Source organism: Epinephelus fuscoguttatus, linkage group LG15 (assembly GCF_011397635.1).
Source record: "Epinephelus fuscoguttatus linkage group LG15, E.fuscoguttatus.final_Chr_v1".
NCBI lineage: Eukaryota > Metazoa > Chordata > Actinopteri > Perciformes > Serranidae > Epinephelus > Epinephelus fuscoguttatus.
This window is the reverse complement of record NC_064766.1, coordinates 36,680,476-36,801,828: the sequence shown is the minus strand read 5'-3', so window position 1 is coordinate 36,801,828 and position 121,353 is coordinate 36,680,476. Positions and strand designations below refer to the sequence as shown.

General features: G+C 41.0%; 4 protein-coding genes across 4 annotated transcripts in view; 3 read left to right on the top strand and 1 right to left on the bottom strand.

Annotated features, from left to right (window-relative positions):
- The first annotated feature begins 4,088 nt into the window (after nucleotides 1-4,088).
- On the top strand, nucleotides 4,089-98,610 carry LOC125901916 (voltage-dependent R-type calcium channel subunit alpha-1E-like). Its single transcript, XM_049597935.1, has 48 exons — nucleotides 4,089-4,517; nucleotides 6,256-6,709; nucleotides 17,085-17,349; nucleotides 23,095-23,199; nucleotides 25,838-25,977; nucleotides 48,115-48,218; nucleotides 49,150-49,308; nucleotides 53,284-53,474; nucleotides 53,550-53,653; nucleotides 53,736-53,851; nucleotides 56,683-56,736; nucleotides 58,567-58,647; nucleotides 58,789-58,998; nucleotides 59,158-59,270; nucleotides 59,800-59,912; nucleotides 61,133-61,264; nucleotides 61,578-61,647; nucleotides 62,050-62,167; nucleotides 62,987-63,054; nucleotides 63,155-63,222; nucleotides 70,433-71,203; nucleotides 73,117-73,328; nucleotides 73,530-73,674; nucleotides 73,770-73,899; nucleotides 77,505-77,564; nucleotides 77,728-77,834; nucleotides 79,023-79,119; nucleotides 79,225-79,385; nucleotides 81,837-81,974; nucleotides 82,106-82,307; nucleotides 82,400-82,564; nucleotides 85,639-85,749; nucleotides 85,835-85,915; nucleotides 86,182-86,301; nucleotides 86,397-86,462; nucleotides 86,759-86,850; nucleotides 87,293-87,467; nucleotides 87,573-87,700; nucleotides 89,047-89,143; nucleotides 89,803-89,908; nucleotides 90,618-90,725; nucleotides 90,811-90,911; nucleotides 92,030-92,136; nucleotides 92,221-92,320; nucleotides 94,524-94,628; nucleotides 95,041-95,176; nucleotides 95,374-95,537; nucleotides 96,798-98,610. The coding sequence occupies exons 2-48, from the start codon at nucleotides 6,294-6,296 to the stop codon at nucleotides 97,308-97,310; spliced, it is 7,125 nt and encodes a 2,374-aa protein (XP_049453892.1). The 5' UTR covers nucleotides 4,089-4,517; nucleotides 6,256-6,293; the 3' UTR covers nucleotides 97,311-98,610.
- Nucleotides 98,611-102,385: 3,775 nt separating this feature from the next.
- LOC125902329 (RING finger protein 11-like) lies at nucleotides 102,386-108,187 on the top strand. The gene is made up of 3 exons (XM_049598577.1): nucleotides 102,386-103,030; nucleotides 103,926-104,095; nucleotides 105,807-108,187. The coding sequence occupies exons 1-3, from the start codon at nucleotides 102,908-102,910 to the stop codon at nucleotides 105,976-105,978; spliced, it is 465 nt and encodes a 154-aa protein (XP_049454534.1). The 5' UTR covers nucleotides 102,386-102,907; the 3' UTR covers nucleotides 105,979-108,187.
- Nucleotides 108,188-109,234: 1,047 nt separating this feature from the next.
- Nucleotides 109,235-115,007, bottom strand: rpe65a (retinoid isomerohydrolase RPE65 a). Its single transcript, XM_049598078.1, has 14 exons — nucleotides 114,946-115,007; nucleotides 114,531-114,613; nucleotides 114,163-114,313; nucleotides 113,235-113,342; nucleotides 112,594-112,735; nucleotides 112,357-112,504; nucleotides 112,038-112,119; nucleotides 111,812-111,944; nucleotides 111,580-111,719; nucleotides 111,364-111,493; nucleotides 110,482-110,596; nucleotides 110,294-110,388; nucleotides 110,101-110,212; nucleotides 109,235-110,006 (listed from the first exon to the last, which is right to left on the bottom strand). Exons 1-14 carry the CDS (start codon nucleotides 114,954-114,956, stop codon nucleotides 109,861-109,863), a joined length of 1,596 nt encoding a protein of 531 aa, XP_049454035.1. The 5' UTR covers nucleotides 114,957-115,007; the 3' UTR covers nucleotides 109,235-109,860.
- Nucleotides 115,008-120,414: 5,407 nt separating this feature from the next.
- Nucleotides 120,415-121,353, top strand: part of LOC125901947 (serine/arginine-rich splicing factor 11-like) — an 11,523-nt gene continuing 10,584 nt past the window's right edge. Inside the window, exon 1 of the mRNA XM_049597988.1 lies at nucleotides 120,415-120,703. Coding sequence (XP_049453945.1) covers nucleotides 120,582-120,703 — 122 coding nt within the window. The 5' untranslated portion in view covers nucleotides 120,415-120,581. The remainder of the gene's footprint in view (nucleotides 120,704-121,353) is intronic.

Below are 121,353 nucleotides of genomic sequence, written 5' to 3'. Positions count from 1 at the left end.
GGTTTAAAGGTCCAGTGTGTAGGATTTAGAGGGATGTTTTGGGCGAAAAAAGGAATTGGATATAAGAAGTATATTAGTATAAAATAAGAATCATTGTGTTTTCATACCTTTAGAATGAGCTGTTTATATGTACATAGGGAGCGGGTCCTCATTTATGGAGATCACCATGTTCACTGCCATGGCTTTAAATAGGGCCATTCGCGTTTTTGCGCTTGCCACCGTAGTTAGCAGCCCCTCTGCGACAAGCGGCATCGAAAAAAACATTTGATTTGTAACACGAAATTGCTTCATTCAATGTTTTTACCGGGTCTGTTTGTTTCGAAGAGGAAGAGACCTCTGCGGATAATTTGGCTCCTGTTAAAAACCTCCTGAACAATAAACACTGACGAAATTCTAGCTGGGAGAAGTTTCAGCTGGTTGCAATCTGCAATCCACTGCTAGATGCAGCTACATCGCCCTCAATGTTACACACTGAAAGTCCTCAAATAAATTGTTTTTCCACACACAAAATAGTCCTAATGCCATTTATTCATCTGAGTTTCAGTATTATCTACATGTTCTTCCTGACAAAATTGATTTAAATTTAATTTACATGACCTTCAGACCTTTATGTTGATGTATTCCTGCTGAGGCTATATAACAGTGAGGACAAGTGAGCCACTGCTAAAGTTAAAAAGCACTCAGCGTGAAACATTATGCCGTAATGTGCTGCACTTTTCCTTCTCCAGCGTCTTATTTTTAGCATTAATTCATATGTTTTTCCCTCCTCATACAACGCATCCATTTGATGTACAGCATCCCTTACTCTTTGTGTCTTGTAAACCTCGCAGTCCACTTTTTTTCACCGAGACATGCTTAGACATAAAAATAAAATAAAATAATATACTGTAGTCAGAAGTATATATGCATTGTTGTCACAGTAACTGTTTTAATGATTGTTACAGATACTTCTCTGGGAAAATGGGCCCTTACATCTTTATTCATCATGGGTTTTACCCAAATTTATGTTTTTAATAAAATAAAATCCTCAATATTCGCTTAATGTCCTAGCTTTTTAACTGCATCTTTAATTAATCTTTAATAATGCAGCTTTTGTACCTAAAGTTAGAAACACTTGGAGCCCTAAAGGATCTGCTGTAAATGTATACAGTATATGCATCATGTGAATCAGAGATCATGCATATATTAAATCATAATAAAAAAATAAATACAACATGTGCCACTTTGTGAGTGACTAAATTCTGTTTCCCATCAATTAAAAATATGACAACTCTGCTCATTCACATGTTCAGTCATGTAAATCATTTTTTAATGTTCATATTTTATGTCCCTAACAGCAGAAACTACGTCCAGGTTAATTTATTTACTTTATTTTATTGGGTTTAAGCGTAGTTTATGCAGTACACTTTATTTTATGTGCCCCTAATAATCTCCCAGTATGTTTCCTGTAAAAGAACAATGTGATTTGGCACTAAATTAAAACTAACTTGAGCTGTGCCAGTTTATTAATTTCAAATAAATGCTTAACTAAATGCACAACTACTGTACATGTAACGACAATGCAGGCCAGACTTACAGAAAATGTTCACTTTGTCTACAGGTAAACATTCAGTTCAATATGTATGAATAATGTTTACAATAATAAATAAATCATAAATAAACAGTTCTTGTGGAAATCATCCACTCTCTTGTTGTATATCCAGCCCTTTGTGTCACTTGGGATAAAGAGCTCCAGTGTGGCAATAAGACATGTGGAGGAATATAACAGAGTACATTTACTCAAGTAGCTACTGTACTTTTTGAGGTATATGTTTCATATTTCTGAGGCAAATATTGTACGTTTTACTCCACTACTTTTATCTGGCAGTTGTAGTTACTTACAGATTCATTTTTTACACACGTCATGATCTTAATCATTATCATCATATTTGACCCAACAATGGCCTACGTACAGTACAGTTTATTAATGGATATTAATGCATTTTCTATAATAGTCTAATATTATAACATGTAATGTAGAAGTGACTAGTAAAGTATTTTATATTAACTTTAGATATTTAAAAAATATTTTCCTTATGTTACTTTTGTACTTAAAGAAGTATGTCACTGCTGGAAAGATGGTCTTTAGCATCTTTAGCATAGCCAAGGTTTTATTACTTCTGCGCTGCCATTACACTTTAATCACCTTACATTTCAGTAACTGCACAGTCTGTCTGTCTGTCATCTATCTATCTATCTATCTGTCTATCTATCTATTCACAAAACTAGGCTGTCTATGCAGTATAGAGACATAAATCATTTTTAAACTGGTGCTACATGACCAGAGAACTACGGAAGTGTATTGCATTCATTTGACAAATAAAAAAAAAATCTGTTTTTCGGAGTAATTTTTTTTCCTGTTTTCCACAGTAATTTTGTTTGTTTTTCGTGGTATTTTTGTTTTTGTTTTTCAGTGTATTTTTTTCTGTTTTTTTGCGGTAATTTTGTTTATGTTTTTCGTGGTATTTTTGTTTTGTTTTTCGGGGTAATTTTTTTCTGTTTTTCGTGGTAATTTTTTCTGTTTTTCGTGGTAATTTTTTTCTGTTTTTCGCTGTAATTTTGTTTATGTTTCTCGTGGTATTTTTGTTTTGTTTTTCAGGGTCATTTTTTCTGTTTTTTTTTCTGGTATTCTTGTCTGAGTTAAGAGAGCAATAGAACAACAGGCGCTTTCATTCCTTTCTTGAGAGCTTGATATAATGGAAGCAAACATAACCCGCTTGTTTAGTTTAATCCAGTTTTACTTTGTTTTGGGTTTGAGACACTGGGAGACACTCTTGTCTTTAAGTCATATAGATGGTGTTATCATTAGTTTGTCGACTTTATGCAGGCACCGGTCACTTGCAGGTGCCAGGTGGGAGCTTCTCGCGAGATTTTGAAGTATCTTGCCTCCTCGTTCGGGAAAAAAAATTACCACGAAAAACAGAAAAAAATTACCACAAAAACAGTGAAAAAATTATTCAGAAAAACAGAAAAAATTACTCAGAAAAAAATTATCAACCCCCCCAAAAAAAACAAATACTCCAAACAAACAGAAAAAATACTCAGAAAAACAGAAAAATAAACACATTACTCCGAAAAACAGAAAAAAATTAGCACAAAAAAAACAAACAGAAAAAAAAATACCCCGAAAAACAAACAAAAAAATTTACTATGAAAAACAGGGAAAAAGTTATTCAGAAAAACAGAAAAAAATTACTCCGAAAAACAGAAAAAAATACTCAGAAAAACAGAAAAATAAATAAATTACTCTGAAAAACAGAAAAAAATACTCAGAAAAACAGGGCTTTTTTATTTGTCAAGTGAATGCAATACGCTTCCGTAGAGAACACAAAGGAAAAGGGCTGTGGCATTTGCTTTTGCTCGACAGAAAGAAAACCTACAACTACCAGAATGCACTGCACTGATGAGTGACGTTCCACATTTCCACAGGAAACAATATGGCGGCCATCTGGTGATGAAAGACCTCAAACAGTAAGCTAAAATGTGTTTCTGAAGACATTTTAGGAGAGAAATGTGCAATATATGCAACACAGTAACTGTATCTCAGTTTATTTTTGTTTAGCACTGCTTAGTTTTGCCATTTGGTGTGAGTTTGAGAGAGAGGGGCGGGTCTCTCTTGATCCTCCTGCTGAAGTTACAATCTGTAGTTAGAGCAACAGATGTGGGTGCTGGTAAGATATAACACTAGAGAAGTTTACCGTAATTCATTTACACATTAAAATTGATGCCTTTTACTTAACTCTTCTTTTGACCTACTTATTTGGGGCTGTAAAAGGGCTTGTGTGTGTGTGTGTGTGTGTGTGTGTGTGTGTGTGTGTGTGTGTGTGTGTGTGTGTTGGCCCTGCTGTTACACACACAGGTGTACCTAGATGAAGAGAAATCTGTACAAATAGAGTTATAATAGGATGCAGGTGAAGGTTTAACCTGTACTTTATACCTTTGATGGTATTCTCTGCACCTGCAGTGTGCCAGGTGCAGCTTTAGTCCACCATCTAGTGGCAAATGTATCTGACTCCATGCAGTTGTGCCTTCCACCACAGCACCACCGCCTCACATGAAGCAGACCTGTTGCATTTATCTCTTGCACTATGATCTCAGATAAATAACTTCCGGGCGTTGCAAGAATTGCGTCCAGCACAATCCAATTAACTCTTGAGATGAAGTTTGAAGACACAGGCACTCAGAGTGACCCACATAAAGTGACTCATATCACCGCAGCTCAGCCAGTGAAGATGACTGGGATTATCTCCATGCCTCGCTCCTGTCCCCATGCCTGTTTACGTTCGTGTGAGCCACGCTCCCCTGGCTGCCTGCCACCCCGCGGTATTTATAGCCAAACAGCCGTAATCATCACTCAAGGAATCCTCGCGAAATCATCCTCAAACCTCTGAACTTGGACTGAGTGAGAGGAGGCTGAATTTTAGGATCCACCTGAGCTGGGCTTTCTCTGACGATGAAGGAGCGCGCGGCACCTCAAGGTAAAAACTGTCAAATCCATTAATCATGTCATTACTTTAATTCATATAATGTCCTGTCGCGCGCGCTGCATTCATCCTCTCCCTCCTGTGAACATTTTTAGCATCTTAATCATGTCTTCTTATTGTTATGACTCCTGCTGCTGCTGCGTGCTTTTTTTGGTTTTTTTTTTTTTTTTACCTCTTTTGTCACTTGCGTCAAACACTTCAACTCCACAAGAATAAAGATCCTAATTAGCAATACCTGTTAACAGGCTTGTTAATGTAAAGCGATTGCAGACCTGCAGCTGACGTGCACAAATTAGTCGAGGTGGGGGCAGCCTGTTGTGCCAGTAGGCTCTACAGTGGTTGCACTAATTAAAGGAGATCAGAGAAATTTGAATTTGAAATTAAAGAGCAAGTGTTTTAACTTTAATGCATGCTACAGATAAAGATGGACGCATCTTGCAGCTGTAATTATTGCCCGTAGGCACACTGCAGTGATGCTCTCATCTTTATAGCAACCTCATCTCTGCTGCCATTCATCATTAATTTCATTTCTGTTTGTATAACTAACCCAGATGTCACGGATTCTTCCTGCACATCACCCTAGTTTGTTCCCTGCTGCTTTTCTAAAGGTGATCCTGTTGAAACAAGAGTCTTGACATTTAATTTCCTCTCAGCTGTGGCTTGCAAAACCAAAAACAAAAGCTATCACATGTACTTTGAACTTGCAAGACGGCCCACCCATTAGCAGCACAAAGCCGCCACCGAGCCAACCCGTGTAAATGTGCATGCTGACCTTGCAGCTCCGGCGCCGCCTTTGAGGGCAGAGCTCAACTCAGACTGAGTCCAGTTCATGTCTGAGGAGCCCTGCTGTCGACGTGTGAGTCACTGTGCCTTTTGCTTCAGCTCTCCCACACTCAGTCATCTTCCTTTCAGCTTCGGCTCAGTGGGAACAGCCTTGTTTCGTCTGTCTCCGACTGACTCGCCTCAAACTTGCTGTTTTCCAGCCTTGCCACCTCATCTCCCTCATATTTCTCTGTCTCAGTCACACACACGCTTAGCTGGACAATGGCAGCAGCAATGAGACAATGGTTTAACAGGTCTGATATGCTGTGGTCAGGATTCTGGGATCAAAACACGAGACTTGATGCAAGCAAGAAAGTCCAAACTGTGTGCAGGGCTTTAAGATTTATAAAATCTCCCCTCTCTGACCCACTTTATGCACAAAGTTCCTCACCAGTGCAGCTACTGGTTCTGTTTCTGCACGGCTGCTGGTTCTATGCTTTTGTTCACCCAGTCTTATGCACTGCTTGCATCAAAGATCCCACTGGCTGAGGTGATGAGTTAGAAAAAGCACGGTTACATGGTGGCATTTATTCTGAATTCATCCTTAGTGGGAAAATGCAGTTTTTGCTCCAGGAGCCACCCGTTAATATTTTTATTTCAGCAGTTATTAATAAACATATGAGACATTCAGGGAGTGACTCTGTTCTAGCTATCTGCCTGCTACTTGGAGTCATCCTCTGGGGATCGTGAATATCTGTAAGTTCATGGCAAATCCATCCAATAGTCGCTGAGATATTTCAGTCAGGATCAAAGTGGTGGGCTGACCAACAGACCAACATTGCGGTCCCTGGAGCCAAGCTTCTATCAGGGACTAAAAATAGACAAACAGAGAAGGGACAGGCAGAATGTGAAATGTTTCATGATTGTGTTTCACTTCTTTTCACTCACAATTCTCTTCTCCCGTTTGTAGCATTATGGTGAAACCGCCAACTCCCGTCCTCTGTAGAGATGCTCACCAGTTCAGACCAGACCCTCTCCCTCTCCCTCACACCCAACCTCCACTCTCCATCCAGCTGCGGTCGAGGTGGAAATACGCACATCCAGTCCTCTCTGTCCCTCCCCGAGCCTGAAGCCTGGAGGAAGCCCGACTCTACTCCCCGTCACGGCCTGGCACAAGCAGCCCGCTCCAGCTCTCTGCAGGTCCCTCATGCCCTCCCAGAGTACCTGGGGCTGCCCCCTCGAGCCGCCAGCTTCGATGTGCCTTGTGGTCAGGAAGAGGCCTCATCTGATCAGGGTTCAGGGTCTCTGAGCCCCAACTGCATGCAGCGGCGGCGCGGGGGACTGGTGGAGCAGAAGGACATCATCATGGCTCACCAGGCTCACAAAATCCAGAGCACGCCGCAGGCCCGCAGGAAGGAGTGGGAGTGAGTATAAAAGAGATTCAGAGGCAAAGGATTGCTCTTAAATTGCATGTGTAAAGATGATAAATCTCCATGGAGGAGGATGAAAGAGTCGGTGTAAAAGAACACACATGCTGTATGCAGCATAACTTTTCAACCTGTTGAGCCTCCGTCGTTACAAACACACACTGTGAAGCCACAGAACTAACTAAATGTGAAGTGCTGCACATGGTCTCAAGGCTTATAAAGATATAAAAAAAAAATTGATGTTAAATTTCACAGAAATGTGAAGACAGTTTCACTAAAGGATGCAATATTTGCCTTTTGAAGTCATGATGGTGTCACACCATAAAAAATGTGATCTTTGGTTTCAGTAGTTGAGTCAATAAACCTTTTTCACAGCAGACACTTTGACTTGTCATTGCAGGAAAAGCATGAGTGTAATTAATAACATTAAGTGTCCATTTCATCTAAGTGTCCTAGTTTGGGACACTTAGATGAAATGGACACTTATTGTTATTAATTACACTCATGCTTTTCCTGATATGGTGCTTCAAACTGCCTGCTGGTGAAAATGACCTACGTCTGACGTACTGTTGCTTCAGTATATGTACATACAGTGTATGACACTTAAAGCTGCACTGATCAATATTTTTTATTGAACAATGGGTGAAGTAGCTACGTGTAAATGAGAATTATCCTCTGACTCTGCACAGTTCCCCTCAGCTCTACAAACTGCTTTAGCATCTTTCAGCTCATTGTTTTGGTTTTATGGCCCACAACTTTACTGTTTAGATTCACTCTTATAACTCTCATTAACCATGCTTACAAAAAATATTAGATAAACCCCCACTGTATGTAACCTGCCCAGCATCAAACAACAGATGGACAACTTAAGTGACGAGCTGGTGGTGAACATCGCAACAGATTTTTTTTCCCCGTGTTAAAGGGTTTTTTTGGGGGGGAGTTTTTCCTTATCTGCTGTGAGGGTTCAAGGACAGAGGGATGTCATTGTATGTGTGAGGCAAACTTGATTTGTGATATCAGGCTTTATAAAAAAAAAAAAACTGAATTGAATTGAGTATTTCCCTCAATAGTCAGTGGAGACCAAAGCAGTTCAAGGGAGAGTCCATGGACGACGTTGACATGCACAAAATATTGCGGTGTTTGCTGTTATTCTGAAGAAGACAATATTCCTATCAAGCTGTTTACATGGCTAATGGAAAGAAAATCCCATTTACACGCAGCCATGCAGCCTCCAGTCAACGTGCCCTAACATGCTGTTTAACACATCAAATATGGAAAAGTGAAACCGTCTTAGCTGCCATTTTACTTGTGATACATCAAAACAGGAATTTGCAAAGTTTCCCACGGGTGGCGGAACTTGTTCTACTATGCAAACACAGCCTCCTTCTTTTATTCCTTCAACCACCTTCTTGAAAAGAGCATCGCTGCAATATTTGCGCATTTCAGAAAACTTGTTGATATCCAAGTCTTTCATAGTGCATAAAAGTAGGTGTGTTGCTGCTTCTGACCAGAAATGTGGACTTTTCTGCTGGATAGCATCTCAACCACGGCCTTGCAAACTGTTCGCAAGTTGGTTTGTGCAAGTCACAGAGCTGACTGTGACAGGCAAGAGACCACATGTAGCAAACTGCGATAAATCCCCAATGTGCTGTACACATGCCCAAAGAATGCTCCTAAAACCCAAATAGTACCGGCATGTCCCATGTCGTAATTGGAATATGCTGAATTCGGAAAAAGGGCTAATTTGGAATATCCAAATGTAATATGCAGTTTACATGACATCATATTGCTGTGATAATAGTGGAATATTTGTGTGCATGTAACATAGTCCAGTGGTTCCCAACTGGTCCAGCTACACAGTCCGGACTTCTTCTTAGTCATTAGTTCAGGGTCCCACAGTTTGATGCATTCAGCGTCATACTTGTGTTTGGCCATGTCGTTGAGCTAGTTTGCTGTCTCTGTCAAGTAGCTGTCCATTAGTCACTCACTCTACAGCAGAAAACAGCACCTAAAAATAAAAACTCTGTGCCGTAAATTCGCTTGCGTTCCTTTCAGAAAGAATCCACGACCCACTTTTGGACCAAGACCCATCAGTTGGGAACCACTGACATAATCCATATTGGACTCAAATTCTTTAAGTGGCCAGAAAAGGACTCAGAATAGATGCTAATGTTGCTCCATGTCAGCTGAAAGTGTAAATAAGCAACTTTGGTGACACGTTCGGTATATCAGCTTCATAAGGTGATAATATGTCCCTGTCAGTGTTGTGTTTTCAGCTCGTCTAAAAATAAATATATCAGTGCAGGATTCACTTTGAAATATACTGTTAATGTAATTACCCCATATAATGTAAAAGGGTCATCTCTGCTGCTTTCACCGTTCTACTGACTCATGAGGCAGAATTTTAATGTAATGTAAACAATCATTACATAAAAGGCAAAAACCTGAGCTAGTGCTTATCATGAAATGGATAAAATCTGAAGTGAACTAGCGGCTATTGAGGAAGGTTGAGCTTCTAGTAACAAACACACCCCCGGATAGTTTCTCGAGATCAATCAGTGGCTGTATATAAAGATGGGCAACGCATCTAACTTCCTCCCACTGTACAAAAATGAAGCCATAATATTGGAGCACTACCATCTTGTGTTTTGGGAGCCAAAGTCTGCACAATAGCAACCAGGAAGTGGAGCCATGGTGTCAAGTTTTCACCCATATATCCATCAGACTCAATCGTGAGTGACTGCAGCTGTCAATCATGACATCACAACCTCTTCTTTTTTTTAGCATCACATAACCAATTAAAACCAAACTCTTGAACAAACACCAGCATGATGAAAAGTACCTAAATGACTGAAACCATCTTTGGAAAAAATGTATTTGATGTTTGCTTGAATTTTTAGTTTGGCCCATGTCCAGTCGGTTTGTATGATATCCTCTGAATACCGTTACATCCGTAATGTAAAGCTACATAATTAACGTAAAGTTGCAGAAGTAAGGTTGAGGCAAGTAAAGTTACTGTGGTTAGGTTTAGTTAGAAGAAACATGTGATGACGTCCCTTAGAATGACTCAAAGTTCACATGATTTTGAACACTGGTCTCCTGGGCAAAAGTCCTGTGTTTTGTGACCCATCCACCACCCTATCTGTCTCCTTACTGGACTGCATGAGACCACTTACTTCCTTCTGTGTACAAATTTTGGTGCATTACTTTTTGTAGAAAAATGTACAAACAGTCCAATAAAGGAGAAGTCCGGTATTTTGCACTTTGAGCCCAGTTTCTGGGTTGTTTATGAAGAAACATAAGTGGCTAAGACCAAAATTTGGCTTTCCCCTGCCTGGCTTAACACTGTTGCCTATGGTCTAGGGGTGAGTTCGTGTACAAAAATCTCTAAATGTTTAGAGTGGTTCATTTTTTTCGTGTAAACGTGTACACGGGTTTCACCGCTGGGTGGTGCTATTGCGTTATACCAGTAAAGCCCCAGTTATCCGAATACCAACTGAACGGGCCATTTAACCAACTGTTACAGGCCGCCACTCCGAAATATCACCATTCCGACAGTCCGACATCCCGAATTCCGGTGTCTGAGTCCTGACAGTAAGCTATGGCGAGCCTGTAGAAGCCGTATTTCCCATGCATGTCAGCGATTTTCACCAGGGACGCACGCGAGTAATTCAGACTGACTTTACCTGTTTTTCAGGGAACTCCTCTGCTAATTTTATTAAACGGCATGGCAAATAGGTCCACAGTGACTTATTATTATTATTACTGGGTAGGGGTGTAACGGTACACAAAAATCACGGTTCGGTACGTACCTCGGTACACAAGTCACGGTTTGGTTTTTTTCGGTACATTAATGAAAAAAATAGACAACTATTAAATATCTTTTACTTATTGGTAACCTTATTAAAACATACCACCACAGCAGTTAACTCTTTTTACACAATTTTTGAATGAAACAAATATATATATAAAATCCTGCTTTTTCACATTGTTTGAATGAAAATAGAAATATAAAAGTGAAAAATAAAATCACATTTTTTGAATGAAAAATATAAATATAAATTTCTGCTTAAACAATTTTACTCAATTAAAATAACAAGCATAGTGCAGCTGGTCAGCTTTAAAGCCTGCTCAGATTCAGTTTTACTAGGAACTTACTTAGCTTTCCCACTTTATTAAACTGCAGTAAACAAAACATGCTTATATCTAAAGTGCAGCTTAAACAATTTTACTGAACTCCAGTGGTGTTGGTTATTTCTTTAGCACGATGGCCAGGGAAACACTCTTTCTTTTTAAACGATGACGATATCGTAGTTTGCACCAGATTGCTTTTTCTAGTCGTGCCGGTTAACGTTCAAACTCAGGTGGTGTCGCTTTAGATGCGTTAGCATGTTAGACGTGTTTCCAAGTACATACCCGACCGCTGTCCTGCAGTGTCGGCACACTGCTTTTGTCTTGTCAACTTGTTTATTTCCAGCTTCGTATTTTGCCTTGAAACCAAAGTGTTCCCAAACGGAGGACTTAAAGTTTGCGGGTGGGTCTTCAGGTTCGTCAGGCTCACTTGCCATGTTGTCAAAATGCAAGAATACGCTGCACAAAGTGAAAGCAGAGATTTACGGTCGGACTCGGTCCGTCACTCAATTATGTCCGTCGGGGAACTAGATATTTTAAATGGTTCGGCTCGCAAAAACGGAATTAAAATAAAACAAAATAAAATAATATCCTGCGCCCAATAATTCGGTACAGGGTCGTGCCGAACCGAAAGTTGCGTACCGAACGGTTCGACACAAATACATGTACCATTACAGCCCTATTACTGAGTCTTGTAAGAGTGGGCTACAATGAGTACGGGCCCATAAATCACAGCATCCGTGGTGAGAGGACACCGAATTGTGTGCGCTTTTACACATGTCTGTTTTTTTACGCGGTCTAGGCGATCACAGATATTTGATGTGGGAAAGATGTAGCCAGATCTATTACCTGTTTTAGATACGTGGCTCATCCGTCCGTCCGTAACACAAGTCATGTGCGCCACTTCACCACCAACCCATCATCAAATATCTGTGATTGCCTAGACCTGCGTGCGTAAAAGCACAAACAATTCCGTGTCCTCTCACCGCGGATGCTGTGATTTGATGGCCCGGTACTCATTGTAGCCCACTGCTGAACGACCCCCTTAACGGCTGCGCCGTTTTAATAGAACGGAGCACGTAGGCTACTGACCTGTTGCCAAACCTGGTCGTTTTTCGTGTACTAATTTTTCATAACCGTTTATGATCTCAAACATGTGTAAACGTGTACACAGACTCACCTCTACTATGGCCATGTGTGAACCTGTCCTAAAACCACCTTAAACGTTTGTTTTCAAAGCCATGAAACTCACCGAGTGGTCAGTGGTGTTCATTGATGTTCTGACATAAAAATCGTAGCAAACTGTGGTTTCCATCCGTGTCTTCACTATTCATCTCGATTGTGGAACTATTTTTTCAGCTGCCTCACACCCGTGTGTAAACTTCCGCTTGATCGTTTGTTTGACCCTGAAGCGTTATACACTCCAGCCCACTTGATGGCGATGATGCTCCTTTACGTTTTTGTTCGTTCTCGTTCTTCCTCCAGGAGCGCACACAGCACTGTCGAGCCGGCACTTTTCTCTGAGCTAAAAGGCTACAATGATTACAACCTTGTCGTAAAGGTTGTTTCTGGTGGCAGATTACTACCAACGGACAATGAGGCTTCTATAGCAAACCAATTGACTACACAAAATGTCAAATAAATCATAACGGAAACCACAATTTGCTACGATTTTTATGTCAGAACATCAACGAACACCACTGACCACTCGGTGAATTTCATGGCTTTGAAAACATACGTTTAGGGTGGTTTTAGGACAGGTTCACACGTGGCCATAGGCAGCAGTGTTAAGCCAGGCAGGGGAAAGCCAAATTCTCAGAAAAGGAGCAATCGTCACTGTTTTGGTCTTAGCCACTCTATTTGATCATAAACAACCCAGAAATGGGGCTCAAAGTGCAAAATGCCAGACTTCTCCTTTAAGACAGCCTGCACATGGGGAGGGCGGGACTTATGACCTGTACTGCAGCCAGCCACCAGGAGGTGATCAAAATGTTTTGGCTTCACTTTCGGGAAGCTGACATGCCGTTCATCTTTATATACAGCCACTGAGTTCAACTGAACTCGGAGTAAATGGTAAGAGAAGTTTAGGACTGATGATATTAATGCGGCATCAGGCCTGGAGTCTTATATCCCCCTAGTGGTCAAAACTTGCATAGCACCTTGAAGAAAAAAAAAAATCAAAGGTAACTTGTAGAGTTGTTATCAAATTAGTGTTTGTTTTGCTTTGTTTTTTTTTCCACCCACATGCACAGAATTTAAAACTAGATTCGCTTGTTGGCAGTCTTCTCCTTCCTTGCCTTTATTGGTGTGTGGCTACATTTCTCTGCACGTTGTTTCCACCAATTGTCGACCAGTGGAATAATGTGAAACCATCTGCAGCACTGTGTATCACGTCACTCGTCTGCATGCTTATGCGCATTCACAAGATATTAACAAAACACTCACATTGTTCCACAGTGCTGCTAGCGGCTCAAGTGTTCAAATAATTAACGATTACTGTACAAAGTAAAACACTTATTGCTGTTTTGTTGCTTAGCTACAAAGTGCCTGTTTCAGAGGGTGCTCCATAGTAGCGATACATATGCAGATGCCTTTGTTTCCAGCATTGTTATAGTCCAACAATGAATCACCAAATCAGTCCCCATTGCTTTCATCAGATGATTTGATGTGTTTTTTTAATGCCTGTGTAACATTGCTGGCTGCGGTTTATTGTAATCAGATACTGGATAGCGTTATTAATGGCGGAGCTGAGGGTGCTTGCATGTGAACTTTTAAACTCTGGAGCCACATCGCTCTGATTATCTGCTTCCCACCACTTGAATGTGGAGTGGTACTCCATCAGCGTAACCCCCAACCCACCAACAAGCCTCTTCCCTCCTCCTCCTCCTCCTCCTCCTCCTCCTCCTCCTTCCTCCATCCTCTGATTTCTCTTTACTCCACTGTATCTCCACCACCACCCACTCCACATCCACTTTACTGATGTACTGTCATTCTCTCGCACGTGTTCTATCTTTTTCTCTCATGTTCAGATGCACAAACACTGGACTTTGTCATCCTTGATCCCTGACACGTCCCTGACATTCGGTTATTTTCAACCTGTAAGTGCTGGCTGCATGAGCAACGGCCGCACGTAAAGTCCAAAATATTAAACGAGGGACGAAAAGAATAACCACTGAGCGCTGATTTCAGAGCACCCAGTACATGTATTGTGGTTATATGTCCATTAGGGGATGCTAGGGAATCAAAGTAGAGGAGCAGCAGGGAAGCAGTGTTGTGATGTCTTCAGAGCTGAGCAGCAGGGTTTGGATGTTGTGGATATTTCGAACACAGCTGAAATACTGATGATTTCTAAACTTTTAAGATGGAATTTTAACATTAAATGACCTTTGAGGACGGGAATACCTTTTTATTTTCTCTTACAACATAAGCTTTTAGAATTTTCACTGTTTCTGGTGTTAATCTGCACAGTTGTCAGATTGCTGTGCAGCCATAACATGTTTCAAGGTAAACTACACGGTGTCACGCCAATCTGGGATGATATAAGCGACGGTTATTGGTCGAATCAAACTGACATAACTCAGTACTAGAGGATGTCTGTTGCTAGGGAACAGAGAGAAAAATAAAATGCTAAAACCACTCCAGTCAATGCTGGATGAAAGCCTGTCTGCAATTATATAAATGCTCTTCAGAGTTCTGGCACAAAGTACGCCCATTAACGTTTTAACTCACAGTGCATGTCACCTGCAGCCTGGCTTCATCTGTCTCCTCCTATAAGCTATCTCTGAGGATGTTTCCTGCTGGACCACAGACACGAAAATACACGACAAGCTACTGTGGCTTTCACATGAAAAGAAAAGGCACCTTTCTTTTCTTAAGTTCACATCATTCAGAGTTTGGTCAGGCCCCAGCAAATTGATATGAGCCTTTTCTGCTTTTATCTGCTAACAGCTATTTTTAGAAGCCTTTGAGTAGGCTGCGAGCAAGAGCAGAGACAAAAGCCAAACAGTCTTAAAGCAGACTGCATCTGGTCACATATACAGTACAGTGGATCATCAGTGCAGTGACGCTGCTGCACAGTCAGTTTGCTTCCCGTGTGTGTCCAGTGACCCTGGTGGAGGTGTGTGTGTTTGTGTGCTGGGAGAATTTCTGTAGGAAGAGGTTGCTCTATTGTGCAACATGGCTTTTGTTGGCAGAAATGAAAAGAACGGAGCAGGAATTCAAGAGAGCTATGTCGCTATGGAAACAACAGCAAAGAGAGAGCAAGACACAGAGAGGAAGAGAGAGAGAGATGTACTGTTTGCAAAGATGGACAAATATTTTTGTTGGGCAACACACAAGTAGATGATGTGTTTTTTTTGTAATGAGGGCTTGTGTAACGTGGAGATGGGTGCAAGATATGCTGCAGATACATTATGGAAATCTGTAACATATTACACGGCAATTATCATCCTGCTATTTTTATGTTTTGCTCTGGATAGGTCAGTGTAGGCTTTTGTTGCTCTGCTGCTTTGCATGAAGTGACACGCCCGCCTGCTTTATGCACATTAGGAAGAGGAGATAACAGAGTCATGGCTGAGTTTTTGGAGCTCACTTAGGGACTTATTCATAGATCCTGTTAAATCGGGTTTTTTTTTTTCTCCGCTGCTCCCCCAGATCTCGACTTGTTTGCCAAGCATAAATTTGTCACTCTCTCTTGGCTTGCTTTCACCCCCTCTCTCTCTCTCTCCACTGTGTGAGCCCTTGCCCGTCTGCACACTGTGATACCTGCATTGTGCTCCTGCACAGTTGGGTCTGTCAGTCAGCAGCGGAGACTGATATTTTGTGTCCTGGATGATGCTGTGGTTGACTTTAATTGCCATTATTTGACGTGACAAAACAGCAGCCGCGGCCACGTCTGAGTAATATCGTGCCTGTGGGGGCTGAAGTGGTGATCTTGAGGAAACAGTGGGGAAGGGAGGAGAGCAGCAGATGGAGCGAGAGAGCCTAGTCGCCTAATGAGGTCTCACTTGTGGCACTGAGTGTGAAAGAGACCCTGCTTTCTCCTCTGCTCCCTCAAAAAGGGAGCAGCCCTAAGATCTATTTCATGCTCTATTTTTACTCCTGACTTTTACTCCAATATTAGCACAATGGCCTACTTTTTAAATGTTCTGTCTGTCTCCATTAATGAAAATATGACAATGCTGTCTGACTGTCAAATGGGGGGAAATGAGTCAAGCTTGTGTTCTATAAATCTCCTTCAGGTCATTTCTTTTTCCTCTCCGGCCCTGTCCACACACATGTTGCCTTTATCTGTGCATTGTCTCTCCATCTAAATGTATTTTCACACTCCTCTCTCTCGCCACTGCACCCACTAACATCTTTACATAATTGTTTTTGAGCCACATACCCACACAGCCTACTGTATATAGGTTTCTTTTCTTTTTTTTCTTTTTTTTTTTTTAGGAAAGTGTTTTTGTTCATCCTCAGCAAACTCTAATTGCTATGGTAACAAAATACATGTCCCTCCTCTCCAGCAGCTTTCATTCAGATGGATTTTTGAAATCGCCATCATGAAATGTTTCTGTGGGAGGGGGCTGCCGGTGCTTATGCGCTCCTGGCTGCGTGATCATTTTCCAGCAGGTGATAAGATTGCAAGCGATTCAAGCAACTCTCTCGCTGCGTTGTGTTTTCTCCCCCGACTGATTAAAGAATAACTTCATGACCAGTTTTTGTGAAGAATCCGATTTAGATGCGTTAAACGGGCTTCCTTCCACGTGAGATCTTCCTTTTTGTCAAGTTTACCGGGTCGAGAAGATGCGTAAAGTTTGCCAAGACTCTCCTCGGATGTGTCCATCGAGTGAGCGCAGGGTAGTGTTGTCAGATCTCAAGGAGCTTGGATGTTGATAGCAAATTGAAACTCAGTGGATCCGCAGAGTTTAGAGGCGCGCATTAAAAGTTGCTCAGAGCTGATTTGCTGTTATTAGGCAGATGGGATAACAGAGATGCAGAGCACCTGATCATCATTAAGTAAATGGATTTTTTCCCTTAGAATATAACCCAACTGAATGACACAATCCGTTTTTCTTGTGGATATGGAGTGATAGGAACCTGCAACTTTTTGGGGAATCTTTGGCGCTTAAAGCTGTCACCGGATTGAAGGTGGATCCTCTTTTTTCCCCCCGTTTAGCTCCACTTCACATTTACTTAGAAGTCGTCCTGTAGTGAAACACTCTAAGCCGGCGGTCTCCTCATCTCTTTGTAGAATGGCTCGCTTTGGAGACGAGTGCGCTCCCAGCACGGTGGACTCCGGGGATGGGGACTTGGAGCGCGCCGGGGAAGGACAGGACGCGGCGGCGGCGGGGCTCACGGCTTCCATGAAGCAAGCCAAGGCGCAGCGGGCCCGGACCATGGCTCTGTACAACCCCGTCCCCCACCGGCAGAACTGCCTCACCGTCAACAGGTCGCTCTTCATATTCGCAGAGGACAACATCATTAGGAAAACCGCAAGGCGAATCATTGAATGGCCATATCCTTCCATTGAGACATGTTAGAAGTTGCTGTTCTGGGTAGTTTGTTAAAGACAAAGTGCATGTTGTCAGTTCAGCACCATGGTCAGCTACAGGCAGCACGTGAAGCCTGCACCATCCCCTCCTCAATGTTACATCATGCATCAAAAGTGACAGTTGTAAGTGCAGTCTCACTGCTGTAAATGTGTTGTGCATGACTCCTTCACATATAGAAATCCGCCTTGCATGCTGTGTGTTTAGTGTTTGCCTGTCTGCATAATGATCTCCAGCTGTTTGTTAAATCACCAGATGAATTAATCCCTCTGCACAGTCTGAATTTAACCCCTCTCCTCATAATTGTGCTCAGTGACTTTGCCCTGATTTTATTCATCTGCGCGCTCCATGTGCTCCGGTGTTGGCAGAAGACAGAAAGTTAGCATGTGGTGATCATTAGAAGCAGCTCTGCTCGCTGTGGGGGTGGCATGTAGGCACATCTCTGCTGCCTTAGTGCTCATTGGAATATGAACCTGGCCATGAGTAGGTGTCAGTTCAAATCCACCAGGCAGCGTTTCTCTGCTTCCTGCTGCAGCGTCGGCCAACAGTTTCTCTCTGCTCAACTTCTGCAGATCTAACGAACATTAGCAGGGAAGTTGTTTTCCCAGCAACTGCAGCAAACTCATGTGATGTGAACGCAGAGTCAGGGAATAATGTGTGCACAATCACTGAGGCCAAGCATGAGAATCCGTTCACTTAAATCTATTTATTTGTGTTTACTTTAATCAAGCGATTTCAGATAAGTGTTGCACATATTTAGACATTTTTTAAAGCATCGTCAGTTCAACAACATCACTCAGTTGCCATATCTACCCACTGCTCCTCCTGTCTTACACCCCCTTCAGTGCAGCGTGCCAGTCTCCCACTGTTACCTAACCACAGGCTCTGTGTGGTGTGTGGGAGTGGGGCTAGTGGTCAAGACTAGTTGGCCACTGGCAGCACGGTAATGTGACTGTCGGTATCACAGAGGCAGAGGTGTGTGGGAGAGAGCTGGCCAGTAGTACTGTGGTGGATCGTGGGCTGTAAAAGCAGCACATGTCAGAGTATTGACTGGGTGAGACCCAGATTTTTTGCTAACAGCGTCCAACTTCTGAGATCGCAAGGGAGAAACAGACTCATGCATTCATGGCAGTGGAGTTTATTTGATTGTGTGTTCCTGTACAAATGAATTGGAGTGTTAACAGTGTGACATTTCTGATGAGTTTTGAAGTTGCTAGGGGTTCTTTAGCCTGATGTAGGCCAAAGCCAAGGGACTATACCACTGGTCCTGCTACGGAAAATCAACTGGTAAACATTTTGATAATCAAGTACTGGCTTTGAGACACTACAGGTGGAAACATAGTGTTCTCTTGCACTGGTTAATCATGACATTTTGGGGCTATTCTGCTCCAATAAAATGTCTTTCAGATGATAGTGGAAAGGAAACATCCAAAATACAGGTTAGGTCTTTATTTCCGTTCAGATTTCTGCTCTGGAAATAAGACAATGCATCATTTGCATATTTGCATTTTAAAACTTGTAATACAAAAGATAATTGTCCTAACATAAGAAAGCAACTGGGGAAGTTTCATGGTGATATCTATTAGTTAAAATGTTTACCCCATTCACTTATGGTGTCTTATTTTTGGTCTAAATATGTATAGAATTTCTAAATACACGTTTTAAAAGACCATTTTCTCACAATGAGTTATTTGTCTTATACTCTGAGCCAGAAATCTCCACTTCAGTAGCACTTAAATACACCACACTTTTATTCCTATCTATATTCTGGATGTTTTTACGCAGGGGTTTGTTCATATATCTTCCAAAGCCTGACTTATAGAACGTTTTAATCTCAAAAAAACATGGTGATAATTTATTTCTTAATGGCTGGTGACAGTGAAGTAGAGAGAGATATCCAAAATACTTCAAGAAAAACATCGACTATTAATATGTCAACAAAATGAAACACAAATTTCGAACCTGGCGTCATGCAGTGCTTTGTTGTGGAATATTAAACATAGAATTGTAATACAAAAAATAATTTTCTGAATGTAGGTAATTGACTGGGGAAGTTTCATGTAACCCTTTCTCACCTGTGGTGTCTCCCTTTAAGAAAAACAAGTGAAATTCTCTGGTTGCAGCTTTTCCCAATGTACATTCTTTGTTTTATGTCATTGTAACCTGAATATCTTTTGGTTTTGGAGTGTCGGTCGGACAAAAAAAAGATACCTAAAGATGTCAACTTGGAGTGTTGGAAACTAGGCTGGATATTATTTGTTATTTCCTGGTGTTTTTTTTAGATAAAATGATGTATACTGATTCTGAAAATAATCATTAGTTGCAGACTGATAACATATTTTTAATGTATGTTTTCTACCTTCCAGACAGCCACTGACTTCCATTCATTTACTTACAAAACAAAAACTCATCCATCGCACTCTAGTAAGAATCTAACTTTTATTTTTTTTAAAAAAACCTAGACTTGATGTTGAATGTGGTGGATTAAACGTCTCAGGAGAGTTTTAAAAGTCAATTTCAAATATGTTTTTATGGAGCAGCTTACCTCTCATATAGATGCAAATAGAACTGATCAGTCAAAAGATTTAAAGACGAATACGTGTGCGAAATCTCTGATTACAAGCCAAACATAATGCTCACACTGCAGTCATTTCACTTCTTTAAAAGGCAAAGTTTAAGTCCTTTATTTGTCCCTGAGGGGCAGTTTGTTTTGCCGCAGTAGCAATGAATATAAAACACAGCAACACAGGGCTAGACACATAAGATTAAGAGCCACACGTACATAACCAAACGTAATAAAACACATAAATACAGGAGTAAACAGGTGAGGCACAAAAGCTAAAATATTAGGGAAGAAACAAAAGTCAAACATCCCCCAGTTCCAGCCTCTCAGCTGTGATGATTTGCTGCTTTTCTTTGAGTCCGTGGCTGCTTGGAGAGTCAGAGAATATGTTAAAATATCTAAAAACAACAACAGCAGCAGCAGCAGGGTGCAAAAACTGTCAAGTGCATGCGATTTGTCCTAAATGGTCTACAGCATGCATAATCTCTGACATGCAGGTAACAGGTAGTGAGGGCAGGTAGAGTGGGAGAGCTGTATTAAGTATTTCCCACTTTAGCTATTTTCAACTGCTTTCAATGGCAACAATGTGGACCTGTCAATGTGAGTCAGTGTTGGTCCCAGAGGCCTCCATCGCAGCACTCCTCTGTGAGTCAGTGACCCCATTTCACTGAAGGCAGGAAAATTAATAACAAGGAGCAGCTGCCTCATGGGAACTCCGGGGGACTGAAAGTCACACACACACACAAGTGTCGGGGCACAGATAGTCACACGCGGTGCATGCTGGTTCACCCGTATATGTACATATCCATAGGGCCAATGCGTTTACACATGCAGACGTTTCAGCTGTGAGAAAATCTAATGAGGTAGATATGACTTGTGAGAAATTAAAGTGTAAGGCAGCTTTCTCTCTCATGTCTTACAAACTTACTAGTTACTGAATCAAAGGGCTGTGGGTGAAGTAAGAGCACGGGACGGCTTGTGTGTGTCACTTGATTCACTTTGATGTCCACAAAAGAACGTAGGACAACCGAACATCGACAACAATAGTAGCATCTCACATCAAACTTAATCCTAACTCTCATAACCTGCACGTGAGAGATTACCTGCGTGATATTAAATAGTCTCAAATTTAACATAAAGAGCAAGATAAAATGTGTAAACAATATATGAATGTAGTTAGCTTTAAATTATGTAGATGCAAAATAATGAACACAGAAAAACGACAATCTACTGGATATGTTCTCAAGAAAATAAATCTCATCTTCCAATAAAAATGAGGCAAAAGCTTCTAGAAATAATGTAAACTTTAAAGCTTTAAAACCTACAGAAAACATTCAGACACTTATGTTCCAAAGTCACGTCAACAAAATACAAATGTGCCCGAAAATTTGCTCTCGCAGTGAACCAGAGTGCAACTCCACGTCATCCAGTTGTCTGGAATTTGTTAGGAATAGAGAGATTTTGAGCTTTTCAAATAACGATCAGAAGGTGTGTAGTCGTAAATCATTCTTTAAATGTGTCAAAAAATCCTGCTGGAGAAATGAAAGCTTGTGTTGTGTAGAAATTATTTGCACATGTAGAAATGAGATTTTTTTCCTGACCTTGATTTAGATTTCAAACTGATTTTGTGTAAAAAGGAAAAACATTTTGACTGAAAGCAAAGACTAAAAGTTGACTAACATGACTTTTCATCGACTAAAACTAGACTAAAAAGTTTCGAGTCGTCGTTGTCTAAAACTAGACTAAAACGGATAAAAACGATTAAAATGTGACTAAAACTAAAAGCAAATCTAAAATAGCTGCAAAAATCAACACTGCCTATGTTCAAAGCACAAATCAGTTTATGCAAGAAGTATGTCGAGAGTCATGATCATGTTTAACACTGGTGCAGGAATTCACTTTTTTGAAAATGTGGATTGGCAGGTCTGAGATATGAGAGACTGAGCTCACTGATATATGATTGTTTATTGTTGATTTGAAATTACTTAAGTAAAAATAATTTTTTAAGGTATTTAATAAACACAATTTCCAAGGAAACACAAGGCAACATCATCACTCGATAACATATGACGTTTATTATCACGAGACGAAGAAAAGCAAATCTTAACAGTTATTCGATTACCAAAATAATTTGTGATTATTAAGCTGATAGTAGCTGTCATTACAGTTGCTTATTATGCATTTCCATCGCTATTTCCACAGGCACTGATATTGTTTCTGCAACTTCTCAGCAGATGTGGCGTCTCAGCAGGGCAGCAACTAACGGTTATTTTTGATAATTAGTCCATAAAATGGTTAAAGACAAAAAAGACCGTCACAGTTTTCCACAGCCTGAAAAGAAGTCTTCAAATAATTATTTATTTTGTCAGACCAAAACCAATAAACAGAGATTGTTTGGCTTATTTCCTGAAAAATGACCTGATTATCAAACATGTTTGTTATTAATTTAATGACTAATGCTGTCATCATTCATACAGTCATAAAAACAAATGTATTTCAATGGTTAAAATGTAGCTCAGCTTTTATCATAGATGATTTCTCAACTGTCTGGTTATGAAACCTCATAAAGTAAATCCAAAATCAAACCGTTCAAAATTAAACCCTGATTTCTTTTCTTCAGTAGCACATAGACATAACACACTGAAGATGTACAATAAAGCTGTATATAAAGGTGCACCTGTGGTGTTTGCAGTGAAAGGAGTTCTGAGAAGAGTTGGCTGTAGTTTGTGTAGTTAAACCAGTCAGGCCAAGGTGACTTCACTGCACTCTCTCTTTCCCTCCCTAACCTGCCTCTTTTTCCTCTTCGTGAAAAGCACTTTTAAAAGCAGGTTGCCATGGATACTGCAATCTCTCTAACAGATTGCCTCCAATACCAGAGAATATGAACCATGCCATAATTCATCTGTCATTTAATCATCCATCTATGTGTTTTTCTCCTCTCCACTGAACCACGCACACGTGTATGCTCAAGTATTCGTGGAATTCAGAGAAAAATACTGTATATATGACGAGAATATTAGTTACTGCTTTTTGAATATGATGCACAGTATATTGTCGTGTGTGTGTGTATCAGCTTTTTCTGTTTCTATATGTTAGTTTTCTCCCTGTGTTGTCGCATAAGTACTTTCCTTAACTTTGCGGCCTTTACACCATTTGAGTACATGATCCTGGCCACCATCACCGCCAACTGTGTTGTCCTGGCTTTGGAGCAGCACCTCCCCGGAGAGGATAAGACCCCCATGGCAAAGAGACTGGTGAGGACACAATTCTGTTTTCACATCCTCAACACACAGACGGGGCTGTGAGTGAGGTCAGTGTGAGATACGGACACAAAACAAAGCAGAATGACAGAGCGTTTCTGGGAACATCAAGTCGGTTTTATGCCTCAAAATGCAGTGGACACAAAAGTTAAGTCCAAATCCTCCAAAGTAAAACCTGCCTTTGCTATTAGCATGTAGCATTTTAAGACGGTTGTGGATTGTTTGTGCTTAGTGAAAAAGAAATGTCAGTTTAATCTTAAGATAGTGTAGCTTGCACTGTCACTAAGATTTGGATGAATACCACATACAAATTTACCTTAAGTGGTAGAAACAAACTAAGTACATTTACTCCAGGAGGCTTCTGTATTTTGAAGTAATTGTAGCCTACTGTACTTAAATATTTAATTTTACGGTACTGTATACTTCTTCTCCACTGCATTTTGTAATTTCTAGGTTTTTTTTAGGGTGACCAGCTACTAATATGCAGATTAAATAATGTGTAAGTAAAACATGTGATTCATTTGCCCCTGCATGAGAATAGTCGGTAACACTTTACTTGAAGGTATCTACATAAGAGTGACATGACACTGTCATGAACCTGTCATAAACATTATGTACATGTCATAAACCTTTATGACTGCTGTCATTAAATGTCATTCGGTTTTGGTAATGACAAGTTGACATTGTTTGGGTTGTCTTGATTATGACAACTTGACATTAATCAAAGTGGCATTACCAGAAGTTGTCTTTGTCATGACAATAATAATCATTATGTCAACTTGTCATAAACACAAAAAAAGATACATTTCTTGTTAATGTCAAGTTGTTATGACAAAGACATCGTCTGGTAGTGTCATCCTGGTTAATGTCATGTTGTCATAATAAGGACATCCCAAACAAATTTAATGTCAACTTGTCATGACAAAGACAACTTCTGGTAATGTCACTTTGATTAATGTCAAGTTGTCATAATCAAGACAACCCAAACAATGTCAACTTGTCATTACAAAAACCGAATGACACTTAATGACAGCAGTCATAAACGTTTATGACATGTACATAATGTTCATGACAGGTTCATGACTGTGTCATGTCACTCTTATGTAGATACCTTCAAATAAAGTGTTACACAATAGTCACACTGCAGCTATTTGACTATTCACACCCATCTCTTTAAGGTGTTATTATGGATCCCACTGCGTGCTGTGATTGGCTAGTACTCGTTACGTCAACGCATTGAGGTCAGAAGAGGTTAGGCCAGGGGTCAGCCATTTTTGGTCCAAAAAATTTAATTTTCTAGAGCCACAAAATATATTTGATCCTTATAATAAAAGTAACACAGCCTTATTACATCTGAATTAGCTTATCAACATTACTTATAGGTCTAATCATTAATATGTTTTGCCATTAGGTGGCTACACCAATCTTGATGTTCGGCAAAACTAAGAGAAAAGGGGTCGGGCCATAGACGTAGCTATGACTCACATTGTAGTTGACGAAATGTTAAAACATTTTTTTTAATTTGTTGTAGGCCTATATGTTACACAGATTTACAGTTGGACAATGTAAGAATCACTTTAGGCTTACAACAATGATGAATGAAAATTAAAGTGTTCAAAAATAACGGTCATTCATTTCCATGTAGCCTCGTTTTTGGTCAAAGCCACAGGGAGCCATTGGAGAGGGGCTAAAGAGCTCCATGTGGCTCCAGAGCCTCACGTTGCCTACCCCTGGGTAAGGATTAAGTCCAAGAGGTCATGGATAGGTCTAGTAGTAGCCAATCTTGGATATCCTCTGAGATAAAAGTGGTAAATTTACAGGAAGAAAACCTGACAAATGTAGAGGCCGAAACTCAGGTGACGTAGCATAAAGTGGGACACTGTAGATGTAGGTAGTGAGACATTGTGGGTGAGTGGGTCAAGTCAAAGGACTCTTACACACACGACTAGGGTTTGAACACTCTTATTATTTTTAGACTTAGCATTACTTTTGTTATTTTATTATTTGCTGTATAAAACTGCTGAATGCACATTGAGAAGCTAAACGATTAGATGGTTTGTGTTAACATCATATTTCGATGCTGCTAGGGTGCCCAGGAATACACACCTGATGTCAGATGTAAATTGTTGGCTATGGACACCTGGGTGCAATACGCATCTGCCTTTGTAAAATTAAATGGTTAAATTAGCTCCACCTTGATAATATTAACATTACAAGTACATGCTAAGGAATATATGAATTTAAATGTCCTCTGACTGTGGCCATTTTCACCATGAGCACTTTAACATTTACACTTTTACATAAGTAATATTTCACCTGTAGGACTTTAACTTGTTAAGGATGTAATTTTTTCTTGTGGTACTCGTACTTTTACTTGAGATAAGGATGTGAGCAACTCTACACCACTGTAAAAATGTCCTTATATGAGCTCTTTTGACATTACAGCAGAGTGTTCTCCCTCCTGCTGCATGCACTTCCTCGATTGTGTATAAATGGGATATAGTCTATAGAGTGTGTTTATGCGTGAAGCCTGCGTATACATATCAAACCCAGCAGGTTATAGCTCTGGCATTGTGTGTGACTGCTGCCCTACAGACTCCTCTGACCTGCTTCTTACACGGTGTTTCCACAGGAGAAGACAGAGCCGTACTTCATTGGGATCTTCTGCTTCGAGGCGGGGATCAAGCTGCTGGCCCTCGGTTTTGTTTTCCATAAAGGCTCGTACCTGAGGAACGGCTGGAACGTCATGGACTTCATAGTTGTGCTCAGTGGGTGAGTGACATCACTTGGTCTCTGTGACAACCTGGAAGCGAGAAATGTTTGTTGTAAACTTTGTCGACAGATTCGGAAGTTACGCCTTGCCAAGCATACTGGTGAAATCTGTTTTTGGAGGAGGAACAAATATCAGTCCCCTCTAACTAACCAACTTTTTTTTTCGCCATCTCCATCCACTCTGACTGTGCGCCAGTCATATCAGAGCAAAGCAACTGCACTTAGACTTCGTATTGGCAGTAGCGTCTGAACTTCTCACAGAGCGTTCCTCCTGTTTTTTTCTTCCATCGTGATGCTTAATAGCTCTTCTTCTTCTTCAATGCAGTCATTGCTGGGAAAAGCACAGGTGTGACTAATAACATTAACGATGGCTCACTTCCATGTAAGCCATTCATTCCAGTGAGCCGGTGTGCACAATACCAGGACCCCGGAGCTGGCTCACCTAAATGGAATGCAGCCATCGTTAGCATTATTAATTACACCTGTATTTTTCTTACTATGGTGTGTGAAAATGCCTACTGTGAAAAAGGTCAATTAGACTACTGTTAAAGGAGGATTAAAGTGTTATTTGCTGTTATTGTTGAGGATGTTATGAATTGTGGATGTTTTTTATAGTTACAAGGGCCAACATTTGTCCCAACCTGCTACTCATATAGTATATACTGTCACTGTCTCGCTACTAGTAAAACTGTTGCATGGCTACATTTCAGCATACTTTCATGTCAGACTTGTGTTGTGTGGAGACGTAGCAGTGCAGATACCAGAGGTGTTGACTCGAGTCACATGACTTGGACTCCATATTTGATGACTTAAGACATGTCAAAATCAAAAAAGACTTGATTTAAAGTATGTCTTTTAAAGAAAACGTGCCATGAATTATTTCATTTTCCTCAAGCAGCTAATGTTGATGCGATTCATTCCCCGCAAATCAACACTGAATTTCCATAATTAACTTTGAACCAATCTGACAGCATCCAATCCCACTGCAGAGGAGAACCATGAAAACTACAGGGCGCTAGTTGGTATCAGAGATAATTTTGTTTGCGTACAAAAACTATGCAGTGTTCAACAAAAATGAATTGCTATCCAAAACCTGACAAAGAAAGGACAGGAACATACAGAAATCATTCTGTTGCGTCCCTGGTTAATAGTGCAGTATGTTATGAAAGTGCAATTTCAGCACTACTTTGTTTACGATTAAGTTCAGTCGCACTTTTTTTAAACAAATAAATACAAATTTTAAATCTAATATATTATTACTCTGTTGTTAGAATGGCACTATGTTCGGTGAAAAGCATGACTTGTTTCAGACTCAAAACTCAAAGTTTAGGACTTGGGATTTGACTTGCACTTGTCAGTCTTGACTTGGGTCTTGCCTGTCTTGACTTTGGACTTGAGTCCAAAGACTTGAGACTCACTTGTGACTTGCAGAACAATGACTTTGTCCCTCCTCTGGCAGATACTGTTGGTATCAGCACAGGGGAACTGCCCATTGTTCCGACCATATTAAACTCATTGTTCCGAAGTCCGTTCCGAAATCATCATGATGCCCTGTGGTTAAGGTCTGGTTAGGTTTAGGCACAAAAACCACTTGGTTAGGGTCAGGAAAAGATCATGGTGTGGGTTAAAATGAAAAAGAAAGTGACAAACACATAAGCCGTGAGCCTGCTTCACCTCAAGCCTTTCCCAGCTGACCCAGAGCCGGTCGCGGCGCACCATCAAGGCAGAAATACGCCCGCCGGGAGCCGTTCAGCACCACGGACCATCGGACTAATGGGCTGTCGGACCAATGACACGGACCCCCAGCACAGTAGCTTGTAATGGATTAGCTTACAGTAGCTCTGCCAACCAGCTATAGCCATTATACTTTTAGCTGCCAATGTGTTGCTCTCTTTATACAACTAATGACATTTGTTGCATTGCTGGTCACATTGCTGGGTTTGAGAAACTTTGTTTATAGAGGCATTTATGTCGTACATAACATCAGTCAGTCAGTCAGTCAGTCCTGTCATCTTCTCATGCTAACTTCTGCTCCACTAGCTTCTATAACATCTAAGGGTTTATTTAAATTGACTCTGACAAACCTGAAACACTTGTTTTTCCTCCATATTCTTAACTGCATTCTTAGTATAACTTATAACAATGATTATATATCTAGCATTAAACAGCATCTGATTATTTTTAGACACAGGAGCCTCAGCATGGCAGCAGAAGCTAGCAGAGCAGAAGCTAACTGAAGTAGAGTTTGGCTTCCTGTACAGGACCAGATGACTAGTGAGTAAGTGTTTCTCTGATGTGCTGCTGTGTTTGCATATTACCAGTGATGTATTGCCATATGGTGGGGCTATATTTCTGATAAAAGTCGCTAGTGTAGGCTTCAGTATGACTGGCTGAAATCAGCAGCTAGTTAGCAGTGCTAATAATAAGTGATGTGGCGGTTCCTCACTGTGACTGTGTCTTCCACTCTGCAGAAGGAGTGTCCACTATTGTTTGTTTGTTAAATACCCCTGAATATTGATATCATCATCAACGTCTTCATTTTTCATTCTCCAGTCTTTGAGCAGCAGTTTGCTCTGATGGCCAACAAGCTAGGCGATCTGACAAGAATAAAATAAGCATTTTATATGTCTTCAGAGAATAAAGGGACCAATTATGAAGACAAATATCTGCAAAATCCTGAAAATGTAAATCCAAATCTAAACTTGATCTCTAACCTTATATTTCATCACAACCATTTTAAGCTCCAAGAAACCTCAAGGATAAGCTGGCATTCTTCTTCTACATTATTTCTTGCCGTAAACAAAGCAAATGGAGAGACCAAAACAACGATGTGTTCGTCCGTCTCTGAATATTTGTGGCGTTCCACGACAAACCCATTCTTTCCGTGCCTGGAAGCTCATGTTTTATTTGCTCCAGCAGATGCTTCTGGTCCATGGATGCATAAAGAAAACTGGATACAACATTTGAGGCGAGGCCCTGTTCATTCCTCAGTGGCGCACGGAGCTAGAAAAGTCACATATTTAATTACCCCAATGATTGGCACTTCTTCCACATTGTGTGGCCCATATAGCAGTCGCACAACAGACTTCCAGCTGAACCGTCTACTTTCGGCTTAGCACACTGCTGACTTTAATGGAGATAAAATGATTAAGCTCTTTGCCCTTCTAGTTTTTCCAAATGTTATTGAACCGAATGAATCAAATTCTGATCTTCTGAAATCTGAAATTACCCTGATCTTTTGCATCGTGGTGCCCCCAAAGCAGGCGCACTAGAGACTTGTGGCAGCTGTAGGGCTGTCCCGAATACCATTTTTTAACATTCAGGGCGGCGGTGGTGGACTCCGGGGTTTTTTCGGACCTAATTGTATTGCGGAGTTTTGCACAGCGGCGACTGGATCTTTTCTCTCAAACCACAAAAAAATGTGATGGCACAACAGTCTCCTTCAGTACATTATTCTATGCTTTCTTTTGATTTTCACATTGGCTAGTCATCCTGTTTAATTTGTCTTCTGATTAAATCGGAACCGCTGAAACAAGTTGTAAGAAGCCTCTGCAAGTAACTGGTTGCTGGCAGACACTCTGTGCTGCAATAAAATGGTTACTCAGCAGTGCCGTGCACTGTAGAGCTGATACGCTGCTGGTTCTGCTGGCCTGAATAGAATATAATGTCTATAGCCTGACTGTTGTGTGTACAGCCTTATAGACTGAGCTGAGTAGTGATGCGCAGGTCGACCCGTAACCCGCGGGACCCGCAGGACCCGCAAATGGACCTGCGGGTCGGGCAGCAGTGATCGTCTGTTTAATTGGTCTGTAAATGATATTTTGACATTATTGGCTATTACTGTCATGGCATCCGAAGGTACTGATGCGTTGAGCAGGTGACAGTCCGCGGTCGTTTTCAAAACACACTTGTGTCACGCACTCCAAAAGAAACTTGTTGAAACTTTAAACAATAATTTATTGTACAAAACGGGGGAAACAAACGTTGACAAAAACGGTTCCATAATTCATATTAAATTCAAAAGATAATGAAAAAACAGCTACAAGTTAGAGGGAATAGTGATAAAGTGGTAAAACTTGGCATTGATCCACAGCCTCAGACGGATGCACTCAAGCGTGCTGTGCGCACAAGCTCATTTGGTAGGCTATACTATATTTTCACATTTTTAACAATGCAATTTAAAATTGATAACTTACATTTACCAACGACAAAAAGACTACATTTAGCACCAAAAAAATATGAAAAACAAACAAACAAAAAAAAGTAAATAAACGAATATCGAATACCAAATTTTCATAACGAATACCTACCCATAGAAATGAATATTCGAATATCCGAATATTTGGGTACAGCCCTAGGCAGCTGAGTAGCTAACTTCCAGTTTAGCCCCCCACTAACTTGAATTGGGATGAAAATCATTTAGTCATGCTGCTCTTGTAGACTTCATAGATATTATCAGACCGAATATCAGACCAAATAGATCAAATTCAAACAGTGAAATGAGTCATTTTGTGAGGATTGTGACGTTATAAAAAGTATCCACTGATTTACAGACGTCACTTTTGCCCTTTAAGTCTATGAGAAAGAGTATTTTTGGGCCAAAGGGCATCATCAAATGATACATGTAATTCCGCTGTTAGGCCACTACGCAATGGGCTTCAAAGCTTCCCTTGGGGGCCTGGTCTGGTTCCCGTCTCCTCTGGATGATTTCCAGCAGCCTGAGATGTGCTGGGCCAATCATAACCCTTAAACTAATATAGGGGGTTTGAGATGAAGAAGAGGAGCTCCATTGAAGCACCGCAAACACAATCAAGATGGCTGCAGTTGATGTTGAACTTTCTGTTGAAGCTGTTATTGAGTCAGTATTGGACCATTCTCGGAACCCATCACCTGTATTCAACGTCTGACTTCTGGCAGACGGCGATACAGCCTCTGGGGGCAGACCCCCGATTTTTTGGCATTCCGGTTTGATTTGGGCGGAGGAGGCGAATTTCCGTTTCCGACTTCCGTTTATATATAAGTAAATATGCTGAACCATTGCGATGGATTCAGAGTTTGCAGTGACGCCAGTTATGTTCCGCCTCGTTAGTTCACCGCACGGACCGTTTAACCTGGCAACAACTGCAGCCAGCTCAAACGTGATTGGTCAATATCACGCGGACTACAAACAACCTACAACCGGAAACCAGGGCTCTTCTGCTCTTCTTCCAGAGGCAAGATCTCCGGGGTTTGCCTACAGACTCTACATTCACTGAATGTAGAGTCTGTATATAGAGACTAGTATTGGACAAACTGGATGGTATATGTTTGTTAAAATAGGAACAATAAACTTAGGCCTAAAGCTTTTCTTGAGAAGAAAGATGTATTTGCCGTACCTCCAAAAAGATTTGGCAAAAGTTAAATATAGCTGTATACAATATAGGTGTCACCCCTTCTCTGCACACTGTATTCTGTTTACATGTTTCTGTCGCCCTGGCTTTTTTCTGCCCTTATGATCTGTGATTGTCCATCTACAGTGGGTGGACCTGGTCACTGGTCACTCGGCGCTGTGGCACATGTTAATAATCTGTTGATGTCATCCCTTTGAAATTAAAAATGAACGAAAAGGTTTTTCCTACTACAGACATCTGATTTTAACATTTCACAAAGATAAAATTTAAGAAAAGAAAGTTGAGTAATTTCCTGAAAGCAGCTGGGACCTGTAGTTTTTACCACGCTTCAGTCAAACAGGAGTAAATAGTGCATTTGTCGGGGGCTATTTTCAGCCACAGATCAATACACATTCGGTGCTCTAGTGAGTATTTCCAGCAGCAGGATGGTGTATGGGGGATCAGCTCAAAATACACTCCAGGTTATTTCAGTGAAGGAATATGTCACCCAGAGCAAGGATGTGGCTCATTGATGTGATTCTGGACAACAATGGAGGTCTGTGGCTCAGAGGAGGAAGTGATCACCTCATGGCCACACAGACTTCTAGTTGATTATGGTCTTTTCATGGGATTTGTTTGCAACAAAAATATAGAATACTGCCAGCATTATCCTGACTACCTTTCTAGCTGAAGGTCAGCAAAGCAGCCTTTGAATATTAAGCTGTAACTCTTCACAGTTTGTGTTTTTGCATATATGTGTGTGTGTGTGCCTGGAGGTATGTCTCAACCTGCTCTCATTTAATTTTGAATTTAGCTGAACTCCGTGATGAATTACAAACTTCACTGATTGTATGAGAGAGTGGGGGGTGGAAAAAAAACTTTTAAATTAATGCTCAGCAACTGATTCTGCAATTAATTTTGACAGAATTCATTTTTACTTTACCAGGCTGTGGCTGGCGAACCAAGAGATTAATTTTGAGACACTGATTGTCAAGTTATGTTGGTGCATTCATGCATGTGACGCTGTTTGTGTTAACGTTTATCAATATTGTTGCCATGCGTGCTGCTCGTACTGCATTTTAAAGGCTTCTAATCCCCGCACGCTGCACCTCATGTCTGACACACGGTTAGCCGTGGTCGACCCTGTAGGAAGGTCTTTGTTGTTGATGTGTTGTTGTTGATTTTTCCTCTGTGAGCGTATAGACACTACATACATCCAGAGAAAAACACAACACATAAATGCAAGAAAATGTGTGTTTCTATGGTACAGTCAGGCTCTGCAGTCAGTGATAGGTGGGTGGATAAGTGGATTGGCAGTTGTGTCTAAAACCTGCTTCGGTTCGCCCCCAGGACCTCTGTGAATTAAATGTGAATGCAGCGCTGAAGATGTTATGCAAAAGCATTGAACGAACGGATGGATGGTTGAGAGAAAGCGACAAGAAAGGCGAGGGGAAACAAGGGGTAAAGAGGACAATGGAGGGACAGAAAAACCACAATGAGAGACTTCATTTGTTCCCTTTAAGATTGTGTTTTAGTGAATAATTGCGCAGGAGTTAAGCATTGTTACCAGTCATATGCTGTTTATGGATAAGTGTACAGTATTCAGAATGCAGGGAAGATTGCTGTTGGCGTGTTGACATCTCATTTCAACCTGACACCCACATCTTTCTCTTTCTCAGTATCTCTTATTTCTCTGTCTGTCTTTCTATCCTGCTGTCTCTCTCTCTCCCTCTCTGCCTCTTACATAAAAGGCACATCAGCATCACGTTTGCAGACCAGTTAGTGCCGGCCTGAAAGCTCAACAGCTGCGTTGTTGACAGATTTGAATTTACAAGGTTGGAGCGATCAGTCGGTTTTAATAATCGGCTCTGAACAGTTGTTACCTTAACAGTACTGGCTGCTTTAGTGGGATGCTTTGAAATTCTCTCATTAGGCATCCGTCAGAGTTTGCAACGGAACATTTTGCTTTCAGTTTCTCAATAAATGGCTCATTAGCCGAAAGAAGAAAAGCACCGTTTGGTACAAAGCAACAGCTCGTTATTCACAATCCTTTGACTAGTTGTGGATTTAAAACTGTTTTTTGATGTGCAGTGCTGACCACGCAGAGCTGGAGAAACATGTCAGTAAAATGATATTTTCCAATATTTCATAGGCATTCGGGACAACCTGTAATTTAAATCTTGAAGTGCTCCGATGATATGAAAATGCAGGGTGTAATAATTTAATATAAATTGTCAAGCAGGCTTTTAATTTGTAGTTTCCACTTTTTCACAGTGAGGGTAGTTACAATGTAATTTTCAAGTCAAACATCTATAGAAAAGGGGTCTGAGCAACAAACACTGAATTTCCTGCTCTCTGGTGAATTTTTAATTGCCTTTTCATGGTGCAGATGGCTTTAATTTTGTCAGAAAAAAAGTCCTCGGCTACTTTCGTGTTTATTTTGGGGGGACAAATGCACATGTGCACAAATATTGAGTGGGACATGTCCCCCAAGTCCCCCCGACATCTACACAAAATCCGTAATGATATGAATAAATATGCTGCTTGTATGTTTTCAAGCTTTAATTCTGCTGTGGATTTATTACAACCAACTCGATGACCACTTTTGTCTTTAACCAGTCGCCCATCAAGCACACAAAAAGTGAGTGTTTCTAAAATTAGAGATTTGGCGTAGGATTTCACTTGAAGGCCAGTTGTGCAAGTTGTGTAACAGTTTGATGGAGTTCAGGGAGTTCAGCGCGAGCTGTGGTGTGGACCCAATTACAGTCCTCCAAAAACACATTGGTGGGAAGTTGAGAATGTGTGTCTTATGTAACGGCTATTGTCATTATTGATGCTTTTTTTTTTTTTTTTTAACAATTATTTTCTTAGGTAACTGATTAATTGTTCTATAAAATACCCCCCATCCCGTCCTCTACATGTGACATAAAGGAAAAAGTACAGGATTTAATCACCTTGACATATTTAAAATGTGTGTCCGTCCAACCAACAATCCAAACCCCATAGAAATGTTCATGTTTGAGATGGCAGAACAAGCTCAGTTTTATCATTCTTGTCTGTGTGTCTGTGGGGATGAAGCCTTTCATGAATTACAGACACTATGATACTGTATGCTTGACTTGCACTTGTCAATTTTGATGTCGTGAGTTGTGTTTATATCCAATAATATTAATTTGCTCAAGTAGTCTTCGTACAAGATTGGAGCAAAATTTTGACTATTAGTGGTTGGAAGTTACGAGGAAACAGTTTGAAAGGTTTTTGGTGAGGCTATCAATGCAGTTCACCTTAAAGAGGACATAATCAATACTTCTAAAGTCACAGTGTTTTGAATCACCATGTGCTAACAATGTGAAAGGAGTCATTACCGTCTAAATCTGCAGCTCCACTTTGACTTAACTGAGCTTTGTAGCAAGTTTCAGGTCATTGTTTCGCTGCCCAGACCAGAACTTTGCTGTTTTGGTTCACTCTATGTCGTCTTTAGCAGCTTTGTTTTTTAGCAAAAAGCTTTGAAACCCCACTGTCCACCACCTGCTCAACACCAAACAGCAGACTGACACAGTTAGCAACTAGCTGGTGAACATAATGGAGTATTTAGCAGCTAAAGAACCAGATATCTCCATGTGGAGTTGGTAGGGACCAAAACAGGGCTGAAAGAGGCCTAATAGTGGACTGTTTGCCAACAGGTAAACCATATCAACTTTAAAGGTGATGATATGTCAGTGGTGTGTTTACAGCTTGTTTACACTGCCCCCAAGTGGCCAATAAAATCAGTTACTGCGAGTTTCCCCCAAGACCCCAAGAACAGTGTGGGGCCTTGAAGCCAATTTGACACTATGGCCAAATGTGGGATTACAACTTGGAGTTTGTCATGTGATGCCATGGAGCCCAAAGATTACTGTAGGAGCCAGAATTCTTTTGGTCACTTTCAATTCCAGTAGTTGTAATTGGCGCAGGGATGTGATTTCACATTATTTTACCTATTCATTCACTGGCTTAGAAAAAGAGGGTCCGATACTTTCTGTTGACGGTAATATCACATACTGTAATGTTTTGTTTCATCTCATTTTGCTTCAGTTATCCCAGTTGTTTGTTTAATAAACCACCAGGAAACACATCTCTGGACTTCAGCATGAATTTCTATGAACGAGTCGCAGTTAGGAGCCCACTCAGCCTCCTGGCGGCTTTGTTCATTGATAGTAGTCGCTACACTTAAATTGTGAAAGAGACGTCTGTAAATCAGTGGGTGACAAAATAACTCTTTTCACTGTCAGAATTAAATCTATTCAGTCGGATAACGTTTCTAAAGTCTATGAAAGCCGCACGATTAAACATTTTTTATCCCCATTGAAGTTAGCAGAGTGCTAAACTGGAAGTTAGCTGCTTGGCTGCCACAAGTCTAGTGCGTGCTTTACGGGCACCACGAAGCGGAAAATCCGGGTAATTTCACACCATGGAAATCAAGAGTTTTGGCGTCAGGCCCTATTGAACAACTTTCATAGGAATGAATAAGGCCCCGCCTCCAATACTGTATCCCATTTTCTTTATACATCCATGGTTTCCCCTCTGACCACTCCTGAAAGTGAAGTTACTCCAAAAAATGTGGAGTTTGTGTGGCTTCTATAGACTCAAGTGAAGTTAAGCTCCTCTCATACAGTTGAACTAAGTCACTTAGAGTGTAAAATGCACAGTGTCCTCGGTGTACTTTCTGCAGCCTACAGATCATCTCGCCCAGTTCCAGCCACAGCTGGTAACTGACGACCTGGTTTCCTGCCACCTATCTGACACATTTTCTGGTAGCACATATGCTGCTCTGCTCTCCTCTCTCCCTCTCTATCTCTCTCAAACACACACACACACACACACACACACACACACACACACACACACTGGTGGCACAGCACAAGTAAGTCAGACTTAAAAGAAAACACACATGTGTCATAGAGGCCGGTTGGGAATAAAATCGAGGCCACTGGGCCAACGCTGGCGGCATTCATTCCATTTCATATTAATGAATTGCTAGAAGCGAATCTGCTGGGACACTGAGCTCAATTAAAATCCTTAATCTGAGCGAAGAGTGTGTAGCAAAAAGGACAACAGCTAGAACAACTTACCCACAAACCAATTTAATTCACGGATTCCTAAAATGGTCAATTATATCCTGCGGCAAAAAGATTGGCACAGGTGGATGTGATGCTTTGATTAGCAATGAGAAGTCTCCCAAATGACGTGTGTGTGTGTGTGTGTGTGTGTGTGTGTGTGTGTGTGCTTGTTACTCTATTTAGGTACAAACTGTTGCCGGTAAACCTCTTGCCCTCATGTTGTTTGATTAGTCCTGACAAACTCGACTGATATCGATCCCAGGTGTCACCGTCAGCTTCCCAACACGTTGTATGACGGATATCAGCTTTCCCTCGTTGCCCCAGTCTGCTGTCCCTCTTACACAGTGTGATAGTTTGCTAAAATCGTTGCTCTTTATACTGGATGAATAATACAACTGGGTGGGAGTTGGGAGTGATTCATTAGCCATCTGTCACAAAGACAGACACACAGAAGTGAGTCTGTCTTTGCACGGCAAAGCACTTTTCATCTGTATCGTTTAATGTGTAGGTGCATGTATGTATGGATTTTTTTTGTGTGTGTGTGTGTGTGTCACCTCTGAGTTTCCATCAACACAGTGCAACATGGAAATTTTAGTTGATTGCCAGAAAACCCAAAAAACAACCAGTGCTGGATTTCTGCTGTCTGGCCCCACTTTTTCTGTGTGATGTGTTCGATTGTGGTGATATTCGCATGACTTTTTGGGGGGGAAATGCACCATATAAGAAAATAAAAACAAAATAATTACAATCTTTAAACCAGAGTTTTACACAGGGCACACACATTTGAAATCAACCTAAAACCAAATAACTCTCAGTGACCCCCGAGGGACTCTCTTGGCCTCTGGAGCCAGTTGCTCCAGCTATTCATAGATTCAAATTTAGCCTAGTTGAAGTGTAAGTGTTTAATAAATGGAGATTTGAGCATCACTAAACTGAAACAGGTTGTGTCAAACAAAGTACTTCATACATGAAGTGTAGTTGTTACTAAAATGTTAGGTAAATCTGTTCCATAGCTAACAGAGATAACCATGGAGGTGTTATTACATCTGGATACTGGACTGTAACTGCATTCACATTTAATTCACGCCTATTTAGTCCAATGAGAACTGCTCACTTGGCGCCTAGCATGGATGTACAATGAGATCTGGATACAGCGTGGCAGAAGAGGCCCTGTTCATTCCAGTGAGAGTTGCTCAGTGGCACATGAAGACAAAATGGTTCAACTGCCACGTATAAAATTACCTGGATAATTGGCACTGCTTCTGCAATTGCCTCTGCACTGCACAGCCTATAGAGCAGGCGCTATAGAGACTTCCGCCAGCTGAGTCGGTCACTTCAGCTGCTCGTCTTCCCACCCATTACCACATTACCCCCATCCTTTATAACCTCCACTGGCTCCCCATCTCCCAGCATGTCCACTTCAAACTCCTCATCATCACCTATAGAGCCCTCCACAACCCGGCTCCCCCCTACCTGTATGAGCTCCTCCACCGGCACACTCCCTCCCACACTCTTGGGTCTGCTGATACCAACCTCCTGTCCCCTCCTACAAGGACTAACCACCGCACCTGGAGGGACAGGGCTTTCTCCATTGCTGCTCCCACCCTCTGGAACTCACTCCTGAAATACATCAGAAAGAAATCCCTCAAGAAATTCCTCAAAACACACCTCTTCAAAACTGCCTACAACCTCTAAAACAACTGTGTTCCTCTTCTCGCTTTCGGCATTGTTTTTCATCTTGTGGATTATTTCATGTTTGTTTTTTCTTTTGTTTTGTTTTGTTCTTATTCTATGTAAAGTGTCTTTGAGTATCCAGAAAAGCGCTCTACAAATCCAATGTATTATTATTAATATTACTTCCGGTTTGTCACCCCTTTAAAATGGTGAAGATAAATTTAATCGATCATGTGGTTCTTCTAGACTTTCCAAATGTTATCGGGCTCAAATGGATTTAATCCTGATGGTAAAACGAGTCATTTTCGGGGTTTGTGACACTCAAAAAAGTTTATCCACGGATATACAGACATTTTTTTAAAAAAAGTAGAAATAAAAAATTGGCCTCAAGCCGGCGCATGCACCAAAAAACTTTCTAGTTTCTGGGTTAACGTCCAGAATATGCCGCCCACTGAATATGCCGCCCACTGAATATGCCGCCCACTGAATATGCACAGTAGTGTTTCTCCTTTGTCTCTGCTCAGCCCAAAGACTTAACATTGTGATGACATCACGGATTTTTTAATTTTTTCTCAGCTAGAGGAATGTTTTACAAATATAAATTATGCACAGATCAAAAAATCAGAATGTATACAGCCACAGTGGATCTTGCAGTTCAAGCTGTCCATTAAACAGTTTCACAGATACCATGGCAACTCCACAAGTGGCCACTGGGAAAAATTGGAAGTAAGGCTGAGCGACGCTCCTGGTGGGATTACTGAAAATGCCATATATTTAATATATGACATATTTAGAGTGAAGAGTAAAATATGTAATGAGATACAGTTGGCACACCCTGATTAAAACAATGTTTAATAATAAATAAGTTTTTGAATTGTATCTCACAAAAATAAACACTATGTATGTGTTTATGTAAATTGCTATCTTATGCTAAAAACTGTTAGCTACATTATAACAGATATTGTCATCCAACTGTATGAATGATGGAATATATTTCCCCTTGATATATATTGTTTGACTGCCTTTCTTTATTTTGGTAGTTGTGTTAGTTAATTGCTTTTGAATGGATGATGCTACAGATGTTTTAACTGACTTACACACTACTAAAGCCGCTACTAGCTAAGGCAGTGCTCAGGTTTTAATGATGCAACTTGATTTAGAAAATAAATAATTTGAAACTAGCTAGATGTCACCAAGACTTTAGGAAGGGCTTTGCACACAAAGCTTGTAACAGCTGGTGCAACCCAGTCCTGGAGGTCTGGGGTCTGTTGCTCTGGGTAATCCAGCCTTGTCTCTTCGTGCAGCCTGAGTGTCAGACTGACAAGCCTACTCAGTTGAGTGGGCGGGTCTATGGTCTGGAACCAGGCTAGTCTTCGTGTACATGGTTGTAAATTAGTGTGATCTATCTGTATGTGGCACATGATCAGCACTGCAGCCACAAGTGTGTCAACTAGTCAGTGACATCAAAAAACAAATTCAGGAGAAGAAAGACGAAACTTTAAGATCTCTTGTGCCAGATGTTTTACAGGACGGCTGCAGTGGTCTCAGCTCTAATTTTGCTCTCATAATTGAACTGAAAAAACAATAGCTTACAGTCCCAGGTGGGTTTTCTTTGGGAAAACATACACCCAGCCGATTTTTCTATGACTAATAGTGAATAAATGTTTTTTTTAATGTAATCCCGAATCAACAGAGCAGTAATGATGTTGCCATTAAACACACAGTTAATGTTTTTTTCCAGATTTAAGTCAAAGCCATTAATTTGTTGACGTATTATGTTGATGTTGATTCAGCTGCATATTACCATATGCAGAGCTGTGCTGAGATGGTGAGCAACGTGATGCTGCTGATTACTGTAGTTTTTGGTGGTGTTCATAGTGTAGGTGGAGGTGTGTGGGAGAGGCTGCATTCTGTGCATGTAATGAATTCAGCCTCTCCAGAGCCAGTTTGGTATAATACTGTGCAACAGTGCTTCACTTAAAGAGCCAACGAGGAAGAGATTAGCCTCTCAGTATGAACATTAACTCGCTGCTGGATTGTTACAGTGTTGAATCTGTAGAGGGGTGTGTGTTTGTGTAGCTGTCTTATGTGTTGTATTGTCTCTTTATTGTACTGAAAGCTCTGATAAAGTGATGCATTTTTCTGTCTGCATCAATTTCATTACAAAGTCTTTATACCGAGTGAATTTTCACTCCTGCAAAATTGGAGTTTTTATGTAGGGTGCTGGAAAAATGCAGGAGAAACAAGGCAAGGCAAATGTAGTTATACAGAACAATCAAACATTTAAACTATTAAAGGAGCTGAAAACAAACTTTAAAAGAAAAGAAAACGTGGACATGAATACAAAGTTAGAGGCAGTCTTGAAGTGACAAAAGACAGTTACCCAATCTTTCTTCTCACTCTTTGAACAGCAAGCAACTTTACAGAGAATCTGAGAAGTCTGTTTTATGTGCAAAAAAGGTCAGCAATATATTTTAAGATTATGCCATTTACTGGTTTTTATTAAATACTCTCTTTCTCTGTCAGGATCCTGGTGGCATCATTCCGATCTGTATGAGTTCATTTAAGATTTTTGGGGTTAACCAGGAAACAGGGAATCACAGTAATCTGGTGGTGTAGGCCATATTAGTCGGCAAGCTCCTTATTACGATCAATACAAATACTAGGCCTTAGTAGGGAGCAGATGAGGAAGTGAGGTGACATAAAATAAAATCAACAAAGTCTGCATAATGTTGTATAAAATAAAAAAAAATCCTAATAGGGTCAGCGGAGGGGTGGTTGATGGGTCAAACAAGTACAGGACTTCCACCCAGGAGACCAGTGTTTGTGGCCTAAAGTCAATGTTGTCTTCAAAGTCTTTTTTCTTTTATTGATAATGTAGCCTGGTATGCTAGTATGTAGCATAATGGGCAAGGGCAGGGGTAGGCAACCAGTGGCCCCGGAAACATATGCAGCTCTTTAGCCTCTCTCCAGTACCTCCCTGAGGCTTTGAGAAAAAAAATCATATGGAAACGAACAACGGTCATTGTTGGCTGCCTAAAGAAATTCTCCTGTTGTAAAAATGTGTAACCTATAAATGGAATAAAAAAAACAAAATCTTTCAACATTTCAACAGCTAACATGCGCGTCATACGTCAACGGCCTGGCACCTTTTCTTCTGAATTTTGCCAAACCTCAATAGCGGTGGCTTGTCTCTAGTCTCCCCAGCTAAGCTAGCTGTGGACTCCAAATCCCAAAAAGGAAAAGTTCTAGAGGAATATAGAGAATTTAATAATGAGTGGGCAGATTTTTTTGCTTTCAGCATCAATGCTGATAAATTACAAAGTAATAGAATAACTGCAGAGCAGCCGCCTTGTGTTAAAACATAGGTACTGTATGATGATCATTTATGTTGATGTTGTTGATGTTGATAGGCTGATAGGATGTGTTACCTTCGTTGTAAGACTCAATTACGTTTTGTGGCTCCTATCAGATTTTTTTATTACTATTATTGATCAAAATTGGCTCTTTTGATAGTAAAGGTTGCTGACCCCTGGGCTAGTGAAGGATGTTATGTGACGTGATGTCTGTCAAGTGACTCACGTGACATTGTATCAGTGTCAAACATACTTACTTAAAGCCAAACCATGATGTTTTTTTCTAAACTTAACCACCCAGTCTTGTTGCCTAAAAACAGCCACAAGGTTTTACAGCATAAATACAACAGTCACATAATGTTAAGGACGTGTTTAAAACTGCAACCATTACGACGGTTTTATGTTGTTTTGGTGACGGTCATGGGAGACGGGAGTGTTGAGTATGTCAGGTGTTGATGACATGAGATCTATTTTCTGGTTAAATATAAACCAGCCTTGTTACAGAATTGATGTGGTTGCCAAAGGTCAGTGTTTATCAGACCTAAATTCCTGATTTGTTTGGCAGTTTTAATTGACACAGGGGTACGATGAGCACTAATCTGAAAAGAAGTACTTCGGTTTTGTCCCTTTTGAGTTGGATATTAATTTGGTCAATGCACTGACTCTTCAAGAGAGTGATATGTAAAGCTGACTATCATCTGCATAATTATGACAGGTGGAGCTTCACTGATTGCAATTTTCTTGATTGATTCAGATTTCCAATTTTTTTTTTTTGAAGTTTGACCTGCCGATTCTGTTTGTCTACAACTATAGTTGACAGCATCTACAAACATTTTTGTAACATTTCTCTTATCTTTATCTTATATTATTGATCTAAAACAATGTCTTTATCTATTTATTTTCACAAAACGATTTATAAATCAGTATTGCTTTAAAAAAATGTACAGATGTGTGGTTAGTAGGCTATATAATAGCTCCCACTGCTGCAGCGAGCAACGTCTGCTCTCCTCCTGCCTGTCCCACACTGTGTGCACAGTGCAAGGAGAGACCTCTGATGCTGATGGCAGAAGAGCAGGTCACTGTGATTACTCTGAGCTGCATGCATGAGAATAAATTACAGCTTTTTCCCTGATGGCCACTAAATTTGTTGCTAGAGGCTTTTTAGAAATAAAGTCTTTAAGAGGGGGGCGTGACAAAGTGTTGGTATTTAATGACCTGAGAATGAGAACATGTTACTGTGGCTGTTACAATAGTCTACTGTCTGTGTGCAAGTGACATGAACCATCATGCGGTGCACGCATGTAAATTTCATCTGCACAGCATCAGCTGTATCTGAGACTGACTGGCCGGTGGCTGATCAAGCTGATTTCGGTCACCAGCCGATCAGTCAGTGCATCTCTAATGATAGGAAGTATTGTTATTGTGGATAAAATGAACTAGCGGAAGCAGGTTGAGATTAAATAAATCAGGACCAAGAACTGAACCCTGTGGAACCTCATAGCCATGTAAACCAGTCCCACCTATTTTTTTTATTCATCCAACAATATTTTGTGTTCCCAATGAGGTTAGATGCAAATTGGTCCATACAACATCTCAAGTTAACTGTATAGATATATGTATGTTACTGGGAGCTGTGTCAGTGAATTTTGTTTCTGCAGGAAAACCATTTTTAAACTAAACAAAAGAAAATGCCCACTGTGTGTGTGCAGGGATGATTCATAAGATACCACAAACAGACAGAATATTTGCTTTAATTTTGAGGGGGCCTCTGCTGAATTGTTCATCTGCTCAAAGTGCAGCCTTGAAGGAGCTGTGCTGCTGCCTGCCTTTGTTCAGTGTGTTTGGTTTGAAGGCTATTTCAACAGACTCCCACTCCTCTGCTCCCGCTCTGTCTCAGTGTCTCTCGCTGTGTCGTCTCTTTGTCTGACACACTCACTCACTCACTCACTCACTCACTCACTCAAACCCAATTACTGTTAATAACCACATTACAGTAAAAGCGATTGTTCGGTGTCCTCATTAGTGCCACAAAAGAACAAAAAGCCAAATAGGAAGACTTAATTTGTGTTTATTGTCTGTCGCGTTGATTAATTTACATTAATTTGATTTGATATTCCGTCACCGCTAGCTGTGTCGTTATTTGTCTGTAGAAACGACGCTTCTCACACATGAATCAAATTAAAAGATAGAAATAATGTCAGGCTAAGGTATACACATGCCACAGTGATTTGAAAGACTGACGTATAATGTACAGTAGGTATTTTAATTAGGTCACGGTCTGATCAACCAACTGACGAACAAACTCACATCGCCATCCTTGGTAAAAAAAATCCTTGGTGTTACATATGTGCTCAGGGGCAAGTTAAAGTCTTAAAGGCTGCTTTACAATATGAAGGTGTGGAGTTTCATCGGGTCCTGCCTAAAAGACACAACTGACTTGCATTATGAAAAATGTAACATTTGTGAGCTTGACCCAGGACTTTAAGTCAGAATATCGTGGCCTCTTTAACACTGATATTTGACCGTTCTTGTGAAGTGTCTTTCAGGCGTCTGTCAACTTTACAGAATTTCAACAATAAATTGCTGCAGTACTGCTTTAATATTTGTGTTTCTATATGCACCATATGCGATGAGCAGCTGTGCCACTCTTAGAGATCAGTTTCTTCCAGAGAAGATGGTCTAGCATCTCCTTAAACTCATTGTTGCTTTTAAAGAGGATGAGAGAATTAAATCTGATTGGTCATTACTGAGGCTTGTCACTACTCTACCTGTAAAGTCAAGTCAATAATATACACTGTAATAATACATGCTATCAGTGGTAATCAGTCACTCTTTCACGACAGACTTTGCCCATATGATGGAAGCGATAAGTAATCTCTATAAACAGATATCTGCACATGTTTGCAGATCTGTAGGCAGTGGGACAAGATTTTGGTATCTGAAGTGTTCTGGTTTCTTTCTGTAGTGCAAGTAATGTTGACCAGTTATCAGGGGTGGAAATTAGCACCAGCCACCAACCAAGTGCTCATAAAATATGCAGTTGGCTGCTAGATTTTATTCACTCACCTGCCAAAAAAACAATGGCCATCTATTGAGTGGCTGGTGGATCTTGGAATCCAACAGCCACAGTGACAGGTTATTATGTTTAATTTAGTTCAATTCAATTTAATTTAATTTATTCTTATTTTATTTTATTGTATTTTATTAATTTTAGATTTTATTATGCATTCCTATGCAGATAGGCCTATCTCTTTATAGAGATTAGTCGAAATGGCATGTAAGATGAAATCTTGGCCTGGATATCCGCTGGCTACACCTGATCAACCTGAAATTTTGGCCCTTGCCCTCAGAGGCTTAATCGTCATCATAAGATAGCCAGTGTGTACTAAAAGTTTTCCTCTGCAGCATCTAAATCCATTAAAGGTTTTTTATTTTCAACATTTGTATACCAGTCATATAAGATGTACTTAAACTGAAGTGCATCACCTCAACACAATTCTTAACCAATATATTTAAACCAATATATTTATTTTATATTATTATTATTAGTAGTAGTATTTTATTCTCAACTGAAGTCAAATTTATTTATAAAGCACATTTAAAACCATCCCGCTGACCAAAGTGCTGTACCAAAGGAACAAGCTGCTACAAACACATACAGTACAGGCCAAAAGTTTGGACACACCTTCTCATTCAATGCGTTTTCTTTATTTTCATGACTATTTACATTGTAGATTCTCACTGAAGGCATCAAAACTATGAATGAACACATGTGGAGTTATGTACTTAACAAAAAAAGGTGAAATAACTGAAAACATGTTTTATATTCTAGTTTCTTCAAAATAGCCACCCTTTGCTCTGATTACTGCTTTGCACACTCTTGGCATTCTCTCCATGAGCTTCAAGAGGTAGTCACCTGAAATGGTTTCCACTTCACAGGTGTGCCTTATCAGGGTTAATTAGTGGAATTTCTTGCTTTATCAATGGGGTTGGGACCATCAGTTGTGTTGTGCAGAAGTCAGGTTAATACACAGCCGACAGCCCTATTGGACAACTGTTAAAATTCATATTATGGCAAGAACCAATCAGCTAACTAAAGAAAAACCAGTGGCCATCATTACTTTAAGAAATGAAGGTCAGTCAGTCGGAAAATTGCAAAACTTTAAATGTGTCCCCAAGTGGAGTCGCAAAAACCATCAAGTGCTTCAACGAAACTGGCACACATGAGGACCGACCCAGGAAAGGAAGACCAAGAGTCACCTCTGCTTCTGAGGATAAGTTCATCCGAGTCACCAGCCTCAGAAATCGCAAGTTAACAGCAGCTCAGATCAGAGACCAGATGAATGCCACACAGAGTTCTAGCAGCAGACCCATCTCTAGAACAACAGTTAAGAGGAGACTGCGCGAATCAGGCCTTCATGGTCAAATAGCTGCTAGGAAACCACTGCTAAGGAGAGGCAACAAGCAGAAGAGATTTGTTTGGGCCAAGAAACACAAGGAATGGACATTAGACCAGTGGAAATCTGTGCTTTGGTCTGATGAGTCCAAATTTGAGATCTTTGGTTCCAACCGCCGTGTCTTTGTGAGACGCAGAAAAGGTGAACGGATGGATTCCACATGCCTGGTTCCCACTGTGAAGCATGGAGGAGGAGGTGTGATGGTGTGGGGGTGTTTTGCTGGTGACACTGTTGGGGATTTATTCAAAATTGAAGGCACACTGAACCAGCATGGCTACCACAGCATCCTGCAGCGACATGCCATCCCATCCGGTTTGCGTTTAGTTGGACGATCATTTATTTTTCAACAGGACAATGACCTCAAACACACCTCCAGGCTGTGTAAGGGCTATTTGACCAAGAAGGAGAGTGATGGAGTGCTGCGGCAGATGACCTGGCCTCCACAGTCACCGGACCTGAACCCAATCGAGATGGTTTGGGGTGAGCTGGACCGCAGAGTGAAGGCAAAGGGGCCAACAAGTGATAGACGTAGGTTTTGAGCCTGGACTTAAGAGTCATTGGAGGGAGCAGACACAGCAAAGGCATGATCACCCCTGAGAATTAAGTCTGGTGCGTGGTATAGCCACGTCACCTGATTGTGTCTGTATGTGTTAAATCTTCAGTTGTTGTACTGGAGATGTTGTACATACGAGCACAGATAGATAGATAGATAGATAGATAGATAGATAGATAGATAAGCGTATTTGGGGTGTTGTGTGTTCGGTTGTTTTGATTTGGCACAACAAGATGAGTTAACTTTAGTAATATGGAGCCACTCAGCCACCAAAAGCACATCCTTGTGATGACACACTCTCCAACACCACCAGCTCAAATAGCTCACAATTTAATGTGAAAAGTAAATGCGCACACTTGAATCATGAACATCTTTTAATGTGATTCATTTTTTCAGATGATCTGTGTCCACAGCAGTTGCTCAGGCGTTCCGCACATGGCGTAGCATTAAGCACAGGCAGTGAACTTTTTTTAAAAAAAAAAAGGTCCTGAACACTGTGGTGCGGACTCTGAGCTTTCACCACGTTTGCATGGTTTACCCGCAGTAGTGTGAACGTGGCCTCACTCATTCACTCGCTCATTCGGCCTCTCTCCCTCCCTCCCACTGCTTTCAGGAGAGATTCTGCGTGGGCTTACTCTTGAGTTTCTGCCATGTGCTTTCTACCCCCCTGTTCACACACACACACACACACACACACGCACACATATACACACATTTACCCTCCCCCACACTTCCCAACACTGTCCAAAGATTTTATGAGTTAGTATATTTGTATCTGCGTGTATAACAGAGAGAAATCTGTACAAATCTGGAAAATAATTATGATTTCTAGGATAATTTCCGTTAAAATACTACTGAGCAGATTAGTGGTGGATATTGACCCTCTCAGCAGTGAAAGCTTTAATGGTTATGGGTCATCAAATTGGCTTGGTGGATGTTCAGTTTTTTGGCTGGTTCATTACAGTAATTTTGTATCATTTGTTCTAACATTATCTTTCCCTAATTGAAAGTAACATAAACCAGTCCGTTTGCTGTCACTGCAGGAAACATTCAGATGTGATTTCTGGTGCATGTTGGTAAGATATTGCCTGTCGGTTGCTCCTGTTGCTGTTTTTCATTGTTTGTGTGTGGGTGGAGGGACATCAATGTGTGTGTGGGCAGATGTGAGTAGAGATGCCTGCCAGGTGTATGTAGCTGTGCATTCTTTGTCTCCAACCATACAAGTCTGGTACACTAAATAGATATACTGTATGACATCAGGTCAGTTTATTATTTCCTCTGTTTTTCCTTTAAAATGACTCAACTCCAAAACTGCCCTTGAGTTACATCCATTTGTTGCCTTTCACCTATTTATGTCTTTAAATTTGTCAAACCCCGCAGACAAAAAACATTAATTTCACTAAAAAAAGTGAGGCTTTGTACCAAATTTAGCTAATAATGAATGTCCCTGTAGCATTTCCCCTGTTTTAACCCAAATGTCTTTTTCCTTTTCAGGCCGTCGGAAGTAATATCTATTAATTTAACTGTCACAACAAAATAATACAAGAAAGATAACAATGTACTGTTTGCTGTCTATCAGAAATATGTCAGAATCAAATATACATCATGTGTGTGTGTTATGTCCATCAGGATTCTGGCTACCGCTGGTGCCCACATGAACATCCCAGTCGACCTTCGGACCCTGAGGGCCGTACGAGTGCTGAGACCTCTTAAACTTGTCTCCGGGATCCCCAGTGAGTCACTGCTCTCTGACCCTGCACTGTTAGGTCAAACAAACTGCTATAATTAGGCAAATAACAAGCGATTCGTCTTTGTGGGTGATTTTTAGGACTTTTTCAGTCTGCAGATTTAGTCACTTGAGAATGTGTGTCAGCAGCAGTCAAGACCACCTAAAACGAGACCAAGTCGTGACTGAGAGCAGAGTTAATTGAGACGAGACAATACCAAGATCAGACCAGTGCGAGTCCCACACTACATGACACACTTACGATAAAATGTGGAGCGTACAAACCACAGACGCTCCTCAAATTGATCTGAGAGATCCACGTCCCCATAAAACACCCACTGAAAACAGGATTCCTCATCATCCACCTCTTTGCTGTATATATAGTAGGTGTGTTCTGTAAGTGTACAATCGGTGTGCCCTCCGCAATATTCATTGCCTTATAGAAGCTCAGTTTTAGTAAGTTTTCCAACTTTTGCCAAGAGGGAACTTTAGATATTGCTCCCTAGATTATGTTCACCCAGTTTCATGCAGATCGCTCAAACTTCCTAGGAAGAGATCGACTTTAAGTGTTTTTCAAAAAATTCAAAATGGTGGAAAATCTATATAAGTGGAAGTTATGGGTTCTTGAGGCAAATGTGTTCCTCATGAGGAGAGGCATCTCTGTGCCAAGTTTCATGTCTCTACAACATACGGGGCATGAGATATGCCCATTCAAAGTTTGCAATTTCAGTCGATTGCTACAGCGCCCCCCTTTGGCCAACTGATGTAATATTGCTTCATTGGCATCCTCCCATGACCCTCTACCACTGTGCCAAATTTCACATGGATTGCCGCACACAGACACACCCCCACACACGTCATTATATAGTAAGATATAATGAAAAATCCTGTGGCATTTTCCTTCAACCCGATGTCTTTTTCTTTATGAATACCCCAAGGTCTGCAGATTGTGCTGAAGTCCATCATGAAGGCCATGATCCCGCTGCTCCAGATCGGCCTCCTCTTGTTCTTTGCCATCCTTATGTTTGCCATCATCGGTCTGGAATTCTACAGCGGGAAGCTTCACCAAACCTGCCTGCCGTCTATGGATATCCTCGGTACGTCTCTTTCTGTTGTAAAGCAAAGAGGACAGTCCGGCCTCTGCATATATTTTTGTTTTATATTAATTTCTTGTTTAGTCAGTGTGAAAGTAAATAGTTCGACACTAGAGGAAAAAAGCTTTGGATTTGGTCCTGAGTTAGTGAGTGTGTTTTACCACCTCCTAAAATACTTTCTCACCATGTTGGAGATGTTGTTTCATTTCTGGGGCCATTTTGTTGTCCTGGTAGATAACTGGTTTAGCGTAGATAAGATGAAATCAAAAGACATTCTGTTTGAAGTTTGAAGAGGCACAAATGTTGTGACACTATTTTAAACGTTAATCTAAAACAACAGATTTTGGTTTCAGTCTCTCAGAGCTGGACTAAAAGTGTCTTCACACTCAAGTAACAACAGTTTTCACCCTCTACTTTTAGTGCTTGGAAAGCATTATGATGACCAGCAGTTTGATTGTATAAGGATAGATTTTGGCTTGACCATCTCGCCATCTGTGGGCACCTCCTGTCCTGAGGTGTGCCTGCTTTTATCACAATACCAGTGCCTTTAGAAGTTTATTGTAATGCTTTGTTCTTTGATTATTTATTATAAACTTTGATTAGTTTAGCAGCAGCAGAGCTGTGTATTGTTCCTTATTAAGGTACCGAATTCAATAACCCAGCACCAAGTAGTATCAGAACTTCTCCAGTCAAATTATACCTGCATTTCATCCCTTTTGTACTCTGATCTAGAAAAAATAATACTATCTGTATGGTTTTGCTCACAGCCAGTCGCCTCAAGTGTTCTTCAAATTAACGCAAAATAGAGATGCACTGATCCAGCTTTTTCAGTTTCGATACTGATCCCGATGCGGTGGCTTTCAGTATCAGCCGATACCCAATACCGATCCGATACCATGGTTGACCTAAAAAGCTATATACCTTTACATGTAGAACAGAAAAGACTAGAGGCATCAGGCATTGATGACGTCACAGTCCTAAGATAAAATGAAACAGTGTGAAACAGATTAATGCAATGATGAACTATGTCATTTTAACAAAAATAAACAATTGTTCAACAGCAGTTGAAATTGTGTGAAATACCTCCACACAGCAGATTCTCTCCTTCTCTCCATGACGTATGACGTAGCTTGTGTCACAATAGATTTAAAGGGAAAGAATCGCCTCAGGTATAGGTTGCATTTTCCGATACGCAATCCATCTATTTTGATGATATCGGGGCTGATACTAGATCCAGATATCGGATTGGTGCATCCCTAATGCAAAGTGCGATTGGCCCCATCGACACAATAGCTACAACCCATGCAGTCTGCGATGTGGTGAAGTTAAGCATGTTGTATTTGACAAAATTGGCAGTGCAGTGTGACAAGATTCCACCAAAACATTCAAAAGTATGGCTTTACTCCATGCCTGTGGTGTCTGGTGGCATTATACGCAACTGAATGCTTCCATTGACATGATGAGTACTCGAGTACGCGACTTGGACGGCAGTATTCATTCAACCTATAGTGTACTCCTTTTTCTATACCTTTATAAAAGAAAACATATACATCAGTTTAGCTGAAAGTTTTAAACATCAACATTTTCAGTCAGATGTTACTCGAACCTGTTGTTACAGGCAGAATGGTGACCAGGCATAAGAGTGATGTTTGGAAGTATTTCAACAAAATAAACAAATGTGCAGTGCAAGCTATGTACTGTTAATCTCTATAGCCTCTGCAGTCATTCGCACTACCCAAGTTCATTCATTTCTGTAATCACTTATCCTGTTAGGGGTCGCAGGGCCTGCTGGAGCCTATCCCAGCTGTCGTTGGGTGAGAGGCGGGGTACACCCTGGTACACCATGGAGACAGACAACCATTTATGCTCACATTCACAGCTAGGGGCAATTTAGAGTCACCAATTCACCTGCATGTCTTTGGACTGTGGGAGGAAGCAGGAGTACCCGGAGAAATCCCACGCTGACACGGGGAGAACATGCAAACTCCACACAGAGGGGCTCCCCCACCCCGAGGTTCGAACCTGGCACCCCCTTGCTGTGAGGTGACAATGCTAACCACTGCATCGTCGTGCCACCAACCAGTACCCAAGTTCCCAAGCCCATCCCTAGAATTAAGTTTAAAAAATAAGGTATCATTGAAGTACTCTGTTGGTGTCAGTATCCCTCTCAGGGCACTGGTTTTGGTACTGGTATCGTAATTTCTTAAACGCTGCCCAGCATGCACACCGAATGTGTGCTGCTCTCAAACACACGGTGTGAACATCTTTGTTTGAGAACCTAAGGCTTTCATAGATTACAGTATCAGCGAGCTCAAAGGTATTATTAGAGTTGTTGCTGGCTAATTTTGCTACTGCTTAATTAGTCAACAACTACTCTGTAATCAGGCGCCACACCATAGCATTTACTGTCAGCGCCCAGTACAACCTAAAGATGGATTCAGATATAAAACCTGACTAAGTATAAACAGTATTTAGAGCAGGAAAAACATTGACATATTTCTGTTTCTTAATTCTCTGATGGTCCCACACAATACAAGGCTTTAAAATTTCCTCTAGACATGTACAAAATATCCTGCTCTGAATAATTATTTGTGTCTGACACATCTGCTCCTCCTCATTGGAAAACATGCAAATGTTGCACAAGTTAAACTCAGATTTCAGGTGAGCACAGGGAACCTTTCTTCTTTAGCAGATTAAAGTGAACACAGTCTTTTAGAGTTGGACTCTTCACATGCATCCTTCTGCACAGGGAGAGTCAAACATCCAGGTGAAGGAGCAACAAGCAACACACATTTATGAGTTAAAGCACGAGTAGTACAACTATTGACGAGAGATTAAAGGGATTGTTTGGATCTTTTAAAGTGGGGTTGTATGGGGTACTTGTCCATAGGCAGTGTACGTACAGTAGATGTCACTCAACACGCCCCCAATTTGGAGAGGCAGTCTGACATGGAAGATAAGCTTCAGTTATAGCAGCTTCAGTTCCCTGTCAGAAATCGCTGTCTGATAGCAAGGGAAAATTGTGAAAATAATCTCAATACAGTGCTAAAATACTCTTTGCTGCTGCCCTCGTCCACAGCAGTAGGTTGCTTAGTGTCTGCGTCTGTACTCCTCCAAACTGAGGTATGCCACCTTGCATCTACTGTACGTAATACGTTGATTATTGATAAGTACCTCATACAGCCCAACTTCAAACACTCAGAACTATCCCTTTGAAGTACAGTGAAAAGGAGAACATCCAGTGAAATGGCCACACAGTGTGCAGAAAGAATATAATTTAAGTGTTTCCTTGACCCTTTGAAACGTAGAGCGACATCGCTTTTTCTGGTGCTGGTTTCAAAAGCCTTTCGCAAGTATTTAAACATTCAAAACCTGAGCAAGTTGGTCGCTTTCGTTCAAAAGCGTGGGGGAATTGCAAAAAAAAAAAAAAAAAAGGTTTACAAAATTATTTAATAAAAAATAGGGAAAAAGAAAGAAGCTAGGGAAAAACTGTATTTATAGTAATAATTATTGCATTTAATTAAAATTATTTCACAGAATTATTATAATTTTTAAACAGTCTTTCCATGTCATTTTATTGTTTGTTTGTTTGTTACTTTTTTTAAAATATTTTTTGCTAATTTTTGTGCTATTAATTTACTCTTTTTACTAATTTCTTGCTATTTTTTTTTTAGGTCATTTCTTCTTTGATTGCTCAGTGCCTTCTTCCCATGTTTTAAAAAGAAATCAAGCCAATTTGCTTCGGTTTCAAAGGCTTACAGCAATAATTCTGTAAAAAAAAATTAACATGTTATATCTTGTTTGTATAGTCCACACTAAAACCATAGTGTAAAAAGGAAAAACAAGATATACAATGAACGGTTGGAAAAAAATTGGACATGACTGGGGTGTGAGTCACAGACGTATATCACTTTCATCATGACAGCTTTTGGTATCAACAAAAGACCATCACCATCACTATATGTTTTGTTTCTGTAGAAAACGAGACTGTTGACTCGTCTGAGCTGGCGTTCGCCTGCGGCGTGAGGAAGTGTCCGGAGAAGTACGACTGCAACGACACCTGGATCGGACCCAACGATGGCATCACGCAGTTTGACAACATCCTGTTCGCTGTACTCACCGTCTTCCAGTGTATCACCATGGAGGGCTGGACGGCCGTTCTCTATAATGTGAGCTTCAGTTCTGCTGGGACAAAATGAACCGCAGTTGTTGTTGTTTAATAACATAAATGTTATTGGTTTCAGACCAACGATGCCTTGGGCACCACATGGAACTGGATGTATTTCATTCCTCTCATCATCATTGGCTCATTCTTTGTGCTGAATCTAGTGTTGGGAGTCTTGTCTGGGTGAGTTTGACACCTCCTTTGTGTCAAACACTGGCGTCTCTGTCTGTGTTATGCATTGTGTTTTTAATGCTTCCCTCCTCAGAGAATTTGCCAAGGAGAGAGAGAGGGTGGAGAACAGGCGGGCCTTCATGAAGCTACGCCGCCAGCAGCAGGTGGAGAGAGAACTTAACGGCTACCGAGCCTGGATAGACAGGGCAGGTACTGGGCAGCACGAACGACTTCACATCTGCAGACACACATTTGTTCAAGTCATGTGGAGGCATACGGCAAGGCAGGCTTCAGTGACTTGTGGAGGATGTATTGAAATGACATCTTTAGTTGTACATTTACTTGCTTTACGCTGAGAGTTAGATGAGAAGATCGATACCACTCTCATAATATTCACTTAAAGGTATACAAGGATTGTTGGTTACCGTTTGTCAGTACTTTCACTTCACCACCTAAAGTAAAAGCCAACCTCATATTCGCTCTTGCTTGGCTTTATGCCTTGTTATATTTCCAGTGGGGTTTTATTGGCACTGTTTCCTTCGGATGCCTACTGTTTACACTCTGGCTTCTGGTTGCTACCTTTTTATAAAGCCGCGGCCTAACCTGAACACAGTGGGGGTGCGCACCCATAAACATCTTGAACACACAAAAACAAGAAGAAAATAAGGAAATCGAAGCAGAAAAATACACCACCACATTTTTCTAGTGGGTTACAAGGGATGAATGAGAGGGATCACTTCTGTATGAGACTATACATCATCCTGTGTAGTATATCTTTAAATATGAAGCTGGCCCAGCTTTAGAGGTGTTGGCTGGTTATCTTTTGACAGAGCCAAGGTAGCTGTTTCCCCCTGCTTCCAGGCTTTATGCTAAGCTAAGCTAAGTGGCTGCTGGCTGCATGCGCCGAACATTTCCACTGCGGGGTGCTGCACAGTATAAATGTGCATGCATGACTTTTTATGTGCACGTGCTTACAGGAGCTACTACAGGAAAACCTTAGTGTACCAGGGTAACCCCAGTTCTCTGATAACCATGTGAGGTATTTCAGCTCACCTCGACGTGTTAGCTTGTTCGGTATGGTACAAACAGGTAAATGTCCGCCACAACACGAAAACACCCACCTGAACAATTGTTCATAACAAAATACACAATCAAAAAATCCTGACACCAGATCTCCACGTTTGGTGACGACCTTGATGGCTGCGTCAGAGAACAGTTAAATGAAATTCTGGACGTGAGGAGTGCTAATGATCTTCACGGGGAAGAAAGCGAGAATGAAAGGTGTGGTGCTACAGGTATTTATAAAGGGGGCTGGCCCGTGCAAGCTTCCGTGATCGGTCACGCCTGAATTCACTTCCCATAGTGAGATGCCGAGCGAGGTTTGAAACAGAACTGCTCAGACGTACTTCCATCACTGGTTCCATCAGACGTTAGTCCAAATAATGTGCGCTCGCTCGCCTCAGACCTAATTTCTCTCTGGACAATGTGTGCCAAAATTTCCAGTGTTTCATTTTGAATGGTGTCGGACATCCAGCTGTCTCCTCACTGAAGGTAGACACGTTCCCTGGGTAAATCATAAATACGTCCACTCACCGCCATAAAATTCCATCCTGATGGCTGTGCACCGGCAATGGAAGTCCCTCCTGTCCAAGATATAATTTTACGGATCTAAAAACCAGCTCCAAAAAAACTGTCGTAGTAATTTTCTGGTCTTTCTCTTACTGTTTGGTTCAGCCTGTCAATAAGCTCCCGCTGCTGCAAATAGGCCTCTCTCATAGCAGATATTTTGGCTTGTCATAGTAGGAAAAACACAAATGTCACTAATAATGCTAATGATGGTTTTTGTTCATTCATGTGCTCCAGTGACAGTGACAGTGAGCGAGCATGCAGGATACAAGGATCTTGAAATCCAAGCAGCTAATTGGAATTCAGCCATCATTGATTTCATGATTTACACCTGTGCTGACTGTGACATGTCAAAATGTCTTCCCTGAAAAAGGCCAACACTCCCCCAAAAGTCTAGCTGACCCATAGGCTGACCCCAGCCCTCGCACTTTGACACGAGTGATGATGTTGTCACATCAGATTGGAGGAATTAATTAAGTTTGCACCTTTTAAATATATTTTTTCATACATTTTATGGCAGGCACCTTATTATACTGTTCAAAATTTTAAAACAAATGTTCAGATAGCCCATTAGTTACGGTAAAATAGCCGGCTATTTACATACTGCATTGCTCCACCCCTTGTCACTCACCTATCTGTACCCAGGGTTGGCTGTATTTACCAGGCATGTATGAGAATGATATTGAACTTCTCATTGAAATCTTGGCGATAAATCAAATAAAAAATTTAGGACTACTCTTTTAGTTTGAGCACAAACATCATTCTTTTATTCTGTTAGTGAAACTTGCTGCCAAAAACGACTTCAAACGATGAATTAGAAGGATTTAAGATGTGTAGATACGTTATGATCACAGTGATTTAAGAGCTAAGCGATCGTTTTTGCAGCTGATTTTATAAAGCGATTTCTCTGCTACACACACACAGTTTGGATCTACAGTAGAGTAGCTTTGTTGAGTTGCACACACACACACACACACACACACACACACACACACAGTGGTGTAATGGCAATCTACATTGCCGGCCTCCCACGCACATAGAGGGTGAGAAAAAGGTGATACTGACTCACTGACTTAAATTTGTGTGCACGCGCATTAGTGTGAGTTTACATGCGTGTGTGTGTGTGTGTGAGTGCATATTTATGTGTGCATGGATGTGGGTGAGTGTGGGAAGAGAGAGAGAAACGGGAGAGAGAGATATTGCGGGAATGTAAGAGAGAATAAGAGCTCTTTCTCTAAAGAAGGTCATACTGGCCTCTCAATGCAGCGTTTACATCAGCTTGGCCTCAGTTCCTGTAAATGTTTGTCCTGAAGAATACAACCCTGCGATGTATGTTTCCACGTCTGATGATTTAGATTGTGCCTCAGCGAAAACAAATACGTCTGTGTTTAACCTCCAGTTTTATTGTATTACAGAGGAAGTAATGCTGGCAGAGGAGAATAAAAATTCAGGGAGATCGCCGTTAGATGGTGAGTTGACACACTTAAGGCTAATCACACCTCATTACACATGGATCTGTGATTATTGTTTAATAAACGACGGCCACAAAATACACTCTGTCTGACTAGATTCACTGGTGTCTGCTTTAACTGTGTATTGAAACATGCCAGACGTAGTTCCGGTCAACAGTTTTCCTACCTCTGTACTGTAAGGCATTGTGCGAGCTGCAGGTAACCATAGCAACAATGCTGATGCTTGATTTAACATTATGTCTCAGTGGTGACGCTAAAGCCCCTTACAGACATGCACCTCATTGTATGTAAGTGATTTATCATGTCGATCTCACGACTCAGTTTTGTGTAAAAACCACAACAGTGACACACTGTGTTTGCCTTTATTAAAAACACTGCAACATGTTTATCACTTAATTATCAGCTCTTATGCACAAAGAAAATAAATCAGTTGAACAAATGAGTTCAACATACACATATATAAGCAAAACAGTGTTACATATTTAACTTTTATTCCTGCCAGCTGCATGGAGAAATTCCTGCAGCTCGCTTTCCTTACCAGCAATTCCTTACCTTGTTATCAGGACATTAAATGGCCGTTATCACTGGTTATAAGCGTCATAGATATGCATTAGAGGGCTGTCGTACGCCTACTGTTCAGTTCAGAAGGCCATTATCAGGCTGTGATATGGCTGTTTATGATTCTTGTGAGGCAGCAACATAGTGGCTGCAATAATTATGACAGGAGGAAAGGAAGGAGTCAGGTGACATAGGATGAAGAGAAAGAAAGCCCATATCAGGCAGTAGGGAGGAGTAATAGATGGGTCATGCCTGGTGTGAAACCAAAACTCAATGTCAACTTATGTTAATCAGAGATGGTTAAACGTACCAAATACACCACAATATGTTTTCCCAAGTCTAACCACTTAGGCCCCATTTAACCCAAACCTGAGGCCAAAAACCGCTGATAACAGCCATTAACCTTTAACGGGTTAAAAAAAAATTGTAGAAACCGCAGGAAGAGCAACTGAGGAGGGATCCCTATTCCAGGACATCGATAAATACAGTTGTGTATCATCCGCATAACAATGGAAATTTACAGAGTGATTTCTAATGATGTTACCTAAAGGAAGCATATATAGAGTAAATAGGATTGGTCCGAGCACAGAACCTTGCGGAACTCCAAAACAAACTTTAGTACGTAAGGATGATTAATCATGAACGTGAACAAACTGAAAACGATCAGATAAATAATATTTAAACCAGCTTAGTGCAGAACCTTTTAGGCCAATTAAATGATAAGACTGATATAATGATAGACTAAGATCTAATAAAACAAGTACAGAGACGAGACGATAACACCCTAATTGGTTGCCTCGTAGCATGTGAATGAAGTGTAATTCCAACAAAGGGTCCCAATGGACATTATGAAATAGGTGGTAGAATAAAATTAAAGTTAGATACTGAACTAATAAATGATGAAATTGATGAGTTAGCGGTGAGCAGTGGGGGCGAGCATCCCTCGAGCTCTCTTTGTAAACTGATTATTCCTAAATTTAGGCATCAGCAGCGAAATACGCTTTTAAAACGTTCACTGATTCACCCCGCGAGAGACCTGAGAGCACTATTCCGCCTTCATATCATTAAACAGTAGTGCGACCACTCCCTCTCGTGCATAACATATGATCCATGAACATATCACAAGGGCAGCCTCTCTTTGCTTCTTTAATAAGCGTCCATGGTGTTAGGGTGCTTAATTCTTGCATTATAAATCATGTGAGTAAATTCAGTCCAATATGTGTACACTGTTCTGTCCACAGAAACAATTTGCTTTATTGTTGTTTTCAGTGCTGAAGAGGGCGAGTAAGAAGACTGGTGCACGGAGAGGAGCACCAGGGGACGAGAAATACACAGACATGTCTACTGCAAGTGAGTGATAAGGTTATCATTTCAGTCTGCCTTTAGAGCACGCTCCTTCCCTTTAGTGATACTTTACCTACATATGACCCCTTCCTCATTCTCCTGCAATTCTCTGTCTTCCTCCTGTGCTTCTCCCTCTGTCTCGCTCAGGCATGTCGCGATCCAGGATGAACTTCCGCAGCGGCCGACGAGGCCCTGCTGCCTACCTGCGGCGTAAAGAGCGCATGTTACGCATCTCCATCCGCCGCATGGTGAAGACAGACACTTTCTACCTGATGGTGCTCAGTCTGGTGGCTCTCAACACCATCTGTGTGGCCATCGTACACCACAACCAGCCCGACTGGCTAACCATCTTCCTCTGTGGGTTTCAGTTTTTAATGGTTGCGCTGTTTCTGTTTTTTTACATTATTCTGTGATTTACTACTTAAGAAATAATTCAGGTTGTGCCTGATGAATGTTTTTGGCAGACAGTCACCTCCCTCCCCACTGACTTAATTGCATTTTTTTCCTCTTCTCTAGACTATGCAGAGTTTGTTTTCCTGGGGCTGTTTTTGGCAGAGATGTTTTTGAAAATGTATGGCCTGGGTTTCCGGCTCTACTTTCATTCATCTTTTAACTGCTTCGACTGTGGGGTGAGGTCTTTCATCATCTCTTATTCTGACTCCACATTACACGACAAAAGAAAAAAAAGTGACTAAAAGCAATTATGTTTTATATTATTAAGGAAAACATTTAATTTCTGGTGAAGAAATCAGATTTTTTTTGTTATCCTAATTAACTAATGAAGCAGTGATTTTATGTGAGACGTGCTTTTTGTTATTCAAATCTGTTTATTAAATTCCAGAGTATAGATAATAAACACACAAACATTAAAGACACATACAATGATACATGAGTACCCTGTAATATTTAGGGAAAATTAAAGATTAAAAAAGGAGGGGAAGCTTTTTGGCCAGCTGTGATCGCAGTCCTCTAGGACCCCGAATATGGTCAACAAGGGGTTTGGATCAATAACTGCGCCACTTCGTTTTGAAGGGGATTTAAAAAAAAACCTGTCCATTTGCTCTCATTTACTCCAGATTAAAAAAACAAAACATGCTGCTGGTCAGATGGAGCCCATAATGAGAACATTATTGTTTTAATTGCTGACATGTTTTGCAGGTCATTGTCGGCAGCATCTTTGAGGTGGTTTGGGGCTTCTTCAGGCCTGGCATGTCATTTGGGATCAGTGTACTGAGGGCGCTGAGACTTCTGAGAATTTTCAAGATCACCAAGTAAGTAGGACATCGAAAAGCACAGCATTTCAGCTAAATTTGGCCTGGGTTGTAGCTGGCATTGCAGATATGAAAATTTAATAACTGCAGTTGCAGATATTATCGGTTATCAAATATGCCTAAATGGTTCTACACATTCTGGAATCACATAACCTTACATTTTATTGAAATGGCCCAGTATGTTGGACTTGGGAGGATATATTGTCAGAAATTTGATATAATATTAAACATCAAAACTGCAAAATCATCTGAAACTAAGAATTGTGTTTTTTATAGCTTAAGCCCAACTCAGACCAAAGATTCGAGATGAGACAAAAACCGTTGCAGAGAAAAGTTGCAGCGGTGTGAACTGCCCGGTCTGAACTCAACTCAAGCCAGCTGATGTCACCTGCAACTCATGTGTATATATCTCACTATCACTATCCTCATTCATATTTTAAAAAGCTACAAAGTATATTCTGCCACAAAATAAGCCTGAGGAGCTGGTATCAGAACAGGAGCACAGAGAGTTGTTGCATAGAGATGATACACCGTCTCATCTAGTTGCATTGAGGTGAATCAGCAGGTTTATAGAACGTTGCAACGACACATTGCAAGTAGTTGCATATTTCAACTCATCACAAATCTTTGGTCTGACCTGGGCTTTAGAATGAGCTGTTTATATCTACATACAGAGCAGGTCCTCTTCCACGAAGGTCGTCATGTTGTTTCTGCAGTAGCCCAGAACAGACAAACCAAACTCTAGCTCTAGACAGAGACACTTTTTCTTTCACGTTTTGTGTGTCGGCCACCATAGTTCTACACACACACACGCACGCACACAGGAGAATTTCTCGTTGATAGCAACCTGCAACCTCACAGCTAGATGCCACTAAATCCTACACACTAGACCTTCAAGAAACATATTGCATCACAGATAGAACACACGTCTTTTCAAGGGCATCATATCTTTCAATATAAAATATGCCAATACTAGATTAAGGTTGCATTTTTTGAGGTTGGTGCGAATGCAGAGTCTCTTTTATTGTTGCTTGCCCAGCAGTTTCTTTGGTTGCTGCTGAACACAATGATTATCCTACTCATGGAAATTCATCACGACAACTGATTGTGAACGTTTTTCACAATAGAATCGTATATTGTCCCATCCCATGATTGTAGTATATTTGTGTATATATTTCCACAGAGCTCTGTTCAAAAAGTCTGTGATTTCTCTCTGTCAGATACTGGGCCTCTCTCAGGAACCTGGTTGTGTCCCTCATGAGCTCCATGAAGTCCATTATCAGCCTGCTTTTTCTTCTCTTTCTCTTCATTGTGGTGTTCGCTCTGCTGGGGATGCAGCTTTTTGGGGGAAGGTGAGTAAAGCCTCCAAGATTCAAAACTAAGATCCAGACTTTCTTCAGTTGTCGAGGCCTGCTTTTCTTTTTTGTTCCTGATTTGTGGTGCTGATGTTCGTAAAATATTTCAAGCCTTATATCTGATCACACCGCAGTCTTAAAAAGGTAGCTACACACCCTGCAAACTGAACAGCAGTTTCTTCAATGATGAAGATGAGAGGAAATGACATGTCCGGATGAAAATAGCTCCGCATCCTCCTCCTCCTCATCTTCCTCCTCCTATTCTTCCTTGGTCATATCTGACCCTGCTTTCTATCTGCCTTCCCTCTAGGTTCATCTTTGAAGATTACACTCCCACCAACTTTGACACGTTTCCAGCTGCCATCATGACAGTGTTTCAGGTTTGGCTCCCACAGATCCCCTCATTCTGCCTGCTCTCCATGACACATTGCACCCTGGGATATTTCTCACCCCAGGCGCAGATTAAACAACTCTGCTCACTCGCTCTCCACCCCCTGCCTCCGCTATCATCCCACACATCCATGCACACATATGCGCACATGAATATCAGACAAGTGAAACGTGAACGAGCCCACATCAGATCTGCTACAAAACCAACCACACTGTGAAAGAGTGTTTTGATCAGCACACATAGTAATTACTTATCTCGCTGCCATTTTAAATACCACATCGTGAAGTGTTTTGCAGACAGAGAATATGTCTCCTCTTTCATGTATTTATAAGACAATCAGATGTGAGCAATGTGATTACTTATGCTAAACATTCTGTGCATTTATCTACAGATTCTGACGGGTGAGGATTGGAACGAGGTGATGTATAATGGGATACGCTCGCAGGGTGGAGTGCAGTACGGCATGTGGTCATCGATCTACTTCATAGTGCTCACCCTGTTTGGAAACTGTATCCTTATTGACTCTTCAAAAGCTCTGACGTAGCATCTGAGTCTGTACAGCGGAGGAAAACGGACTCAGATCCTTTACTGAAGTAAAAGTAGCAATAGACCCTTTTAGGGCTGACATCATGATGATGTCATTTTATTAGCTGTAGGCAAAACACGATTCGCCCCCACAGGGCTGTAGGCTACATAGGAGGATTTTATACAATGATGACATGTTGCTTAAGAAAAATATTTAAAGGAATAGTTTTGCATTTTAGGAACTCTGTGTATTTGGTCTTTGGACTGTGGGAGGAAGCCCACGCTGACATGGGGAGAACATGCAAACTCCGCACAGAAGGACTCCCCCACACTGGGTTCAAATCAGGAACCCTCTTGCTATGAGGCGACAGTGCTAACCACTGCACCACCATACCATTTAGGTTAACTGGTGACTCTTAATTGCCCGTAGGTGTGAATGTGAGTGTGAATGGTTGTCTGTCTTTATGTGTGAGCCCTGTGATAGTCTGGTAACCTGTCCAGGGTGAACCCCGTCTCCTACCCAATGTCAGCTGGGATAGGCTCCTGCACCCCTGCGACCCCTAACAAGATAAGTGGTTATAGAAATTGAATGAATGAATGACCAAACTCATGTTTGTAAGGTAACGAGCTGCCGGTTAGCTTAGCTTAGCTTAGCTTAGCATAAAGACTGGAACTTAAGATTCTTTTGTCATACAAACTCAAAGTCTGTTTCAGTCTTATCATGTTAGATTTATGAAAGGGAGAGGGAAGGACAAACAGGTTCCCACAGGTTGGCGTGTTTGTTCTTAACTGCCTGACTACAGACACACTGCTGAACGTCTTCTTGGCCATCGCCGTGGACAATCTGGCCAACGCACAGGAACTGACAAAGGTTTGAACTGATTTTACCTAATGAATAAAATGTATGTATTTATCCACCTTCAATGACGCAAGTGTAATATTTATGTGCACATTATTTTTGTCTTTATCAGGATGAAGAGGAGGAGGAAGAATTCTTCAACCAGAGATATGCCAGAGGCAGAGATGGCCTGATATCTGAGTAAGTTACTGTTTCAACAGCTAACAAAATGAGCGTTCTAGGATGAGATACTCTCAAGTAGTTCTTAGTCGTGAGTGTGTGACTGTTTCTCAGATCAGCGCTCCTCTTGAGCAAATGGAAAATTTAAATTGGGCTGAAAATTTGTCACGATTCTTAAGATTGTTTTGTAATTTTGCAGCAGATGCAATCAGTTGAATCAAGCTCGGGCTTACATAAGACACAGTATGGATGCTTGTGGGAGAACTGGTGGTGATCCTGAGTTTGATCATCGTGTTACTTCTGTTATTGGAGAGAGGATGTGTAAAAAATCAATTAGATTTAACCAGTAAGATGTCCACAGTGTTATTGATTGTGGACTCTGAGAACCAGTTGAAGGTGTATGTAGTGAATGCTCAATCTGCTCCTCAGTGCCTCTAGCTGCATGGTGAATGCAAAGTTAGAAAGGCATGTCTATGACATAACTCTGGATGTTACCTGAATGTGCCTGATTTAAAAGCATGACCTCTTACAGACGGATTTTGCAGCATCGCTGAATCTTCCCCTACGACAAGCAGGGTGTCTCTGCAGGTCAGAGACTTTGAATGGGCATGGTAATTGTCAATTATTTTTTAATTTGGCCAGTCAGAGGCTTACAATTTCATGAATGCACCACCTGAACCAGTTGTCAATCAGTTTTTTTATTCAGTGAATCACTTCACAGTATTATATGGGGGGAGGTACACAAGAAACTCACACTATCCATTTGTTTTATACATTTAAGGCCGATACTGCAGGGATTTCAGTTGTGTGTTGCTAAAGGAAAAAAGATTATCAAGCATTTCTGCTAACCATGTACGTGTTACATTTGTTGAAACGTTTTGTGTCATAACAACACTGTGGTCAATGTGGCATTAGCTTTAGGCACAAGTACCACTTGGTTAGGAAAAGACCATGTTATGGCTTGAAACACTTGGTGGCACAAAAGCCACCAGAAAAGCAGGGATGGGTCGGTAATATACAACCAGGTTCAGCAGCTCAAACGCTGCATTGTCTCTTTAAAAAATACAGAGGTTCCTTGGCTCAACACACAGCTGAGAAATCCCACAATGTGTCACTGAAAACACCCAGATTTGGTGAAAAAAATACCCAGGTTTGGTGCCACAAACTCCGCTGGGAAGTGGCACAACATGCCGCTAAAAACACCCAGGTTCCGTGGCACAAATGGACACACCACTGGGAAATGCTGCAATGTGACAGTGAAAAACACCCAGTTTCTGTGGCACAAACACTGCTGAGAAAACACCACAGTGTGCCTTTAAAAGCACCCAGGTTCCGTGGCTCCATCGCAGCCGAGATATGCCACAATGTGTCGCTAAAAACACCCATGTTTGTTAAAAATCACCGAGGTTTGGTGCCACAAACACCGCCACACTGGTAGAAACTCAGGAGTGCCAAAAGACAAGCGGCTTTGTTGTTTGTTGATTATGAACAGTGGTCTGCAGCTTGGCAGGCATCTTGCCTAGGTGACACGCCATCCACCATCCCCTCCATCTCCCAGTGACAGACTACGTCACTTTAGTGTTGATATAATAGGTATGAAACGTGCAAATGTAACGAATATGTGGCTTGCAGAAATGAACAGTGCCAACATTTTCTGCTGGCGACTGGGCTGGTGTTGCTGTCTGTTGATGCTTTGATCCTTTGACTAGAGCTTGAACAGTTTTTTGTCGTAACAGCTAACGTGACATGTGACTCTAAATATCAAGAATTTATACTATAAATCATATATTAATGCAATTATTATCACGTTGTGCTGAATGCTACTACTCCTGGCTCATCCGGGGCCCGGTCAATTACAAACTGACAACTGGTTCAGGCAGCGTTTTGGTGAAATTCATTTTTGATTGGCAGAGGATTGTAAGCTTCCAATTGGCCAAATTAAAATATGATTGACGGTAACCCTTCCTATTCAAAGTAGTCACCCTGCCCTCTCAGAGTCTCCGATCTGCAGAGACACAAGCTTGTCTATAACTGTCTTGGCCTGTGAGTGGTAATGGGCAGCCTCTTTTGGTAATGAGATTCTTCACTGACCTCCTGCTCCTTCCGATGACCTGGTGGCGTTCCCACAGGTCTAATGATCCAGTAAGTCAGGAAGAGGGCAGGAGGTAGTTTTCAAAGATTTTTGGAAACAGCGGGAAGTCTCAGTGTGTCACTCTACAGGGAGGAGGCACACTTTGGACTGTGTCAGATTTTCCCTACTTAGCATGACTCCGTCTGATCAGCGCCACCACTGTGATAATGGAGAAGCTGTAGGGAGGAAAAGCTATGACAGCACATGTCACATCAGGGGCGTTACTGACCTGAAGTGACAGATAACCAAAACAGTAATTACATAAGACAACTTGAGTGTACTGCAGGGACACATTAAAGGGAAACTTTGTCATTTTTTCTAATCTGGACCATAGTATCTTATGTTTTTGTGTCTTAGTGACTAATGGGAACAACAGCTTTGGAAACTGGTCCAGTGTTGAGCGAGAGGCCTGTGCTTTTTATTTTTTACCACCGACATGTTCACATTATTATTTTATGTGTCTGACAGCTTATTGAAAGGATCCTTTCAGAGATAGATCTTCTTCTGAAAGAGTAAGATCCTTTTTGTTTAATCAGAAACAACCCTGAAATCTCTATCGCCAAACCCACCAGACTAATTTTATCGCCATCAAACACACTTCATTTAAATCCAGCAGAAACAAAATAAAAGTCACAAAAACTGTCTTTGTTCATCTTTCCACCGTTCAACAAACACCAACTCTGATTTGGTTGAAATAAATCCTGATATTAGTCACTTAGATGTGAAAATATGCAGGCTAAAATTGATGTTTATTTAAATGGAGTCTGGTGTGTTTGGTGATGCCACTTCTGGGGCTGTTTCTGATTAAACAAAAAAGATCTGACTGTTTAGGGATTCTTTTCCATAATGCTGTCAGACACTTTTGATAATAACTTGAGCCTGTCAGTGGCAAAAACAAGAACTTTAAGTGGACAGAATTGGACGTGCACAAATGCTCCAAGTGGTTATATTGCAGCCTGTATTGCTTCTGCTGGCTACAGCGGTCTCGCTCAATACTGGACCAATTTCAAAAACTGTTGCTCCCATTTTTGTATATTTTCAACCACTATTACAAACCCTCGGCATTTCTGTTACTAGCTACATTTTCCAAACCATATTATATGATTATAGACTGATGAATGTGTTTTTCTTGCTTAGGTGGATCCTTTTTTTTAGTTCACGCCAGTACAAAAACTCAACTTAAATCAAGAAATCAGCTTGAATAAACAAAAAACAAAGATTACAGAAGGACATTTAAATACCATTGAAACAGCCATGAGAATAGAAAATAAAAACAAGCCAAAACAGTAAAAACAAGCTAAATTCAGGCTAATGCCAAAAACACACCAAGCAGTGGCGAAGTGCAGCTCTTCACAATTATTAAACTTCTCTGCAGCCAAGAGGTGTGTTCATGTGTCTCGGGTGGGAAGAAATTCTTTGTGACATATGTCAACATGTCACAGGAGTCACAGGACTCCGTTTACTGATTGGCTGCAAGTATTCTTTGGCCGCAATTTGCTGCATCAGTTGGCTGCTACTTAGTGTGTTTTTAGCACGAATTGTAAATAAAATCATAGATGTAGCTTCTTGGTCCTTGATTTAAAGAGGTTTTGTGTTTTTGCATCAGATCTTTATGCATAGACCTTTATACCATATCGAAATGCGTAGGCACCTACTTGAAGGCAGGAAAACAAACATTGATATCACTGCAGGCAGTAAAATGAGTGTTTACATGATTAGTAGTTAATAAGCTAAAACATGCAAAATTCCTGGTGAAATTATGGCGTCTTCAAACTACCAAAAAATCATTTAATAATGTTAATAATAAACTTTTATTTTGCGTGGCAAGTTTCTTATTGAAGTTACAGACTATGTCACGGACACAAAAAATGTGATGATGATGAAATGATATGAAAATCACCTGTATACGACAAGTTACTGGGTCTCATTCATGAAACGTGAGCAGAATGAATTTGTGTGTAAACTGTTCACAGAAGGAAATTTACGTGTTTTTCGGCATTCATCAATGTGTTAGTAGCTCTGATCTCTTAGTAGGTACTAACAGAATCTACACCTGCTTCTGACTGCTTGTAGAGCTTGTGTCAATAAGGAATGCACATACATATTGTTTGTCATTATTAGAAATTATCATTTTAATTCGTATCGTGCTCTGTTATGTTACGCAGATGCCTTTGAAACGCATAAGTTACACATGACAAAAGATTAGAAATACAACACATTTAGCTAAATACGTTGGCAGTGAGCACATTTAAGCTTCAGATTAGGTTTCTTAAAAATGTGAATGAGTTATTTAAATTGACTCAGGACATGTTTTCTACATTTCTGGCATCTTGTTCCCACTTGAGTCAATCAGGAGAGAGAACTCCACAAATTTATCTTCTGTTTGAGTGGCGAGACTGTGAGACCCATCATCCTATCTTCTGAGTTTGCTGATGACTGATCCATTTGAGGCATGTCGCGGTCTCCCCTGACAGAGAGGTCTCTCTGATGATGCAAGCAATGCGTTCATCTGCAGCTTTGACTGGGAAGAGCTTACTGTAGCTGTCGTGGGTTTTTTTGTGTGTACTTATGCAGTTTTGTTGCATAAAGTTTCACATTAAAGGGAAATTTCAGTTTAATTTCAACCTGTCTCCTATCGTCCTAAATTTGTTTCAAGTGACTAGTGACATAAAAATAATAGTTAGCATGTTAGCCGTTAGCCTAGATACAGCCGGGGCGCATAGTAGCGTCAGACCTGTTAAAACGTAAGTGAACGGGCAACCTTCAAGTGCAAAGTTAGTCCACTAAACAAGCTTTTTTTCCACAAAGACCGCCTCACATCGTTAGGATAAATGTCAGAGAACATATAGAAAACGACACGTAAACGTGTTGTCTTACCTTACCGGTGTGCTGCCATGTTTGTTTACCATTTAGCTCTGCTTTCCAAAGCGCGGCTGAAATATCGTGAGAACAAGCAGCCATCTCATACCGTGCCTGAAATCTCGCGAGCTCTAGATAAAGCCCAGCTGGATACTACTCCAGGTGGAGGTGTCTCGTCCTCGGTCACATCCAGACCTTGAAAATAAGGCTGCAACCGGTCCCATTCCTTGCAACAGAGGCATTCCTCTTCTGTGGGCACTGGGGCACAGCATTCACAGGTACACCACCAATCTCCAGAGCTACGCAGCCTTGCAGCAGCCATTCCTCCTCTCTCGTCCTCTACCTGTTGCGCCTCTCTCTCTCTCCTCCTCCTCCGTTCTTCAATTTCACGAAGCTCTTCGTCAGTGTATTCTGGCTCAAATAAATAAGGGCGGCCATCAAACTCTGCAAAATCAAATTCCTCCTCCACAAAGTCGAGGTCTGGCAAAAAGTCAGCCATTATCCTATAAATCTTTCATAAAATAAATGAATGAACTTTTCAGGCTACTGTCCGGTTCTGCCTTCCAGCTGTTGCTGCTTGTTCTCGCGAGATTTCAGGCACGGTATGAGATCGCTGCTTGTTCTCATGATATTTCGGCCGTGCTTTGGAAAGCAGAGCTAAATGGTAAACAAACATGACAACACACCGGTAAGGTAAGACAACACGTTTACATGTGGTTTTCTATATGTTCTCTGACATTTATCCTAACGATATGAGGCGGTCTTTGTGGAAAAAAAGCTTGTTTAGTGGACTAACTTTGCACTTGAAGGTTGCCCGTTCACTTACGTTTTAACAGGTCTGATGCTACTATGCGCCCCGGCTGTATCTAGGCTAACGGCTAACATGCTAACTATTATTTTTATCTCACTAGTCACTTGAAACAAATTTAGGATGATTGGAGACAGGTTGAAATAAACCAAAATTTCCCTTTAAACCATTTTTGTTTAACTTCTTGGATGGTTCTTATAACAGAGGACACAGAGTTACCTCCTTCCAAGTCTTTGATTTACCTGTTCCTGTCACACCACAAATGATAAATTATATAACTTCAGTCTTAGCGTGTTTGCTTCATGTTTGCAAGTCTATAGGATGCACCTATCCCTAGTAAAAATCACCTCCATATATGGTGGTCGCTGGCTATTTATGGGTGGAGATGTATGCTAATTGCTGACTAGCAGGACCATGCTGTCAATTTATGATTGATTGGCATTCATGAACATACACACGTGCCTACAATCAAATCTAAGTTTTCTGTGCTGTTCATGAATCTGGTGTAGGTTTTTAGAAAAAAGGTTTTTTATGTGCAAATCTACTCAGATTTCATGAATGAGACAAACTGACTTCAGCTGTGACACTAAATGTATCATTTGTCTGTTACATATTTGAATGTTAGTCTCGTACGTGTCGCAGCTATCAAGATGCTGATTCTGATGTGCATTACAGTGTTTTGCTGGTTCCATCACGTTGTCTTGTTTTATGCCTGTTATGTGGCACTGAACAAAATGTTGCACATTTTGTCAGCTTTCAAACCAATTTGGACGTAAATTAAGAAAAGATTTAATGGTCACTTCCATAAAATCTAATGCCTCCTGGAAATTAATAATCTTACAGCACTAATTTCAGTCCCTTTTAAACCTGCTGGATAACCTTTACACATTTTGTTCTGTGTCACAACAAATGTTCTGTGTATGTTGTAAAACACTAATGTCTTGTTTTCAAATAATCACTCATTGATTACATGGACAACAAAAGAATCTGAATACCAGTAAGTATGATTGTATGCATCTCTGTCTCACAGAATTTCTCCCTTCAGTTTTCCTACTCAATTATTGAGATTATTTTCTACACTATGTTTGTACTTAAATCCTGCACCTTACCTTTTTTATGTTCTTGTGGTTTATGTTCTTTTTATCTGTCCTTACCTCTCAGGTATCTTCATTTTTGATTTTAGTTTGGATGTATTTGTATTTTTTAGCTTGAAGTATTTTGCATATTTTTCCATGGGAATTGTTTTAACTAACATTATAAATTCACAGAAAAGGTCTGTCCTTTTCTTGCAACTTTTATTTGATTTGTTTGGATGTTTTTTTATGCAACTGGTATGTTAAATGGACACAAGTCTTTATGTTTCTTGCCACCAATTCGTTTAATTTGGGCCTGTTTCTGCCTCATATTGATATGAAATATATTGTGGTCCTTAGTGGGAGGAGAAGACCCTACCTATACAGGAAACGCGCCATCCACAGAGGGAGGCCAACCTTCCCAGATGAGCCTGAGTGTCCGACAGGGGCGGCAGACGAACAGCCCCTCAAAGGCTCCAACGCCTTTGTCGCCCGCCGAGAGAGGAGGAGAAAAGTTAACATGTCAGTGTGGGAGCAGAGAGCCAACCAGCTACGCAAACGTCGCCAGATGGCAAGCAGAGAGGAGCTCTTTGGAAGCCCCACTGAAGACACCATCGAAACTCCCACAATCCCCAAACACGTTCCCGCCCTCTCCCCAGAGGCCAGCCCGGCTCACCTGCCCGAGTCCCCCATGTCGGTGGGGATGCCCCTCCCCGAGCCCCCTATGTCCATCTCCATCCCCATCCCTGATCCCCCCACGGCCGAGTCTCTGGTAAACCTGAACGATGACAAAACAGGAGGAGCTAACCACAGAGCCACAAGCGGGGGCAGGCACAGGATGGCCCGCAAATTCAGACCCAGTCAGGGGCCAGAAGAAGGGGCCAGACACAGACGGCACCGCCACCGGGATGCTCGCTCTGAAGCCAAGAGTCTGGACTGCACCCAGTCACCACATGAGGTGCCACAAGTCAGACGGTCGCACAGCCAGGAGAGGAAGATACTGGATGAGAGGGAAGAGAAGGATGACAGAGAGGAGAAAGAGAAAGCAGAGGCGGAGGAAGGGTCGGGCCAAGATGACTGTGGAACATGCATCGTCAACCCCTATGCAGAAGTTGGAGAAGACTGTCGTAGGTAAGCCTGTTCTTGTGTATTTCTTAACGAAGAAGTATTAGGTTCAACACTCTCTCATGAACTTTAGCATATTGTGACCCTTTTGTCCTTGTATGAGATGAAAGCCATTTTAACTTGAATGTCACTGAATATTTTTCCCCTGAGAGAAACCTTATTTACATGCCCATATTTTCATTAAACACTGACGTTTTTAGCTGAGAAGAAATCCATTCATAGAAATGGGGACAAAACATAGACTGTATAAAATAATGGATGTAGCCACTGTGACGTCACCCATTGGTTTGAGGACTTTTGTCATGAAGCCTGGAGTTTGGCATTTTGACCGTCACCATCTTGAATTTTTTGAGCCAGAAGTGACCACATTTGGAAAAGAGGGTGGAGATAACCCTGATGCTAGCTGTTAGCTTGGTTAGCACGGTGCATTTACAGTTATGGTTAACTGTATGATGCTAGTGCTAATGTAAATTTTTGCTAGCAAAAACAGGATCAGAACCACTGGACAAAACGTACTTACCTAAAAAACTGAACATCAGTCTTCTTAGAGGACATTTTAGTGCAACCAAACAGAACAGAACTTTTTAGGTAAGCAAATCGTTACCATTAACTTTCATGAAAACACACTGAATTAACGACGCTGCATCTGTGAATCTGGGGTTATGCCATTGTTGTCTAATAATTGTCCAACCAATGTAGTCGCCGTGGTAGCAACGGGGCACCCACCTTTCACTAAATATTAAGCCTTAATAGCATTTAAACAGGTGAGTTATATAAAAACGTGTTCCCTGTACAGTTGTCATGAACGAGGAAATAAGCTATAGAGACCAAAACTGTTTTTGTTATGTTTATTTCTGCTGTAAAGTTGGGCATTTTAACATGGGAGTCTGTGGGGATTGACTGGCTTCTGAAGTCAGTGGTGGAGGATGGCGCTTGGGAACAAAATCCACAGTCTATCTTTAATGCAAAATGCATCCCCACAATAATTCAGCTGAATTTAATTGAGGCATCAAAAGTCTGAGTTACACAAATCAAGTGTGTGTTTTCTAAACATAGTCCAAAGTCTTCTCCCTCTTTTTGTTTCCTCCTAAAAACTGAGATATCTATTTGTGTTGTCTAACTGCTGAGGCCTCATGTTGCTTCACATGAACTTTGGAAAGCATTTTTGCTCAATGTGAGGACTGTGGCTTTTGTCCCACATCAGAAAGGAACAATTACAGCAACCAGTGAGTCTTGGAATGTTCATATTGTATTGATTGTTGTTTTAAGACAGACTCGAAAAAATGTGGACCTATCCTTTAAAGTAAAAAGACTACAGACATCCTGAGGATGTACAGTGGTACTTTAGCTCATTGCTAACAGTTGCATGCTAACATGCCCACTGTGACAGTGCTGACATGCTGATGTTTAGCAGGCTTAATATTTACCATGTATTCATCATCTTGCTTTGGCATTTGCTAATTAGTACTGAACACCAAGTATATCTGAGGCTGATGGGAATGTCTTTAGTGATGCAGGTTTTTGGTCCTAAACCAAAGTGTTGGACAAATGAAAATTTTGACCACATGATAAGTTAAGAGATCACAAATCATCTTGAGGGAGACGTGCATGCCCGCGCCAGATTTCTTGGCAATCCATTTGATACTTGTTGAGACATTTCACTCTAAAGCGGACAAAAATGGTTGACCGATGGACACTGCCATCTGCATAGACATGCTGCTATCATCGCTAAACACTCTCTCAAGGGAGAAAATGACATTTCAGTTTTAAGATAGCTGTGCAGCAAGAAAAGGATGATACCAATACTGTATACAAGAGCTCTTGCACAGCTCTTCCTATAGGAGAGATTTCTATGTCGTAACATATCTTTGTGGTGTTGCACTGATTTAAGTTCAGTGATCTGTTCTTCACTGTTTCAGAGACCTTCCTGATCCTCCTCAGTGTGAGCAGCTAATGGACAAGGACCAAAACATCCCAGTGGAGCCCGCCTTAGAGGCCACAGAGTTCACTGTGAGGGCCATGGAGTCCGAGAGCCGCCAGGTCTCCTTAAAACGTGAGAAGTCCAACCAGGGGGGAAGCGTTGCCATCGAAATGTCCGCACAACCGCTGCTGGAGCTCACGCCCATGACAGGTATCGCTGTGATCACTTCACACTCCTTTACTGTGCATCATAAAGTGGGATTCAGTGTCGGTATCACTGTGGATCACCACGTGTAGGAGTTTGACATCTGATAAAGTGCCACACTGGTGACTCACATTGTTCTTTCTTCATCATCCATGTCCAGCTGAAACAGCTTTGTTCTCTCCACTCGCACCTCTGTCTGGGTTTTAGTGAACAGTAAAGAGTTGGAGGCGTACCACTCTGAACAGACAGACAAAGAGGACGACACAGAGGAGGAGGAGGAGGAGGAGGAACCTCCGATACCTCCCAAACCTGTCGCTCCAGATAGCATGTTCATCTTCAAGGCCTCCAACCCGTAAGATGCTGCAAATCTCACAAAATCCCTGATTATGAAATGAAGTAGTGTTTCATCCACCAACAATTAACATCTTCCTCTACGTCGATCCACAGTATCAGGAGGATCTGTCACTATGTCGTCACCATGCGCTACTTTGAGATGACCATCCTCCTTGTGATCGTGGCGAGCAGCATTGCACTGGCTGCTGAGGATCCTGTGTGTACCAATTCAGACAGAAACAAGGTGAGATCAAAATACACGTCCGGGATTAGACATTTTAGGGTTTAGTTGTGAGAAGGCCAAAGAATGAGTACACCATGACGATTTTGTAGTGTCTGACAAACAAGAATTGTAGATACTGTCGATAGTTTCCGTTACTTCCTGATATTCAGACAAGCAGTCCTGAGAGCAATTGCTTCTCCTGGCATAACCAAATTTGGTCAGAGTAATGTCAGGCCATCTGGCTGAAGTCACGTCAGGTCATCTACACTGTAAAACCTGCTGTCATGGAGAAAGACGAGATGTGTTAGTTGTTCAAATGTGGAGAACAGCAACACGCTTTTAGAACGTTCTATCCTCAAAGACATTGCTTTTATACATGCAAAACGTAACAGAGGTAACGGTGAAGCTGGAGAGTGAAGTTCAGATACCCTCTCATCTCCCCACAGCTGGCTAATTGCTGCATGAAGTAGATGTCAATGTCTGACTGTCCATTTGGGAAAGGTACAATTTCTATGTCAGAAAGGTGTGTGGGGGAGGAAGTTACAGATGCTGCTTAAAGACCTCTTCCACTCAGAGATGTCTTCAGTTAATGTTCCCAAAAATGTCTGACCTTGACTATACTGGGTTGTATCTGTGCACAGTTTGTCACTAGAGGAGGAGTTTTCATAAGCTAGCAAACAACATTGACAAATAAAAGATGCTAGTTGCTGATTTTGGAGCACAGCAGACTCTTTATCTGAGTCTGGGTCTGACTGAGGATCAGAAAAGTACGGCTGATTCGCTTCGATATTTCGTCTAAAGTTAACGCTTGTCATCTTGATGCACAGTGCTCTTTCACTGCTCAACCTAGGGTAAGCAGCTGTGGTGGGTGGGGCGGACACCAGATCCACATTTACTCAATCAGTTGATGTCTGAAGTGTCTGCTGATTCATATAGCAGTCTTAGATTTGTTTAACTTGACACCACACCAGAGCAATCTGAGTGTTGTCACCTGAGGCCTGTACTACGAAGCCAGTTCAACTTACCCAGGGTTTTCTTTCGTTATCTGATTTGACTAATCTTAACACTGGCTGTCTGGTAAAAAGAGAACCAGCTTCATTGTACTAAAAACCCAGAGTTAACCCCAAAGTGACCTTGCTAACTTTAAATCCTGCTTCACAGTAAAAGCCTCTAATGTGTATACTCCATCTTTTCCAGACGTTCGTCTCCGTAAGACTGGAAAAGACTGAATGAAAAATCAGACCTCACTCATTCTGAAATATTAGTTTTAGCTTTCAGGTTTACTGTTTTGATGTCGAGTTGACATTACACCGTGTCAGCAACAATGTGTCGTGACACATTTGGTGTCACACACTTACAAGGTGAGAGTCGGCAGTTTTGCTGGGGAAAGAGCTGTGCAGTTTGTTTTTCACAACTCTGTGTCATGGAGAGTGTCACGAGTAACCAGATCAACACTTACTAGTAAAATCTACGCTTTAGTGTGAGTGACATTCAAGCTGAGGACACAAAGTCACATTTCAAATGTTCCACCCCAACTACTGTATTTATTCTGTTGCCCGACAGACCCGACTCGACATTTGTGCTGCTCTTGAAGGAGAACAGAAGATCTGAAAGACTGACTTCAGACCACTTGAAAATCTTGATAGACGCTATTCTGCATCAGTGTACAAATGGAGGAGCTGCGAATACATTTAAATAAATGGCGGATGGTGGTGAAGCGGCTCCAGACAGATCTTTGAAAACAAAAATTAAGCATCAAATCTTAAAAGACATTTTTACGTTTTACGTGCGTCCTTAGGCCTTTAATTTATTTCTCATACCATCTGCTGTTCCCTCCTTGCACACATGCTCACTCACAATTTCTTGCTGTCATTGTCTCAAATCGTCAGTTGAGATATCAGCTGTTCTGTCAGCTGATCATATTTAACCAATAACACAGGACACACCTTCATTGTTGGTCTATCATCTTGCTGCTGTCTTTCTAAATATGATTCTCTTTCTGCCTTAAGTACACTCATGCTGTAGTTGTGTGCACCCTCCACCTCCCCATCACTATCAGTCTCAGCAGAGTCACCAGCCACCACCACCACCCACAGTGTCTGGACTCCATGGGGTGATCTATCTTGCTGTGTGCTCAGGGCAAACCGCCCTCGATTACAAAATCTCCTTGTAGAGTCTGGGCGCCAAAGTCTTTCTGTCTAATCTTAATCATCTCTTAATCTGTTTTAAACAAGTGTTAAATTGGCTCAGACAATGCAAGGTTGCAATTTGTTTGACATCTGGCATGAACTTTATACATAGACACAACTGCTCAAAAAAAATAAGGGAGCACTTAAATCACACATCAGATCTCAGTGAATGAATTGTACAAGTTGAAAATCTTTACTGATGTACACTGTATACTTTGTTGAGAACAAAGAAAATGAAAAGAAGAAAATGAGTGCAACCCTTCTCTTATCCGTGAAGAGGCGCCAGTGGTGGATCTACAAATTCTGGTGTTCTCTGGCAAATGCCGATGGAGCTGCACGGTGCTGGGCTGTGAGCACAGGTCCCTCTAGAGGACGTCAGGCTCTCATGCCACCCTCATGGAGTCTGTTTCTGACAGTTTGGTCAGAAACATGCACACGCATAGCCTGCTGGAGGTCATACTGTAGGGCTCTGGCAGTGCTCCTCCTGTTCCTCTTCACACAAAGGAGCAGCTGCCGGTCCTGTTGCTGGGTTGATGCCCTTCTACGGCCCTGTCCAGCTCTCCTCGTGTAACAGCCGGTCTCCTGGTATCTCCTCCATGCTCTTGAGACTGTACTGGGAAATACAGCAAACCTTCTTGCGACCTTACGTATGGATGTGCCATCCTTGAAGAGCTGGACTACCTGTGCAACCTGATTGGGCTGCAGGTACCGCCTCATGCTACCAGCAGTGACAAGGACACTAGAAGAATCAGTCAGGAAGGATAAGGAGAGAGCAACTGTCTGTGGAAACCACATGTAAAACCATTCCCTTGCTTTTGCCTCTCCATCACACCTGTTGTCACTTCGATTTGCACCAAAGCAGCTGAAACTGATTCACAATCACTTGAGCTTCCTACATGGACAGATTGATATCCCTGAAGTTGACCCTTAATTGTTCCCTTAATTTGTTTGAGCAGTGTATATTGTCAGGGTAGTAGTGCTTGAGTCCGCTCTCGAGACCACTTTTTGTAGTCTTGCACTTGTGTTGGTCTCGGGCTCAGTTATTGAAAAGTTGTTCCTGGCTGCAGATTTGGGATCAGTTGTACCTGTGTTATGTTCAAGCTACAGCATCTCCTCTGCTCTCTGTGTCAGGGTCGAGCTACACTTGTTACTGTAAGTGCAATAAAACCTTTGTGAAAAAGACAATACTCATGTTCAACAAGCATAAACACGCATAAAAGGCGATATTTGAATTGGCTCTAATCCTCTTTGTATCATTTGGTGTTTGCTTAAAATGGTAAAGTGTGCTGATTTTCTGCACTATGACAATTAGTCTGTAGCACACATGGTCTGTAGTATGGATTTGGGACACACAGGAGGTGAGTGTGTCCCAGAATGATGCCTAATGAGAGTACGCACCCTCAGAAAAATCTGTTTTTATGTCTATAAATCATCCAGGTCCTCCGTTATTTCGATTACGTCTTCACTGGAGTGTTCACCTTTGAAATGATCATCAAGGTGGGTAACTGAAACATGTCTTTACTCCACTTTTGCAGCACCAACCACACTTTAAAAGATTTTACCACAGCTGCTCCCAATGTTCTAAGAGTTGTTTCAGTCCCTGTGCGTATTTAATCTGTTCACTTTACGTGTCCGTGTGGGTGTGTTGTTTGTCCTCCAGATGATAGACCAGGGTCTCATTCTGCACGATGGCTCTTATTTCCGAGACATGTGGAACATCCTGGACTTCATTGTGGTGGTGGGAGCTCTGATTGCCTTTGCTCTAACGTGAGTCACTATATAGTGCTGCCTGCCGATGACTAATGACTGACTCACTGCAGCAAATCATTTTCTGAGCATACAGTATAGCTATAAACGACCTTCGCTCTAAGACACCTTTGCAGCTTCGAAAAATTGTTTGCTACATTGCAGCTCAAGAACTGCAAATACGGAGGCATGCATGGCCCTGTGCAGTGTGTATCTTGGATTTAACTGTCACTATGGTCCCAGAAAAAGAGGAAAAGATTTGTAATTTGAGGGTATACTCATGGGTGGAGTGTGATGCTAAAAAGCCTCTACAATATTTCTTCTTGTCGCCGTTCCCAGCATGAGTGTTCCAGATAACTCGCTAAACCTTTTGTGCCTTTTGTTGTACCGTAGAGGATTGTATTGCATGTTAATTTCTCTGTTGTGAATATAGCTGTGATCCTGCGAGCTGTGCTCACGGTGTATCTCTCTTTATGCCTCAATTTTTCTCTGTTGTTCCTGTGGATTTTATCACTGTTGGGCTACCAGGAATGTGATGGGGTAAAAATTTCAGTCACACTAAATGTAAACGTCTCCCATAAGCTTCTCATATAGATTTCTTTTCTTTTTTTGTATGTGTGTCATTTATCCTTTTGGTATTCGGTGTGTTTTTGTTTGTTTTTTGTTTTGTTTTTTTGTTGTGTCTTCCAAATCTCACCAAACTGCAGAGCCTGACAGGTGGCAGGAGTAACATTTTTGATAATTTGGGCACACTGATAAGTCATTTCTGTTCTTTAATGTGTGATTTGTTCCCTCAAATTATTAATTTTTCCACATTAATTGATAGAAAATACTATTTTTTTTTGTAAAATGGAACAATAGAAGATTAACATTCTTGTATAAACAGCCAAAACCCAAAGTAAATCCGTGAATCTCACTTGAAATCCTTAAAACTTTATAACACGCACACAGTTTTGCAAACAATTCAAGGTTACACATTGCAAAAATTATCAGATATTTTACCCGTGATACCTGCTGGGCTCCGTACAAACACACTCAGGGTGAAGTTCTCTGTGTTTCATTGTGGTTTTCAAAACGCACTTGTGTTGACATTTTGGCTTTTACTGTAATTTCTTTTTCACTGTTTTAAGTTTGTCAGTGCCATGTGTCTGTGTGCAAGAGTTTGAGTTTCCAGCTATGTTCCTAAGTGCTTTATATCGATGTCAACAGAAACAACAAAGGCCGAGATATCAAGACAATAAAATCTCTCAGAGTTTTGAGAGTTCTGCGGCCTCTTAAAACCATCAAGAGGCTTCCTAAACTCAAGGTATGATGCAAACACCCTCCAGTGTTTTGGTTGTTGGTGTTATTTCACAGATCTCTGACAGACTGAGCTTGCTTTGCCATCCCTGTTGTGTTTTGTCACTTCTAGGCTGTTTTCGACTGTGTGGTCACGTCTCTGAAGAACGTCTTCAACATCCTCATCGTGTACCAGCTCTTCATGTTTATCTTCGCTGTCATTGCCGTGCAGCTCTTCAAGGGGAAGTTCTTCTACTGTACTGACAGCTCCATGAACACAGAGAAGGAATGCCAGTAAGTGGACGTATTTAAACCAGTGATGGGAGACTATTAAAGCAGCAATACCACAGAGTAGAAATGTTCTGTTACGAGTAAAGGTCTGGCATTCAACATTTTTCTTGAGTGAAGATACATAAATATAACTTAAAGACATACTAATTACTACAAAATTATGTCAAATCAGGTCAAGTCAGTTATATTTATATAGCACATTTCATATGACAAGTGTAAACTCAATGTGCTTAAGATACATCAGACATGACAAACATAAAATATATAAGATAATAAAGTATAACATATATAAAAACAATCAGGACATGATAAAAACAAACAAAATAAGAAGGCATTATTATTATCTTTATTCTTAAAAAAGGGAGATAACAATAATAATACCAATTCCTAAAACAAATAAAAATACACTTAAAAACCTAACTAAAACTTGCAAAAAAAGATGTTTTTAAAAGATCACATTTTGCCTTAAAGCGTCCATGTTTGGTGGCCGAAACGTCTCTGGGTAATAATAATAAAGTCTTATCTTAACCTTTAATAATACATAATCATCATTTATTTGTTGATTATACTTTGTATTATTAATCTGAATATGCAAAGTAACTAGTAACTAAAGATATATGATAATGTAGTGGAGTAAAAAGTACAATATTTGCCTCTAAAGTGCATTGCAGTAGAAGTATAAAGTAGCAGGAAATGGAAATACTCAAGTACTAGCACCTCAAATTTGTACTTAAGTACGGTACTTGAGTAAAAGCAGTTCCCACCACTGATCCTAAAGACATTTACAGTCCATGACTTTCAGTGTTTGGAATAAATATATGTCTTAAAATCCTCCATTGATCCAATACCACACTTCATGATGTAACTACTGGTGAACCAGGTGAGAGTGGACTCAAGCGCACGACTCTGGAGACAGTTCGGGTAAAATAACTCAGTCTTTACTGGTCAAAAGGAAGGTTCAGTACACAGTAGTAGTATCAGTGGAGGCAAACAAATCCAATACAGAGGCAGAGTCAATCAACAGGCTATGTCCACAAAAGGCTGGAACGCTAAAAGTACAAGGAGCCAAGACAAACTGGCACAGAGAGAAATAAAGACACACACTAATTACTGTGGTGAGGGGAAGGATAACCAGACACAGGTGAGGCTAATCAGGGCGGGACAGACAATCAGACACAGGTGACGTCATCAGAAGGGAGGGAAAACGCACAGAGGGCAGGAAGTGATCTTACACGAGAGGAGATGTGAGTTTCAATGAATTAAATTTAAAAAAACATAACCTGAGAAACTTGAGCTGTGACACGTGACAGTTAAAATGTTAACGGCATCTTAAGTTGAACGAGTTCAGAGAGGAATATCACACAACCATATCATCAGATGTGAAAGCTTAAAGAAATAGTTTGACATATATTTAGTCACTTTAATGCAGAGTTAGGTGAGAACACTGACACCACTGTCATGTGTGTTTAGCTTAGCTTAGCATAAAGTCTGACGACAGGGCAAACAGCTGGTCATGGTAATAAAATTGACCTTCCAGCGTCTCTGCAGCTCACCAATTGACATGTTACATCTTGTTTGCTTACTTCGTACAAAAATGGGTTCACAGGAGGCTATGTGCTGGATCAGTGGTTCTCACTCAGGGGTCTGGGGACCCCCAGGGATCCTTAAGGGAGTTCCAGCAGCTCTTCAGGAAATGAGTAGTTTCACTCTTTAATTTACTATAAAGGTGAGCCCAGTGTGAGTAAGAGTCATAAGAGTAACTTATGGGTTTCACTTAGTCCAGAGTTATCTTCTCGACCATAGTTGACAACTATATAATTCTGGTCTTAATCATATCTGACAACCAAAATCTTTTCAGATGGAGGTCCCTGAAGTGAAATCGTATCTAACTGGGCTCAGTGACCTAATGTGTATCAGTGTAGGGGTCGTTGGCACCACTGTGCTGGACTATTTCTTGGCCTTCAGGCAAACTTCAGATGAAACGCCGACCAAAAACACTGCAATTAAGTAAAGATAAAGTTACAGTACTAAACGTAACTCCCTAATGACCAAAAAACAGAAGAGAAGAAAAAAGTGTCGTCTCTCCACGGCAGAACTTTCTAGCAAAGAGTTTACATACACAACAACTCAGTATAATTAACGTATAGATAGATTTAATCACTACATTTCTGACCTTTTAGAGCAATGGACAAATCTTGCACAAAAGTCCTAACGCAAATAGCTCACATTACAGAATTCTGTGTAAGCAGGCAGAGGAAAATGACCAAGAAGTGCAGCCCCCCATTCTTTATACCCCCCCAGATGGTCTGTGATTGTCTGCAGATCCCTTAATTCTCCAGTTAATATTATTGTAACATAACAAAAGCTTTAATACCGTTCATTTTCGTTCAGTCTGCTGGTTTAATCAGTGAATTAAGTGAAGCAATGACCTGTGGGCCTCTCTGCTCCCTACAGAGGCTACTACATTGACTACAGCAGAGACAAAAAGGAGGTGAAGAGGAGAGAGTGGAGGAGACATGAGTTTCACTACGACAATGTCTGCTGGGCCCTCCTTACACTTTTCACTGTCTCAACTGGAGAGGGATGGCCTCAGTAAGTGGATATTCACTCAGTTCTAACGTCACAATTTGCCCACAGAATGTTCAGTTTAAGGGATAAAAATGTTTTTAAATTCAAAGAACGATAGATGATCTCTCTGTTCTCATGGTTTTTTTTCCTGCTAGGGTCCTGCAGCACTCTACCGATGTCACAGAGGAGAGCATGGGGCCGAGTCGAGGGAACCGGATGGAGATGTCCATTTTCTACGTGGTTTACTTTGTGGTCTTCCCGTTCTTCTTCGTCAACATCTTTGTGGCTTTGATCATCATCACCTTTCAGGAGCAGGGTGACAAGATGATTCAGGAGTGCAGTCTAGAGAAGAACGAGGTGTGCAACGATTGAAACAGTTAACATGTACAAACACACACAGATACATACATATTCATTCATGTCTGTTTTACTACATTTCTCTCCATCAGAGGGCCTGCATCGACTTCGCCATCAGTGCCAAGCCGATGACCCGCTACATGCCCCAGAACAGACAAACCTTCCAGTACAGACTGTGGCACTTTGTGGCATCGCCCTCGTTTGAGTACACGGTGCTTGTCATGATCGCTCTCAACACTGTGGTCCTCATGATGAAGGTAAAGCACTCCACACAGCAGGATTCATTGTGTTTATAGTGTTTGCCTATTATGGCGCTACAAATTGTGAGTTACAGCCTTGAAATCCATTCATTCACAATTTACAGACAGATCTCTTGGTTCAGCTTTTACCCACCACACTGGCTGTAGTTAGCAGGGTGGAGGTTTCTGGCACTGTTTCACTTACTTCCAAGGTGCATGGAGAAAGGAAAGAAGTGTAAAGAGGTTCAAACTCCAACAACACGTAGTATAAAGAACAACTTTAGTGTAAGACCATTTAGGCTTGTGGCATTCATCAGATGGCCTTCTGAAATTGGTCCAGTATTGAGCGAGACCCCCAGAGATGGCAGCAGGGAAACAGGCTGCAATGTTTGCACCGTCAGTAGGGTGACCAGGTCTGGTCTGTGGTTTGTGAGGGACAATGTGGGACACCTGCCCCCACCCCGCCGCGGACAACTGTCCCTGTCTCCTCCTTCAAGGCTCATCCGCCACTGTCCTCATTAAAATGTCCACGAGGCTAATATGGTTTGCCCTCATTCATTTTTATTTCCCTTTTCTCTCTCTTATGGGTGTAAGTACTCAAAATAAATGAATTAAACAAATAAAATGACCACCCAGGCTTACAATCACTTACCACTTGGATAACAAAAGGCACAACTCACGAGTCCAGGGATTCACTGGCACTGCAGTGATGGTTGGAAAGGTCAAAAGAGCAGGAACAGTAACAAAAGTCTCAACTCACACGTCCAGGGATTCAGGGAATGAGCAGAGGGGGAAAGAAGGATGAGGGGGAACTAGCACGTATAGCACTGCTACTATGACAATAAACAGAGAGCCCACGTGGGCCGGCTGCTGCACGCAGCTTCGTCTCATTGGCCGGGGGGGGGACGCTGGTGCGGGTGACAACAAATCATGGGGGACATGGTCTCAATTTGTGTGACGCGTGAAAAGAGACAGAAATGCTGTGCAGTCCCGCACAATGCAGGACGTCTGGTCACCCTAACCGTCAGTGTACGTCCACTAAAAGTGCTTGTTTTTGCCACTGACAGGCTCAGATTGTTATTCTTAGTGTCTGACAACTTATGGAAAGGATCCCTACTGAGGTCGATCTCTTTGTTAAAGAGTAAGATCCTCAGTGTTAAACCAAAAACAGGCCCAAAATCGTTTTCACCAAACCCACCAGACTTTAAATTAAAGAGTAATTTTAGCCTTGTAAAACCTACTTCATTCAAAATCAACAGAAACAAAATAGAATTTACAGAAACTGTCTTGGTCCATTGTTCCACTGTTCCAACAATCACCAACTCTGGTTTGGTTTAAATAAACCCTTAATTCACCCAGTTAGAGAGAAAACATACTTTTTATACATGCTAAAATTACTGTTTATTTAAACGGAGTCTGGTGGATTTGGTGATGGCAATTTCAGAGCTGTTTGTGGTTAAACAAAAAGGACTCTCTTTACCAAATGGTCTATCTCTGTAGGGATCCTTTTTATAATGTTGTCATACACTTAGAATAATAATCAGACCCTGTCAGTGGCAAAAACAAGCACTGTTACTGGACGTAAACTGACCCTTTAGGTTTCCAAATTAAATGGTTGTGGTAGTCTGGCTTGTTTACAAGGTGTCTGATCCTGTTTATTGCCTGTCATTGGACTTAACTGTTTTTTCACTTTAAAGTGAAGTCTTGCACAGATGTAAGTGTGCGGAAATCCTCTCTTTGCTTTTGGACTTTTATGTTTCCAGCACCTTAACCAAGACTGATCCAGGTTGAGCGGTGGTCCGACTGCAGTGAAAGAAACCTGCAAAATTCACAGTGCTCATGTTTGTTCATTTATTGATTATGGTGGAGGTTTGATTGAGACCACACTTTTCCTCACAAATCTTAGGTATCAGAATTTCCAACAAGCACCTGAATGTACCAACATGGGTGTTACTCCTTAAAGGAAGACTTCACACACAAAAAATAGTCATTTGTATTTAAAGTACTCACCTGTGTCATGTTAAATTCATGAGGAAAACAGAAGTTTCCAAAAGCATTTTCAGAATTTTCAGCAAAATTATCCATTTACAAACTCCAAAGCCAGACCTCATTGACAAAAACAATATTTTTACCTTTCTGAACACAGGAGCTGCTGGTCTACTACTGCATTGATCAGTTAGTTTGTGATATTGTGTGACTATGGTGAATCCAAACTAACTCTTTAAAAAACCAAAGTCACACAATAACACAAACTAACTGATCCAGGCAGGAGTAGAGCAGCAGCTTCCATGTTCAGAGAGGTAAAATGGCTCTTTCTGTCAATGCAGTCTGGCTTTGAAGAGCAGTTCCATGTCGAAAAAGACCTGTCTGCTGGGGAAGTACCGAGTATAAGACTGGATAAATGTGACTTGGATTATACCGTGCAAGTTAACCAAAACCAAGAAGTGCAACCACATCACAGCAGTTTCAGCCTCTTTACATCTGCTCTTCATGGCCTGGCTCCAGATTACATTTCAGACCTGTTAGTCCCTTATGAACCTCTGCGTAGTTTGAGATCCTCGGGCAGAGGACATAAGGCTGTCCGAGTCACTGGCTTACTTTGATTCTCCTAAAAATGTACCTCTATTGGAAAGCATATTCTGACTTTATCTGAGCTGTCTGTCTATTTTATTGCTATCTTATTGCTTTTAATGCCCATTTATTATCTTGATTTTAGCTTTGGCCTTCCTTATTTTATCTGTTACTAGATGATATTTTATGACATGTTATTTGTCAAAAATTTCTTCACAAATTTAACACAACACAGGGTGAGAATGAAACCTTCACCCATCTCAAATTTAAATTTTCTGCAAGAACATTTTCATACCATAAACTGAAACCAACAACTGTGTGGACGGCAGAAAATCAATCTATAAAGTTCTGATGTGTTGTAGAAAATGGTTGTCAATATTGTGAATTATGCTAAAATTATGGGCTTCAACAATCCATCATTAAGAACTTTGAAAGTGTGTGAAGGTAGATGTCATGCCTGTCAATAAATTCAAAGCGATCAGTGACAATTTTTTTTTTCGACCCGTTCTCTTTCCCTTCAGTACCACTCGGCCCCGACAGCCTACGACACGGTCCTAAAACACCTCAACACGGCCTTCACCGTCCTCTTCTCCATGGAGTGTATACTCAAGATCATGGCGTTTGGTTTTGTGGTGAGTATTAACACAAGAAAACATCACGCATAAAGAATTTGTCTGTGCTGAATCAAATTACTTAAAATATTTTCTTTTGCCGCAGAACTACTTTCGAGACACTTGGAATATTTTTGATTTCATCACTGTTCTTGGCAGCATCACTGAGATAATTGTGGATTTACAGGTAAGCTACTGCCAAGACACCATTCATTTTCACAATGTTGCGACCCGACGGAAAAAAACGATACAAATAGCCAGCGTTAAATGCAGCATCCTTTCTTTCCAAGTTTCCCGCGTGTGTTACGATCCCTGCCTCCAGACACAACTTAAGTCATGTTGTGATGAATTTCGCCATCTGTGTTTTACATCCTGTCTCTCCCTTCTGTCTGCCACTCTCTCCCTCCCTCCCTCTCCCTTGTGTCACCCTCTCTCCAACCATTTGTGCGTCAGTCCGTGAACACCATCAACATGAGCTTCTTGAAGCTTTTCCGGACAGCCAGGTTGATCAAGCTGCTGAGACAGGGCTACACCATCCGCATTCTGCTGTGGACCTTCGTGCAATCTTTCAAGGTTGGGCGTCTTATTTCTCGTCACACCAAAATATTTTTTAACGCAGCATTGTGACAAGTTTTAATTAACTGTCTCGACTGTCTCTTCTCCAACAGGCTCTTCCTTACGTCTGTCTTCTCATTGCTATGCTTTTCTTCATATACGCCATAATTGGAATGCAGGTATCCTGTCACTAATATATCACTAATACATCAAAACAGACACTTTTAAGAAACAACTGCAGACTATGTGACTGAATATGATATTTTTTCTTATTTTATCATAATTTTCATGGATGTTAAGATGTATTCTGACCTTTATATGAGGTCATTTTAACCATTTATTGATGTATTTGATTGCTTTCATGACTATATTAATGTTTTATTTGGACATTTTCGAACATATGGACCCCAGGAAGATTAAAACTGCTATGGCAATGGATGGAGCCAATAAAATAACCACAGCCTTTTTTCCGCAGGTGTTTGGAAACATCAAGCTGAATGATGAGAGTCACATCAATCAACACAACAATTTTAAGACCTTTTTCAGTGCACTGATGTTGCTCTTCAGGTAGGCTCATCAAAAAATATTTTTTAATGCCTTGAGTTTTGATTGTCTTAAAGGGACAGTTCATCACAAAACCAGCTGCTGGGTGAGCTAGCAGTAGATGCACGCTTCCTTTTGCACAGTGATACAGTTGACGAGTGTAGTTTGTGGATTATCTTGAGTAGCAAGGCTGTTGAGGTTGAGGTTTTCAAATGTATTTTTGGCACTTTGAGCACCACAAGCCGAGTGCCATCTGGTTCCATTGTATTCGACAGCAGGCAGACATCTCTACGGCCAATATCTCCAACACTCAGCAACTGACACCAGAACAGTTTAGACTGATAAACAGTACTACAAGTAAGACGAAAAATATATATTTTTGATTTCAGGCTGAACTGTCCCTTTAATTTTCTCAAAACTGGGTCTTAAATTGATGTTAACTCGTTGTTTGTGTTCAAACCACCAGGAGTGCAACAGGCGAGTCCTGGCAGGAGATCATGCTTTCGTGTCTGTCGGGTCAGGAGTGTGAACCAGACCCCTCCATCCCCCCTCTCATCACGTCTCCAGACCACGAGGGAGGCTGCGGGACCGACTTTGCTTACTGCTACTTTGTCTCGTTCATCTTCTTCAGCTCGTTCCTGGTCAGAGCTCGACCATTACAGCACTCTGATTATATATTTTTCAAGTTCTCTGCTGTCTTTGCACGCTGCTTTTCTTCTTAAATGTTTCTTTATGTCCCCTTTTAGATGCTTAATCTGTTTGTGGCTGTGATCATGGATAACTTTGAGTACCTGACGCGAGACTCCTCAATCCTGGGTCCCCATCACCTGGACGAGTTTGTTCGCATCTGGGGGGAGTATGATCGTCTGGCATGGTGAGATTTGACTGCATTACCTCCCTCAAAGTGGTCATGTTTTTGGTTGCTTTGTTTGTTTGTCTGTCAGCAGGATGAATGAAACTTGGTGGAAGGGTGTGGCATGGGCCAAGGAAGAACTTCTTTTACAATTTTGGAGCCAATCACAGGATGGATACACAAACTATTTTTCACTTTTGCTGGAGTATGTCCAGTTGTGTTTAGAAGCTTTTATTGGTTATTTCTGTCATGATAGGAAGTGCCTCTCTTCTGCGTTGCAGTCTTTGCCCTGATGCAGAGACACCAAGATATGGAAGAACCGGAAATGCAAACCGATCAGAACAGACTGGCCTTTTTTGGGAGGGACTTAGAGACACGTTGGTTAAAATAGAGCGTCTCACACCAGGTTCACACTAAACGCAGAACCCCTGTGAAGCGCAGACCGCTTCCTTTTGGTGCCCATATTAACAGGTTGGGCCCTTCACACAAGCTCCATAGTTGGCTTATGATCTGCAGTCACAGTTTTGGTGTCTGATCCGGCCAGGCAACTACTGACAAGCACCTCTGTGTCCAGGGTGAACTTGGTCTTAGACAGAGGGTGAATACAGGTGTCCCAGCACAGACAGTATGAGGAAAATGAAATGTTTTTTAAACTTTAAAGTGTGTAAACATACCCTAGTATGAACTGAAAATACAAGTATGAACCTGACAATAAGCGTAATAGGTCGCCTTGACCTTGGACAGTTCTACTCAAATCCAAATGTAAAGTGCATGCAATAATCTCCAACAGAATTATGAAGGAAAAATGTTCTCTGCGTTTTAGGAGCACAAGCAATCATAGTGACCACACTTAAAAGATACATATAAATGCACAGCTGGGATCATGAGGCTTCAGCTATGCACAACCATATTTTAACATCATACTTTTGGGAGTATATTCTGACTTATATAGAGGTTGTTCCTGCAGACCTGCATATCATAGAAGACTGGATTATCTTGTAGTAACTGCCGCATTTTAACACACATTTTGTTTCAGGCAGCAGAGCAGACCCACCAGCAGTCATGTTCTCTGTTTATCCAGCAGAGGGCTGTCAAAGCATGTGAAACACATTTTTCAGTGCAGTGCTGTCACATTTAGCACAAGTTCTCAAACTAAAAGCCAAAAGAGCATCTAGAGTTCACTGAGCTAATGTTTTGCTCGAAAAAGAAACACTGTTCTAAAAATCTAAAATGCCACAAAACAAGTACAAGACCTTGAAGAGGGAACTCACTGTTTGTCCTCATTTGTATCAGATCTGCCGCTCATTAACCTCTCCTCCCTCTGCTTCTGTTTCTCTCCGCATCTCTCCTCACTCATCTCTCTGAAGCGGGCGTATCCACTACACTGCAATGTATGAGATGTTGACGCACATGTCACCGCCGCTGGGCCTGGGCAAAAAATGTCCCGCAAAGATCGCCTACAAGGTATCTCTTCTTCCTAAACACAGAAGGGCTAGATGAAATGAAAACTCAAGTGAAATCCTTTCTATTATATAAACACTCAACCAAGTGGTTCCCAACTGGTGGGTTGTGATCCAAAAGTGGGTGGCAGGACCATTCTGAATGGACAACAGTGACTCGCAAACGTGTCAAGTTTGTAAAAAAATCCACTTTATTTTTAAGTACAGTCAATTTCCGGCACAGAGCTTTTATTTTTAGGTGCTGTTTCCTGCTGTAGAGTCACTGATGGATAGCTACTTGACAGAGATGACAAACTAGCTCGACGACATGGCCAAACACGAGTATGATGCTGAATATATTAAACTGTGTGGACCTTGAACAGATGACTAAGGAGGAATCTGGACCCTGTGGCTGCACCAGTTGGGATTTAGGGTATTGTATTTAGGGTAAATTCAAGGACACATACCAACAAACAGACTATTTTGAAGTCAAGGTTAAAAAAACTAAAGGATGTGGTTGAAGTAGCCAAAAACAGATTATATCCGGTGTTGTTACTATTATTCGATTTAAGAAAATGTATAAAGACTTAAATTGTTTTTGTGTGGTATTTTGTACTGAAAGTGTAAACTGAAGAAGTAACTGAGTGAATTAATCTCCGTCTCCCGTCCCTTGTTGTCTCTCAGAGGTTGGTGTTGATGAACATGCCTGTGGATGAGGACATGACCGTCCACTTCACCTCCACCTTGATGTCACTCATCCGCACAGCTTTGGACATCAAAATAGCCAGAGGTCAGAGTCACTCATTAGCATGTTGTGACTGTGAGATGGCATCTAGGGCTTTGACTAACAATTATTTATCGTTATTAGTTTATCGTTATTATCGTTTATTTGCAGATATCGTTTATTGTTTATTTGCAGATTATTTTATGACCTAAAATAGTGACAAAACCCAAGACACAACTCACTTCATTTAGAGTGAACAAATAAGTTTATTATATGGTGCACAATAATGTCATATTGTGAAGACCCCGTCATGAAGTAGTGATATTTAGGGGGGTAGCGAAGCCATGGTAAGTAGAGGAATATTCCCCCCTCTGAAGTCTAGACACTGGTGACGTTGGTGGTGAATTGGTGAAGAGATTGCCGGAAGATCTGGATGATTGGATGTGGAGCAGGACTCCTTATGAGTTCAGGGAGGAACCTTGAGTGCTGGATGTGATGAGGAAGTGAATGGGATGGAGGAGGGACAGTCTGTTCGAGCAGAAATGACAACTGACAGCAGCAGAAAGGAGAACAATTTTAAAGTTTGACAGCATTATATGATTTGTTTAAGGAGGTTGTGGCAGTAGAAGCTGGAGTGGGAGAGAGATCTATGAATGAATGACAACATAAAGACTTCTTCACTAAGCTTCACTAAATTGCTTGTTCTGTCCGATCAACAGTTGTTAAGGACATTAAAATAACATATTCTGTGGCTGACTGTGGATGTGTCTCACAGGTGGGGAGGACCGCATCGCTCTGGACAGTGAACTACAAAAAGAGATCAGTATCATCTGGCCTTATCTGCCCCAGAAGACCTTGGACCTACTGGTACCTATCAACAAAGGTCTGGCTTTAACTATGAAGGAAATACTCAATGTAACGCTGAGAGACAAGCAGTCACGGTTAATGTAGCGTGTCTGCCCTCACAGATACGGACATGACAGTGGGGAAGATCTACGCCTCCATGATGATAATGGACTACTTCAAACAGAACAAAGCCAAGAAGCTCAGGCAACAACTTGAAGCTCAGGTCAGCTCTGCGTGCTGTTATTATGCACTTAATTAAACATTGAACAGAATTATCAACGCACAACTTTTGCTTTTGCTTCCATTTTTCACAGATTTGTGCAAACAAAAGACTTGATTTTCTTAAATTTTGTGCATTAATTTTAAAATCTGTCGGTGAGTACTTCTCATCTCCAATGTAGTTTTCATGAATTTGGCAGTACATCCAACCTGCCTCACAACTGCAGACCACACCAACTCGTAAGATAAGATAAGATAAGATACACCTTTATTGATCCCATAATTGAGAAATTCCATGTCCTCCACGTCCAGCTTTTTCACCTGACAGCTGATGCAACAGTTGGTTTAACCAACCAAAGAATTTCTGCACAAACCGTCAGAAACCATCTCAGGGAAGCTCATGTGCCTGCTCGTTGTCTTCACAGGGTCTTGACATGACAGCAGTGCATCGTCATAACTGATTTGAGCGGGCAACTGCCGATTCTATTCACAGATGCATCCCATTTGACCAAAAAACACATGCTCGTAGCCATGTGAAATGTCTTAATAAATGTATTTAGCACCTGTCAGGTAGATGGATTATCTTGAAAAAGGGAGATGTGCACATAAACACGGATTTTAACAAATTTGTGCAGGACATGTGGGAGAAATAAGTCTTTCCAGTGCACAGAAAAAGTTTTAGATCTTTTAGTTTGACTCATGAAAAATGGGAGCCAATAAGTGTTCAGATGTGCTTCATTTATCACATGGGACCTGTTCTAACGGTGCTATAGAAAACGTTTAAATTTGATTATTAGCATCGAGAAAGAAAACAAGCTCTGAATTATTAGCTATGATACTACATTACTTTTATGATGTTGGGAAAAATGAGGAAAAATTGTAGTTTTGCAAACAAGAATCAAGATTCTTCCCGGTCTGCCATATTTTTTTATCACCCATCGTTACCAAATAGAACTATGCACATACAGGGAGGTCTTAATTGTCCTGTCTTTGGCTTGTAGATTATTCAGTCTTCTTTTACCTTTCAGTTTCTTACATTTGGGCCTAAACAACATGAAAATGAAATTGAAATGAAGCTGAAATGACCTCTGATTTGTTGTGTTTCTGTTTCCCTCATTTCAGAAGAGCGCCTTAATGTTCAAGCGTCTGGACGCCTCTACGCTCCCCGAGGACATTCTTGCCAACACCCAGACGCTGCCCATGATGGCCCACAGCGCTGGCTCAGCCCTGTGAGTCTGTGCTTGCGTGAAACTTTGTCACATTTGCGTCTTTATTTATATGTGTGTTTACTGTTTCTCTCTGTCACAACACAGGACCAGAGGAGGCTTTGTGGCTTTGAGTCCCATCTCACCTCAGGAGCTGTTTTTGCAGCCGATTAGCTCCGACGCTGAGGCGAGTCAGCCGCAGAATCTGGTAAGAAGGAGGACCAACATGAGCATACAGCCATTAATACCACAACCATGTCTTAGAGCGATGGTTATTAACCTTTTTAACTAAGCATTGTTGAGTCGTCACAGGCTGTAGAGACAGAGCGCAATTAAGTCCCGCCCACACCGGATGGGAAAACAATTCACCGCTCTCCATTGATTTTGTATCACGTGGAGGGGCCTCCTTGTCACTTACATCTGCGAGATAACAATGGAAAAACGTCTAAAAGCTGCTGTGTGGTGGGATGCACCACAGACAGTGCAAAGAACCCAGAATTAACTTTTTATTAACTGCTGAACCGAAGAAGTGAGTCTTTAGGAGGACAAAAGAGGGTACAGAGGAATGGGGAAGACTGCAGGATCCTGACTCTCATGAGTTACAGTTGTTAATCTGGCCAGACAAACTTTAGAAGTCGAAGCAACAAAAGCAATACACGACCTGTTTTTGAGCACTTTTTAGATTAAATGATGATCGCACCTCCTAATGTAATAAAATAGTTGCAAATATTAAAATATTTTACTTGTGGTCATTCAGTGGGATCATTTTTCAAGATAAGCTCGGTAAGGAGAAGGGACAGGGACGTGTTAAAATAATCCTTTGACATGCTGAAATCTAATATTGTTAGCTAGCTACAGGCATTTTATTTCTGTGTCAGCCCTTGGTAGCATATTGTGGCGCTGAATGTTTCCCCCCAGTGTGTGTGTTTTTCAGAGTATGACACGTTGCACTCTGTCTCTATGGGTAGGGTTTGTGGACAGTTTAATTGAAACAGCAATTTTCCTTCTCTGATTGTTTCTTGAACATTTTTAGAGGTCAAACTCAAAAAGTAGAAAGTCTGATATATTTTTGTTCCACTTTCTTTGAACAAAAAAATATTCACTGTTATTCTTTTCACAACTCTTTAAGTGGAACACATATCTGCGATGTCACAAAGTCATTAAATTAGAAAAATACGCTGCAGATGTGAAAACAGCCTGAACAAGAGGATGACAATCTGATGTCAGATTTTAATATCCAAAAGATTCCCATTTCTCTTTCTCAGTGCCCCACACTCACACACACTTCCACACATTACACAGATGCTGTTGTCGACAGATCATCAGCGTACAAATGCATTCAGTGCAACAGCGACATGATTCTGCTCCTTTATCAGCCAATCCATCATGGTTAAGTATTCAGCCCTGATTCAGGATGATAGCAGTCTGCTGTGGGTGAGGGCTCATTACTGATATAAAGGGCAGCTTGCACCAGTTATTTAACCAACATCACACAGTCATAGACAAACTCTCTGAACTTCCTCATCTGATAAAACATGAACGAGTGCCAGTTTACAGTTCAGGCTTACATAAAAAACAATGGATGTGTGTGTTTTGGCACCCGTCATATATCGCTGATGTGTGTTACACTTTAGAGTTATCTTGTCCTCCATATCAGGGTTCTGGACACTCAGGTTTGGAACCACCATCTTAAGAACACAGATATTCACTCTGAACATTTTCCACACGCAACTTTTATTTAACCTTTTAACCCCACAAATATGACAAACTTTTTTTTTTTTTTTTAATGATGGCGTTGCTGTGACTTCTCCCCGTGCCTTGCCGAGCACGGCATCGCTGCTCTCTGTGTTCCTGTCTCGTAGTCCTGTGGAGGTTGGAATAGCAAAGGCAGACTGTCACACTTGTTGTTTTGCTGTGTCTATACTGTCTGGTTTTACTGGTCCACATTGCTTGCTAGTTGAATGATATGAAATGATTCTGAAAATACGCACATATTAGTGTTTGTTCTTGCAGAGGAATGTGTTCGGCCCCGAGACAGATGTCATCTGGCTCTGTTTGTGTAGCTATGAAGACCTGATCGACCGTGCATGACTGAATGTACTTCTGAGCTGAAATATGGACTCCATTTTTCCCTGTGAACTGTTCTGTTTATTGTCTACTCTCGCCCGTCTTCTCCACTGTTCTGATTCCTCCCTGGAGTCAGTTTTCCTGTTGCTGGTTGTCCGTTTTTGGCTGGAATGGCTTCTGATTGGATGGCGATGTCTATGATAGATGACCTTCAGTGATGAAATGGCTTGTGCGCCCTCCTTTCACTCGAACTGGACCTCCGTGTATATAGAGGCGGTCCTGGCGGGGACGAGCCTGATTGGTGTCTCTCCTTGCCCTCCTCTCTTGTTTTTGTACTCACCTAGGTGGGCGAGTGCAGTGGGGGGATTGAAGCCCCTCAGGAGCTTCCACTAGGGAGGGGTCTGTGTGTGCGGGCCTCTTCCATGCCCCGTCTGGCTGTAGAGTCGCAGGTACACATATCTTCTATGACACGGCGTCTGTGCTGGATCTTGAGGACGTCAGTGGCTGCATGGGTTCTAATGCCAAAGTGCCTTGCTCCTTATGTGATGCTGAGACATTTAAATCAGTTTGGCTTGTTTTTTGTTACTTTGGGAGTCTGATAAAGGCGAGAATTGGTAAAACGGGATGTGATGTTTGAGCTTTTCATCTCCAGGATAGAGGAAACTAAACCTAACCAGTCTATTAGGATGCACCATTTTTTGCACTGACTAAAAGCATGTTTATAAAAAGCTCTGCAATGGTCCACTTGTTTCTGAATTAAATAATCAGATTGTAATTACAGCATGTTTAATGTTTTCTTTGTGTACGTACCTTGTGTTTGCATGTTTGTCTGCTTTGTTTGTGTGTGTTTTCACATACAAGCAGACGGAGGCTGCTGGCGGCTCCATGAAGCGCTCAGTCTCCACTATTGCGGATCAGCGGGCCAACGGGATTTGGCAGGAGGAGAAAAGTCCTGAGCGGGTTTATCGACCTCGACACAAAAGCTACAAAGCTGCTGGTTAGTCCGTCTCACCTGTTAACATCCCATCAGCTTTGATGCATACAATATTAAGCAATTATTTTATGTTTTCCCACCATTTGCACACAGTGGTGTAAATATACAGAAAAGGTCAAATTCACCCACTTTAGTCATCTCACTTTCTCTTTATCTGTCATTGTATGTTGTCTCTCCTCTCCTGAATGTCTTCCTTCTAGTTTCCCGGTCAGAGCACTGGCAGCAGGGTGACAGGGAGCGTGGCCGGTCCAAGGAGCGCTGTCACCTCCTCTCTCCAGACACGTCTCGTTGCAACTCAGAGGAAAGAAGTTTGCACCCCTCACGGTCCTCTAGTGTAGAGAGAGAGCATCCCCAAGATAAACAGGTGGGTCAGAAAAGCTCGCTTTACAACTAAATGATTCAGGGACTTGGACGGCAACAAAGCAGGGTCAAAAATTAACCAGTGAGAAAATTTCACCTATTGCTAAACTGCTGGAATGCCCCTTTAAATAGTGAAAGAGACAGGTCACGCCACAATCAAAAATACTATTTTTTCCTCCTACCTGTGGTGCAGTCTAGATTATTTTGGTGTGAGTTTCTGAGTGTTGGAGATATCAGCTATAGAGATATCTGCCTTCTCTCAAATATAATGGAACCAGATGGCACTCAGCTTGTGGTGCTCAAAGCACCAAAAAAATACATTTGAAAATATCAGTGTCTCTTTCCAGAAATCATGACCCGGTTCCTCAAGATAATCCACAGACCTTGTTGTGAGCAGTTTGATGTAGGAACTATTTTCTTTCTTCCCAACTACACTCAGCAACCGAATAACATCTGGCGGACTTTGCAAGCGCGTTCCTGGGAAGTCTGGGAGTGCTGAGGGCTGAGGGCAAAATCCACAATTCATCCATTCCACAAGGGGCCTCTAGTAGACTCTCTGCAGACACCCAGAGAGTCAGCTTGGGGTGCAGACTTCACTGATTTAATAACCCACAAGAGAAGTCAACTTCACTGGGTGTTGGCTTAAGTGGGCACTGTTCATCAACTTATATGAAATATGTATTGATATGACAGCAGCAATAGTTGACCGTTTCCACGGCAAAGTGTAAAACAGTCTCGAGGGCTGTCTGTCAGCCACTTGCAGTCTTTACGCTCGCAGACTTATGTGATGACAGTGAATACTTCAAACTATGTACAACAAGTCTGCGAGGGTTCAGTGTACAAGTACAGAGAGTGGACATTTTGATTCAGGTTTACAGTCACAAGCCTCTCGTCCATGAATAAATGCACACTTTCTTCTGTGTGGTGATACAGTTGGTGGGTGTAGTTTGGTAGAAAGAAAATGCCTCCTACATGAAGCTGCTAACAACAAGGTCTGTGGATTTTCTTGAGTAACTGTGGCATGATTTCTGGAAAGAAACATTGCTGTTGAGTTTTAAGTGTGGGTTTTTGCCACTTTGAGCGCCACAAACTGAGTGCTCTCTGTGGCTGATATCTCCAACACTCAGAACTCACATCAAAACAATCTAGAGTGATAGATAACACTACTGGTAGGAGTTAAAATGTGTGTTTCTGATTTTGGGTTAACAAGATGTCCTGGAAAACACAAGCCATAAAGCCACTGTTTTTTCTGTTTTGTCTGTAGGGCAACAGCTCAGACAGTCCAGTACCCTCCACCTCAGAGTCCAGCACCCCCAGCGGCCGACGACCCATGTCACAGACCCCAACCCGCTCTCGCCCTCACATCTCCTACTCCCCGCTACACCCCTCCGTCGGCGAGGACGAGGATGAGCAAGGCAGCCCAGAGACCATGAGGCGGGGCAAGCCCAACTGGGAAACCCAAGAGGGGGGCACAGGTGAGAGGCGAAGCGAGGCGGGCCGTCACCCGTCCCCACCTCGACGCTACCCCTCCGAGCCGTTCCTTGCCTCCCAAGAGGGCGACCACAGCCCAGACCCCTCCGGCCCAATGGAGACGTTGACCTTCGAGGCGGCTGTGGCCTGCAGCCTGGGACGCTCAAACACCATCAGCACGGCCCGCCCGCGCTTGCGGACTGGCTGGCAGGTCCCCAACGGACACTTTCGGAAGCGCCTGGCGCAGACGACCTCTGCTGCGGGCTGTGATCCTCTCAGCGACACAGAGGAGGACGACAGGTGCTAGGGACAGGCGGGAGGAGGGGGGATCCCAGAGAGGTGTTAGAGGACTCTGTATGACGGTGTACAGAGTGAATGTTAATGTGACTCTTTTTGCATCAGTGCTTCGAGGCCATGAGCCCTCTGGATGTTTGATCAAATGTGAACCCAAAACGAAAAGAACAATACTTCCTGAAACTGTAGTTGCCAATTCACACAGAACACTGACAATAACTAAGGTCTATTTCCTGACTTGTACTTGATGATAGAGAGTAATAATACATCTCAAATAGTTGCGGGATGCAGAAGATAAATGAATGGATCAAATTATGTCATTTGTGTCAATAGGTATTTTCATTTCTGAAGATGTTTCTAAATGATTCAGTGTTGCTCTTAACAGTACTTATCTGTGGGGTGTGTGAATATGTAACTACATTTTCTTATAAATTAATTGTTTTGTAAATACATTGTGATCATCACACCATCGCCATTTATTAGACCAGATCAATACAACAAGCCATGACGAAGAGGCGATCTGATACTTTACCAGACAATGTGGATACTAATAAGTAACACTCAATAATGCTGGATTTTTTTACAGTGTGAATGAATGTGCAGGGGAAAAAACTGCCTGATTTCCCCCGTCATTTTACTTTTTTGGTATTAATAAGTTGTGAGATATGAATACAGTTATAGAATAACATAGAAAAGATGCTTATTTGTTATTTCACCCTGCGTTATTGTTACATCATGCCTCAAACAAACCTCAAACCTTTAAAATTATCCTTCAGAGGGGTCTGTTACTTTTATTTTTACCAGTCTACACCCTTTAAATGAGACTTTCCCAACAAATATATTTAACATTTGATTTTGAGAAATTGTTGGGTGTGTAATTTTACCATGAACTGATATAAAAAAAATTATCTTTCATCTTTTTTTCACCTTTTACTTCCTTGTGAATATTGTATGAACCATTGCAGACGATGACTGTAGAAACACTGTAGACACCCCATGACGCATTTGCTTCACAAATTAACATTACTCTATTACTTACTAATAATGTACAGAGAAATTATGCTGTCTGTAACATTTAGAGAGAAAAAAATAACAGTAAACAGTATCAGCTGACGAGCTTTAAAGGTAAAGGAATCTTTGGAAATGTTCATTTTAAGGTTTGTGTTTTTGTTTTATTTGCCTGAAGAAGGCCGATTCTGTGAAACTCACTTAACCAAAAACATGGAGATTTGTATCATAAGTTCCTGGAATGCAAATACTTTGTGGGTTTTTATGTGTACAATAGCTGTATATACAAATAAAGGTGTCCTCAAGTTGCCACTGTTATTGGATGTCTTTTTATTTATTTTTTTAATATAATACAAGTTGGTCTGATAGTGGGTTTGGTTGTAGATATTCTCTCTTTATGCATCTTTCTCATTACCAGACACACATATTTTCTGTATATATTACGCACCAGAAAGTGTGACTTTACTGGTGCATACAGAGGGTAGTGAACCACACTATCCTGGAGGGTGGTTTACAAAAGTTAAGTGACTAAAATGTATCTCCATGTCACATTTATCATAACAATAGTGCTAAATAAAAGGCTGAAGTTACTTTTACAGCTCATGTGACAAGGAAAAAAAGGCATGACAAAAGGAAGCAGGAAACAAGAATAGTTTTAGTTCCACATGCCTGTGGTTCACACGCAGGCGTTTTTACCTATTGCACCTCAGACTTCTACATCCGCATAGGAAAGTGCAATCTGTACTTTTGACTTGTCATAGTGGGAAAACATTAATGGCTACTCCCTTTTATTCAAGTGTCCCAGTAAACCAGGACAGTGTGACAGTGAGGCAGCATGCAACAACAGCAGGACCCTGAAAGTGAAGCAGCACCTTTTTGAAATTGCACCTTCATCGTTCAATTAATCATTCATGTATCTGGGTGACCTGTGTAGCTCCACAGACTTCAACCTTTGCAGAGCTCTAATCAGCCAGAATACGTAAGAACACCTGTGTGGCTGTGCATGACCTTAAATGTAAATCTAAGAGTTTATCTAATCTGATTGATTTCTTTTGTAAACATTTGCTGGTGGCACAGTGGTGCAGTGGTTAGCATGCTCACATGTTGTCCCTGGTCAGCACGGGCCTTCTCTGCTTTCCCCCACAGTCCAAAGACATGCAGGATAATGGTGACTCTAAATCCTTAGGACCCTCACAGCAGATAAGGAAAAACTCCCCCCAAAAAAACCTTTAACGGGGTAAAAAACCGGTAGAAACCTCAGGAAGAGCAACTGAGGAGGGATCCCTCTTCCAGGACGGACAGACGTGCAATAGATGTCATACAGAACAGATCAGCATGATAAATTAACAGTAATCCGTATGACGAGAGATGCAATTAATGACAGTAGCTTACAACAACATTAATAAAAGTAATAATATTATAGTTATAGTTCTGGCTACTGTGGTACAATATGTTGAAAGTATGTATTAATACCTGGCAGTATACATGTGTGACAATAGTCATATGTGTATAATAACAGTAGAAGTATGACTAATGACTAATGATGGCAGCAGCAGCAGCAGGAGGCATCTGGCAGGACCACGGCAGCAGCACAACCACACACGTCATGCTGTCCAGGCACCGCTGCGATATGAGTTAATCTGAGAGACAGTGGAGCACAAAGGCTCCGGACAAGAAGCTGACTTACTGACATCCAGAATGGCCGAGTTAGCAAGATGCAGTAATAGAATACGAGAGAGAGAGAGAGAGAGAGAGAGAGAAGGAGAAGAGAAGGTACTTGGTGTATTATAGGGTCCTCCGGCAGACTAGGCCTAAGTCAGCCTAACTAGGGGCTGGTACAGGGCAAGCCTGAGCCAGCCCTAACTATAAGCTTTATCAAAGAGGAAAGTCTTAAGTCTAGTCTTAAATGTGGAGACGGTGTCTGCCTCCCGGACCGTAACAGGAAGATGATTCCACAGGAGAGGAGCCTGATAGCTGAAGGCTCTGGCTCCTGATCTACTTTTGGAGACTTTAGGGACCACGAGTAACCCTGTGTTCTCAGAGCGCAGTGTTCTGGTGGGATAATATGGCACTATGAGCTCTCTAAGATATGACGGAGCTTGACCATTTAGAGCTTTATAAGTTAACAGTAGGATTTTAAATTCAATTCTGGATTTTACAGGGAGCCAGTGCAGAGAAGCTAAAACAGGAGAAATATGATCTTGTTTCTTAGTTCCTGTTAGTACACGTGCTGCTGCATTCTGAATTAGCTGGAGAGTTTTTAAGGACTTACTAGAGCTACCTGATAATAGAGAGTTACAGTAATCCAGCCTTGAGGTAACAAAAGTGTGGACCATTTTTTCTGCATCTTTTCGGGTCAGGATAGGCCTAATTTTTCGCAATATTACGCAGATGAATAAATGCAGTCCGTGAGGTTTGTTTTAAATGAGAATTAAAAGACAAATCTTGATCAAATATTACTCCGAGGTTTCTTACGGTAGTGCTAGAGGCCAGAGCAATGCCATCTAGAGAAACTATGTCATCAGATAAAGAGTCTCTGAGTTGTTTGAGGCCAAGAACAATAACTTCAGTTTTGTCTGAATTTAACATCAGGAAATTGGTGCTCATCCAAGTTTTTATGTCTTTAAGGCAATTATGGAGTTTAGTTAATTGATTACTTTCTTCTGGCTTCATCGATAAATACAACTGAGTATCATCCGCATAACAATGGAAATTTATAGAGTGATTTCTAATGATGTTACCTAAATATATAGAGTAAATAGGATTGGTCCGAGCACAGAACCTTGCGGAACTCCAAAACAAACTTTGGTACGTAAGGATGATTCATTATGAACGTCAACAAACTGAAAACGCCCTGTGATAGTCTGGCGACCTGTCCAGGGTGTCCCCCGCCTCTTGCCCAGTGTCAGCTGGGATTGGCTCCAGGCCCCAACAGAATAAGCAGTTACAAAAATGAATGAAACATAAAACATAAAATTTACAGTAACATCAATCTTTGGGACTTTGCATTGAAAATACAATAACCTCTTAGACAGATTTAATTTTTACTTGCACTGGTGAAAAAGTACAAAATCTGACTTAAAATTAACTGAAATATTACAGTTGAAGAAAAGATTTTTTTTAAAGCATGAAATAAAAGCATTAATAGAGTATATTTTACACAGGATTACATAAAACTTAGGGACATAATTAATTTTGCTGGGAGTGCGAGTCACATATATCAGGAGCACAGAAGGTAAACTATAGAGAACTAGTTTATCAAAATTAAATATGGGCCATCATTCAAAGACGAATCAGTCGAAGGTGCAGTTGTATTTTTAAGTGCTCATTTGATTGTACCACAGGCCATACGCTGATGTATTACATCTTAAACAGATTGTCACACCTTTAACAGACATTATTTAAGATTAAAATGTTACTTATCATGTTGAGTGGAAAAACAATAAAAATCTTGGTAAAATTTTGCAGTAAAAGTCCAACTAAAGAAAAGATAGGTGAAAGATTGTGGCTCATTTTTACAAATAGAGGCATGGGATTAAAAAAGGAGGCAGGGTTAAAGAATGCTGTGCTTGATTTTTAAATGTATACCTTGGACCTTTTAGGGCATAGCCTACATAAATTGTACGGTAATAACCAATTTAAATTAAAATGTACATCTTCAATAAATAGATTTTGGTATCAATATTAACTTATACATAAATGCTTTATTCATATATGATGATGGAGGATTTGTGGGGAGAGTCATTCAAATGGCCAATAGTGGGGTGACAAGATTTTCATTTTTGTGCTGTTACAACAAAACTGGTTACTCTACCAATTTATTCCTCCCATCAGTGTGTGGGTTTCTGCATCATCACTCTGCACATGCTTAAATCATATCCAAGTATTATTAATTTTACAGTAAATTGACTTTGTTCTCATGGGGGCGTCTTCACACATCTTACCCATTACAATGTTCTCTGTCATTATTTTGTATTTATTATTTTCATGATTAAAAGGGGCGGGACTTAGGCCTCGTAGAATGACGTTGGGGAAATCATCCAATCACCGCGCAGAATCACACCCGGACGTCATATCCAACGGACCGATAACATGTCGTCCGGTTGAAGAAAGAGCTAGCAAGGAAGCAAACTGTTTAATGTTACTCACGAAGTTAAAGGAGGAAATGTCGCTGCAGTCCAGTACTCAGGTCGCTTAGTTTAACAGCCACAGCTGCTGCTGAAGTAGATAGTTTGTAGAAATTGTGATTCTCAGAAAGGAATGAGCGATTCTTATCGAGGAAGTCGTCCAGCTGGCTAGCGAAAAAGTAGCTAGCTAGGCTAGCTGCTAGCTGTCGTTAGCAAGGGAGTTCTTTGTTTTGTTTTTCAGGTGGAGGTCCGTGTAAACATGAAGAGAAACTAGCGTGGACATTTGCTTTAACATTCAACATTAATGTAGGAGTTTTACAATCATGCACATGGTGTCTTTAGTAGTGTGTAGTTGAACTGTAAATTAATGGTTTCTGGGATATTAGACAAAACTAACATTAGCCACCGAGAGCAACTTTAGCAACAAAGATCTGATTTTCTGCGTCGGCCAGGAGAGGACTGGAGACACGAAGATATGGGCAACTGTCTCAAGTCTCCGACATCGGACGACATTTCTCTGCTTCATGACTCGCAGTCAGACAGGGCGAGTTTCGGAGATGGGACAGACCCTGACCTGGAGCCACCTCCGCCCTACCAGGTGAGAGACTGCTGACACTCACTTCCCAGGGATTATTAGACAAAGAAAAGCTAAGTGTCTGCCACATGTAGGACAAATGGTTGTGAAAATAAACCAAAATGTACGTATGCAGTGGGCAATGTTATGAAAATATGCATGTATCACGTTTTTCATGTCTGTGGCCTTTTTCTAAGTCAGAATAATATATAATACCTGAGTAAACAAACAGGATTTGGAGTCATTATCAGGTCTATTACCAAGTAGTTTTGCATGTACAAGGAATTTGCTATGAAGTGTTGTGCATAACGTATTAAGAGACAATGAAATTAAAATTATAAGCAAGTATTGCAAATATCAAGACACAAATATAGAAGAGAAGAACATTACAAATATGTGCAACATCTGAATCACAACCAAAGAAGTGTATAGTCTTTAGAAGTTGAAAATATGTTCAGAAATGTGCAAAATATTGTCCAAGGAACATGCAAAGGAGGAGCGGGGTAAGTGTCCATGTCACCAGGAGTCCCGGGCCTTGTTGATGAGGCCAGCTGCAGATGAGAAACTGTTTTTGTCATGTGAGGTCATGGTCCTGATGGGCTGCAGCCTCCTGTCAGAGGAGAGTGGTTCAGAGAGTTTGTGTCCAGGGTGGAAGGGGTCAATGGCGATCTTTCCTGCCCACCTCAGGGTCCTGGAGGCGCACAAGTCCGGGCAAGATGGCAGTTTGCAGCCACTCACTTTCTCGGCAGAGCAAATGGACTGGCCGGTCAAGAATGTCCAGACCAGACAGCAGCTTTATTTTTCAGTTTATCCCCGTACAGAGCCTCACCAGTCAGACCACTTTGTACAGACAAAGTGAGCTGATACAGGAGGATAAATGTTTTTGTTTCATGTCGGTGTGTCTTTTGTCTGTTACCAGGAGCAGGCTCACATGCCCATGTACCATCCCACGCCTAGTCAGGCCCGTCTGGCCACCCAGCTGACAGAGGAGGAGCAGATCCGCATAGCTCAGCGCATCGGCCTCATTCAACACCTCCCTAAGGGTGTTTATGATGGAGGGCAAGACGGCTCAGAGAAGAAGATCAGAGAGTGAGCATTTTGTATTTTTGTGATGTTGACACGGAGGCAGGATGCAGGTCAATACCGCTGAGCAATATTAACTAAGGCAGCCATATTTTTTGTGTTCAGTATCTTTAGTGGGACACTTTTTAAATGTGACTAATATTTAATCTCAAAAAAGGATGTTATTCCATTAAAAATGTCTGATTTGGGGCTGTATAAATAAACTTAATTTCAGAGTTAGTTATGTAGAAGCATTGCCAACCATTAGCTAGTTTTAGCCTCTAAATGTGAGGATTTTCTCTTTTTCTATTTTATATAATTTAAAATGAAATATCTTTAGATTTCAGACTGTTTGTCGAACAAACAAACCATTTTAAGACATCACCTTAGGCCCTGGGAAACAGGTACAGTAACCTTTGTACTGTTTTCAAACACTTTATAGGCTAAACAAAAAAAATACGAGTCTTAAAAGTGCTATTGTACAATATGTATATTATAATTTCCACTGATATAAAATCATATAAAACAGAGAAAATCCGCAAATTCTCAGATTTCAGAAGCTGAAACCAGAGAACATTGACATTATTGTTTGATGAATTAAGTTAAATGATGAGTTGACTATTGCCAATAATGTTTTGTCACTGAACTACATTACTTCATGAATCATTTCAGTTCTACGTAACTGTAATGAATCCCTAAAGACCAGCAAGAGGCAGCAGGAAAGTTATATAAAGATATCACTATAATCTAAAGCCTCGTTCCCACCAAGCAGCCTGGTTCAGTATTCTGCCCATTCTGTACCATTTTTTCTGCACCCCTCTGTTGAGGTTCTGATCTGATACTAAAAGGTGGAGCTAGAAACACTGGTCACAGAGAATTGTTACTCTTGCTCTACACGACTCAATGCACAAACCTGCTATTTTGAAATATACCATCGATTGGGACAGAGACTGTAAACCAGGCATGTCTAAAGTCCAGCCCGGGGGCCAATCATGGCCTGTGAGCACATTTTAAACAGCCTGCAGCTTGTCTTTTAGACTCTATGTTGTCCGCCACACAATATTGGTTAATCAAGCAAGATCACTTTGCATTTATTCTGCTAACCTCACAGTGGCGAGACCAGAAACAGTTTGTAGACATGCACAAGTAGGAATGAAGCAGACAGAGTCAGTGTGTTGTCATAAACAAACAGGAAACAAGCAAACAAATGGTTACCTAACCACAGACATTTCCAGGTAGCGGATGTGACCACAGCAAAGAAGTTTAAAGTTGACAGCGAGGGCTGCTGCTTTCAGGAGTGGTGGAAAGTTGAGTACTTTCTCAGTGGAAGATGAAACAGTTGTACTTGGCTCTTAATAACCTTTATGACGTGAGAAAACAGCTGCCAACAGCTGGTATTTTCACATTTTCCAATCTGGCCCATTGGACACTCCTGCGTTAAACACTTTAGCCTGTTCTTTTTTGTTCTGAAAATGCTGTTGTTCCATGGACAATCAGCGAGGTGCAGACATTCCTCTGCACCCACCCGTGAAGGGGAAACACAGTGAGAGCTGGATGGAGCAGTGTTACCATCCCGTAAGAACCCCGCCTACATTTAAGAGTACTGTCTGCCGTGGAAACGCAAAACAGATCTATGGTTTAGGTGCATGTCTGCCTGGGTTACACATTTGTAGCCTCACATTACAATAACAACTTTAAACTGGTTTGTATTCAAGCTCTTTATTTCAACTGTTTTCAGATGTGTGATCTGTATGCTGGACTTTGTATACGGGGACCCCATCCGGTTCCTCCCATGTATGCACATCTACCACATGGACTGTATAGACGACTGGCTGATGAGATCTTTCACCTGCCCCTCCTGCATGGAGCCCGTGGATGCTGCCCTGCTCTCCACCTACGAGACCAACTAATTTTTCACCCCTCCACCCCCCCAAGCTTAGCTCAAACACAGCCCCTCCAGCCCCAAACACACACACAAACCCAACAGCTGCCCTCTTATAGAGTGAGAGGAGCTTAAAATAAATGTGTTGGCTGTTTTCTTGCACTTTGAAACATTCAAAATGTACTCACCTAGCGTTGGCCTTTCATGCCCCCAGGTCTAAGTAATGAGCTGGTCTTTAACAGTAGTTACACAAGTCAGTACGAAACTGTTTCCAGGCGACCCTGCACGATTGTGTGTTGTGTGTGTTTGTCATGCCGACGGCGAGCACGTAGGGTGTGTGTGTGAGAGCTGCCAGGGCTGTTTGATGACAGTGCATTTCCACTTGAGCCGGCCTCAGTGGTGTTTCTCCCCAGCTGATCCCAGTTCACCTTCATTCCCAGTTAGTCTTCAGTAAATTCAATTAGGTTGACAGATTATTGACCAAAATGCTACGAGGTGTTGCCAGAAATCTGTTTAAGTTTCCTGTGGCTACAGTAAAACTTCCTCAACATACTGATCTCCTGATCCCACATTAAAATGACCCTACACTCACTGGAGGTATGGGGATATACAGCTGAAGTTTACACTGTTGGTGTTAGATACTAAAGACATCACTCTCCAGTTTGTCAGGATTACAAAAAAATTATGCACACAACTAACAGAAATCACCCAAAGTTTATTAGTACACAATGTACACCTACAGGGGATCAAGGCTACATGATATTCGGCCACTCCAAATGGCCAGACTTTAAAGAAAGTGCTTTGAGCTGAAGGGAAAATGATGTTTAACGTGAATGTTTCACCGGGCGGTGTGTTAAAGTAGCTGGCAGCCAATGTAAAGGGCTCATTTGTGCATGGGCAGGTGGATCAGTCCGACAAAAATTAGAAATGCTTGCACACACTTTTCATCTGATCCAGAGATTTGCACTTTACTTATAGGACAGTATCTAAACAATATATTAATATATGTACCTTATAACCTTGCACTATCAATACTTCATTCCTTTATTTCCTGAGATGCAAAAGTTACATAGCTGAAAGGGTATTTTCAAAGCTATCAGTAGTCACTTATCACGTTGAAGTAAGCCTGAAGATGTATTTCATGAAATCTGTGATTCAGTAGTGTGAGCCTCTGCTTCGTTCTGCTTGACTTTTGATTCTTGTGTGGGGTTTTTTTGTGTACGCGATGGGACAGAGGATTGCTCCAGTTTAAAGGGGAAGTTTGACATTTTGGAAAATGTGCTTATTCACTTTCGTATTTAGAGTTAAATGCAAAGATGTCAATGATTCTGTGCATTGGTAAGGAGCTGGAGCTAGGAAGCGATAAGCTTAGCTTAGCATATAGACTGTTAGTGGGGGAAAACTGCTCCGACGCTCAGACATACACCTATGAGCACCTGTGTAGTTCTGTAATTTGTGGTTTTTCAGGGATTTAAATGTTGTGTGACAACAAATTGAAAAGCATGCAAAAGTACAGATGAATCAAACAAGATATATCCTGCTTATATTATGAGCTGTAGAGGTGCTGATAGGAACATTTTTGAACTTTGGTCAGAGCCAGGCTAGCTTGTTCCCCCTGCATCCATTCTTTATGCTTAGCTAAGATTAATGCCCCCTTCATTTAGCTTCATATTTGATGTACAGACATGAGACAGATATCAAACTGCTCATTTCTTGGCAAGAAAGCGAATTAACACATTCATCAAAATGTCTAACACTTCCTTTAAGACAGAAAAAAAGGCTAAATTTGATTCATTTTTTATTTTTCTCACAGTGTAATTGTTTGTTGTTTTATTTCCATTCACTGGATCAGTAGTTACAGAAATTTCCTTTTTTTATTTGTGGCATTGTGTGGCGTCTTTTCTCTGTTACCTGTTTTATCTTCTACCTTCACATTTTTTTGTTATATTTGTGTAAAATCCACTTTGTATTTAGGACAGTATAACTTCTACACTGGTTCAAGCCTGACTGTGCAAACCTCTGTCCCAAATGAATTTCAGAGTGTGAGGGACTTCTTTTATGGTGTGATTAGTTACAACTGAGATTAAGTTTTCCATCGAGCTTTTCCTTTGCTGTGTTTTTCATTTTAAGTTTATTCAGAAAATTAATATTTCCTGTAATCTTGTTTTATTTCTTTCTTTTTGGAAGGCTAAAATGCCGTCATGTAAAAAAAAAATAAATAAATAAATAAATAAAGAGGAAAAAATATTTCTTACTGTTTTTTTTTCTCATTTAAAAAATCTGTTTGCATCGGCGAGGGAAACTTGACTGAATGCACACAACGATTACCAAAAGGAGAGATTACAGAACACACAGTTGCAAAATATTCCTTTAAGCCTTTCATTAATGCAATCCCAAAATCTGGCAGTGGAGTGGAAAACGTGACTACATAATCAGGGTTCTCTGTTTGACTGATGTAGCAAGCGAGCCCAAGCCATATTAATAACGTTTGATGCTTTGTTTCCTCGGCTTGCATCAGCGGGAGAGGCAACACGTGAGTCAAAGGGAGTGTTAAGTGTTTTATACATGACGCATAAACATCAGGGTGAAATTGTAATTAGACGAACGGAGGGTAAATCCTCTGAACCAGTCCGTTCAAGATCCATTAAAACCAAACACATGAATCTTACATATAATTAAATGTGGTTTGTGGACGTCATGACATTTTATACAAGAGCCACACATCCAGCTTTATTGACTCACAAGGAATAATGGTTTGCAACATGCCCTTTCTCTCCTTGCTTTCTTTTTCTTTCCACAGATTAAGCAGTGACACAGTTAATCAGCTTTATAGTGCTGCAATGTCTCCATCAGATTCAGACACAAGGACAGACATGGAAAGGTCTATTGTTCGAGCCGAGCCAGATTTTGTGTGGCAACACATTAAAATCTCTACAAATATCTCAAGAATTTAGGATTATTTTGTACTGATTGTTTGTACAAAAAGTGCCAATTAATCTACGATTTATCAAGAGAAATGCCTGCTTGATTTAAGAACACGCCAATTTATTTTAACCACTAAAATTGCTGCACAGGGTCAGCAGCACATGAGTTTGTAATTAAGTGTTTAAACTAGTAAATATCCAGTTTCACAGATTGAACCCTAGCTGAGAGCGCATTTTCCTCCTACCAAATAATAAAGTATGAAACAACCACATTTTGATTTCGACAAGTTTATTTTTCCAACCATGAAATACTCATGTGACACAACATGTGAACAAATTTTTTATTGAACCAATGCTGGTAATACAGGTTTATAAATTCTAGTATATGCAGCAACTAGACTCAAAAAGACAAGTCGATTCACATACTATTTTTATTTAAAGGAGCTGTTTGTGACATTCAGAGCATACAGGGTCTGAGCTGGGATTGTCTCCACACAGCTCTCAAAATGGAGGTGGTTCAGCCGGCAGCTAGCAGCTAACATGCTAACAGCACTAATAGCAGCAACAGTGCTGACAGAGCTAATGGAGGGTGAGTCTACGCTTCTGCAACGCTGGTGTCATTAGGAGTTCTTGCTTGTATGAGTTCAGTGCAGAGCTAGTCAGTGGGATACACAGTGGGACTTGTATGCACTAACATGCACACACAGCCAAAACAGCTATCGCAACAAAGTACAGAGAAGCTCGGATTACAACACATACAAAGGTAGCATGACTTCATTCGCTGCTCGGGATGCCATTACTCCACTATATCTTGACATAGCAAATAGTTGCAACTATATTAATGCTCTGAATATCGTACACAGCACCTTTAACAACCGAGGTCAACTGCAATGAGAACATACAACCACACTGTCATAATTCATCCTGTTTTTAATACTGGGCGCCTGTCATGGCTGACTGCTGTTAACGACCTGAGGCCAGCATCATTACGGTTTGTACATCCCATGAAAGGTGACGGGCATGCTGCACTCCACTTCCGCCCTGGCGATCTCAGACAGATCCTTGGCATTGAGGATGAGGAGGTACCCTGGTCTCTGGGAGCCGGGGGCCACCACTATGGTGAGCAGCACTCCTGAGGACACAGAACCAGATTATCATAAAACAGTTTGCATCATAGTGAATGAAGGATTAAATATATTGTGTTTATACAGCTGTTATTAACATACCATCATCCTCATCTACTCCATCAGGAGTCTGAACAAACAGAGGCTCCGAGGGGTAGGAGTCTGGTTCCTGCCATACCCAGGTCTCCTTGGTCTTCACATTCAACTTGCAGATCTACACACAACCAAATTAGTTCATGAAAAAGCTTTCATACAATCAGAATTGCGTAAAGTTGAAGGTATTTTCTGAACTTACCCTGTCTGGTATGAAATGGTTGAGACCCAGACCGTAGGCGTACGTGTAATTCTTCCCTGCATACCTCTCGTAGTTGATCTGAGGGAACTCAAAGGCTGCAAAAGCAACACTGAAATTATTACACAAGGAAGATTTTCAAGATGAATGTGTCCACTATGATTAAGTTAAATTTGTTGGGTGTGTCGCACCTTGGCGTGGCCCAGAGAACAGCACCTCCGGCTCCAGCCAGATGGTCCCATCAGCGTGCATCACCGCTGTGGCTGTGGTGTACGGCAGACTGACCAGGTTTTTCCCCTGCTCCTCCTGCATCGAGTCCACAGTGAGATGAGAACATATAACATGAGACTTATCTGTGCAGTTTAGTAGTTTGCATACAGTGGAAGGCCATGATACACTGTCACAGGCTTCTGTGTGTCTGCTACTCGCCACAAAGCACCTCAACTGAACACCATCTCAAGTTTGTATTAGGTCTTAAAAGTATTTGTGCTTTGGATCAATGTCTGAGCCCCATTTTAGCATCACATTTGCCGCTGCATTGCATCTGTGTGCATCGCAATGCACATAAAGCCAGCAAAGAGTCAGCTAACTATGCTCAATAATACAGTACCACAGCTAGAAACAAAAACACGATTGGTTGATGCTTCACTGCGTCATTGGAGCGCTAAAAAGGTTGAGGCTAGCTCAACTTTGATTTGTAGCACGTCATACCGCATGTGTTGTGTGTCAGTTTGTCGCTTCATGTCACTGGTTTTCTTTAAAAATGACTTGAAGCCTGTTGTGTTGCTTTAGCATTAGCATTAGCATCTCAAAATAATGAGTTGGCATCTCAGAATGATAAGTTAGCATATCAAGCTAATGAGACACTCTCAAAATATGACCTAGCATTTCAAAATAATGAGAAACATTCTTAAAATAATAACTTAGTTTCTCAAAATTATCAGAAACTTTCTCAAAATAATGAGTACTAACTTGTTATTTTGAGAAAGTTTGTCATTATAATGACTTACAGGATCTTTTTACCACACTGGTGGAAACAGGCTCCCACAGGTGTCCTAATGAGAGGAACTCACCTTGTGGACGTCCAGGGGAATAACGTATCTGCGAACCTCCGGCTGAGGCGCCATCATGGCTGCTTTCTTCACCTCTTCCCAGTTGGCTCTCAGATTGGCCAACCAGAGGTAGTTGTAGACAAACTCAAAACTGTACAATGAACGAGTCGTGAACAATAATATCTCAAAATCTGCAGATGCTGTACAGGTAGGTTTAAATTAAAGAGCAACATTTACCCTTTCCATCCACAGAGGTCAACAACAATGAAGCCCTGGTCTTCATAGGTGTTGATGTGATGAAACATGCCAATGGGTGCCCCTTTGAACTTGTGATCAATGTACTCTCCTGGGTCTTTCTTGGCAATGTGAAACAAGGTCTGCGACACACACATCAGAATATATCATGAGATTTCAGGGGCAAAGATGATGATGATATCACCAAAGACGTCAATCTACTGCAAGGTCTTACTCCTTGGCTCTCATTGGATTCGAAGCAGTCCATGTAGTTGGAGCCTCGGATGCTCCAAGCACTCAGGAATTTCAGCAGATTGATTTTCACCGGGGTCTCCACAAACACAAAGTAGTTCTCTGACATGCCGAAGCTGAAATGATTGAGGAGAGAATGTCAGAAATTTCCATCACAACACTGATAACATACCAAATGCATTACTGACAAAACTTTGAGTCTGACACACCTGTGCACATAGGAGGGCTTGAACCTCTCGGCACTGGGGAACTGCACCACAACCTTGGACTTCTCAATGGGATCAGACTTATCTGAAATAAAAAAGAAGAATATTTTGAATCCTTTCAATTTAGCAGGCTTGGAGGGACTGACCCTGACAGAGAAAGCATCTTTTATAAACCATATTTCTATTTTTTAAGAGGGGTCACAGTGATTCATTTAACCCTGAATTACCATTCAGCAGCATATTTTGGTTAAACAGAGGAACTGAGAGGTCACTGCTGTTAACTGTTGTTGTCATGTGTGGTGATGCCAGCGCTGATCTGCACCTTTCTGCGTGGGTGGAATCCTGACAATGTTGTAGGCCAGCGTTGCTCCTTTTCCCATGCAGTTTCCAATGTTAAACACTGTACCATCCCTCTCAATGTGAGGGTGGGCTGTCACTCCATTAATGTTGATGAAGTTGCACATGTCAACCTGGATACAAATAAAGACATTTTACTGTGCTTTTAATGTACTGGTAAGATCATTTTTTAAACCTCAAATGCGCATTAGTATTGATGTACCTTCTTCAGCGTCTCCAAGGTGTCGACATTTACTTTGGTGATGAAGTTGGTTTCTGTTACAGCGTAAAAGTCCTCACCAACAGGGTAAACGTTCACCAGGCAGTTGTCTGTGACCTCAACACCCTTGAAGTAAGAGAAAAACCTGCAAACAAACAAACAAACAAAATTACATTGTACGAAGGTAGCGGTAACGTCAGGGGTTGAAATGTAAGCCGACACAAGTAAAAGTTAGGAAATTTTACTTTATATTTTCATTTAACTTTTTAAACCAAAAAAGTATCCACATGCAGAGATGGGCAGTATTTAATTAATTAATGTGTTTAAAGTACATATTTAATCAGTTGTGACTATTTTCTTAGCTTGTCCTTCTCCTCTACTATTTTGTATTATATCATACTCTGCTGGTAGTAAGTTTAAAAATGCCTAAAATGTGATGATATCAGTTTGTATACAATGTTTATTTGCATTTCTAAATTACAGATTACTTGTATTTTAATTAAATCCATTTTCTTTTACCTGTATTTTGTAGTTTAGTTTGATATAATTGATGAGCAGGTATTCTAATTTGTAACAAGAAACTTTTTTGGTCAACATGATAGCAAGGACAAACCAGAAATACATATTTTTCACGTGCAACCCACCTGGAGAAAATGTTTTTGCAGGGATCGGGGTATGCAAAGGTGCCAAACTCAGTGATCACCACACGCTTCTCTGTGATGGCTCTCACGTAGGCATCCGTTCTGACAAACCTGAATGGAGGAAAAGAAAGTTAATCCCAAAACATTATACACTGGAAAACAACAGTATTTAATCAATTCATAGGCATCCTTTTGCTGGTCATAAAATGCTGCTATTCATGATAGAATTTCACGGTGTTAATGCAGTCATACGTGCAGCCAGACCTGATGCACATGCTCAAGTTTCTGCAGGGTTATTTTCCTACAATGCTGTTTTCCCAAATGTTGGGATGCTGTGAAACAAATGACAGAATGCAACGGTTTGCAAATCCTTTTGTCATATATTAATCGAATACAGTGAATCAACAAGATATTTGATGTTCAAACTGATAAATTACATTGTTTTTTGTAAAGATACACTGGTTCTGAGTTTGGTGCCTACAACATGTTCCAGAATAGTTCAAGATTTAAGGACTGTCTGTGTGGAAGAATAGGCCAAAATCCCACCTGAACACTGTGAGATATTAGTTTCTTAATACAAGAAGCATCTTGTAATTGGCTCTGCAAACACGTAGTATCTCAATTATGTTAAATTCTTTTTTCCTGTGTCATTCCATTTTATTGCACATATTTTTTATGGATTGAAATGTTACGTTTCTTTATCAGTGTAGATATATAATACCAATGTCTGGTCTAAATTCTATCCGCGCTGGGAATATGTGTATGTTGAAAAGCATTTGCAAATCATTGTGCTCTATTTTTATCTGCATTTATTTACAGTTACACTGCATTTCACAACTTTCTTGGAATCAGCATTGCACGTAGCTGTCCTGTAAATGATGCAAATGACCTGAAAAATGACAAAACACAAGTACTGTCCTTAAGGTCTTACTTTCGGAAGTAGGTGACCTGACCGTTCTTGAAGTCGAATTTGTGCATGAGGGCCTGGCCATCGAAGAGGTGATAGAAAGGTTCATCTCCAACCTCAAAAAGCCCAGGTCCCAAACGGAGAAGACTTCCTTTCAGAAACGAAGGAATCCTACCTGCAAAACACCAACATAATAAACACAAATCAGAGATTGTTTTGAGACATATAGATTTGTTAAAATGCGTTCGGAGCCTGCTTTCTATGCTCTCAGGAGAAATAAGAAAAATACTCCTCCAGCTACAAGTGAGTTTCCCCAAACAGTTCAATCCATATATGACTGTCAAATATTTATTTGCCTGCAGTCTATTTCTGTCTGAGAGATGCAAACAAACCTGTCACTGTTGCTGGAAGCGGCTCAGCCAGCTCCTCGCATGTCTCAAAAATCTTCTTGTAGCCACCAGCTGGGTGTTCAAATCTGTCATCAAGAAGTGAAGACATCAACCCACATTGCAGCCAAGTAAATGAAACATAATGAAAGTTCCAGCGAGTTAAAAGTATGAATCTGTTAGTTGGAGTCAATAAAAGCTGTATTTCTGACAGGTCATGCAGTTCAGCATGTGCTTTTAAATCCTTCAGGGGCTTAATCAGCTGCAGACACACTGACCACTCAGGTCACTGGTTCAAGTTAAAGAAATACAAACATTTGAGAATCATGGACAAAAACACTTTTCAAAAAAGCAAAACCCATTACTGTGTAAGCTAGTTCTAAACATTTGGAATAGTTATTATAACTCACGAGAAACTTACCGGCTGACCATGTTTCCTTCTTGCTGTGTCACCACACAAAGCAAACTCTTAAGAAAACCTCTGATCACTACTGAACTGCTCGGCTCTGGTCTCCCAGTGGATTTGGGGTATTTATTTGTCTAGTACCCCTCACAGCTACTGAAAATCTGCACCGTAAACCTTCCTTCTGGCCAATCACAGCCCACCGTGAACAAGAATCCCATTGTGCCAATATCCTCTGCTGGATGACTCAATGGCCACACTCTGAAACCGGATTTATGACAGAGAATATTTATTGCACAGAATGGGTACAGGTGTTGCAATTGTGCATGTGATTTCGTTTTTTTTTTTGTTTGTTTTTTTTTTCAAAAGTATCAATGATTGTGCTTTAAGATATGGTTATGGTGTGCTGAGTCATACAAAATGTGCAATATGTTTCAGAGTGTGAGGGGCTACAAAAAACATGCAAGTAAACAGAGGTGAATTTGGATTTAAAAATGGAAATAAATTTATTGCTATGACATAAATGTTGATGTCACAATGTAATGGCTGTAGAATAATGACACAAACAGCATTTAGATTAGTCCCCAAAAAGCCTTGCTTTCACTATGCAATTCTGTCTGCCACCTTGTGCGATCTCTGTGGAAAATTAAGGCTCAATTTAAGGTGCAGAGATGTGCGTCAACCATTGTGCAACCAAAACAGGAAGAGGATAGTGCTTTTTTTCCGGTAGCCATCCCTAAGTTACCAAACAGAATCAAGGTAAATTCTTCGCAGTTACTATCCCCAGTGGCGGAAATGGTGGACAGTGGAGCAACAAAAGTAACCCTGGAAACTGTGGCAGTTGCTTAGCTCTGAGGAAAACAAAAAACAGTCTGGCCATCTTTATTGTGCCAACAATAATGTTGTCTGTTTCCACTTTAAGATCAGTAACTCCACATGTGTGTGATCCACATTAATAGTATTTATAGAAACATTAGGATTGAGAATAAATTGGCCAAAAAAAAAACAAAAACCACGCTTTATTTTGAATGAGGCTCTATTGTGAAACAACAATAGCAGTGACTATTATTAGGCTAACTTTTACAATATAATGGTTACACACATCACTAATTGGGTGAAATGTGGCCAGTTGTTCTTTGGTCTGAACTCGTAATGCCTTAACTTGCTTGTCTCAGTCCAACTATAATCCAGGTGTAGGGATTATGACGACGCAGCCTGAGGACAAACGCTGCATTGTTCCTCCTGGAAAAAACACCATTAGTAGAGAGTTTCACCAGAAGAAGTTTGGCCAGTGACGGGACACGGGGGTTGTGGTGTGGCTCACCCAGCCAACAAATATGGACTGAACAGTTTAGAATGTTTTTATCAGAATCTATTAATCAAGAAAGAAGCTGCCAGTTATTGCATGGTACCCAGTGAAAATCAAATCAGATTTCAATCATATCTCATGGTTCTCGACAGTGCAAAGAGGTTGCTGAGGTGTTGATGACTTATGGAGATCATGACAAGTGCAGATCCACAGATCCAACTGCCTGCGTGAGCAGATTATGGGACAATGGGCCCCTGGGCACAGATATGCAAAAGGCCCTAACACCTCCTCGACACAGAAGCAAGACACAAAGACGTTATCCTTGTTTATTGTTGTCTCTTTATGTCCACTTTGTCTCTGTAGCCATTTTGATTGTCTTTATTGTCGTTTAGGTTCTGTTTGAGATTATTTTTGTCCTTTCTGGTGATTTTGTGTCTCTTGTTGTCATTTTGTGTCTCTTTGAGGTCATCTTGTATCTCTTATAGTAATTTTATGTCTCTTTGAGATGATCTTATGTTCCTTTTGGATGATTTTGTGTCTCTTTTAGGTAATTTTGTGTCTTTTTTGGTCATTTTTGGCTCTTACAGTCATTTTGTACCTCTCTGGGGTTATTTTTGTGTCCATTTGAAGAACTATATTTATCTTTGAGGTAATTTTGTGTCTTTTTTGTCATTTTGGATCTTTTCTAGTCATTTTGTGTCTATTTGAGGTCATTTTGTGTCCCTTTTCAGATGATTTTGTCTCTCTTTTAAGTAATTGTGTCTTTTTGTCATTTTCTATCTCTTATAATCATTTTGCATCTCTGTGAGGTCCCTTTGTGTCCCTTTTATATGATGCTGTGTCTCTTTGAGGTAATTTTGTGTTCTTTTTTGGTTGTTTTGTGTCTCTTGTGGTCATTTTGTGTCTATTTTAGGTAATTTTGTGTCCCTTTTAAATTATTTTGTTTCTCTATTAGGTGATTTTGTGTCTGTTTTTGGAAGTTTTGTGCCTTATTGTAGTAATTTTGTGTCCCTTTAAAAGATTTGATTTATCTTTGAGGTACTTTTGTGTCTTTTTTGTCATTTTGTATCTCTTATAATGATTTTGCATCTCTTTGTGGTCATTCTGTATCCCTTTTAGAAGACACTGTTTCTCTTTGAGATAATTTTGTCTTCTTTTTTTGGTCTTATTGTAGTCATTTTGGGTCCCTTTAAAAGACTTGATTTATCTTTTTGGTAATTTTTTTTTTCATTTTATATCTATTGTAGACATTTTGTGTGTCTCTGTGGTTGTTTTGCCCGTTTTGTGGTTTGTCAAGTGTCTGTATCTCTTTGACGCCATTTTGTCTCCCATTTAGATGATGTTTTTTATCTTTGAGGTAGTTTTGTGTCTTTTTTTGGTCATTTTGTTTGTTTGTTTTTTTTTTTTTTTTAGTAATTTTGTGTCTCTCTAAGGTCATTTTGTGTCCCCTTTAAAATATTTTATTTATCTTTGAGGTCATTTTGTGTATTTTTGTTTTGTCATTATGTAACTCCTGTAGTCATTTTGTGTCTCTTTGAGGTCATTTTGTATCCCCTTTAAAATATTTTATTTATCTTTGAGGTAATTTTGTATCTTTTTGGTCATTTTGTGTCTCTTGTAATCATTTTGTGTGTCTTTGTGGTTTTGCCCCTTTTGTGGTTATTTCAAGTGCCTTAGCAGGTTCTTTGTATCTGTCTGTCTGTGGTCTTTTTGTGTTTCTTCCAGGTCGATACATGTACATTTGAATGATATGTTGCAGGGTGTGGGGGGCTGACATTTTGGGACCCCGGGCCTGTGCCCAGTAGGCCCCATTCAGTAATCCACCCATGACTCCATGAAAATTTAACAAACACGATCCACTGCGTGATGTCGTTGGAAGCTTTAGAAAGAAAGAGCTACTAGTAGAATATGTTTGTAGCTGCATATGTTATCAGAAAAAAATGAAAGGTATGTAACCATGGCAAAGATATAGGTGCTCTACTTGAAGTTTTGGGCCTTTGAGTACACATCATTGTTTAAATCATGTATAAAAGCAAAGGGAGACCTCTGTTGGTGGATTGCAGGCTAAACGTCCAACATAGTAATATCAGTGTCACTTGTGCTGGTGTGCTGGACTATTATTAGATCGACCGATTAGAGGAGGTGAAAATAAATCCACAAATCTAATAAAGCTAATGACCTCTTGTGATGGTTTTATTAAAGTATTAACCAGTGGCGTAATGTAGTTACAATGGGCCCCAGTACACAATATTATGCGCATATCATCTCCATCTTGTCACATGACAAACAGAGGCATGGCATTGGACAACATCAACACACATTTTAGAGCAATCATCATCAACACAGGCATATTTCTCATAAAGGCCCATTCTCCACCCAACTTGTTACTGGAGGGCCCACTCTGTGTGGGGCCCCACACCTCATGGGCCCTGGGGCAATATCACAGCCTGCACTGTCTATGTTTACACCCCTGACAGATGTATAATGAGAAAGAGAGTAACATGTGTTAATGTTCATGTATCTATTATTGCACTTGAATTATGCTTTTGGAGTTTGGTCTTCAAACTTTTATGCCAGTGTAAGAGTGAAATTGTGTGATGTAAACATAAAAGTACAAACTTAGGTTTAATATACTACTGAATTTATATGTGCCATCCTATTCACACATACTTATTGCTTATAGTGATGTTAAGATGTTCTGGTATCAGATATCTCCACTAGTCGGCGCTGTTCAAGCACCTGGGAGTTCTTGTGGATGAAAAAAACAGAGAGACAAGACAGAGGGGATGTAGTGACTGAAGTTATGAGGAAAACCCAGAGCTCGTTGGACTGTTTTCTTCCTTCTCACACACCCACACAGCTTGCAGCAACACAGCCATTTGAATTAAGAGATTGAGATCTCGGAAATGAGGTCTTAGCATTTTTTTTTAGCGTTTCTTGACCGTCCACAAGCCGCTGTAACCTCTAGTATTTTGAATTGGAAAAAAATTGGACTGCAGTGGCTTTGCTTAAACACATGAGCTATTAAAGACAGGGGTTTATAAATTAATTCAAAAGAATGTATCATTAATGTGAATAAGGGACACCTGCAGACACAAGAGAGGACTTGGAAGTAAATCATGCCTATATGTGTGCAGGAGAATACATATTTGAAAGCGATACAGAATGCCTGAGAGCTTTTCTGAAATGTATGCCGCTGTATTTTTATATTTTGAAATGTCACATACTGCCTGATTTATTTGTTTTACTTTACATCCGTGAAGACATTTCCACCATAAATTAGTGTATTAAAAATCACCAGAATGCAGGAAATACAGTGTTTGACACCTAAAACTTCCTGGACACTCAGACATCCTGTTTGAAATGAAACCTATGCCCTTGCTTTCTATGTTGCACCCTCATGCAAAATATACTGGGACTGCTGAATGATCTACAGAGGTTTATAAACTCACTTCCAAAAGGTTGGCAAGACGGACCCTTTTGTCTTTGGTTGCCATGATGACTGAGAGATAGTTTCCACTTAAGGTTTAGCCATTTTTTATCTAGCAAAGAGTAAACAGAGATCACTGCAATAAATGTTCTCTACAAACAGCTGGTCTGACATTGTCATCGCAAATATGACCTACCCTTGATCGACCGTGCACCTGACGTAGGCAATGCGAATCACTGCTAGGTAATCAACGCAGTGGCGTAATGTAGTTACGATGGGCCTCAGTGCACACATATCATCTTGTCACATGCTCAATTTTTAGAGCAATCATTTTAGAGCAATCATTTCATATCTGTATATGACAAAAAAAGGCCAAGGAAAATAAGAAATGATTAATGTAATTTAATATTGTTAATAGTTTATTTATAGTTTATGTAGAATAAGCATATAGTTTTCATAGATGCTACTTAATTTAAAAAAAACAAAACAGGATGGATGATTGGTTTGCCTTTTTTCAGGCATACTGTATAGCAAATGGTGCCATATTCGATATATTGACAGTTCATCTTTTGACACAGGCATATTTCCAAGGTGACAGTCTTTCGTAAGGGCTCATTTTCTGCCCGACATGTTCCTGGAGGGGGGCCCCCGCACCTCACGGGCCCCAGTGCAGGTCTGTACTGTTTACGCCCCTGGCACTACTGTTTTCCTACATTAAACTATACGCATGCGCACTTTGTTTGGGAATTACAATATGGCGGCGATATGCTACAGTGTGTTGATGTAGTCGGAAGCTAACACCTAGCCTAGCTAATTATCACTAAACAAGCTGTTGTTATAACCAGCGGGTACTCTGTACTTCAAGTTTCGTAGTTAACGGTAGTGTTTGTTGTTTTAACAGCTTCAGTCGGGAAAATGAATTACACAACGAAGGTGGTTCAGGTGACAAATGTGTCGCCGAGCACAACATCGGAGCAGATGAGAACACTCTTCGGTTTTTTGGGAACCATCGAAGAACTGAAGTTATTTCCACCAGAGTGAGTTGACTATCAAGTGATTTTATTAGTGGTAATGAAGTCATAGAATGGGTGTTTGGTTTTCTAAACAATAAACGGCTTTTTGGGACGGAAACGTAACTAGGCCCAACATGCTAATAGTTTAGCTAACAGTACCGTTGTAGCTACCGTTAGCTAACCTGGCTAACACCAACTGATGCTAGATTCATATTCACCTGTTGATTATATCTCACACACGGAGACAAACGTTACTTTAAATGATGGTTTAGGTGTAGCTTGTAATGAAGGGGGTATTAAAATAGCAGAGGTTTAAATAGGGCAACGCATATAACATGCTTATATTAATTTTGGTTGCAACGTTAATTCAGTTTTGTTTCTTATAATAGTTAAGTCATATAACGTTATGCAATGCCAGGTTCTTCCTCCAGGATAGGCAAAGGATTTATTATCTAATCTATCTATTTATTTATCTAATTTATCTATAATAATGGTTGTAAATTAGTTGGGATAGTTGTTGACAGTTCTCTTCTTAAAATGAGACATGAATACTGAGAAAGGGGTTAGAATTATAAGAAGTGTACACTTCTTCCTAATCCTTTTTGAGCATATCTGTTGATTTTTTTTTATTGTTGTCTCGCAATAAAGTCAGTCATTCATCCATTCAAATTTGA

What these genes read in the sequence shown, in the direction of transcription:
- LOC125902329 (XM_049598577.1), top strand. Translation starts at nt 102,908, where the DNA reads ATGGGCAACTGTCTCAAGTCTCCGACATCGGACGACATTTCTCTGCTT. An exon ending in AGCCACCTCCGCCCTACCAG is followed by an intron (nt 103,031 to 103,925) that starts GTGAGAGACTGC and finishes GTCTGTTACCAG; the next exon opens with GAGCAGGCTCACATGCCCAT. An exon ending in TCAGAGAAGAAGATCAGAGA is followed by an intron (nt 104,096 to 105,806) that starts GTGAGCATTTTG and finishes AACTGTTTTCAG; the next exon opens with ATGTGTGATCTGTATGCTGG.
- LOC125901916 (XM_049597935.1), top strand. Translation starts at nt 6,294, where the DNA reads ATGCTCACCAGTTCAGACCAGACCCTCTCCCTCTCCCTCACACCCAAC. An exon ending in ACGCCATAATTGGAATGCAG is followed by an intron (nt 86,463 to 86,758) that starts GTATCCTGTCAC and finishes TTTTTTCCGCAG; the next exon opens with GTGTTTGGAAACATCAAGCT. An exon ending in GCACTGATGTTGCTCTTCAG is followed by an intron (nt 86,851 to 87,292) that starts GTAGGCTCATCA and finishes TCAAACCACCAG; the next exon opens with GAGTGCAACAGGCGAGTCCT.
- rpe65a (XM_049598078.1), bottom strand. An exon ending in CAGGTCACCTACTTCCGAAA is followed by an intron (nt 113,343 to 114,162) that starts GTAAGACCTTAA and finishes TCCTCCATTCAG; the next exon opens with GTTTGTCAGAACGGATGCCT. An exon ending in CCTTGGAGACGCTGAAGAAG is followed by an intron (nt 112,505 to 112,593) that starts GTACATCAATAC and finishes ATTTGTATCCAG; the next exon opens with GTTGACATGTGCAACTTCAT.